The sequence below is a fragment of the Abramis brama genome (assembly GCF_963993115.1).
Source record: "Abramis brama genome assembly, chromosome: 3".
NCBI classification, from domain to species: Eukaryota; Metazoa; Chordata; class Actinopteri; order Cypriniformes; family Leuciscidae; genus Abramis; species Abramis brama.
This window is the reverse complement of record NC_139965.1, coordinates 53558935-53703113: the sequence shown is the minus strand read 5'-3', so window position 1 is coordinate 53703113 and position 144179 is coordinate 53558935. Positions and strand designations below refer to the sequence as shown.

Genomic DNA, 144179 nt, shown 5'->3' with positions numbered 1-144179 from the left:
TATCAGCTGCAGTATCGGCCCAGCCGTGAATATGTTAATGCAGATGTCCTGTCCCGGTTACCTGTGGAGAGAATGGAGGAGAAGTCGGTGGCGGAACTGGAAGAAGGTCTAATGGTGGGAGTGATTGAGGCACCTGGAGTACAATGGGAGGACGTCCCGGTCAGTTGGGGATGGGATCCCCTACAATGGAGGGAGCAGCAAGGAGACGATGAAGGGCTGGTGGTTCTGCGGACTTACTTGGAACAAGGCAGACTCCCGGGGGCGGAGGAAAGGCACGTCCAGACCCAGATGGTGAGGAAACTCCTGGGGCACTGGAAGCGGCTAAGTTTGCGAGACGGTGTGATTTGTCGAACTATCCAGGACCCAACGACTCGAGAGACCGTGTGTCAGGTGGTGGTACCGAAAGCCCAGATTCGGCCCTTGCTCCAGGCGTACCATGGCCAATTGGGACATCAGGGGAAGGAGAGAACTGTGTCCTTGTTGCGAAGACATTTCTACTGGGTCGGGATGGATGTGGCTGTGGCGGCATACGTGCAGGAGTGCCCTCGATGCACACTGTTTAAGGCTAGGAGAGAAGTAAGAGCGCCTCTAGTCCCAGTGCGACCCAGGGCCCCTCTTCATATGGTGGCTATGGATTTTCTGACGCTGAGTCGACCGATGGATCGGTATCAGAATATCTTGGTGGTAACGGATCTTTTTACCAAGTATGCGTGGGCAATTCCGACTCTGGACCAGACGGCTGCCACTACAGCAACGGCCCTTTGGAGGGCAGTGTTTCAGCCCTTTGGGTGCCCCGAAATTCTCCATTCTGACCAAGGACCGAACTTTGAGTCCCGGGTGATCCGAGAGCTGTGTCAACTTTATGGGTGCAAGAAGACCCATACTACTCCGTACCATCCCCAGGGGAATGGGGGGTGTGAACGCTTTAATCAGACTCTGCTGAGTTTGCTGGGGACCTTGGATTCAGACCGCCAGGCCCAGTGGATGGATAGCCTACCAGCCTTAGTACAGGCTTACAACAACAGCGTCCATAGCACAACGGGCTATGCTCCTACCTACCTGATGTTCGACCGACATGAAGGTACACTTTTCACTGTTAAGCGGTGTGTCATTGCAGTGTCTGATGATTGAAGTGAGCACGTTGAATATTTAAAGTGGTTTGGTACATGCACGAGTGTTTGAACGTTTGATGTTACCAGCACTTTGAAAGCTTAGTCGGAGACCGTCTAGTCTGGTGGAGTACCAAGAATTATTGTGACCATAGAGAATCTGTTATCCGTCACTGCATGCTGCCATCGCTGTCCTGTGGTAAGAAAACTCAGTTGTTAACTGCTGGATTCTGTATTCACCACTGTTGTTCAGTGAACATAGAGAACCTGTTATCCACCACTGCATTCTGCCATCGCTGCCCTGTGGTAAGAAAACTCAGTTGTTAACTGCTGGATTCTGTATTCACCACTGTTGTTCTGTGAACATAGAGAAACTGCTATCCGCCATTGCATTCTGCCATCGCTGCCCTGTGGTAAGAAGACTCAGTTGTTAACTGCTGGATTCTGTACTCACCACTGTCGTTCTGTGAACATAGAGAACCTGTTATCCGCCACTGCATGCTGCCATCGCTGTCCTGTGGTAAGAAGACTCAGTTGTTAACTGCTGGATTCTGTACTCACCACTGCTGTTCTGTGAACATAGAGAACCTGTTATCCGCCACTGCATGCTGCCATCGCTGTCCTGTGGTAAGAAGACTCAGTTGTTAACTGCTGGATTCTGTACTCACCACTGTTGTTCTGTGAACATAGAGAAACTGCTATCCACCACTGCATTCTGCCATCGCTGCCCTGTGGTAAGAAGACTCAGTTGTTAACTGCTGGATTCTGTACTCACCACTGTTGTTCTGTGAACATAGAGAACCTGTTAGCCGCCACTGCATTCTGCCATTGCTGCCCTGCGAGGGATCCTATAATCCGTCGCTGCACCCCAACTGCCGCTGACCTGTGAAAGGAAGGTGACACCCAGTTATCTGATGCTGTCCTGCGAAAGGAGAAAGCCCACTGTCTGCTGCCACCCACCTGTAGTCCCTTGTACCCTGCCCGCCACCTACTGCTGACTACTGCATTTCATCTGACTGTCATTGCCTTCTGCCTACCATATACTGCTCATTGCTCCCCACCAGAAGGTCCTGGTCCTCCGTCCAATCCCCGTTGTCCTGTGAAAGAGAGGTGACACTCAGTTATCTGATGCTGTCCTGTGAGAAGAGAAAACCCACCGCCTGGTGATGATTTACCTATACATGATTTACCTACACATTATGTGTAGGTAAATCATGTTATGTGTTATGTATATTGTGTTGCATCTGTTATCTCGAATGCCCAAGATGAATTTCTCCGTCAGGAGACAATAAAGGCTAATCAAATCAAATCAAATCAAATCAAACCTGTCCTGTTACTATAGCTAGCATTACAACACTGGCATATCTTGGTTCTGTGAAACATATCAGCAAAACCAATGTTACTCACGTATGGAGCAGAAACAACACAACCTCTACAACCGTTTTCAGGCCTTCCCACTTCTGTCTCTCCAGCGCTGGAAAGCGTTCTCTAATATTATTGCGGATCCTAAAGCTCTTATACCTGTTCACAACCCTTCTTATATTCCTCTGACCATTTCTCTTTTGTAATGTCTTTGAGCTATCTTTCTTTCCTCTGACTTTCTTCAAATTAGTGATAGGTCGATCATGAACAATTCATTCATTTTGACATGACACAAGAACAACAAGTTGTCTCAGAGAGTGATTCGTTCAATTTGTGTTGACCACACATGCACAACATCCTATAGGTTCTAGAAACAGCAATAATTAGTTCACCTCTCGAGTCTTTGGGTTTGAGTCGTTCGTTTATCCTGTGACAGCCCCATAGATTAAGGCAATGCAGTCGGTACCGGAATCAGAAATGATCAGTTCATTCGTTCTTTTGTTACGTGACGTGACAGCCGTATTGGATACAATAATTTCCAACCTTCCTTACCAACAAGTGCTTAGTTAGTTTTTTAAATTCTTATAGTAGGCCTAAGGTAATGTGTTTCTATACAAGTTTATATCTCACAATTCTGACTTTATAACACGCAATTCTGACTTTATAACACACAATTGTGACAAGAAATAAAAAATGTACTTAAGGTAAATGTATAAAATCCAAGACCATTGTTGGCCAACAAATATTGTAATCAATAAATTTTATACATTTTTGTCATCCTTTCTGTTGAAATCTACCTCCATATAATTGACCTTTTCCTACACTGTGAGTTTTATTTTGATTACCTGTTCAACCAACAGCTAGTCGTTATTTTTGTGTGGGGTTTTTTTTGCGCGCAAAAAGTATTCTTGTCGCTTGATAAACTTATGGTTGAGCCACTGTAGTCACTTGGACTATTTTAAACATTTGTCTTTACTAACTTTTTTGGGCCGGCAAGTTTCAATAACATAGAAGCCTATGGAGGAGTGATCCAGCTCTCAGATTTAATCAAAAATATCTTAATTTGTGTTCCGAAGATGAACGAAAGTCTTACGGGGCTGGAACAACATGAGGGTGATATTTTACTGACAGAATTTTCATTTTTGGGTGAACTAACCCTTTAAAATTACTGTATATTATATTTTACAAATATGATTAGAAAAGGACAAAGTTTGAGGTGGTTTGTGGGAACAGTTTAAATGTTAAAGTAAGAAATGCTCAACAAGCCATTCTCACATATTTGAAAAGCTACAAAAAGTATGAGATCCTGATAATCTGACTGCTGTAATTCCTAGGTTATTGAGCTTTCATAACTGAAGGTGGAGGGTTGTTTGATAAAACTTTTTTTTTATGTTTATTTATGTTTATTTTATTAACATTTATCTTAATAAACTCATTATTCACACATACATTTATGTTATTAGGTTTACATGCAGAATCTGTAAGATCTGTTAAAAAAAAAAAAGTGTGATCAATATTTTTTAGTACTGCCACGGGGTTGCTCTGTAACATATATGTAATTTTTTTCCACAAGATAAAGCAAGAACTGAAAAGACCCTGTTTAAAAATGTACTACTGACTCGTTTATATTGTGCCTCTTTAATGTTTTTCAGTTGTCAGGGCCTCTTTTCCCGGAAAACAATGGATCTTAGGTCATCTTAGATCTGTCCCTACATTTAAACTAATTCATGAACTACATTGATGATGCAAAATCAATGTACATATGTAAAAATAACAACAATCAAATCTGTGGAACTGAGCTGAAGAACTTTTTCAGACTCGCCCTGGAGTTCCATCCTCTCTCCTTTGCAAACCTGAACACACTCCCAAAGAGATCAGGGAATGAATCCATCAGGTTGATGCTCTCTGCGTCCTCTGGACTATGTAGAGAAAAGAGACACCAAAAAACATGGTCTGACAAACAATGCTATTAAATTACTAAATAAATGATGTGCATGAACTTACTAATGCTCGTGTAGGTTGCGTATAAAACGCAGCAGGCCCAGTGTGTTCTCAGTGTAGCTTTTCTTCTTCCCTTCCAGTTTCTGGACAAGCTCAGATGGCAGCTGACCAAAGAAATATATTTACAAAAGTAAAATGATTTTTCAAACCATGATTAAAGCATGATAAAGGAATATCTTGAAGTCAATAAATCAGATTCTTAAGTAAGATTATTAATTAATTTATTTAAATATTTGGATTTTTTATATTTACATATTTATATAAATATGTTTGAATATGTCTGCACTGAAGTTAGACTCACTTTAGTTTTCCATTCAGAAAAGCTTTTCCCCTCAGTGTATTTTTCAATGGCATGAAGGAGCTCCTCATCAACATTACGATGGTTCTCGGTCTCATTCTGGTTCCCCATTTTTTTCAAATACTCCACTCTCCTGACAGGATTTCAAAAACAGCACAATCTCTTCAGATGATAAAACAGTATCTACAGTGGATGAAATTTCCTCTTCATTTAATATAAAATCATAATAAGCTTGTACTATAAGTAGTACTGAACCTTTCTGGCTTGTTTAGACTGATAAATGTCATTGCCAAATCCATGTAATATTCTACCTTTCATCAGTCCAGAAGAAGGGGTGTGCAAGGGTTTGCTCCACGGTTGGTCTGTTGTTTAGAGTTTCATTGATCATCCCCTCGACGAGATCCTTCGCTACATCATCATCCAGATGTTCCAGTGAGTATCTTCCTTGTAGGATGTTGACTTCACAAAATGGACCTTTACCAAATGGATGGTGTCCTCTAGAGAGAATGTAGTACACTAACATACCAGCAACCTTCAAACAGGTTACAGTGTTAAGTTTAGAATTTCCATCAAATACAATTTAAATTCATTGTATTTGTAATTGTGTATTAAGGTGAATAATTTAATTTTTGATTATATATTTTTAATTATTTAATTTAGTTATAATAATTAAAATATTGTTGACTTAAAAGAAGAGGAAAGATCACCTGGATGTCAGAGCTCCTCTTGTACCCAATGTTGACCTCATCTATGGTCTCCTTTGCCTTCCAGCATCTAGTTCCAGCAGTGCCTGTTTCGTAAAGTTGTTTGGCTTAGGTTCAATCGACGACTTATGCCAAAATCAGCCAATCTAGCTTTTACATTTATGTCTATAATAAACAGAAGTTTCAAATTAGATATCAGATTATAAAAATATAAATATCATAAATATCATATAATAAAAATATCTGATTAATTTAATTAATCAGGTTTAAGTCCTACCAATTAGAACATTCTGGGGTCTGATGTCTCGATGAAGCACTTTGGCTTTCGGTTGGTGTAAAACCTGTAAGCTGCAGAGAACTTCCTTCACCTGCTTCTTCAGAACCAAACTTCTCTCAGTGTTATCATCTGGTAAATGCTCTTGGATATATTCCTCCAGTGTGTATTCACAAAGCTGAAGAGCAAGGTATCCAAAATTGTCATCTTCAGCAAAGTCCACATATCGCACAATGGAGGGACTATCAAGCTGTGGAAGTCATAGAAATTCCTCCTCATTCCTGAGAACTTGGTAATTAGACTTAATCATTCATTTAACAGCCACTTCTGTGCCATCATCCCTCAGTCCAAGGAAAACTTGTGTTCCATCACTGCCTTTAGCGATCTGAAAGTCATCACTAAGTACAAGAGTAAGGTTTCCCAGCCTATTTTTATTGCTAATATCCATGTTAGCTAGTTTCTCAAGCTTGGACCTCCAACGACGGCTGGTCTGAACCCACCTTTTTGAGAAACTTGAGTTCTCAGCAGGCGGTGTGAATGGCTGCACAATTGAGTTTGATTCTTCAATGGATTTCACTACAGTGTCTGGATACGGTTCCTCTTTATCTTGCAGCTCCAAATCTGGTGATCCCACTTCTTGCTGGATTTTTTCCTCCATTTTTTCTTCTTTTTCTTCCTTTTCCTGCTTGTTGATAGAGCAGCAGTCTCCTCACATAAACTGTCCACTGTCCACTGCACTTGAACCTGCTGGATGTCTCAGTGATTCATCCAGCTTCTGCAGTTTTTTTTTTTCATGACTTCATCCATCTCTGTCTCTGCTTTAATAAGTATCATCTCTGGGATGGGAGACAATCCACACAATGCAACAAGTTCAGGAGCAAAGTCATTTAAATTGGCGAACAGTCCATACGTCCACACTCCAATTAGACTTGAATAATCAGGACGTGTGAGAGGCAATAAACTTTTGCATAACTTCTCATAGACAGAATTGTTTGTACTCTGTAGTTTCTGCTCAGACGTCTTCTGCATCATGACATTGAGTATCTTTAGTATCAGATGATTGACTCTTTCCCCTTGTGCATTTTCAAAGCTGTTTGTAAGAACTGACACAAGCTCACTGGATACCTGAGGAGAGATGCTTTCACTGACACACAAAGCGACATTTAAGCAGTTCAGTGCAATCATCCAGTTTTCCTGAGGGATTCTTGGGAAGCGCTTGATGAGTCCCTCAATGTATCTGTCTGCACTGTTTGTGTCTTTTAACCACTTGATGGCGCTCTGACGATACTGCTCTGCACCAAGACCAACTACACTAAAGTATTGCTCAAAATAAATCAAAGGAACAAAAGGATCCTCTTGAAAGAAATGTTCCTTAAACACTCTGTAAACTTCTGTCTGGTTTTTCGTTCGTACAGTACAAGGAAAAGAGAAAGATATATGTACTTTGTCAGACACTTCACCCTGTGAATACAGTCGATTAATCATTCTCTCCACCTTTTTATCAACTTCTGGATTTACCCCATAGTTCCTTCCGGGTGAAGCTCCAGCCTTTATAAGTGCTTTCACAATGTCTTCACGGTCATGATCAACAGCACACTGCAATGGAGTAAAATTGTGTGATCCATGTCCATCTGGGTTAGCTTTTGCTTCAAGTAATCTAACCCTAACTCCAGTTGTTAAAGCAGAATAATGTTGAGGTGTTCGCCCATTTGTTGAGGGTATGTTAGGATCAGCCGACTCTTTAAGTAGATATGAGCAGACTCCTTCATTTTTGCATAGAACTGCTGCTGTCAATAGTGTAACATCATCATTCCAGACTTTAGAAGAGTACAATCCATTAATATCTCTGTCTTTTAATGATTTGCAAAGTTTCTTTAACTTCTTGTCTATGATGCATTGTATTAGGGGATCTGTTTTTTTAGGTATTGGAATTAGAAGTGGACCTGAAAATGGTACTTGGATCTGGAATTCCATGGATCTTACAGTGTTCACTACAATCTGTGGAGAGACCATGGCCATTATGGATATTTAATACATCAGTCATTAATGCTTCTTCAACCCTTTAAAAAAAAGAGGTTTATTCAAGTGTGCTATAGTATACTTATTTTAAACTAAAAATAAGACTACTTTTTATATACTTCTCAGAAATATACTTTATGTACAACTCTTAAACTTACACTTAAGTATACTTGACCTGTTCTAGTACTCAATAATTTAATCGAGATACTTAAAGGTATAATTAATTGTAGTTGTGTTTACTCAATCTACTGTCTTGTAAAATTGCATGGTTTGGCACCCAATACAATAGATTTGTTTGAAACTATTGATTTTTGAAGAAAACAGATATTTTCGAAATTCTGAGTATGTGAATTTTTGTGTAGTCCACTGCTAGTGTACATAGGAATTTACTTCAAATCTACTTATCTTTTTCCCCACATTTACGGAATTTTTTGGCATTTGTGACACAACGCTTCCCTACCATTAACGGAAATTTCCGGCTATCCATGTTTTCACTGTAATATGGTAGGGGGCACTATTATGCATCTTCTGAAAGAGTACAGAATCTCCGGATCAAAGCACAGGTGAAAAAGATACAGAAACTACCGATACAGCATATAAACCATAGACCCGTAGGTTTATGTAGAGTATTTTTGAAGCCCAAAGTGGATGGAGCCAGCCGTTTCCATCTTGGTAGCGCGTCACTGAGTGTCACTCGCAGATAAACGAAAGGGACAAAAAGGCGATTTCATCACAGTCCATAATAGATAAAAAGATGTACACAAAATTGAATGTAGTCGTTAGGATTTTAATCTGGAACATATTTATTTTTTATGGTTTTCATCTCTTCTTTTTACAAAATGTACTGCAAACAAAAATCTGATTAATATTTAAAATAAATCATTGTTGCGGTAATGACAGTTTTTATCGGTAAGGACACAATGTTAATGCCCATGTTAATAATGTAACCTTTAGAGAAAAACAGTAACAGATAAAAACAGAAGGTATTTTGCCAAAGATAGTAGAGGTATTGCAGAAAAGACTGGGACAAAATGATTTTCTTGTTTCAAATACTAATACATGTATGAATTTCTATTGTAACAACAAACTTAATTTGAGGCATTCAGTATTTTGTTTTGTCTTCTGGTTTCTTTTGTTTATCCTCCACTGTTTATCCTTAACTTTTTTTTTTTTTTTTTGCTCTTTTTCCATAACTCTTCATATATGTTTGGGTCTTTTCTCATTACCCCTCTTCTGTCATCTTATTGTGGGTTAATTTTGTATCATCAAGGGTTGCAAAAATGACATGTTTATATTTAGTTTACAATAGATTTAATATTTGCATATACACTGATCAGCCACAGCATTAAAACCACATGCCTAATATCATGTAGTTTCCCCTCATTCTGCCAAAACAACTCTGATATGTCAAGGCAAGTGTCACGGTGTGACAAAAATCAGAACGGGACTAAAGTCCTTGTGAATGCAGTGTTATTTAGAGACCTCCAGTGAACATCCGTCTCTCTGCACTGCGAATCTGTTGCCATGGCAGCAAGGCCAATTGCCCGATTGACAGCAGGTGTGGAGTAATTACAGGGAGCGCTGTGAGAGGGACACGTATCTTGATGGGGCTTTAAAACAGAGAGGAAGCAGACTGTGAGTGTGGTTCTCCTCCCGTGAGATACTGTGTTTGTCGACGGGTTGGTCTTTTTATTGAGGCTGGGCTGTGGAGCGGGCGAAGATCGAAGCTGAGAAGTAGAAAGAAGAGAGTGAAGGATTTGTCAGCGAAAACCCAAGGAATATCGTCAGCAGTGGGAAAGACGTAAAGTGATGAGTATTGGATTCGTTGTTTATATGCACTAACACTGAAGTGGTGTTGAGAGTTTGGAAAGTGTGTGGCACGAGTGAACTAGTACACCGAGTGAATTGTTGATCTGTCTCCAACTTTTGTCCTCCCCTTTGCCGAATGTGACAATAGCTGCACCCGTCTTCTGTTTTCTCCGGAGAGAAGTTGAGCCCTCGCAAAAGACGAGATTTGATCCGGTGGGAGAAAGACCGGTGGGTGAGTGCTGGCCCGAATGCACGGTGTGCGAGTGGAGATGTAGTGCCTGAAGTGACGATTCACACGGTTTGTGTTATGGAGTGAAGTTTATTGTGTGGAGAAGTAATAGTAGTCTGCTGTGCACTCTCCCCCTACAGTCTTTCACCCGCTGCCCCCAAGGAAGGGCTTCCGATACATCAAGCGCCCAACTTACTACTTCGAGACAACCCGGCTCTGTCAATGCTGAATGTTTCATATACTGTTGAACAGATAAACCCTGGTATTTTGTTACAGTGCACAGCCAAAGTGGAGCGTTTCGCTCAAAGTGTCCTCCCCGCCTGGTGGTCTCCACACGCCTCTATTGAAAGCCTCTGCCCTGTTCAGGAAGAAAGAAGGTATTTCAGCTGAATGTTTCATATACTGTTGAACAGATAAACCCTGGTACTTTGTTACAGTGCACAGCCAAAGTGGAGCGTTTCGCTTAAAGTGTTTTCCCCGCCTGGTGGTCTCCACACGCCTCTATTGAAAGCCTTTGCCCTGTTCAGAAAGAAAGAAGGTATTTCAGCTGAATGTTTCGTATACTGTTGAACAGTTAAACCTTGCTGTATTATTACAGTGCACAGCCAAAGTGGAGCGTTTCGCTTAAAGTGTCCTCCCCGCCTGGTGGACTCCACACGCCCCTATCGAAAGCCTCTGCCCTGTTCAGAAAGAGAGAAGGTATTACAGCTGAGCGCTTCGTATACTGTTGAACAGTTAAACCCTTGCTGTATCGTCACAGTGCGCAGCTGAAGTAGAGCGTCTCGCTCGAAGTGTTCTTCCTGCCGGTGGTCTCCATATGCCCTCGCCGCAAGCCTTTGCCCCTGTTCGGAGAGGAAGGTATTATATCTGAACGCCTCATGTACTGTTAACAGTTAAAGTCTGCTGTATCGTCGCAGTGTACAGCCGAAGGGGCGCTCCCGTCCAAAAGGGTTACTCCCGCCTGGTGGTTCCTACGGGCCTCACTCAAGTTCCGCCTCCCCCTTGAGGAAAGGGTAATCCCACCTGAGTATCCTCACCTGTTGGTGTCAGCTAACTGTGTCGTTCCAGGGAATAGCCGTAGCACGTGCCTCGATCGAAGTATCCTCCTGCTGTCTAAAGGTCTCCTTACGCCCTGGCTAAAAACCCCCGTTCTACTCTTGCCCGGCGTAGAAGACACCTACCGGGGTATACGTACCTGTTTCCTCTCCTGTCCCGGCCCGCTCGTCACCTGTCCACCTGCGTTCCGTCCGAGTCTGAGGCAACTGTCCCCTGAGTACCTACCTCCGGAGCAGCATCAGTGACTCGCTTCACCCCCGCCCCTGAATACCTACCTGGTTCCAGCTCGAATGGGGTCCGTATAACCACGACCTCCTCTTGAGTCCTGTAAAGAGTACTTACCCAGTGACCTACCTAGTGTTATTCCTTTACTTCCTTGTCTGTCTGGTCCTTGACACGTTCCTCGAGGTGGTTCCCGGGTTTCAGGGGTGGGTGCAGTTTGGCTTGGCCCACCCCGACCTGTGACACGAGGACTCCACAAGACCTCTGTATGTGTCCTGTGGTATATCAGGTTGTGAGGTGGTGCCTCCATGGATCAGATTTATTCATCAAGCGCATCCCATAGATGCTAAATCGGATTGAGAAATGGGGAATTTTTAAGCCAAGGCAACGCCTAGAACTCTTTGTCATGTCGTTCAAACCCTTCCTGAACAATTTTTGCATTGTGGCAGGCTGCATTATCCTGCTGAAACAGGCCGCTGCCATCAGGAAACACCATTGCCACGGTCTGCAACAATCTTAGGTAGGTGATACGTGTCAAAGTAACATCCACATGAATACCAGGTTTCCCAAAGTTTCCCAACATTGCCCTGAGCATCACACTCCCTCCACCGGCCTGCCTTCATCCCATAGTGCATCCTGCTGGTGTCTCTTGGTCGGGTGGTGGTCCAGTTCTGACACTCACATGCCCATTGTAGGCACTTTCGGTGGTGGACAGGGGTCATCATAGGCACTTTGTCCGTCTGCTGCAAACCAGCAAACTGCTATGCACTGTGTGTTCTGACACCGTTCTATCATGGGTAGCATTACGTTTTTCAGCAATTTTTTGAGCTACAGTAGCTCTTTTGTGTGATTGGACCTGGCAGGCGAGCCTTTGCTCCCCATGCATGTGTGAGTCTTGGGGCGTCCATGACCCTGTTCACCGGTTGTCCTTCCTTGCACCTCTTTTGGTAGGTACTATAACCACTACAGACCGTAAACACCCCGCAAGACCTGCTGTTTGGAGATGCTCTGATGCAGTTGTATGCCATCACCATTTTACCCTTGTCAAAGTCGCTCAAGATTTTTCACTCAAGATTTTTCACTCAAGAACTGACTGTTCAGTTGCTGCCTAATATATCCTCTTGACAGGTGCCACTGTAGTGATATAATAAATTATATTCACCACACCTATCAGTGGTTTAAATGTTGTGGCTGATCAATGTAATATACAGTATAAACCTTGAATTTGTCTCTACCACAACATAATGTCTTTACCGCAACACCTAAAAATGCTGCGTTAAAGACTGGCAGCTAGCAAGGTATGATACATCAGTTTTGACTTTTAGCGCATTCTAAGCTTAATGGTAAGGATGCACAATAAATACTTAAGAAGAAAAGATGATCTTTATCTTATTTTTTCTGGATCTTGTGAGTGACCTAATGGAGGTGGACCAATCTGTCAGACATGTGCTCACATGCTAATTTCTGTTTCCATAGAAACTAGATTTGTTTGGCTTTGAAGATATAATATTTTATATATGTATATATATATATATATACAGGGGTTAAATTGGGATTTATTATGTGGGGGGGCTCTCCCTAGGTGGGTCCGGGGGTATGCCCCCCCGGGAATTTTTTTTGAAAAATAAACTATTAAATGGCATTTTCTGGAGAGTTTTGTGCAAAGAAATGGAGAAATGGAGTCTTACATGATATGTGAAAAACTGCAAGGTTAAGAGCATATTTGCATTGTTGTAGTATCAACAGGTAGGCTATTAGGACATTTAGCATTTACATTACTGTTAATCAGCAGTGGTGGAATGTAACGAAGTACAAATACTTCGTTTCTGTAGGCCTACTTTACTTAAGTAGAATCAATAGTGCATACTTTTGACTTTTACTTCGTTACATTTTGCAGCAATTATTATACTTTCTACTCCACTACATTTCTATAACGTTTCGTTACATTTTCTGATCAGTTTTTCCCCTGCCAAAACAGGGATTGAAAAAATGTCCTGTTTTCGGTGCTGATGCGGTGGTGACGCGTTCATGTAAGGGTGGCGCTGCCAAAAAAGCACCTAAAAGCTGTCACAAAGAACCGGCAAAAGTAATGATTATGAATATGTAAAATATAGCAAGGAGACATTTTAATTGTTTATTAATAAACAAGTGTTTTCTGTGTCAGTGCCCTGCATAGATGAAGTTGACGATGCTATCCCCGCAATCTTCGCAGTAGTGAACTCGCCAGAGAGAAATGCACATTTCATACGGATTAGGCTACACAAGCAGCGGTCTGTTTTCTTTCGTTTTGAATTGTTCTGTTTAAAAGAAGACCTTCCAAGCTTTCTATAGATATATTTATCAGGTCTGTCAGGCAAGTAGGCTCCCTTATACGCTGAGTTTCGGTTCATTTATGAGACGAGAGTCCAGTTCACTCGCCGGCGCGTCCGTGTCGTGATTATCTATTGTCTATATATTTACTACTTATTTATGTTGATGAAACATTGATTAAAATTAAGATACAATTAATACAAAACGAAATTCATTTTAAAGAAAGGCTTTGTGTTTTCTGTTTGAGGTCTCAGTGAAAGTTTTAAACAGTCTATTAGTGCCGCTTTCAGAGGGGTCCCGTCCGTAACATTGTTTTTTCCTCATAAATGCGAACATGAAAAATAAAATAAAATGAATATGTTATGTTCTGTGGAGAGCCAACCCTTCTTCGTCCGGTGGGTAGTATTACTTTGGTTTGCAGTGTAATTCATAGAATTACAAAAAAATATTTTGCCACCTAAAAGTTAAAGATTTTTTGTGTCACGGCCACGGCATGTGTAGCCTATTTCCCTCATATTAAATATAAAACGCTTGATTACACACTGTATTACCTTGTTATGATAGTGACCCATACAATGTGCCAAACATTTTTTCCTTACCTTGTCATTCAAGGCCAGGGCACTTTTTGTACAACCAACGTTGAGCTGAACTTGACAAAATTGATCTGCTGCTGCAGCGGCGGCCAGCAGCTCGGGTTTTTTTTTTTTTTTTTGTTCAAGGCAGTAGAAGGTTCTGGAACTTTTGCGCGCTTCCACATCCCGCGCAACTACGGATCTCCCAGGAACATTCATTATTGCTGCGTACATTTATCCATGTCGGAGTTCTGAGTAGTAGCCTACCTAGATGCGCATGGCGCGATCATGGTCGACTGACAACGAGATTAAGCAGCTGAACAAGAGTACGGCCGTGTCCCGATTGTTCTCATCTCAGCCCCGCCGAGACAAAATAGACATGCCATTTCAAAATCTTTCATTTATAATCAGAAATATGTTTTCAAAAGCATCACTTTCATCAAATTTTATGTGACATAATTTCCAGTAGGCAACTGACTGCAAACGAGCAGGCTTATGTGCCGGGGCTGAGCCCCGGAGAGCCCCGGCCCAATTTAACCACTGTATATATATATATATATATATATATATATATATATATATATATATATACACACACACACACACACACACACACACACACACACACACACACACATATATATATATATATATATATATATATATATGTATATATATATATATATATATATATATACAGTGAGGAAAATAAGTATTTGAACACCCTGCTATTTTGCAAGTTCTCCCACTTAGAAATCATGGAGGGGTCTGAAATTGTCATCGTAGGTGCATGTCCACTGTGAGAGACATAATCTAAAAAAAAAAATCCAGAAATCACAATGTATGATTTTTTAACTATTTATTTGTATGATACAGCTGCAAATAAGTATTTGAACACCTGAGAAAATCAATGTTAATATTTGGTACAGTAGCCTTTGTTTGCAATTACAGAGTTCAAACGTTTCCTGTAGTTTTTCACCAGGTTTGCACACACTGCAGGAGGGATTTTGGCCCACTCCTCCACACAGATCTTCTCTAGATCAGTCAGGTTTCTGGGCTGTCGCTGAGAAACACGGAGTTTGAGCTCCCTCCAAAGATTCTCTATTGGGTTTAGGTCTGGAGACTGGCTAGGCCACGCCAGAACCTTGATATGCTTCTTACAGAGCCACTCCTTGGTTATCCTGGCTGTGTGCTTCGGGTCATTGTCATGTTGGAAGACCCAGCCTCGACCCATCTTCAATGCTCTAACTGAAGGAAGGAGGTTGTTCCCCAAAATATCACAATACATGGCCCCGGTCATCCTCTCCTTAATACAGTGCAGTCGCCCTGTCCCATGTGCAGAAAAACACCCCCAAAGCATGATGCTACCACCCCCATGCTTCACAGTAGGGATGGTGTTCTTGGGATGGTACTCGTCATTCTTCTTCCTCCAAACACGTTTAGTGGAATTATGACCAAAAAGTTCTATTTTGGTCTCATCTGACCACATGACTTTCTCCCATGACTCCTCTGGATCATCCAAATGGTCATTGGCAAACTTAAGACGGGCCTTGACATGTGCTGGTTTAAGCAGGGGAACCTTCCGTGCCATGCATGATTTCAAACCATGACGTCTTAGTGTATTACCAACAGTAACCTTGGAAACGGTGGTCCCAGCTCTTTTCAGGTCATTGACCAGCTCCTCCCGTGTAGTTCTGGGCTGATTTCTCACCTTTCTTAGGATCATTGAGACCCCACGAGGTGAGATCTTGCATGGAGCCCCAGTCCGAGGGAGATTGACAGTCATGTTTAGCTTCTTCCATTTTCTAATGATTGCTCCAACAGTGGACCTTTTTTCACCAAGCTGCTTGGCAATTTCCCTGTAGCCCTTTCCAGCCTTGTGGAGGTGTACAATTTTGTCTCTAGTGTCTTTGGACAGCTCTTTGGTCTTGGCCATGTTAGTAGTTGGATTCTTACTGATTGTATGGGGTGGACAGGTGTCTTTATGCAGCTAACGACCTCAAACAGGTGCATCTAATTTAGGATAATAAATGGAGTGGAGGTGGACATTTTAAAGGCAGACTAACAGGTCTTTGAGGGTCAGAATTCTAGCTGATAGACAGGTGTTCAAATACTTATTTGCAGCTGTATCATACAAATAAATAGTTAAAAAATCATACATTGTGATTTCTGGATTTTTTTTTTTAGATTATGTCTCTCACAGTGGACATGTACCTACGATGACAATTTCAGACCCCTCCATGATTTCTAAGTGGGAGAACTTGCAAAATAGCAGGGTGTTCAAATACTTATTTTCCTCACTGTATATATATATATATATATCATTTTAATTAATCAAATATGTATTAAATTACAATTAAGTTTTTATTCTAATCTTATTCTAATGTAGCTTTTTGCGCCCTGCAGTGACTAGGCTACTTGCAAATAATATAGATATTTGCGCTTTTTTCTGCAGTAAAGCACATTTCACAAACAATGCAGTCTTGCTGTACATTTACTACTACTAGCCTACTACTACAACTAGACCAATGTGATAATAATCCACAAGAAACTGATTAACCTAAGCTGTAACTGACTCTGTAACTGAAAACTTTGAACTAAGGGCACTGACGTCACTGCAATTACACGATAGGGTGAGGTGCATCACATGATCCAAGTTAGCCGTTATGCTTTCTCCAATGGTAAGATAAACAGTCCCTCTCATGCGGTGGCTGAGAGAGCTCAACGCGCAGCAACTGAAGCATAGACAGTATATAAACTGGACACAGCAACCCCATTGGATTCAACGGAGACAAGTGAAGTCAATTAGAAGCACTCACTTCCTGGGGGTCAAGCGTACTGCACAGACTCAAACTGAGCTTGACGACGTAGATGTGATGTGAGAAACTCGTCTGTCTTCTAGTAGCTGTACCAAGAAAAATCTGAATCATTCCCTTCCAAAACTTGCAGAGACGGAGAGTGTGAGTAAAAGGTGTCCATGAGCTAGGAGCAGGAGCAACTTTTGCTAAGTATTCTGATTAATTACTTTGTCATTTTGCCTCCACGTCCCCCCGATTGCTTGCGAGCTTCTCCTCCTGTCCATACGGTAATTTCTCTACTGTGCAACAGAGAGTCGCGTGGTTATGACGCAATTGTTAGCCTATTTTTACAAAAATTGCATCTACGGGGCCATAACGTAAGATACAAGGTAATGAAGCCTTTTATACATTTTCGTGTTTCTTTAGAAATAAATAATGGACAAATGGAGTCTTTAAACGCCTCAGATGTAAAGTTATTCGCTGTCAAAGTGACGCCAAAATGAATGGGAATCAATGGCGGCGCCCGGGGAAGCTTCAATATTTTATGAAACCCTGCCCCCCTGGTAAGCACGTCCCAGCCGGGTTCGTCACTTATTTGGTTCCCCTGAAAACATTTTCGTTGTGGTCTGTGTTATTTGCAGCGCGTTTCTGTATTTGGTTGTGTTGTGACAGCACACATGTGTTGTGAAACTGATGAAGATGTTTTCTTAATTTGTGGGTGGGTTTTTTAATTTGTGACCGCGGTCATTGGCTGTGCTGCGGCAACTGCATGAACCTATGACAGGGCGGATCCAACGCGCGGTCCAATCAGGGCAATTCGCGCCCTGACGCGTCATAGCCCGCCAGAATGGCCGTGGTCAGAGGCTATAAGTATAGCCCCCCGAGCTGTCATAGGCCAGATCTAATCTCCGTCAGCGAACATCCACTTCGCTGAACTCTGGAAATTGAAGCCTTTGCCGCCGTTTGACAGGCACCACCAGCGGGACTAGCGACTGCTTCGCAGATTGAGGACGCAGGCTTCCTTCGCCACCTTCACGCTGTCCTGCTGAGCCGTTCCGGCGTGCCGTATCCTTTTTCCTTGCCAAGTGTCATGTACACTTTCTAAAAGATACATTTCTGCGAGGCGTTGTTCCAAATGCCTCGCACACGCTGCGCCTCGTGCAGAGGACCTCTCATCGGGGGAGATCGACATATTCTCTGCGCTTCTTGCCTGGGCCAGGACCATGCGGAAGCTGCGCTCGCCAAGGGCAGCTGCCCTGAGTGGGACCTTATGGATCTTCCCACACTGCGGGCTCGCCTTACCATCTTCGCCGAGGACGACCCCGCCCCTCCCGCTCTCTCTCCACCTTTGCTTGAGCCGCGCAAGAAAAAGCGCCGCTCGCAAAGGATGCCTGAGTGGACGGAGACGAGCGATGTCACACTGGGTCAATCCCCGCGTGCTTCGCTCTCTCTGGATGATTCCCCCTCACCAGTCCAGTTCACCCAGGCGGACCAGCGCCCCTCTGTGCGAGCGGCAGGTCTCGTCTCCTTTGGGGCTTCGGACGACGAGGAGGACAAAGATGACAGCTTTTCTCTTGCTGCATCTGACTGCGACGACTGGGCGGGCTCTACTTCTGGCCCCCCACCGTCGACCCAAGCCGGCGCTAGAGCGAGTTTGGACGCCGAAATGATCCGCATTCTCTCCAGAGCCGTCGAAGACCTTGACATCGAGTGGTCTTCCCCTGAGGAGCCTACACGCAGCAGGCTCGACGAGTGGTTCCTGCAGGGGCTCCGACAGGCCCCCCAACAGAGACCCGTCCCGTTCTTCCCTGACATTCTTCATGACGAGCTCTCTAAGTCGTGGAAAGCTCCACACTCAGCTCGCTTGAAACACTCCTTTCCTCCGATGCTCTCCTCTGTGGACGGCGCGAAGGAAAAAGGATATGAGGCGATGCCTCCCCTGGAAGAAGCGGTGGCCACCCACCTCTGCCCGCCCTCTGCTGCCGGATGGAAGTCCAACGCTTCTCATCCGTCGAAGCCCTCCCGCGTTACGTCAGCTCTCGCCGGCCAAGCTACTTCGGCGCTTCACACCATGGCTGTTTTACAAGTATTTCAGGCCAAACTTCTCCGCTCTATGGACGAGTCTGGTCCTGACCCTGAGGCTTTCAAGGACCTCCGCAGCGCCACAGACCTGGCCCTGTGAGCCACTAAATCGACAGCCCAGTCCATCGGCCGCAGCATGGCGAACCTGACTGTTCTTGAGCGACACCTCTGGCTCACGCTGACAGAGATGAAAGACTCGGACAAGGCGGCTTTTCTCGACGCACCGATCTCCTCTGGTGGATTATTCGGGCCGGCAGTTAAAGGGTTCGCCGAGCGCTTCACTGAGGCTCAAAAGGCATCGCAGGCTTTGCGCCACTTTTTGCCCAAGTGCTCCAGCTCTGCGTCGAGCCGCCAGAAGAAGGCGCCGCCGCCTCCGCAGGTAAAGGCAGCACCGATGGCCACTCAGTCCCGGCCGGCGACTGAAGTTCGTCACCGCTCTCGCTCCGCTAGGCGCCGACAGTTCCCTGAGAGGCGGGGACCCTGACCCAAGATTGCGTTGGACCCCGAACCTCGCAAGTCTTCCTAACAACAGGGAGAAAAAGGGTGAGTTCGAGTCCCGCCGAGGCCGGACCGACCTCCCCCAAGCTTTTCAAACATTTCCCGGTTCCCTCCTTTCAGGCGACCGAAAATGTCTACACTGCAGTCAATGTGCCGGTTACAAAACTCGCTCACCTGCAAACAAACGCCGTTTTTTCGCCGACACACACAAAGCACGAAAAGAGCCCTTTTCTGTCTGTGTCTCCTGTAGGTCACGTGCCCGCGACCATGTGCGCACCCCTACACATAAGCACTGTTACCACAGTCTCAAATATTTCCCAAGCTCAGGCTGGAAGTCACATAAATGTAGCGCGCGTGCCTGCTGTCATGCACGCACCCCTGCACATAAGCACTGTCCCCACAGTCACAAATGTCTCCCCCGCTCACGCGGGAAAATTAATAAAAGTAGCGAGCGTGCCTGTTCTACAACACGCACCCCTACACACAAACACTGTCAACTCAACACTCACTCCCCCCCCACCAGCGCGGGAGAGATATTAAACGTAGATCCTGTGCCCACTCTTCAGCGTAAAAACTGTTCCCGCATCAGTTTTCCCTCTAACCCATGCTGGGAACGTGAATACGAGTGTGCCCGCTGTGCAGCGCACGCCCCCGCTCATGAGCGCTGTATACACGGCATCTATAGCTCAAAACGGCCTGACGGCCGGGTCCCTATCTCACAGCGACCCGTCCCCAGCCTTTATTCAACCCCTAGCTGTACGGGCCGGAGCCTGGGAGGCTATCCCCGGCATATCAAAATGGGTGTTGAACATAATAAATGTTGGTGGATGGTGGTCTCCAACCCATCCTAGATCTCAGACGCTTGAACAAAGCACTGGCAAAACGCCCATTCAGAATGCTGACAACCAAACATATCCTCGCGCAAATTCGCCCGGGAGATTGGTTTTTCCCAGTGGATCTGAAAGACGCCTGTTTTCATATACAAATATCGCCTCATCACAGGCAGTTTCTGAGATTCGCTTTCGAGGGACAGGCATACCAATACACGGTTCTACCGTTCGGTCTATCGTTGGCCCCCCGTACATTCACGAAATGTATGGATGCAGCACTTTTCCCCCTGAGACAGCAGGGAGTGCGAATACTAAACTACCTCGACGATTGGCTGGTTATAGCACAATCAGAGGCACAGCTAATAACGCACAGATCTTGGATCATCAGCCATCTAGAATGCCCGGGTCTGAGGATCAATTTTTCCAAGAGCACACTATCCCCCAGACAGAACATTTCCTTTCTGGGTATAGTAATAGACTCTATACATATGAAAGCACGCCTCACTGCGAGTTTGGCACCTCGTGGCATCTTTCAGAGCGGGCGCCCGCGCCCCACTCAAAAGATTCCAGAGGATGTTGGGTCTTATGGCCTCAGCATCAGCAGTGCTCCAGCTCGGATTACTGCAAATGCGCCCTCTCCAACGCTGGCTAAACAGCTGTGTACCAGCTCACGCGTGGCGCTCCGGCCACTTACTGATCAAAGCGAGTCGCGGCTGCATCAAAGACCTGACTCCCTGGAAAGCTGTCGACTGGTACCAGTTGGGCGTGAGTTTAGGTGTGATTTCGAGGAGAAAGGTGGTCACGACAGCCTTTGGTCAAGCCCAGAGAAGCGCCTACACATAAACTGTCTGGAGATGAGAGCAGTCGCTCTAGCACTCAAAGCCTTTCTCCCGTACTTGAAAGACGATCACATCCTAGTCCGAACGGACTACATGACAGTGGTGGCTTACATAAACCGTCAGGGAGGCCTCAGGTCAAACACCTTGCACACCATGGCCAGGAGTCTAATTCTGTGGGCTCAGCACAACCTGCGCTCCCTGAGGGCGGCGCAAGTGCCAGGCATTCTGAACCAGGGTGCAGATATGTTATCAAGAGACAAAGCTTCCCCGGGGGAATGGTCTCTTCACCCTCAGATGGTTCAGCTAATATGGAGCACCCCCCTCTGGAGAAACCGGCTATGGTTCTCAGAGCTGACACAACTGCTGAAATCAGCCCCGTGGCCGATCCCGCTGAGGAAAAATCTCCTCACGCAGGCGAACAGAGAAATCTGGCATCCCCGTCCTGACTTGTGGGCCCTTCATGTATGGCCGCTCAACAGGTACCCGGGGACCTCCCAGATAAATTGGCAAAAACCTTTGCTGAGGCTAGAGCACCGTCAACCAGACGTCTCTACGTGCAGAAACGGAGATTGTTCTTTAGCTGGTGCACCGCTAGAAACCTGAGCCTACACTCGTGCGAGATACCTATTGTACTCGCCTTTTTACAAGAGCTGCTGGACGCGGGTCGCACCCCCTCCACGCTTAAAGTATATGTGGCGGCCATAGCGGCATTTCACGCTCCCGTGGCCGGGCAATAACTAGGTAAAGACGACCTGGTCGTCCGCTTCCTTAAAGGGGCAAGGAGACTAAACCCTCCGCTTCCCCCCTCCGTGCCTATCTGGGACCTTTCCACGGTCCTGGAAGCACTGAAGGGTGCCCTGTTTGAGCCACTTCAGTCTGCCAACCTGAAGCACCTCTCGCTCAAAACCGCTCTTTTACTGGCGCTCGCTTCAGTTAAGAGAGTGGGAGATCTGCACGCGCTGTCTTCGAGCGCGTCCTGTCTTGAATTTGGACCTAACGACTGCAGAGCTGTCCTTAGGCCGAGGCATGGGTATATTCCTAAAGTGCTCTCTACCCCCGTCAGAGCACAGGTCATTTCCCTGACAGCTCTCTCCTCACCAGAGGATGAAAGAGACGCAAATTTACTCTGTCCCGTCAGGGCTCTCAGAGTATATCTGGAGCGTTCTGCCTCATTCAGACAGTCAGAACAGCTTTTTGTGTGCTTTGGCGGTCACACCAAGGGTCTTGCCGTCTCAAAGCAGAGATTATCGCGCTGGATAGTTGACGCTATAGCACTGGCTTATGAGTCTAAGGGCCTTCACTGCCCCTTAGGCATCAGAGCTCATTCCACTAGAGGCATGGCCTCGTCGTGGTCTTGGTCGAGTGGAATACCCATACAGGATATCTGTGCGGCGGCCGGCTGGGCCTCGCCGCCCACTTTTATCAGGTTTTATAACCTACAAGTCCCTGCCCTGCATTCTAGGGTGCTTTCGGTATGAATGTGTATGCTGTGTATGCTGTGCAGCTGCACTGGGTTTGAAATTTTTTTTTTGCTTCATATTCTCGAGAAAAGGAGTTTTCCCATAGCGTAAGCTACTTACGCAATAGTCGTTCCCTCTTCTCAGGGAACCGAGGTTACATTAGTAACTGAGACGCTCTCTCGTACGGAGCCCCTAAAGGGACGTGGTGGTGGAAAAACAGGTTTTGCGAGGGAACGCAAAAGTTTTGCGTGGGAACGCAAATAACTTTGCGAGGGAACGCAAATGTTTTGCGAGGGAACGCAAAAGATTTGAAAAAATTCTCTCGACCTAAAAATATTTCCACCACCATGTCCCTTTATAGTCCAGTCATTTTAAGCCAAAATGGGGCTCAACCTTGAACAAATTGCAACAGAAGCAAACTCAACTGATTTTGTATCTTCAATATGTCCTGAGTAAGGAAAATAAAGTCCCGAAGAATCCCATTAGGGGAAAGTTTCGAAAAAGACCCAAATATAGATTAAACATACGCCTATGCATTTTTTCTCTCACGTGAATAGGGTAAAAATTTTAACCTTTAGATATCATCATGAAATTTACTGATTTGATTACTTACATCAAGACAAACAAAAAATGTATTACAAGTTTTTTGAAATTGTTTGTTAATATGTACAAACGGTGCATAATCTAATTATTTATGTGCTAATTTGCATAAATACCACAACAGATCTAAACCAGGCACAGCGTTATGGGTGGGCCTGACGGGCCTAGGCCCACCCACTTTTCAACAGGCCCACCCAAAAAAAAAAAAAAAAAAAAAACTTAATATATTCTAATTTTGTCAAGAATTATAAAAAATCGTCAATAAGCTCATAATTTGTACTAAAATAGTCTAAATGTTTAGTTTTAAAAACAATTCTAAAAAGCTGGCTATGTCTATTTTGATGTTTCTGCGCAAGTTCAGCAGACAGTGAGGTTCGGGTTTGTTCCGATCAGAGCTCGTGAGCGGAGAGCGCATTTTTGAATATTCCGCTCCGCTCACTAATTCCGTAGGGCCGCTCGCTCAACCCAGAATGGCCTGCTGGTTCGAAAATATGTGGAATAAGGGCTGCCTCCGACTAATTTTTTTTTTCTAGTCGACTAGTTGTTCATTTAAGCCATTAGTGGACAAATCGCCCCTTTATATTAATTTAATTACTTAAATAGGCTATATAGCCTACAGGATAATAAGCGTTATGACCGCACGCATAAAGCTTGCCACAAAGAACCGGTTAAAGTAATGATTATGAATGTGTCTAAATTAGCAAGGAGACATTTAATTGTTTAGTAATAAACTGGTGTTTTCTGTGTCGCTGCAAAGATTAAGTTGACGATGCGGACTCGCCATGAACGGCAGAGAGAAATGCACATTTCATATGGATTACATAATCAGAGAGTAGCCTATTTATTTTGGTTTGAATATTTTCGTTTAAAAGTAGACATTTCAAGATTTCTGTAATATATAGCCTATATTTCTCAAATCTGTGATGCACAAGCTGAGTTTCGGCGCCCTCCAGTTCACATGCAATGCAAGTGATCGAGTCGGCGCCTTATTACATTGTCTGCTATAGGCTATATTTGCTTCTTATTTATTAAATACGGGCAATTGATTGATAAAACATTTATCAAAATTAAGATACAATTTATACAAAACGAAAATCTTTTAAAAAGAGTTTTCTATAAAACAAAACTTAATGAAGTCATCAAAATCATGTTTTACCAAAAACAGCGCCGTTGCTAGGAGGGCACCAGCGCCTCTGCCTCGCGAGTGGATGATAGCCCTGAAGACGCCTAGCAATGATATACCTTTAGTGGTAGTACACCTTTAGTTAAGTTATACCTTAAAGGGACACTCCACCCATTTGCATTAAGCTTTGCATTGTTAGAAACCCAGTCATACTATTGAATGGTCGTGCAACACTCTCTCATTTTCCCCTGAGTCGGGAGAAATCCGTTATTTACCTTTTACACTTCCTCCTACAATGACGCAAAAATCGTCATTTTGCGTCATTGTAGGAGGAAGTGTAAGAGGGGGGGATTTCTGTTGAGACTACAAGCACTAGTTCCTCATCTTTCCCAGGGGGCGGGACCCGCTCACGCTACAGACCTATTACAGATCAGTGGGTGGGACTTTACTCTCTGAAACTGAAAGCAATATCCTCCATCTTGTTTGAAGCTAAGCTAACAGGCGCTGTGGAGACAGATGTAAAGTAATGACAATAGAGGAGGAGAGTGCTCAATATGATATAGAAGAAGAGGATTTCGGAAGTCTGATGCTTGAATCAGGTGTTTGTGGCTACCTTTACAAGCCGCATTATAGCGAAGAGCAGCCGAGGCAGAAGACCTGCCTGCCGCGGACGAGGAGCCCGGACTGGCTCGAGTTAGGGCAGACTGGTGGCGCCGGTGATCTCACTATGCAACTCATAGACTGTAAGATGCAACTACGAACACAGAGATAGAGTCCGTCTGCGGCAAAGAATTTCAACGATGACAATTTCTCCTGGACGAAATCTCTGAATCAGACGAGGACACGGACGTTTGTGTTGAGAACTATCCTAGTTTCGCACCGCATACAGTGAGGAAAATAAGTATTTGAACACCCTGCTATTTTGCAAGTTCTCCCACTTAGAAATCATGGAGGGGTCTGAAATTGTCATCGTAGGTGCATGTCCACTGTGAGAGACATAATCTAAAAAAAAAAATCCAGAAATCACAATATATGATTTTTTAACTATTTATTTGTATGATACAGCTGCAAATAAGTATTTGAACACCTGTCTATCAGCTAGAATTCTGACCCTCAAAGACCTGTTAGTCTGCCTTTAAAATGTCCACCTCCACTCCATTTATTATCCTAAATTAGATGCACCTGTTTGAGGTCGTTAGCTGCATAAAGACACCTGTCCACCCCATACAATCAGTAAGAATCCAACTACTAACATGGCCAAGACCAAAGAGCTGTCCAAAGACACTAGAGACAAAATTGTACACCTCCACAAGGCTGGAAAGGGCTACGGGGAAATTGCCAAGCAGCTTGGTGAAAAAAGGTCCACTGTTGGAGCAATCATTAGAAAATGGAAGAAGCTAAACATGACTGTCAATCTCCCTCGGACTGGGGCTCCATGCAAGATCTCACCTCGTGGGGTCTCAATGATCCTAAGAAAGGTGAGAAATCAGCCCAGAACTACACGGGAGGAGCTGGTCAATGACCTGAAAAGAGCTGGGACCACCGTTTCCAAGGTTACTGTTGGTAATACACTAAGACGTCATGGTTTGAAATCATGCATGGCACGGAAGGTTCCCCTGCTTAAACCAGCACATGTCAAGGCCCGTCTTAAGTTTGCCAATGACCATTTGGATGATCCAGAGGAGTCATGGGAGAAAGTCATGTGGTCAGATGAGACCAAAATAGAACTTTTTGGTCATAATTCCACTAAACGTGTTTGGAGGAAGAAGAATGATGAGTACCATCCCAAGAACACCATCCCTACTGTGAAGCATGGGGGTGGTAGCATCATGCTTTGGTGGTGTTTTTCTGCACATGGGACAGGGCGACTGCACTGTATTAAGGAGAGGATGACCGGGGCCATGTATTGCGAGATTTTGGGGAACAACCTCCTTCCCTCAGTTAGAGCATTGAAGATGGGTCGAGGCTGGGTCTTCGAACATGACAATGACCAGAAGCACACAGCCAGGATAACCAAGGAGTGGCTCTGTAAGAAGCATATCAAGGTTCTGGCGTGGCCTAGCCAGTCTCCAGACCTAAACCCAATAGAGAATCTTTGGAAGGAGCTCAAACTCCGTGTTTCTCAGCGACAGCCCAGAAACCTGACTGATCTAGAGAAGATCTGTGTGGAGGAGTGGGCCAAAATCCCTCCTGCAGTGTGTGCAAACCTGGTGAAAAACTACAGGAGACGTTTGACCTCTGTAATTGCAAACAAAGGCTACTGTACCAAATATTAACATTGATTTTCTCAGGTGTTCAAATACTTATTTGCAGCTGTATCATACAAATAAATAGTTACAAAATCATACATTGTGATTTCTGGATTTTTTTTTTTAGATTATGTCTCTCACAGTGGACATGCACCTACGATGACAATTTCAGACCCCTCCATGATTTCTAAGTGGGAGAACTTGCAAAATAGCAGGGTGTTCAAATACTTATTTTCCTCACTGTATGTTCTGACTGAACATCCAGGTACCATGCAATAATTCACCTTTTCGAAAGAAATACAAACGAGGAGTAATGCACTAATGAGTTCGCCAACTAACTAGACATTTTGTGTGAATGTGAAATGAATTTCAAGCTCTGGTGGTAGCTAGCCTTGTAGACGGAAGAGTGATTTCTCTTATAGGCAGATATGCGCTTTCTGGATTAGTGGGAGTGGCTTGCGGAGCTGTGCAATGTGGTGCATTGTGGGAGTTGTTGTCTTTCATACAAATGCGTCCTGAAGTTATTTTTTGTCTTTCCTCGGTCACGAAGGCACCAAATTCAAAATTTATTTTACATTTCGACTACATATATGACCCACTTTAAATAAAAAACAATGTTCAAATGGGTGGAATGCCCCTTTAAGAGTCTTCGTAGCGCGCTAAGAGACAACGTTATCGGAAAATGCAGCCCAGGTATGATGCGTAATGGAGATTCCAAAACGCTCTTCTTTGGTCAGAATGGTGAGCGATCGCGGATAGGTCTGTCCTATGCACCGAAACTTTTAACAATGCAACAAAATATTTAAAGAGCATCAAGCTATTAAAATCTATATTATGTATACGTACAGATAATATAACAGTAGGCTATATTAGTCAATATTTTTTTATTAGGTTAAGCAGTGATTGGATAACATTTTTTTTATTTTTTATTTAACGTTTTTAATTTAAGGCCCACCCACAATTGGTCTGGCCCATCCAAAACTGGAATCCTGGCACCGTGTCTGATCTAAACATTGGGTATAGCCAGGTGAAAATGTCTTGTTGAATCTTGTTGACCTATAACAGTAAAATACTTAATATTAAGGTCTGAATGGAACCCATTTAGGCTACCCATGAGCATTAATACATAGAGGCAGGAAGAAGTACTTAAAAACCAGCCTTTATTAATTTTTAAGAGATTGGGTTTAGGGCTGGGTCCGTGGGACTGTTTCTGGGGGACGATCAAGTCTGAGGGAAGAACAGGAGACAATGGTAAGGAGAATGAAGAAGACAAAAGGTAGGCAAAATAAAAAGTGAATCCCCAGAAACAGTCCCACGGACCCAGCCCCAAACCCCATCTCTGCAATAATAATTAATAAAGGCGCGCTCATTTCGTAGCTAATATTATCTGTATTTGTTTTACAAAAGCCACGAATGTAAATGTGACATTTAATATAATGTGTTTGCGTGATGCTTGTTATAAGTTTATTAAAAGTTGCTAAAAGACAGGCAATGATCTGTGATTGCTATTGATGAATGCTCAACAAAAAAAGTAATTTTAAAATTACGGCTTTCAAATATCATGCTAAATGGTTATAAGTAGCCTACCTGTGTCATTCCCAGAAGTCGCACAAACCTTCTATTCAGAAGAGGACTATAGGTATTGGTATCTGCCAATACTGGCCTTGATAGTTCCTATATCGGATAAAAAAGGTAAGTGTGTAAGGATGTCTTCCTTATTCTTATACACTGTACACGTCATCCACCCCACGCCCAAATTTAAAGAAAGGGTTGCTTAAGGAACCATTGAATTGTGTTTGGCAACTTGCCTATAATACACTGTTGATGCTACAGTGTGCCCAGTTTAATATGAACTAGCCTAAATAACATCCTAAAATTAAGCAAGATTGCGCACTGCAACTGTACCTAAAATGTACTAATTCTGTGCTTTGTGATTCTGTAGCCTACTGTCTTTGTCCAGTATTTGCTATATCACCAAATGAAGCAGATGGCAATAAAACAAAACAATGAATTGAATGATTGAATGCATGCCAATTATCCATTTGTCTTGACCCACTTATGTTTATAAGTCAATGTCACTGATAATACCATCTTCATCAGTAGTGAAACATCACCCCCTTTTTGAAAGCTAACCATCTTCATTGGTTCAAAACACCAAACGTTTTGTCAGCAATCAAGACCGATATAGCCTAGTTTTATAAGCAGCAAAAAAGTCCTGTGTTATGAATTAATAATCAAATGATAATCAGTGTTCATAAGGATTTATTTACATTCGTATTAAAAATCATATGCCAAACAACATTCAACAAATGAGGATAAATGTCATGATTTACAAAAGATTTAATTCTGTTTTTGCATATCAGATAAAGCTAAAAACTGATATGAATAAAGGCATTATGTGATCAAGTATTTGTATAAGTATAATCAAAGTTATTGAATTAATAGCTGAATATCATGCTTTTGCAGGCTGCAATAATTATTTGGGATTTTGTTCTCTGTATCCCAGCTTGCAGAACAGTAAGGAAAAGAGGTTCTTATTTTAAAACACTTTTTATCAAAATAAGTCTGAATCTTCAACATTTATTCAGTACATGTGCAGTAAGCGATTTCTGAGAAACACTGTTGATATTTGAAATCAATCTAAACAAACACACTCCTCCCTTCATTGCTCCACCGTTAAAATGCACAAACACGTAATGCAAGAGTGGATGTCTCTTTATCATAGCTGAAGCTGAAGATGACGAACGAACTAATGAATGAATGACAATACAGAAAAAATGAACATACAGTACACAAGAGTATATACAAGCAATAGTTTGTTGTTATTTGCCAGCAGCACACGAGCTCCAGACAAACTATAGCCTAACACTCAAAACTGTCCTGTTATAACATTACAACATCAGCATATCTTGATTCTGTGAAACATAGTGTAGCGGGACCTTGGCCCTTCACACTTGGGGCAAATATAGAAACACTGCCTCTAGCGTCACATGACTACGCCACCCTATTTAATAGGGAACTATAGATGTTACTACTAAGAATTGGTAAAAGATACACAGGAACGTAATTAGCAAGAAGGGGCTAGAGACGTGGATACCAATAATACAAAAGTTTTTATTTAAATACAATCATTTTTAAAATATATAAAAGCTGAGAATCATCAACAGACACATGCAAGAGAGACCATAATCCAAAGGAGGCCGAGGCTTGATGGCAGACACACGCCCAGGGCTTCAATATCACTCTCAACACCCCGTGTACAAGTAACAGCACCCACACTGCAATAAAGTCAAGAAATAATCACACAGCACTCTGTGACGAGCTCTCTAGCACCACGCACGGGCCTACTAGTGGTCTGCCCCCAAAGCCTCAGCTCCTGCAACAAGAGTATAAAATTATTTATGGTCTCAATAAACAACACCCTCACTCAAACATGCACAAATAAACATTTAGATCAACAAACAAGAAAATACTACAGAAAATGGAAATATGGAAGTCAAAGTTTGGTGCTGGCATTGGGTATTACTCTCACTGACCTTCTACCAGCACCTCTTGAAGAAACTCACAAATCAAAATAAATACAACACTGCAAAACACTCAAAATAAACAAATCAGATCACTCAATACACACAAACAATTATAAATGAAAATACTGCAAAATTTGAATGTATAGTTTGGAAGACACTCGTCGTTTTAGAGTGGTTAATACTGGAGAACGGGCGTCACATTAGGCTGCGCAGTGCGCACACACACGTGTGTTGGAGGGAGAGTTTGTTATAAGGATCGTGGGCTAACTTATATTTAAAGCAGCAGCGTCAAGTCAGCGTTGCCCACCAGGCGTCACAGAACATCTATTCGTCCTTTCATTCACAAACTCGGCATATAGAGGACACGGGACACAACATCCCTCCGAAGCACGGGAATGCCAGAGAGGCAGGCGAAGAAGAGCAGCAGCCACTCAAAACTCAAACCGCGGGCCATCCACGCAGCTCAAAGCATATGAGACACGGGACTGCAAGAGGCATGTAACGTGAGAGCCGGAGTCGCCAACAGCCGCGGGCCATCCACGCAGCTCAAGGCGGAAGCGCTGCAGAAACAAGGGGCGGTCCCAAGGGCAATGACGCGACGCTCAAACGCCAAGCACACGCAGGAGGTGACTACATGTTCTTTTATACTATCCCGCCCTGCCCGTAATTGGACCTGCACTACCCCAGGCACATTAGTCTAATTACAGCGCCACAATACGTCCCACTACAATCGCAAAACCAATGTTACTCACGTATGGAGCAGAAACAACACAACTTCTGCGTTCGTTTTCAGGCCTTCCCGCTTCTGTCTCTCCAGCGCTGGAAAGCTTTTCTAATATTAACGCTGATCTTAAAGCCCTTGTCTGATCATAACCCGTCTTTATAAAGTGATATTCCTCTGACCTTTTCTCTTTTGTAATGTCTCTCAGCTATCTCTCTTTCTACAGTCTTTCTTCAAATAAGTGATGGGTCGATCATGAACAATTCGTTCATTTTGAACAAATTCTTAATATGACAGAGTGATTCGTTCATTTTGTGTTGACCACGCATGGGCAACATCCTATAGGTTCTCTACAGGAACCAAAAATGATCAGTTCACCTCCTGAGTCTACAGGTCTAAGTCGTTCATTGTTCATTGTTAAGTGACGTGACAGCTATATTGGATACAATAATTCCCAACCTTTTTTTTATTAGGGGTTCAAGCACGAAGTGCTGAAACCCTATTGTAATTGTGCTGATTAGGGGTTCAAGCACGAAGTGCTGAAACCCTATTGTAATCGTCCTGATTTTTATTATTATTATTTTTCCGCCATAAAACGCATCGTGCAGCCCAAACCGTAAGACCTAGAGACTTGAAACTTTGCCAGATGGTAGTACTATTGCTCGCTACTCAGATACACGGACTCAGCCCAATCGGCCCATAGGTGGCGCTATAGCAATCAAAAGCGCAAAACTGCTCAGAACTCCCAGACCGTAAGGCGTAGCTTCAAGTGTCTTATATCATTGAAATCCAGAGCTCCTGAAGAAAAAAACGTATATCTCCGATTTCATTTCCGCCATGATAGATTTTTCGCCATTTTGAATTTTGTCAAAAACCTACTTTTGCGAACTAGTCCCTGGTTTTTCGCCCGATCGGAACCAAACCAGTGCGGAATTGTTCTCTGGAGTCTGAAGATCAATAATTATCGAAAAAAAGTTGAAATTTCGATTAATGGTCGCTAGGGGGTGCAAAATTAACGTTGTGGGAGGAGCCTATTTTACTAAAATGGCTATAACTCAAGAAGTAATTAAGTAAACTTCACCAAACTTGGAACACATGTGTAAGAGGTCAATCTGAGGTCACAGTAAAAAAATTGCGTCGATTGGCCACATGGTGGCGCTATAAAACAAATAAAAACATATAGACAACTGACCGTTTTTCCGAATGACTTGAAATTTGGAATGCAGTGTCTTGGCCCAAGGGGCCATGTATGTCTAAAAGGATATTGGCGTATCTCGAAAAACATGGCTGCCATTGGCCAATGAGGTTTGAGCATCGTTAACGAAGTCCGATCGGAGCGAAACTCGATGGGCATGTTCGGCTCAAGCCCCTAGAGGTCTGTAAGAATTTTGAAAGAAATCGGCCACTAGTTGGCGCTAACGAGTTTTAAGGCTCTGTAATCACGTGGTGTTACACTTATCATCACAAAATGCATATCATTTGATAGATCTGCTCATGCTGAACAACTTTGCCTCAAGAACCATCACTGTCAATCAAACTGTTCATTAAATATTCATGAATATGTTAAAAACCTACTTTTGCGAACTAGTCCCTGGTTTTTCGCCCGATCAGAACCAGACCAGTCTAGGACAATTCTCTGGACTCTCTAGATCAATAATTATCGAAAAAAAGTTGAACTTTTGCATTTTTCGCATGGGTATAATTGGGTCATAAAGAAAATGGGCGTGGCAAAATGCACTCAAAAGCCTATAAATCCTAAACGAAAACTCAGAACTTCACGAAAATTGGTGAGCATATGTGCCACAACATCATTAACAAGCATGCAAAATATCATGGAGATCGGACTATAGGTGGCGCTATAACTGTTAAAAAGCTTGCCTGTATTGGCTGTAAATGGACTTTTCCATCTATTATTTCAGTGGTTAAAAGCTTTCTAAACAAATCTTAATGTCTTAAATGCTTATGTGCTTAAAGGCCTTAAATGCTTGAACCCCGATAAATGCTGCTTGCAGCTTTAATTTTTATTATTTTTCTTCTGCCGTAAAACGCATCGTGCAGCCTAAACCGTAAGAGCTGGAGACTTGAAACTTTGTCAAATGGTAGTACAAAAATCGAGGAGAGGTTCAGAGAGTATGACTCCGATTGGCCCATAGGTGGCGCTATAGCAACCAAAAGCGCGAAACTGTTCATAACTCCTAGACCTTATGTCGTAGACTCAAGTGTCTTATATCATTGGAAAGCTGGATGCCTGACGAACAAAACGTATATCTCCGATTTCATTTCCGCCATGATAGATTTTCCGCCATTTTGAATTTTGTCAAAAACCTACTTTTGCGAACTAGTCCCTGGTTTTTTGCCCGATTGGAACCAAACCAGTGCAGAAATGTTCTCTGGAGTCTGAATATCAATAATTATCGAAAAAAAGTGGAAATTTCGATTCACGGTCGCTAAGGGGCGCCAAAACGTACGTTGTGGGAGGGGCCTATTTTACTAAAATGGCTATAACTCCCGATGTAAATGAGGTATCTTCACCAAACTTGGTACACATGTGTATGAGTTCAATCTGGGGTCACAGTAAAAAAATCGCGACGATTGGCCTCATGGTGGCGCTATAAAATGAAAAAAACATAAAACAGGCTATAACCACCTGACCGTTAGTCCGATTGACTTGAAAATTGGTATGCAGTGTCTTGGTCCAAGGTGCCATGTATGTGTATGAGGACATTGGCGTATCTCAAAAAACATGGCCGCCATCGGCCAATGAAGTTTGAGCACCTATTAGACAAGGTTAACGGAGGCCGATCGGAACGAAACTCAATGGGCATGTTCGGCTCATGGCCCTAGAGGTCTGTAAGAATTTTGAAAGAAATCGGCCACTAGTTGGCGCTAATGAGTTTTATGGCTCTGTAATCACGTGGTGTTACACTTATCATCACAAAATGCATATCATTTGATAGATCTGCTTATGCTGAACAACTTTGCCTCTAGAACCATTGCTGTCAATCAAACAGTTTATTAATTATTCACGAATATGTTAAAAACCTACTTTTGCGAACTAGTCCCTGGTTTTTTGCCCGATCGGAACCAAACGAGTCTAGGACAATTCTCTGGACTCTCTAGATCAATAATTATCAAAAAAAGTTGAACTTTTGCATTTTTCGCATGGGTATAATTGTGTCATAAAGAAAATGGACGTGGCAAAATGCAATCAAAAGCCTATAAATTCTAAACAAAAACTCAGAACATCACGATAATTGGTCAGCATATGTGTCGTACCATGCTAAAGAAGCATGGAAATTTTTATGGAGATCGGACCAAAGGTGGCACTATAACTGTTAAAAAGCTTTAAAACCATATATTTCCTATGGTAAATTGCCTGTATTGCCTGTGAATGGTCTTTTCCATCTATAATCATAATGTTCATATAATAATGTTCAAAACCAGTGCAGTGCAATTCTCTGGACTCTCTAGATCAATAATTATCAGAAAAAGTATGACTTCTTCATTTGGATGGCTATAATAGTGTCACTTCAATATGTGGCCATTACCAAGTGTCCCCAAAAGCCTATATCTCTTTAATGAATGTTCAAACCTTCTTAAAAACAAGTCAGAACATGTGAAATATCTCTCTGAACATGCATGAAAATTTTCAGACAGATCTGACAAAATTTGCCTCTATAACAGTTAAAAAGGTGAAAATGATATGAATTAATGGCATGTTAAGCCAATAAGTGGTATTTTACTGCCCCCTGCTGTTTAAAATAGTCATTTTGTCATATTGGTATTGGTATCAGCCATGGTAAATCATGATAAACTATGGTAAGTGTGTGTGTGTGTGTGTGTGTGTGTGTGTGTGTGTGTGTGTGTGTGTGTGTGTGTGTGTAAGCATGCATTGAATTAACATGGAAAAACTGGTTTGCTTTAGTGCAGAAAACTGGTTTAAAGTGAAAGTGAGCCAATAAGTGGTCTTCTAGTGCCCTCTGCTGGCCATTCTACTTAATAATGAAATATTTTACATGTGCTTTTGCATTCATACTTGGACACACACTAAAAATCACGTATATAACTAACTATTATAACACAATAATATTTTGTCAGTGTTCATCACCTCATTTGCACTGACACTTCACATAATTGCTAGTAATGTGGTTAATCATGCTAGAAACATTGTAAATCATAGTAAATAATACTGAAATGAGGTGTATCAAGGTAAATCATGCTAGAATCCTAATAAATCATTCTGGAACATGGTATATGATAGTAAATCATGCTAGAATCATATTAAATAATTCTTGAATGTGGCAAATCGTTGTGGGAGGAGCCTATTTTACTCAAATGGCTATAACTCAAGAAGTAAATGAGATATCTTCACCAAAATCAGTACACATGTGTATGGGTTCAATTTGAGGTCACAATAAACAATTTTATGGAGATCGGACCATAGGTGGCGCTATAACTGTTAAAAAGCTTTAAAACCATATATATCCCATGGCAATTTGCCTGTATTGGCTGTAAATGGTCTTTTCCATCTATTATGTCAGTGGTTACATGCTTGCTAAATAAATCTTAATGACTTTTGATGCTTTTGTGCTTAAATGCCTTAAAGGCCTTAACTGCTTGAACCCCGATAAATGCTGCTTGCAGCTTTAATTATTATTATTATTCTTACAGTTATGTGATGCATTTCTGATCTCGAATGGTAGCTTTTTTATTTCTTACCATTTATAAATTTGTGAATTTCTGTCATGATGGTTCTTTTCCATAACATTGAATGTGGTAATAAAGAGATGGTTAAAGCTTTAAACTGTATCCGTATGATGGGGAAAATCATTAGATAAAGCAAAGATACCAAAAATAAAATACAACATATAGTCAATAATACTAATGTAATGTTATATTTGTTGTAAGATACTGAGCCGGGAAGCGGTGACGCGACAACAGAATAAACGACTCAGACCCGAAGACTCAAGCGGTGAACTAATCATTTCTGTTTCCGGTACGCCGAGAAGTGCAAAACAAACCACAGTTCCAAAAACAAAACAACAAATTTATAAACGCAATGGAAAGACTAAAAACAAATTAACAAGTTAGAAAACACAATAACGTTTCCATAAACAAAATAACAAATCAGAGAACACAACGACAAATCTGAAAACAAAATAACAAATCAGAAAACACAACGACAAATATGAAAACAAATTAACAACTCAGAAAACACAACGACAAATCAGACAAAACGGAAAAGGTAGGTATATGTGGCGAATGGAATACTGACCGCTGATCTGTCAATCAAGACATGCAGAAAGTAGCCTACAGCAGACTGGGGCAGGAGAAAGTCGATTCACGTGTGTAAATATTAGAGCTGTCTATTTAACCGGATAATTTAGTGCAATTATTACGGAGAGAAAAAAACTTTTCATATTAAAATCTTCCTAACACTATCTGGTTTGGTCAGACAAAATTATAAAAGAACTCGATCTAGTAAAGTGGGAGAGTGGCGTGTAGCAAGAACAGCACCTGAGTTCGAGTCTCCCTCGAGTGACAAATTGTAATTCACAATATTAACTTGTTGTTTATTGATCTGTATAAAATGAATATCACATGTGGAAAAAAACAGCACTGTAATGATGTATGCAAGGAAGGTGAAGATAGAAGACTCAGGTTCTTGAAAAACACTAAAAGGTTTAATTCAAACTCAAAAAGCAGACAGGCAGTGCAAACACATCTCAACATTACAGAGACTGGACAAAGAGTGAAGGCAAGGGTGAGGCTTAAATAAAAAACTGAAACGAGCTAATAAATGACACACAGCTGAAACCAATGAACTAATGATGGTAACCATGGAAACTGAAATAAGGTGGGAAACTGAACAAAGGAACGTGAAACTCAGACATGAACACAACAAGGAAACAGATCAAAAACCAAACTAAAAACAAACATAACCCTGACAAGCACTCTTGCTTGAGTGCTTAACTATAGATATTATATAAGACAAACGCTCATGCAGGGGCATTGCCACTATATCTGTAATTTTAGGGGCATTATAACTTCATTCTTATAGTGTTTATGTTTGTTTTTTGCAAAGTGAGTGACATACTCGATAATGTCTGCTCACAGCCTTGTACATAATTAAAAATATATATTATTGTGTTTTATCGTGTATTATCGGCACGAGTTTCGAGCTAATATTTATCCTACCATGCTACTGTAAAAGTTGCGGCAGCATGCGAGTTATGCTTAACTATAATAAAAGTATAACTCGATTTCAGCCGCATTCTGAGTCTGACAATGTAATTTGTTTTTATCCAAAGCCATAGCAAGTGTTATTAGCTTGGGAAAATATATCTAGTGAAATGAAATCTTAAGTTCATGTCCAACTCTAAATTGTAAGGAATTTATATCTTTGAACCTTATTGTAAAGTGTTACTATGAAATGATTTGTTTATTATTCATGTATTAACTAACATGAACTAACCATGAGCAACACATTTGTTACTCTATTTGTTAATTGTAGTTAATAATAATACAACTGTTAATTGTCTGTTCATGTTGTCACAGTCAGTGCATTAACTAATGTTAACAAATACTACTTTTGATTTTAATAATAGGGCGCCTGATTTTCAGTAAATGCTGAAATTAATATTAAACCAACACTATGGAACTTTTCCTGGTTACAGTCACAGGTTTTTATAATGTAATGAGAAGGTCAGTTGTCAGGGCCTCATTTCCCGTACAACAATAGATCTTACAGTAGCTCATCTTACATCTGTCTTTATTTAAACTCATTCATGAAATACATTGATGATGCAAAATCAATGTACGTATGTAAAAATAACAACAATCAAATCTGTGGAACTGAGCTGAAGAACTTTTTCAGACTCGCCCTGGAGTTCCATCCTCTCTCCTTTGCAAACCTGAACACACTCCCAAAGAGATCAGGGAATGAATCCATCAGGTTGATGCTCTCTGCGTCCTCTGGACTATGTAGAGAAAAAGGACACCAAAAAACATAGTCTGACAAACAATACTACTAAATTATTTAACAAACGTGCCTCACGTCACATGTAACTCACTAATGCTCGTGAAGGTTGCGTATAAAACGCAGCAGGCCCAGTGTGTTCTCAGGATAGACTTTCTTCTTACCATCCAGTTTCTGGACAAGCTCAGACGGCAACTGACAAAAGAAATATTTACTTTATTACTAATTTTATTACTTTTGCTTTACTTTATGTAAAGTAAAGCAGGCCATGAACTACATTCAAATGATTTGTAACAAGGAAAATCTTGAAAAAAAAGTTGTTACTAAAAGTTAAGTTAGACTCACTTTAGTTTTCCATTCAGAAAAGCTTTTCCCCTCAGTGTATTTTTCAATGGCATGAAGGAGCTCCTCATCAACATTACGACAGTTTTCGGTCTTATTCTGGTTCCCCACTTTTTTCAAATACTCCACTCTCCTGACCGGATTTCAAAAACAGCACAATCTCTTCAGATGATAAAAAAGTATCTACAGTGGATGAAATTTCCTCTTCATTTAATATAAAATCATATTAAGCAAGTACTATAAGTAGTACTGAACCTTTCTGGCTTGTTTAGACTGATAAATGTCATTGCCAAATCAACGGAATATTCTACCTTTCATCAGTCCAGAAGAAGGGGTGTGCAAGGGTTTGCTCCACTGTTGGTCTCTCCTCTGGAGTTTCATTGATCATCCCCTCAACGAGATCCTTCGCTACATCATCATCCAGATGTTCCAGTGAGTATCTTCCTTGTAGGATGTTGACTTCACAAAATGGACCTTTACCAAATGGATGGTGTCCTCTAGAGAGAATGTAGTACACTAACATACCAGCAACCTTCAAACAAGTTACAGTGTTAAGTTTAGAATTTTCATCAAATACAATTTAAATTAATTGTATTTGTAATTGTGTATTTAAGTCAATAATTTAATTTCTAATAATATATTTTTAATTATTTAAATTCTAATAAAAACTATATTGTTGACTTAAAAGAAAGGAGAGACCACCTGAATGTCGGAGCTCCTCTTGTACCCAATGTTGACTTCCTCATCTAAGGTCTCCTTTGCCTTCCAGCATCTAGTTCCAGCAATGCCTGTTCGTAAAGTTGTTTGGCTTAGGTTCAATCGACGACTAATGCCAAAATCAGCCAATCTAGCTTTTCCATTTATGTCTATTACAAACAGAAGTTTTAAATTAATGGAAGAAAATAAAATCAGATGATTTTAATTTCTCAGGTTTAACTCCTACCAATCAGAACATTCTGGGGTTTGATGTCTCGATGAAGCACTTTTGTCTGTGGTTGGTGTAAAACCTGTAAGCTGCAGAGAACTTCCTTCACCAGCTTCTTCAGAACCAAACTTCTCTCAGTGTTATCATCTGATAAATGATCTTGGATATATTCATCCAGTGTGTACTCACAAAGCTGAAGTACAAGGTATCCAAAATCCTCATCTTCTGCAAAGTCCACATATCGCACAATAGAGGGACTATCAAGTTGTGGAAGTCGTAGAAATTCCTCCTCATTCCTGAGAACTTGGTAATTAGACTTAGTCATTCGTTTCACAGCCACTTCTGTGCCGTCATCCCTCAGTCCAAGGAAAACTTCTGTTCCATCACTTCCTTTAGCGATCTGAAATTCATCACTACGAACAAGAGTAAGGTTTCTCAGCCTATTTTTATTGCTAATATCCATGTTAGCTAGCTTCTCAAGCTTAGGCCTCCAACGACGGCTGATCTGAACCCACCTTTTTGAGATATTTGAGTTCTTAGCAGGCGGTGTGAACGTCTGCAAACTTGAGTTTGATTCCTCAATGGATTTCACTACAGTGTTTGGATACGGTTCCTCTTTATCTTGCAGCTCACCTTCTTGTGATCCCACTTCTTGCTGGATTTTTTTCTTCTTTTTCTTCTTTCTGCTTGTTGATAGAGCAGCAGTCTCCTCACATAAACTATCCACTGCACTTGAACCTGCTGGATGTCTCAGTGATTCATCAAACTTTTGCAGCTTTTTTTTCATGACTTCATCCATCTCTGTCTCTGCTTTTATAAGTATCATCTCTGGGATGGGAGACAATTCACATAATGCAACAACTTCAGGAGCATAGACATTTATATTGGCGAACAGTCCATATGTCAACATTCCAATTAGACTTGAATAATCAGGACGTGTGAGAGGCAATAGACTTTTGCATAACTTCTCATAGACAGAATGGTTCCTATTCAGTTTCTGCTCAGACGTCTTCTGCATCATGACATTGAGTACTATGAGTATCATATTCATATTTATATCAATTATTTCTTCTTGTGCATTTCCAAAATGCTGAAGACTGTTTGTAAGAACTGACACAAGCTCACTGAATACCTGAGGAGAGATGCTTTCACTGACACACAAAGCAGCATTTAAGCAGTTCAGTGCAATCGGACAGTTTTCCTGAAGGATTTGTGGGAAGCGCTTGATGAGTCCCTCAATGTATCTGTCTGCACTCTTTGTGTCTTTTAACCACTTGATGGCGGTCTGACGATACTGCTCTGCACTTGGACCAACTACACCATAGTAGAGCTCAAAATAAATCAAATGATCAAAAGGATCCTCTTGAAAGAAATGCTCCTTAAAGACTCTGTAAACTTCTATCTGGCTTTTCGTTTGTACAGCACAATGAAAAGAAAAAGAAAGTACTTTCTCAGAAAATTCACCCTGTGAAGATAGTTGAAATATAAATCTTTCCACCTTTTTATCAAGATCTGGATTCACCCCATAGTTCCTTAAAGGTGAAGCTCCAGCCTTTAGAAGTGCTTTCACAATGTCTTCACGGTCATGATCAACAGCACACTGAAATGGAGTAAAAATTTGTAATCCGTGTCCATCTGGGTCAGCTTTTGCTGCAAGTAATCTTTCCACAAATCTCAATGGAACTCCAGGTATTAAACCAGCATAATGTAGAGGTGTTCGCCCATTTGTTGAGGGTTTGTTAGGATCAGCCGACTCTTCAAGTAGATAAGAGCAGATTTCTTCATTTCTGCATATAACTGCTGCTGTCAATGGTGTAACATCATCATTCCAGTCTTCAGAAGAGTACAAACCATTAATATCTCTGCCTTTTAATAATTTCCGAAGTCTCTCTGCCTTGTTGTCTATGATGCATTTTATTATGGGTTCTGTTTTTCTAGGTCCTACTGGAACTGGAACTGGAACCGAAACTACTTGGAACTGGACTTCCATTGATCTTCAAATACTCATTACAATCTGTCAAAAGATGTTAAACACTTGAAATTCAGGCACTGAGTAGCATTATTACTTATTTTCTTCTTTACATTCTAATCGAATTACTTTCTTCTTTATGTGTTAATCTTTACAAAGTTTTTTAGTCAGTTTGTATTTAGATGAAAATCTATAAATTCTGTCAATATGCTGTCATGTCATATGCATTAATCTCAGTAAATTTTACTCGTCAATGAAAAAAAAATGTGATTAAATCATTTTGATCAAATAACATTTTGAAAATATATAAACACTTACAAAGTAAAACATTCCAACTAAATATTCATAAACATGAAACTGTCCTTGTGAAAACACGAGCTCCTGAAATAATGCTATATGAGTATACTGATGTATTAGGCTACTTTTTTACTGGTGTTAAAAATGTTCTTGCTTTAAGAACATTATTAATTTTTCATGTTTTACAGTCTGTTTAGGATATTGCACTTTGTGTAGCCACTTGTTAGAGAAATGCTATATATTAAAAACTTTATTTAGGGAGAGCAGGGCACAACCTAATGCTTTTTGACTTCCTCAGTTTGTGTAAACCTACTTAGGGTTCAGAGTACTTTTTTTCCCCACATTATTTTCCCACATGTCTAGTACAATTATGTGGTTTTGTTTCATTAATACAGTGTGTACAGTGTGTACTTTTTTCTTGATATACCCCGAAAGAATGGAAGTGAAATGTGACAACATGCCCCATAGGTGGGGTACATTGTATCATGTGAGGGGCACATTGTAACATTATTATGACAGCTTAGAATGTTATCTGATCTAATCAAAATATATATACAAGACAAACTAAAATATTTTCTTGATAAAATACAATTATTAACTTTTTTCAATAAAATAATGGCATTTTTTAATAATTAAAAATAAACAAATTTTTGAGTTTGACAACAAACACACTGGAAAACGTACTCGGTTACTAACGTAACCTCGGTTCTCTCTAGAAAAGGGACAGGGCGGGACTCGGCCTGAACTGATGAGGAAAAATGCGGGTCTTATGCAATTTGCCCACAACAATTTATGGTCGATCAGTGGGCAGCGCCCAGTGGTCTCAGCATTCTGAATCGATAGCCCCCGAAGCAGACAACACTGATTCGTCTAGACCGACAACAGCCTGGCCTGTAAGGCGGGAACCTCTAGGTTATAAAACCTTATGAATGTAGACGGGGAGGCCCAGCCTACCGCCATACATATGTCTTGCAAGGCAATCCCACTGGACCAAGCCCACGATGAGGCCATGCCCCTCGTGGAGTGCGCTCTGACACCCAACGGGCACTGCAAGCCCTTGGTAGTGTATGCTAGCGCTATAGCATCAACTATCCACCTGGATAGGCTCTGTTTCGATGCAGCCAGTCCCTTGGAACGCCCGCTGAACGAAACAAATAGCTTCTCTGTCTGTCTGAAGGCAGACGAGCGAGACACATAAGCTCTTAGCGCCCTGACTGGACAAAGAAAGCTTGCGTCTCCCTCCTCGTCAGAGACCGGCAGGGCTGACAGGGAAATGACCTGAGCCCTAAACGGTGTGTTGAGGGATTTTGGAACATAACCGTGCCTAGGTTTGAGTATGACTCTCGAGTCATTTGGCCCAAATTCCATGCACGTCGCGCTCACGGAGAGCGCATGTAAGTCACCTATGCGCTTCACTGAAGCGAGAGCCAGAAGAAACACTGTTTTGAAAGACAAGTGTTTAAAATCAATCGTTTGGATAGGCTCGAATGGGTCACCTTTCATGGCCTCCAACACCGTAGAAAGGTCCCATACAGGGCATGAGGGAGGTCTGGGAGAAATCAGCCTCCTAGCTCCCCTAAGGAAGCGGATGACTAAATCGTTCCTTCCTATTGACTGACCAAGCGTTGTTTTAGAAAACGCTGCTATAGCCGCCACATAAACTTTGAGCGTGGAAGGGGTCCTGCCCTTATCCAGCAGCTCCTGTAGGAAGGAGAGAACCTCCGTCACCCCGCAGTCTGGGGGTGAAATGCCCCGAGCTGTGCACCAGCCGGAAAACACTGACCATTTCGAGGAATAGAGCCGTCGAGTAGACGGGGCTCTAGCCTGAGTGATAGTGTTTAACACTCCCTCTGGGAGGTCAGCGGGTACCCATTGATGGTCCATACATGAAGGGACCACAGCTCCGGGTGAGGATGCCAAATCGAGCCCTTGGCCTGAGAGAGGAGGTCCCTCCTCACTGGCACTGGCCACGGGGCAGTGTCTGCTAGCTGCATCAGAACTGGGAACCACAGTTGGTTCTTCCAGAGCGGCGCTACGAGCAGCACTGAGCATCCCTCTTCCCTGATCCGTTTTATCACCTGGGGAAGGAGAGAGACGGGGGGAAAAGCATAGAGCGGGCAGCGCGGCCACACTTGAGCCAGCGCGTTCCTGCTTTTGGAGAAAAATTCTGGACAGTGAGCGTTTTCGGGAGACGCGAACAGGTCCACTTTCGCTCTGCCAAACTTCTCCCACAGCAGTTCGACTGTGTGCGGGTGTAGAGACCATTCGCCTGCCGGAACGTTGCTCCTGGACAGTCTGTCTGGTCCCAAATTCTGGAGCCCAGGCACGTGCACTGCTTTCAGCGAGCGCAGGTTGCGCTGAGCCCACACCAGAAGGCGTTCCGCCAACCTGTGTAGATTTTGGGATCTGAGACCGCCCTGGCGATTTATGTAGGACACCACCGACATGTTGTCCGAGCGGACTAAAACGTGGTGACCCCTTATCAGGGGACGAAAACGCGTCAGCGCATTGTCCACTGCCAACATCTCCAGGCAGTTTATATGCTGAAGCTTTTCCCGTTCTGACCACTGGCCGAAGAACAGTCTGCCCTCGAGCAGCGCTCCCCATCCCGAGGTGGATGTGTCCGTAGACACTACTTTCACCCTCGAGGAAATCCCCAGGCTTACACCTGATTGGTACCAGTCGTTTGCTTTCCAAGGTTTCAGAGCTGTGATGCATGTCTGATTGACCTTGAGATGAAGCAGACCAGACGTCCATGCTCGGCGCGGTACTCGCGCTTTCAACCAGAACTGCAGCGGGCGCATACGGAGCAAGCCCAGCTGGAGAACTGATGATGCTGAGGCTATGAGACCCAGCATCTTCCGGAATTTCCTGAGCGGGACAGTCGCGCCACAGCGGAAAGAGCTCGCTGCGCGCTGAATGTCCAGTGCGCGCTGTGGTGACAGTCGCGCTATCATAGACATCGAGTCCAGTTCCGTGCCCAGAAAGGATATTATCTGACTGGGGATCAGAGAACTCTTCGCCCAATTGACTCTGAGCCTTAGATTCTCGAGGTGTTCGAGTAAAACGGTCCTGTGCTCTATGAGCTCTGAGTGCGATTGAGCTAGAATCAGCCAATCGTCCAAGTAGTTCAATACTCGAATGCCCCGGAGTCTGAGGGGCGCGAGCGCTGCGTCCATGCACATCGTGAATGTACGGGGTGCTAGGGACAAGCCGAACGGTAGGACTGTATACTGATATGCCTGGCCTTCGAAGGCGAATCTCAAGAATCGCCCGTGACGTGACGCTATCTGTATTTGAAAATACGCGTCCTTCAGATCTATTGACATAAACCAGTCTCCTCGGCGAATTTGCGCGAGGATCTTTCTGGTTGTGAGCATTTTGAACCGGCATTTCGCCAATGCTTTGTTCAGATGTCTTAGATCTAGTATGGGCCTGAGACCCCCGTCTTTCTTCGGTACCAGGAAGTATCTGCTGTACAGCCCCCCTTCGCTCTGAGCTTGAGATAAAGGCTCTATTGCCCCTTTGCTCAACAGTTTCGATATTTCGGCTCGAAGTAGGTGTGCTACTTCTGTTTTCACCGTGGTTTCGACGCGCGCCGTATAGCGGCGAGGGCGTCGACAGAACTGTAGCGAATAGCCTCTCTTTATAATGTCTAGCACCCACTCCGAAACCCCGGGAAGCGCTGCCCATGCATCTGCATGGATGGCTAGGGGTTGAATGCGAAGCGCGCTCTGGTCGCTCGGCGACAGAGGAGCTTCGGTATGCTGTAACATAAGCATCATGCTCGCGACATTCGAGGTGGGGGGCGCGCTGATCACAGCGGGCAGATTGCCCGAGCTCGACCCCCCTGCGGTGGTCAACCGAGGGAGGGAGGGATGGGCGAGTCCCGTGGGACTTGTCATGTCTGTGAGTGAATGTGGGTGCGGGATAGCGGGCACATTTACTGCATCGAGTGCATTGTCTGCCTGAGCAGAGTGAATGCACACTGGTTTCGTTTTAACAGAAACCGTGAGACATGCAGAACATAGTGTTTGTGGGCACTGGGCAGTGGGCACATTTACTATGTTTGATGCGCAATCGATCTGGGTCGATTTTATGAGCGCAAGCCCCGTGTGGTGGGCTGTGCTTGTGTGTAGGGATGAGCACTGGGCAGTGGGCATTTTTTCTACACTCATAGCACCATCGGCCGTGGCCGGAACACCAGAAAATACACTCTTTATGGGATTTATCTGGGTAGCCGTAAAAACGGCATTTGTGTGCAGGCAAGCGGGCAGCTGTTCCGGCTTGTTTACTGCAGAATACACTGGAACAGTCACATTTCTTGGAACTGAACGAGCGATGAGTTTCGGTGGAAGTCCGCCCGCAGGCTTGCTAGGACGACTTCGGGGCCTCAGGCTTCACCGTAATCCTAGGCCGTGGCCCACGCGGAGCGGGGCGGCGGCTAGTCGAGCGAGAGCGTGGCCTCGAGCTTTGGGCCCGTCGGCGCTGCGACGAGGCGGCGGGGGGCGGAGGCTGTGGCTGTGAGCTCCGAGCAGGCGGTTTTGCACGGCCCGCTGCGGAACTGGAGTGCTTGGGTTGGAGCGTTTCTGCACCGCAGCGAATCTCTCCACAAAGTCGTTGACGGAAGATCCAAAGAGGCCAGCAGAAGAAAGCGGGGCGTCGAGGAACGCGGTGCGCTCAGACTCAGACATCGCCGAGAGCGTCAGCCATAAGTGCCTCTCCGCGACAGTGAGAGAGGCCATGCTCCGTCCTACGGCCTGTGCAGCAGACTTAGTAGCGCGGAGAGCGAGGTCCGTGGCACTCCTTAAGTCTGGCACGCAAATTGCTTCTGGTCCTTTCTCGTCCAGCTTACAGAGGAGATCGGCCTGGAAAATATGCAGGGTGGCCATCGTGTGCAGCGCTGACGCAGCCTGCCCAGCGGCGGAGAAAGCGCGGCCGAGCAGGGTTGACGTCGTGCGGCAGGCTTTAGAGGGTAGCGCCGGCTTAGCACGCCGTCCAGCAGAGGGCGGGCAAAGGTGGGTCGCTATCGCCTCTTCGACCGGCGGGAGCGAATGGTATCCTCTGTTTTTGGCATCGTCAACAGCGGAGAATGCCAGTGAAACAGAAGAGCGCGTTCGAGCCGAAAAGGGGGCGTTCCAAGCCTTCGTGTAACTCAGGAAGAAAGGGCGCCGGTTTGGACGTAGGCGAAGCGCGATCCCCAGGAAGGAAGAATCCATCCAGCCGGTTGTGAGAGGGCAGCTCAGGCGTTGACCACTCGAGGCCGAGGCTCGCCGTGGCCTGCACGAGTATACGCATCAGCTCCGTCTCGATGCTAGCTCTTTTGCTTGACGGTTCACGAGCAGAGGGCGCGAGATCCACAGAGCTCGCCCAATCCTCACTGCCCGACGCCAGAAGAGAGCAGGTATCATCCTCCCCAGACACGGCTTTCTCGTCAGCATCATCAACAGAAGCGGCGGCAGACCGCGGCCGCTGTCCGTCAGGAAGTGACTCAATTGAAGCCGGTGAAGCAAGCGGGCGAACCGGCGAGCTTTGGCGGACTGGAGAAGGTTCCGGGACCCGCTGAGCACGGCGCTTTTTACGGCGCTGCAACACAGTGGGCGGAGGTGCAGACTCAGAGAAAACTGCCAGGTGAGTCCTCCGAGTCACCATAGGCAGTAGCTCGCAGTGAGGGCAGCCGCCGTCAGCGAGCGCGAGAGCTGCATGATCTTCACCCAGGCAGGAAACGCAGATAACATGGCGGTCCCCGTCGCTGAGTGGGGCTCTGCACGAGCCGCAGGAAGGCATCTTTAGAAAGACGCTAGCTATTTTAGAGAGTGTGTGTCGCGCCGGCGAACACACACACACAGAACAGAGAGTGAAAGGATATAGGCGCCGGATAGCGCAGCGGGAACGGCAGTAGAAGCTTCAGAAAATGGCTCGTCCCGCTGAGAGGCTTTTTCAGACGGCGCGGCTTCTCTCTCCGGATCCAGCGATGCGAGAGCTTCGCTGAAGAGATGAAAAATCAGATATCAGCTGCCTCCGAGCCTTATTTATAGGCCTAAGCCACGCCCGTTTCGGCGGGAGGTGACGCAGTGGGCGCGAAGCGCCCTCATTGGATCTGACGTCACGATAGGCCTCGCTCGAAGGGCTGATGCAGTTGCCGCAGAGCAGCCAATAGGCGCGCGAGCTGTCTCGCCTATGTCTGCATGCTGCCGCAACGCGTTTTACATTAACATTACATTACATTACATTTACATTTACATTGTTTTGCATAGGATTGTATCTTGGCACCTTTTTGTATTGTTGTCACCTTGTGATGGTGATGGGTTTGCACTCCTCTGTCTATACTGGAAAACCATTTGGAAGCTTATCATAAAAATGAATGTTGCTTTAATTCTGTCTCTTATCTTTCTTCCTTATTTGATTCAGATGCTGGTGAAAAGGTTTGAGTCCTAAAGGTGTCCCCAGAACACTGAACAGTTTTTTTTTCCTGCGCCTGCCTTTACTAACATGCAAGTTCACCATCCTTCCTCCCCCTTCTCGTTCTGTGAACCTCTGGAGTTGTGAGTTAAGACTTTTTTTTTTTTTTTACTGTTCCTGTGCTGTTGAGCAACTACAATTCCTGTTAATCCTATAATTTTATATTATAATTTATTTAAAGTGAATAAATTGTAATGAAAAATAAATTAAATTAAATAGCTAAAGTAAATCGTAAGTGGAAGTGCATCTGGGTAGTTGACGTGACGTGGCTTTTTCACCGTCACAGAAGATAAAAAATAATTTATTTCACATTTTCATCATTTAGAATACTATAAATGATTAAACATTTTCTTGTTTTACATGAATTTGTTGTTTAAATACCTGAGTTATTTTTATTTTTTTTACAACTTTGAGCCAAATCTCAAAATCGTCCTATGGTGTGACGGTAGACAACATTATTTCATAAATATTAACTTTTATAAATAAAGAAAATAATGTTTAAACATCTTAATGAACACTCCTGGCATAATTGTGCAAGTGTCTATTTCACTAAGTGGCCATCACTTTTCCTATACATACATTTCTAAAAGTGTAGGAATTTAATAAAGTTTGTCACAGAAAAAAATGTCCTTTGGTGTTATGCAATAAGCTGATATTAAGTTGGGCAATATCATGGACAACTAAATTAAGTTGAAAGACCCCATTCAAGGTCATGTGACTGAAGACCCCTATGAAGCCCATGAGCAGTGCACATGGCAAGTATTTCTCTCAGAATTGTTCAAATATTTAACTATGTTTTCAGACCACTGAAGTTGTTAAGTTTTTTTGTCCTTTAGTGTGACACTCCTAAATTTAATTTTTTAATTACATTTTTTATTTTTGACAGCAGGACTATGTAATATTATGCAAATGTATCATGCCAATTGCTAATAACAGTTCAGCTAGTATTAGCATGGTTATTAACTGCCACAAAAGCTCAAATGTCCTTTGGTGTGACAGAAAATGTCACAGGAAATGTCCGTTGGTGTGACACTTTGGCCTGTCACACCATAGGACACAGATGTCACACCATAGGACAATACCTCCTTAAGAAGCTTTTAAAACGAATATATAAAGTTTCAACAAAAAAACAAATGTCCTCCTTTATTATTGTTACAATAAACACTATATATTCTGACTCTTTTTATGCAATGACTATCTTTGTCCTTTAGTGTGACGTTTTGTCCTATGGTGTGACAAACATAAAACAACAGAAAAATATACTTATTTTAAAATATCTTTAAAAAACAGAGCCAAGTTTGGCATTAGGGGAGTTACAACAATATCTCCTCTTAAATAGGTACAATTTCAAACAGTTTTGTAAGGTTGGCGAAAAAATTTTATTGACATTCGTAGGGAAAAGTTTATCATGTTCATCTAACCATGGTGAAAATGATTCTAATTAGTACTTTCATGTAAAATAAATATCACTTTAAGAAAATAATGTTTTAATAATGTTCTGTCTCAAGTACTTTTTATGTTATTTAATATAATTTCTTAGTACTTTTTAAATGTCACACCATAGGACACATTTACAGTACTGTTGAGTGAAAACGTGAAAAAAATATGTGAAGTCATTGACAAAATGAGTGACCACTACTATTTTCTGAAACTGCAGTTTTCATACTCCATAAATATATGTATTTTTTCTTAAAAAGTTATGTTTTCCAAAAAAAGTACTTTTTCTTGGCCATTTGTCAACTACCCATCTGTCAATTCATTGAATGTTCAAAATATTATGAATCTTTATTTAGAAAAAAATACACATTGGTTGGCCTATTCATGAGCATACATCAGCAATTACACATATTTAGGGGAATAGGGCATTATTAATATATACCATGTAAGGTGGTATGTGCTAGAAATGGGTAAACCACTATCAGTGAGTCTGCCCGTGTGGTGGGGGCACCACCGTGCCAGGCAGTGTCCCACATTGTCCCTCAGAAACATACCCCTTGTCCCCCCTTGGGCTTATTAGCAGGTGGTCACCCTAGTTGTAACAAGTGTTTTGTGTACTTCGCTGTGTATGTTGTTGATAATGAAAGGGAGAGAGACAGAGTTTATGGATAAGACTTTAATGCTCACTTCTTATACTGTGTTTATTCAGCTCTTACTGTGATTCTCTGGAGTAAAACTAAGGCTTCATCTTTTGTGTGATGTACAATAAACTTCACTGAACTCGTCAGTATATTTTGGTCATCATTCGGACGAGGTCTGCTACAGCAGGCTTGTATTAATAGTGGATAAAAGCAGATGACAAGTAAATTATAACCATAATTAAACTAAACTATACCTGTTCTATCTCCATATAGCATATATTCTCTGGCTCTGTGGGCATTATTGTCCGACTCCGGGTCGAAATGAACACCGCTACTGAGAGTTTCTGTTTTGATTTTATCAGATGAGATTGTCCTGGCTCTGAGCGCGAGCTCGTGAGGCTCGGCCCTCTGGGCCGGCAGCAGCAGTTAATTTGCATTTAAAGGGCACACACTAAAACAGCACGTTTTCTGAGCCCCCAAAAATGACAATTTAAACATGCTGTAAAAAATGATCTGTTGGGTATTTTGAGCTAAAACTTCACATACATACTCTGGGGACATCAGAGACTTATTTTACATCTTGTGAAAAGAGTCATAATAGGTGCCCTTTAAAGAACTATCTCAACTGTTCAATAACAGATTAAAATAATACCAGATTTATCTCATTTTAATTAAACACAAAAAAACAGAGATGAAAAATTAACATAAGTAAGAAATAAAATTTTGCCATGGTTAAATAAATGCTCAGTGATATCTTCCAAAGATTTCTGAATTTAGGCGCATTTCTTTTCTAAATAGTGTTGATATGGCAACTAATACACTAAGTTTCAACATGCTGGCATGTTTGGAAGTTTTTAAATAGGGTGACCATACGTCCTCTTTTTCCCAGACATGTCCTCTTTTTGGAACTAAAAAAAATTCTAGATCGTCCAAAATGTCCGGGATTCGGCTTTTGCCTTCTACAGTGGCCGTTTTTGCATTGCTTTAGGTCCCGCCTTCTCGCGTGCCACCATTGGTCAGTCGGTCGGTCATGTACGTAACGCAAACATTGGTCAAACTTAATATCAATCATTACCCTCAGCACGACAGCACAAGAGGAGAGATGTCTCCTGAACAGCGTAAAAAAAAGCCCAAATGTAAATTCACAGATGATTTACATTGAAAATTGTAAACGCACGGCATTCGTGGCTCGAATAGTCGAGACCGTTTTCCAAGATGGCTCCTGCCTGCCTGTATACGCGTAATGTATTGTCTTTATAAAGTATGTTCTCCTTAAACTGTCTGTACACTTACAAAGTTCTCAATGCTTCGGTTTGCATGTAGGGACCCTCATTATGCGTTAGTGTGAGGCTATTTTGAGCCTTGTTAGTGGTATTAACTAGCGATTTACTTTTACTTATTGATGGCCCCATATACTAGCATTATAAGCTAATCTGTTTTTAGAGATAAAACTCTTTACATTCGATTATCATGAAAACGCATCCCAGAGAACGATCGACTCGGTAACCATGTGTTAATTACCCCTAGGTTCATTTTTCACCGGAATTGTCCTTTAACGCTTGTCAATGGAGGGTGGCAAGACTGTCTCTCTGTACAAATGAAATGTAGCCTAGGCTACGAGAGTCTGGTAGGACCAGGCTACAATAACATAGTTGCAAGGTTGTGAATGCATTAGTCAAGTATTTGTTGATGCATAAAATATGGTCACCCGCCTAATTTAAAGGGGACATATCATGCCAAATGCACTTTTTTAGCCCTTAAATGCATTTTGTTGTATATTTGGAGTGTTTAGAAGTACAGAAAATATGAAATTATTCTCTTCAGGTGCTTCGTTGATATCTTTATATTCTGTTTTGGTCATATTTTTCAACCTGTTCCGATTTTTCTGTTATCTATGACGTTTTTTGAACTATTACGTCACAGTATTTGCAGCGGAACTGCCAAATAAGGACATTGACTTCCGGCCCAACACTTCGAGCAATCCGCCATTTTTATTTCTCGCTGCAATTTTGTAGTCCAAGCTAAAGGATGCAGAAGTTACGAGAGGGTAAGTTAAAATGTTCGGTTGTTGGATGTAGTAACCCACACGCTTCATTACACCGTCTAATGTAGATGAACTGCCGCGCTTGTGGCGCATGTTTAAACTGAAAGAACGAGCAGAGACCCGGTCTTGCGCGCTCACTCTCTCTCTTCAGAGCCAGGCGAAAGTGTAAACAAGACTTCACCGTCTCCAAACTAGACGCTCTCTTGCTCTCTCTCCCTCGCACATATTAATCAAAATAAATCGACACGGTGGTAAAAGGTCGGAAGACCAAAGTTTCATGTGTAAATACAGTACACACCATTGCGATACATCCATATGAAGACGTTGTTCTGCAGGTTCGTCGTCTTCATTTTCATCTCGCTCCTGCTCCGATTCTGGCTCGAACATGTAAGGCTGGCTGGACAAGTCTTCCGTTGTTGACATTTTGTTAATAACGTGTGTATAAAAGTTTCTGTGCCGCTAGATAATCGTATCTCTGCTATCAAACTACAAAAATGGCAGAACGGGGTGGAGTTGAACCTCTGCAACCTGGAGAGGGGGCGGGGTATGAAGCGTCTCAATTGCATTTAAAGAGACCGCACCAAAACGAGTTGCTCTCAGACACACATCAGAAAAGGGGTAGAAAAGGGGCCTGTGGAGCTATAATAATGAGGATTCAGACCCATGCATTGCAGTTCCGCTTTATATAGACTACAAATGTATGATTTATATGTAAAAAGGAACAATTTAAAAGCATGATATGTCTCCTTTAAAACAAGTGTGTTACAACTATCCCCGAGTTATGTTGTACCCCGCTTAGCCTCTTCACATCACATGCTCTTCTTGTGCATTCCCTCCCCCTCTTCAATGTTTAGTTACAACTAATAATATAGATTTTAAAATACGGGCCATAGTTTTCATGAAAATGAAACTCAGGGATGGGATGGGCGGACCGAAAAATCGATAGGCGCTACATTCGATTGTGGGTCCACACTTAACGAAATATCCTCACATAAATTATGAATCCCTTTTGTACAATGCCTCTTGCACGTCTGAACCATTTTTATGGTCTATGGTCTGAAAACGCATGCTGCAGCAAATATATCTATTTAATAAGTACTAGTATCTAATGACTTAGTACTAGTATTTATTGAATACATACTAGTACTAGTAATAGGTACTAGTATCTAAAAAATAAGTACTAGTACCTAATTATTAACTACTATCTAATATGTACTAGTCACAATTTGAATACATACTAGTCAGAACTGAATAGTTGATATCTGAATGACAGATCCCCATAGAAGTCAATGGCAAAAAAATTAATTTGTTACTAACAAAATAATAATTACAAGTCACTATTGGAATAAGTAGGCTACTAGTATCTAATGAATAAGTACTAGTATCTATTTAGGTACTAGTATCTAATGAATACTAGTATCTAATAATAAGTAACTAATGAATAAGTAGTATCTAATAAATAAGAACTAGTATCTAATGAATAAGTAGCCTACTAGTATCTAATAAATAAGAACTAGTCACTATTGGAATAAGTACTAGTATCTAATAAATAAGAACTAGTATCTAATGAATAAGTACTAGTATCTTTAAAAAGGTACTAGTACCTAAAGCTACTTTCATTAACTTTTCTTTGTCTATATTTGTAGCCTATAAAAATATTATGCATTGCTGACAATGCATCCAATTTTAAAGACGTTCAGAGTTCTGTTTTTGTTGGGTTACTCAAAACGTAAAGTCAATTTGTGTCTTAAACCTGACAAAGATGTACAGTAGGCCTACTGCAAATGGATTTTCAATGCAGTTTTTACATTTTACGTTTCATTAGCCTCATAGCATAATTGCCTAAGAAATAATTAATTAAAAAATGACTTAGGCAATTATGCTGAGGCTAACGGTTTGTTCTGCGACTTCTTCAATGTTACATCTTTGTAGGCCTATATTTTAAATACACGAGTACAAAGAGGAAGAAAAATATATATTGCAAATTGTGTCAAATAAATGTCCATTATGGTGGGTCATTAAAAAAATAAAAACTTTTAGTGCGGTTTTTGTTTTCATAGAAACGAAACTCGGGGATGGGCGGACCGATCTTGAAGAATAGATGGGAGGTCCTCACTTAGAAAGATTCTCATATAAATTCTTGCTGTAAACAATTAATTTTAAGAAAATACGTATCACTGCAGTGTTACAAGAGAAAATGTAAATGAAACATTTCTCCTGCACTGCAGTCTAAACAAGCCTGCTGTAAGGCACATCATGACGTCGATTGTTTTACAAAAGCCACAAATGTAAATGTGACATTTAATATAATGTGTTTGCGTGATGTTTGTTATAAGTTTATTAAAAGTTGCTAAAAGACAGGCAATGATCTGTGATTGCTATTGATAAATGCTCAACAAAAAAAGTAATTAAAGTTAAAATTACGGCTTTCAAATATCATGCTAAATGGTTATAATTAGCCTACCTGTGTCATTCCCAGTACTCACACGAACCTTCTATTCAGAAGAGGACTATAGGTATTGGTATCTGCCAATACTGGCCTTGATAGTTCCTATATCGGATAAAAAAGGTAAGTGCCGCATGTCTTCCTCATTCTTATACACTGTACACGTCATCCACCCAACTAGTCCAGGCAAAGTAACTCCTTTTGGAGCCAAAAATAGAACTAATTGTAAAATAATTTTTTTCAGCTTAGATCATTTCTATGAGGTGTCCAGAACAACATACTAAAAGTCCTAAGAAATCCTAGTTGAGGAAATATGTTAAATTCTCATCAATCCGAGATGTGTGCCAATAAGGCAGGCAACAATACACCCCAATGGGGCTATTTTTTTCCTTCACTCCTATCAAAATGAAACTTTACACAATGAAAGTACCCATGAAAAGTAACATTTTTTGTATTACAAGTTTCTTTGAAAATGAATTTGAATATGGAAATGAGCTATACACTAATCGAATATAGGCTACCCAAAATACACCCGCATAGGCTTTAATTTCTTCCTTTACTCCTACCACAATAAAACTTTACACAATGAAAGTCTACAAGAAAAGTAAAACATTTTGTATTAGAAGTTTCTTTGAATATGAATTTGAATATGCAAATGAGCAATATACTAATCAAATATGCCCAAAATACACCCTAATCACCTAATGGACTTATTTTTTCCTTTACTCCTATCACAATCAAACCTCACACAGAAAAGTAACATTTTTGTTACAACACTAGGCCTAATTGACTTATGGCCAAGAAACCATAAAGTCACAAGTAGAAAAAACAGGGGCCAAATAACTAACACATTCATGTCCATTCAGTAAGTTAACCTATGCATAAACAGTAACTTGCCACACTTACCTGGGTTACTTGCCACAAAAAGACTTATATTGACCTATATCTTATATATTATAAGACTTATATTTTTTTTTTGCAAACAAGCCTTACCTAATGACATTCCCCCACAGATAACATCAGAAGTAAGTCAGAATAGCCGTCTTAGTCATTAGTAACGTGGTGAGATTAAATTTTGGCCTGGTGGATTTACAAATGATTGGTATTGTTGGTAAGATTACGAGATTACAGGCAGAAGTCATTCTTACCAACTAAACGATTCACTCTCACACAGAAGATGAAAAACCAGATAGACACAATTTCCAGACATTCCAGCTCTTTAAAATAATTTTGCCAGACACCAAAACTGCTTCTCTTTTTGTAGTTAGCAAGTATTTCAGACCAGGCGGGCCACACATCAGACTTCCACCATTTGTAAAGTTGCTTTGCAGTGTTATGAGAAGCTAGCAACAGCAATATGTAGGTTAGTTAAAGAAAATAAATAAATAAAATAAAAAAACACCAAAAAGAAACCTCCCCTGCTGTTGCTACCTTGTCGTGGTGGGGAGGCTTGTGTGCCTCCGTGACCCTGAAGACTACCGGCGGGGGTTATAGTATACCCCTGGCTGGCAGGTACTACCAAGCCAGGCAGTTTTCAGGTTAGAGGCCAGTCTAAAAGCAGCATTGCCATCACACATTGGCAGTAGGATGATTGGATGAAGATTGGGCCGATGTATTTGTCATACATATGAATGGTGTTTCTGCCTATGCAAATTAGGACATATTCAATAAGTGTGGCGCTCATGTGCATATTCAAATTCATTTCAAATTAAACTTGTAATACAAAAAAAGTTACTTTTCATGTAAACGCTACTTTGCCTGGACTACACGCCCACATTTAAAGAAAAGGTTGCTTAAGGAACCTCTGAATTGTGTTTGGCAACTTGCCTATAATACACTGTTGATGCTACAGTGTGCCCAGTTTAATATGAACTAGCCTAAATAACATCCTAAAATTAAGTAAGATTGCGCACTGCAACTGTACCTAAAATGTACTAATTCTGTGCTTTGTGATTCTGTAGCCTACTGTCTTTGTCCAGTATTTGCTATATCACCAAATGAAGCAGATGGCAATAAAACAAAACAATGAATTGAATGATTGAATGCATGCCAATTATCCATTTGTCTTGACCCAGTTATGTTTATGATCACTGATCAAGTGATCAAGTCAATGTCACTGATTATACCATCTTCATCAGTAGTGAAACATCACCCCCTTTTTGAAAGCTAACCATCTTCATTGGTTCAAAACACCAAACGTTTTGTCAGCAATCAAGACCGATATAGCCTAGTTTTATAAGCAGCAAAAAAGTCCTGTGTTATGAATTAATAATCAAATGATAATCAGTGTTCATAAGGATTTATTTACATTAGTATTAAAAATCATATGCCAAACAACATTCAACAAATGAGGATAAATGTCATGATTTACAAAAGATTTAATTCTGTTTTTGCATATCAGATAAAGCTAAAAACTGATATGAATAAAGGCATTATGTGATCAAGTAAGAGTTGTTATTTATTGAGTTTTTAGGAATTAAAGTTATTGAATATTAATAGCTGAATATCATGCTTTTGCAGGCTGCAGTAATTATTTGGGGTTTTGTTCTCTGTATCCCAGCTTGCAGTACAATAAGGAAAAGAGGTTCTTATTTTAAAACACTTTTTATCAAAACAAGTCTGAATCTTCAACATTTATTCAGTACATGTGCAGTAAGCGATTTCTGAGAAACACTGTTGATATTTGAAATCAGTCTAAACAAACACACTCCTCCCTTCATTGCTCCACCATTAAAATGCAGAAACAACACAACTTCTGCGTTCGTTTTTAGGCCTTCCCGCTTCTGTCTCTCCAGCGCTGGAAAGCTTTTCTAATATTAACGCTGATCTTAAAGCCCTTGTATGATCATAACCCTTCTTTTTAAAGTGATACTCCTCTGACCTTTTCTCTTTTGTAATGTCTCTCAGCTATCTCTCTTTCTACAGTCTTTCTTCAAATTAGTGATGGGTCGATCATGAACAATTCATTCATTTTGAACAAATTCTTAATATGACAGAGTGATTCGTTCATTTTGTGTTGACCGCGCATGGGCAACATCCTATAGGATCTCTACAGGAAACAGAAATGATCAGTTCACCTCCTGAGTCTACAGGTCTAAGTAGTTCATTGTTCATTGTTCATTGTTAAGTGACGTGACAGCTATATTGGATACAATAATTCCCAACCTTCCTTACAAACAAGCGCTAATTTCGTTTTATTATTATTATTATTATTATTATTACAGGTATGTGATGCATTTCTGATCTCAAATGGTAGCTTTTTTATTTCTTACCATTTATAAATTTGTGAATTTCTGTCATGATGGTTCTTTTCCATAACATTGAATGTGGTAATAAAGAGATGGTTAAAGCTTTAAACTTTATCTGTATGATGGGGGAAATCATTTTGATAAAGCAAAGATACCAAAAATAAAATACAACATATAGTCAATAATACTAATGTAATGTTATATTTGTTGTAAGATATGACTCCGAAGAATAAACGACTCCGACCCAAAGACTCAAGAGGTGAACTAATCATTTCTGTTTCCGGAACAGACCTACGGTGGCCGAGAAGTGCAAAACAAACCACAGTTCTGAAAACAAAACAACAAATTTATAAACGACAGGGGTGGATGTTGTGAGGTTTTGCGCTCGTGCACGGCTGCCTATGACGGCTGCACGCGAAAACCTCACAACACCCACCACCTGTCGGTGATTGGTTGGAACACTATTTATTTTGGTTTTGAGTGGTTGGTGAAACCAACTGTTTTTGTGTGCAGATCTCAGAGCCTAGGCTGCCTACAGAGACGCAGTTTTTTTGACGGCATGCTTATGGGGCGGGTAGCTAGCGGATCGTTAGGAAAGATTAGATGAATGTGATCATTTATGTTTGGGCCTGAAATCGCTGATACAACCTTTAACTATAAAAGTATAACTCGATTTCAGCCTCATTCTGAGTCTGACAATGTAATTTGTTTTTATCCAAGGCCATAGCAAGTGTTATTAGCTTGGGAAAATATATCTAGTGAAATGAAATCTTAAGTTCATCTCTAAATTGTAAGTAATTTATATCTTTGAACCTTACTGTAAAGTGTTACTATGAAATGATTTGTTTATTATTCATGTATTAACTAACATGAACTAACCATGAGCAACACATTTGTTACTGTATTTGTTAATTGTAGTTAATAATAATACAACTGTTAATTGTTTGTTCATGTTGTCACAGTCAGTGCATTAACTAATGTTAACAAATACTACTTTTGATTTTAATAATGTTTCAGTAAATGCTGAAATTAATATTAAAGCAACACTATGGAACTTTTCCTGGTTACAGTCACAGGTTTTTATAATGTAATGAGAAGGTCAGTTGTCAGGGCCTCATTTCCCGTACAACAATAGATCTTACAGTAGCTCATCTTACATCTGTCTTTATTTAAAATTAATTCATGAAATACATTGATGATGCAAAATCAATGTACATATGTAAAAATAACAACAATCAAATCTGTGGAACTGAGCTGAAGAACTTTTTCAGACTCGCCCTGGAGTTCCATCCTCTCTCCTTTGCAAACCCGAACACACTCCCAAAGAGATCAGGGAATGAATCCATCAGGTTGATGCTCTCTGCGTCCTCTGGACTATGTAGAGAAAAAGGACACCAAAAAGCATGGTCTGACAAACAATGCTATTCAATTATTTAACAAATGTGCCTCACGTCACATGTAACTCACTAATGCTCGTGAAGGTTGCGTATAAAACGCAGCAGGCCCAGTGTGTTCTCAGGATAGACTTTCTTCTTACCATCCAGTTTCTGGACAAGCTCAGACGGCAACTGACAAAAGAAATATTTACTTTATTACTAATTTTATTACTTTTGCTTTACTTTATGTAAAGTAAAGCAGGCCATTAACTACATTCAAATGATTTGTAACGAGGAAAATCTTGAAGACATGAAATCAGATTCTTTAAGTTGTTACTAAAAGTTAAGTTAAGACTCACTTTAGTTTTCCATTCAGTAAAGCTTTTCCCCTCAGTGTATTCTTCAATGGCATGAAGGAGCTCCTCATCAACATTACGACAGTTTTCGGTCTCATTCTGGTTCCCCACTTTTTTCAAAGAAATCTCCTGACAGGATTTCAAAAACAGCACAATCTCTTCAGATGATAAAAAAAGTATCTACAGTGGATGAAATTTCCTCTTCGTTTAATATAAAATCATATTAAGCAAGTACTATAAGTAGTACTGAACCTTTCTGGCTTGTTTAGACTGATAAATGTCATTGCCAAATCCATATAATTTTCTACCTTTCATCAGTCCAGAAGAAGGGGTGTGCAAGCGTTTGCTCCACTGTTGGTCTGTTGTTTGGAGTTTCATTGATCATCCACTCGACGAGATCCTTCGCTACTTCATCATCCAGATGTTCCAGTGAGTATCTTCCTTGTAGGATGTTGACTTCACAAAATGGACCTTTACCAAATGGATGGTGTCCTCTAGAGAGAATGTAGTACACTAACATCCCAGCAACCTTCAAAACGGTTACAGTGTTAAGTTTAGAATTTTCATCAAATACAATTTAAATTAACTGTATTTGTAATTGTTTATTTAAGTCAATAATTTAATTTCTAATAATATATTTTTAATTATTTAATTTAGTTCTAATTGTGGCAGTATAGATGTGTGGTTTTGGGCCACTATTGGTTGCTTCAGGTTTATTTATTGAGCCTATCCCAGCTAAGGGCGGCGCATATATATCTGCTCTGTAGTGAACCACGTGACAGAGCTTCTTCCTTGCTTTTCCGGTTCCGCATGCTGAGCTGCATGCGGGAAATTTGTCTGGTTGGTCCCCTGTATGGCACGTAGGAGATTGAGTGCTGTTTCCCACGGCTGACGTTCTGGTGTAGATTTTCCACAGGTAGGAACGCGATTGTTTATAGTGTTTATCTTTCAGTTTATAGGGCAGTGGGTGAATTACAATCCCTTCTGTTCTATTTACAGCGTGCACATTGATTTCACCTGTCGGACTGCTGTGACTGGGATTCATTGCACCCCAAGTATGCAGGTTATTTGTATTTGTGTTATGCTCCATGAGATTTCTTTTAATTATAGTTGTTGTTTCAGAAGGGCAGTGTATTCTGCCGAGTGGCGGGGAGGATTCGGTTGCTGGGGTAACTTGTCGTTCGCTCGTTAATCACGGAGCGCTGCTGTTTTGCTGTTGTTTCAACTGGATTTAAACCAACGGAGTTATGTCAACTTCATTCAACTCTGTCTATAGCCGAATCGAAACTGCTAGTGTTTAAAACCGTATGCAGGTTGGCAAGGAGAGGAATATCGCCTTCCTGTAGTTTTAGTGTGTGTGTGGGCGCGTGTGTAAGTGTGTGTGTGTGTGTGTGTGTGCGTGTGTATGTAAGCGTGTGTGTGTGGGGCTACGTGTGAGTGTGCATGTTTACAAGGAGAGTGTTGTGTGTTTGCTAATTGTATTGTTTTCTTTCAAATGTTTATCGTTTAATTAATTTGTTATTTTGTATCTGTTTATTGTGAACTGTATTTGATCAATCTATGTGATTCCTTTCTTTGATTTCATTTTGGGTTGAGTGTTCAAAAGCAAAGGGGCGGGGCTTGACTTGCTGATTACTTTTGTGCTGTGTATGAGCACCAGTGTGTGAAGGTGATATTAATTGTGTGTTTGGTTTTCTTTTGCATTTATTGTGCTATTTACTGAGTGTTTTGGTGCTCACTGAGTCCCCCCCTGCTGGTCACACTCGGTCCTATCATCTGAAAAAGTTGAGATTGTCCCTCTGTTTGTGTATTTATTGTGTATTGATGTTGTGAAGTCTCAGTGTTGAAGTATTATTTTGAACATTTTCCTTGTATCGTCTTTGTCTTGAATTAATTATTATTACTGTGATTAGAAAAATAAAACAATTATTTATTCATCCACGTCTCTTGTCTTATAAGAGGGAAATAAATCTGTGCAGCCTATTTATTAGGTTGGTATTCCTGGGTTAAGAACTCCCAGGTGGCGTAGTCATTACACTAGAAGATCTTTAAGAAAAATACTCTCAATGCCACAATTGGCGTAGTACGGCAGGGTTTCCCATTCTTGAGACGGAGACGTGGGTGTTTATTTTTGTGTAAATTGTTTTGGGGTTATTTTGTTTTGGTTTTTGTTTGTTTGTTTTTGTCCTCTCTTTTCTAGAAAAGCAGCAAAACAGCAGTGCCCGTTTGGTTTGAGTCTCCAAATTTTGGGGTGTGCCTTCCTTGAGGGGGTTCGTTTTTGGTAAGTAGGAAGTGGCACATTATAATCATGAGTGAGGAACTCCAAGAGCTCAGGGAGTTGGTGGCTCAGTTGCGAGCCGATAATGAGATGCTGCGTCAAGAACGTGCCTCTGTTGCCTCACCAGGGTCAAGTAGACCCTCTGGTGACGCACATGTTTTGCCCGCTACACCCCCGGCCCCATCCGTTGGTGCTAATGTCGGTTTGTCCGAACGATTTGTCTTTGTACCAAGGGATAGGAAGTGCCCTAAGTTTAATGGCCGGTCAGGGATTGGTATTAGTGAGTGGATTGAGGAGGCTCAGGCCTGTATTCGAATTCGTCATTTGTCCACATCAGATCAGGCTTTCTTTTTATTTGACCAATTGGAGGGGGAGGCACGAGAAGAAATTCGTTACCGTCCTGCTAGCGAACGTAGCGACCCTGAGAAAATATTCGCTGCATTGCGTGAGGTTTATGGATGTTCTGAGTCCCATGTGGCTTTGCAGGAGGCTTTCTTTTCTAGGAAGCAACAAGAAGGGGAGTCTTTGTTAGAATTTTCCCTCGCATTGATGAGTCTAATGGAAAAGGTTAAACAACGTTCGGCCATTGTGATAGATGTTCCAGTTTTATTGCGTGATCAATTTGTCGAGCATGTAGCTGACTGTGCGCTTCGGCGAGAACTTAAACAATTAGTACGCCGTCAACCGACCGTTACTTTATTGGAAGTACGTGGTGAAGCCATTAGATGGGAGCGAGAGGGAATGCCAGGGGGTGCGAGGGGTCGCAGTCAATCAGTCCCGTTATCTTATGGCCTCCAGTATGGGGTTCAAGGAGAGTTGCATTCTGTTGTAGCTGCTTCTCCCAAGTCATCTGAAATGGGTGAGTTGAGAGAAATGCTAAAAGCCCAACAGAAACAGTTAAATCAACTGACACAAAATTTTGCTCGGTTTCAAGATTTTCGTTCACGTGACCGTTCCCCACGTTATGGCCCAGTAATTTGCAGACGGTGCCAACAGCCTGGCCATTTTGCCCGAGATTGTGAAGGCCCACGAGCTCCTCCACGTCCACCAATTGTGGGCCCTCCAACGGTTACTTCATCTGTGGATGGGCGCCGTCACGATCGTCAGCCGTTGGGAAACTAGCACCCGCCGAATTGCAGAGCCACAAATCGGTAGGGGTGACTATTGGCTTGAATGAATTGTCTAGCTCGGATCCTAGTTCTAACCTAATGTCGTCATGCCCACATCTTCTTGTTGGTATGGGAGGAATTAAGATACCTTGTCTAATTGATACCGGCTCCATGGTCTCTACTATAACGGAAAGTTGTTTTCTTGCTAATTTTGCACAATGTGGGCAGGAGCGTTTGATGCGTTGCCAGTGGTTACAGCTTAGGGCAGCAAATGGACTTGAAATCCCCTACATTGGCTACCTAGAGCTGGATATTGAGTTGTGTGGGAAGGTAGTGTTAGGATGTGGAGTATTAGTGATTAAGGATCCCCTGGGTGGTTTGGGTGTCCAAGTTCCTGGAGTTCTAGGGATGAATGTTCTTAGTCGTTGTTACCAGGAACTTTTTGGGCAGCATGGTTTGTCCCTTTTTAATTTGCCTGCGGTTTCAGGCGCCCCTGGTCCTGTCATGCAAGCCTTGCAACACTGTCAGCTGAAGGCTCAACCTTCTGGCTTAATGAGTAAAGTAAGGGTACGTGGGCATAAAGCAAGACGCATTGCAGGTGGTATGATGCAGATGGTAGCGGCCACATGCTCTGAACATTGTTCAGGAAACACAGTGCTGTTTGAGCCTGTTGATCCAGGCCTTCCTGCTGGGTTGCTTGTGTCTCCAGCCCTACTACAGGTTTCTCGGGGTACTGTTTACATACCTGTAGTTAATGTGGGGACTGTAGACGCTTTTCTGTATCCTGGTGCAGTTCTAGGCACCTTGAATGCTGTTTTTGTGACTTGTTTACCCCAAGGAGTCACTGAAGTTAAAACTACGTCTGCAACAGTTGGTTTGCAGTCATCGCAGACTGGGTCCACTATGTCTGAACAAATCGAGTCTATTGATTTAACTGTCTTGACACAGAGTGACCAGGTCCAGGTGAGGATGTTGCTTCAGCAATATCAGTCAGTGTTTTCAGCCCATGATGGTGACTTGGGTTGTACCAATTTACTCTCTCATGACATTCCTCTTCTAGATGATACTCCGGTTAGGCAGAGGTATCGACGCATACCACCTTCAGAGTATGATGTTGTGAAGACCCACATCAGTCAACTTCTCGATGCTCAGGTCATAAGGGAAAGCTGCAGTCCCTACGCTTCCCCGATTGTTCTTGTAAAGAAGAAGGACGGTAGTCTGCGCATGTGTGTGGACTACCGTCAACTGAATGCTAAGACACGAAAAGATGCGTTCCCTTTGCCTCGAATTGAGGAATCTCTAGATGCGTTAACTGGAGCTCGCTGGTTCTCCACTATGGATTTGGCCAGCGGGTACAACCAGGTTCCGGTCACCGAGGAAGATAGAGCTAAGACTGCTTTCTGCACTCCTTTCGGTCTCTTCGAGTGGAATCGCATGCCCTTTGGGCTTTGCAATGCTCCCAGCACATTCCAACGTCTGATGGAGAGATTGTTTGGAGATCAGCAGCAGCAGTCTTTGCTCCTATATCTCGATGATATAGTAGTGTGCTCTTCCTCGGTGGCCCAACATTTGGAACGTTTGGAAGTTGTTTTGAGTCGATTGAAACGAGAGGGTTTAAAAGCAAATTTAGGCAAGTGTGCTTTTTTCCAACAACAGGTGAGGTACTTGGGGCATATTGTGTCTTCTCAGGGGGTGGCTACAGATCCCAGCAAAGTTGCGGTGGTAGCGCAGTGGCAGCGCCCCACAAGTCTTTCAGAGTTGCGTTCTTTCCTGGGTTTTGCGGGCTATTACCGTCGGTTTGTAGAAGGATTCTCTAAGTTGGCAGCCCCCCTGCATAGGTTGGTAGCCGAAATGGGTGGTCACCGACCCCAGAAACAAGCAGAGCGGAATTTTACAAGCACATGGACAACCCAGTGCCAGGAGAGTTTTGACGCTCTGAAAAATAAACTCATTACAGCCCCTGTTTTGGCATATGCCGACTTTTCCTTGCCGTTTATTTTAGAGGTAGATGCGAGCCACAGGGGTTTGGGTGCTGTGCTCTCTCAGGAACAGGAGGGACAGGTAAGACCTATTGCTTATGCAAGTCGTTGTCTTAGGCCCACTGAGCGCAATACTTCCACCTACAGCTCTATGAGGCTAGAGTTTTTGGCGCTCAAGTGGGCCATGGCAGAGAAATTTCGGGAGTACTTGTTAGGGCATAAGTGTACTGTTTTTACTGACAATAACCCTCTTAGCCATTTGGCTTCAGCTAAGCTTGGGGCAATGGAACAGCGTTGGGCATCCCAGCTTTCAGCTTTTGACTTTGAGGTGCGTTATCGCTCTGGGAGGAGCAATCGTAATGCTGATGCCCTCTCCAGGCAGCCTCCACTAAGTAGTGGGGAGATGCTCGGAGTGCTCCCATTTACCCTAGTTCCTGGCTCTGTAAGGCAGGCAGCAGAGGCAGAGTTGGCCTCATTGGCTACCCAACCCCTGGCTACTCAATCTGTTATGACCACTCTTCCCTGTTGTCCATCGGCGGATATGAAGAGTTTGCAGGATGCAGATCCGGTAATTGGGAAAATACTGCCACTTTGGAGGCGTGGAGTGTTTCCTAGTTTTCAGGAGCGTCAGTTGCTATCTAAAGACACTGTGACTCTTCTCCGTCAGTGGGACCGTTTGGTCGAGCAAGAGGGTGTTTTGTACCGTCGTGTTTTCCGCCCAGATGGGAGGGAGGAGATCTTTCAGTTGATTCTGCCCTCTGTTTTAAAAGATAAGGTGTTAACAGGGCTGCATCAGGAACATGGACACCAAGGAGTGGAGCGCACCACCGAATTGGTACGGCAGAGGTGCTATTGGCCAGGAATGGCAAAGGACGTGGCTTGCTGGTGCCGAGAGTGCGAGCGGTGTCAGCTTGGTAAGAACGTACAGCCAGGTGCCTCTAGTTTTTTGGGACACTTGCTGGCATCCAGGCCTAATGAAATCTTGGCCATTGATTTTACCATGCTCGAGCCCTCTAGTTCAGGCATAGAGAACGTTTTGGTGATGACTGATATCTTTACCAAGTACACTTTGGCCGTTCCCACACGGGATCAGCGGGCGGAAACGGTGGCACGAATATTGGTAGTTGAATGGTTCTATAAGTTTGGTGTCCCTGATCGCATACACTCTGATCAGGGCAGAAATTTCGAATCCACATTGATCCAACAGCTGTGTGACCTGTATAAGGTCCAGAAATCTCGGACGACACCCTACCACCCGGCGGGTAACGGCCAGTGTGAGAGATTTAATAGGACTCTGCACAATCTATTGCGCACGTTGCCTCCATCCCGTAAGAGGGATTGGGTGTCTTGTCTTCCCCAAGTCTTATTCAGTTATAATACTACTATCCATCAGGCTACCGGCGAATCACCCTACTTCTTAATGTTTGGCCAGGAGCCACGTTTACCCGTTGATTTTCTGCTGGGTGGGACTCGAGAACCAGCTACGAGAAACGTGCATGAGTGGGTGCTGGAACACCAGACAAGATTACATGTAGCCTTTGAGGGAGCTCAAGAGCGGTTACAGGTAGCAGCAGATCGTCGAAAAACCTATTATGATCTACATGTTCGTGAGGCACCACTGGGAGAGGGCCAGTTGGTCTATCTTCGTCAGTTTGGCACAAGAGGGCGTTCTAAGATCCAAGATTTATGGAGCCCAGTGGTATACCGAGTAGTACAGGCACCTAGGGAGGGAGGATCAGTGTATACCATCGCACCTGTTGGGGACCTGGACCGGGTGCGACGGGTACACCGGTCACTTTTAAAGCTTAGGACCCAGCGGGACCCTGATCTATCTGTCCCTATAGAGGAAATGCCAGTTGAACAGACTCCCTCCTCAGAGGTTGAAGAACAAGAGGGTGATTTGTTTCTTTTGGCACCAGAATCTTTGCCAGTCCTCTCAGGGCAGGGGAGTAGTGATCATCAGAGTCCGCCAGGGCCATCGGCCGGAGTTATGCAGCCTGGGATTTTTGAGACGTCCCGGGTGGTTGAAGTAGTAGCTCAACCGCAACTAGAGTTAGAGTCTGCAGCACCTTCATTGGAGGATGGCGTGGTACGCCGGTCGCAGCGTGCTACAGCTGGCCAACATTCTAATGTTTATCGTCTCCCACGATCCCTTGGGGAGAATGTAGTAGTGGCTACGCCCCAGGTTTCTAACTCTGTCTCTGTGATTTTTAGGCCCTGGAATTAAGGCAGCATATTTGAGAATGTATATCATCGGGGCGACGATACAGGAGTAGGGGGTGGAATGTGGCAGTATAGATGTGTGGTTTTGGGCCACTATTGGTTGCTTCAGGTTTATTTATTGAGCCTATCCCAGCTAAGGGCGGCGCATATATATCTGCTCTGTAGTGAACCACGTGACAGAGCTTCTTCCTTGCTTTTCCGGTTCCGCATGCTGAGCTGCATGCGGGAAATTTGTCTGGTTGGTCCCCTGTATGGCACGTAGGAGATTGAGTGCTGTTTCCCACGGCTGACGTTCTGGTGTAGATTTTCCACAGGTAGGAACGCGATTGTTTATAGTGTTTATCTTTCAGTTTATAGGGCAGTGGGTGAATTACAATCCCTTCTGTTCTATTTACAGCGTGCACATTGATTTCACCTGTCGGACTGCTGTGACTGGGATTCATTGCACCCCAAGTATGCAGGTTATTTGTATTTGTGTTATGCTCCATGAGATTTCTTTTAATTATAGTTGTTGTTTCAGAAGGGCAGTGTATTCTGCCGAGTGGCGGGGAGGATTCGGTTGCTGGGGTAACTTGTCGTTCGCTCGTTAATCACGGAGCGCTGCTGTTTTGCTGTTGTTTCAACTGGATTTAAACCAACGGAGTTATGTCAACTTCATTCAACTCTGTCTATAGCCGAATCGAAACTGCTAGTGTTTAAAACCGTATGCAGGTTGGCAAGGAGAGGAATATCGCCTTCCTGTAGTTTTAGTGTGTGTGTGGGCGCGTGTGTAAGTGTGTGTGTGTGTGTGTGTGTGTGCGTGTGTATGTAAGCGTGTGTGTGTGGGGCTACGTGTGAGTGTGCATGTTTACAAGGAGAGTGTTGTGTGTTTGCTAATTGTATTGTTTTCTTTCAAATGTTTATCGTTTAATTAATTTGTTATTTTGTATCTGTTTATTGTGAACTGTATTTGATCAATCTATGTGATTCCTTTCTTTGATTTCATTTTGGGTTGAGTGTTCAAAAGCAAAGGGGCGGGGCTTGACTTGCTGATTACTTTTGTGCTGTGTATGAGCACCAGTGTGTGAAGGTGATATTAATTGTGTGTTTGGTTTTCTTTTGCATTTATTGTGCTATTTACTGAGTGTTTTGGTGCTCACTGAGTCCCCCCCTGCTGGTCACACTCGGTCCTATCATCTGAAAAAGTTGAGATTGTCCCTCTGTTTGTGTATTTATTGTGTATTGATGTTGTGAAGTCTCAGTGTTGAAGTATTATTTTGAACATTTTCCTTGTATCGTCTTTGTCTTGAATTAATTATTATTACTGTGATTAGAAAAATAAAACAATTATTTATTCATCCACGTCTCTTGTCTTATAAGAGGGAAATAAATCTGTGCAGCCTATTTATTAGGTTGGTATTCCTGGGTTAAGAACTCCCAGGTGGCGTAGTCATTACACTAGAAGATCTTTAAGAAAAATACTCTCAATGCCACATAATAATAACAATATTGTTGACTTAAAAGAAGGAAGAGATCACCTGAATGTCGGAGCTCCTCTTGTACCCACTGTTGACCTCCTCATCTAAGGTCTCCTTTGCCTTCCAGCATCTAGTTCCAGCAATGCCTGTTCGTAAAGTTGTTTGGCTTAGGTTCAGTCGACGACTAATGCCAAAATCAGCCAATCTAGCTTTTCCATTTATGTCTATTACAAACAGAAGTTTTAAATTAATGGAAGAAAATAAAATCAGATGATTTTAATTTCTCAGGTTTAACTCCTACCAATCAGAACATTCTGGGGTTTGATGTCCCGATGAAGCACTTTGGTCTGTGGTTGGTGTAAAACCTGTAAGCTGCAGAGAACTTCCTTCACCAGCTTCTTCAGAACCAAACTTCTCTCAGTGGTTTCATCTGATAAATGATCTTGGATATATTCATCCAGTGTGTACTCACAAAGCTGAAGTACAAGGTATCCAAAATCCTCATCTTCAGCAAAGTCCACATATCGCACAATGGAGGGACTATCAAGCTGTGGAAGTCGTAGAAATTCCTCCTCATTCCTGAGAACTTGGTAATTAGACTTAGTCATTCGTTTCACAGCCACTTCTGTGCCGTCATCCCTCAGTCCAAGGAAAACTTCTGTTCCATCACTTCCTTTAGCGATCTGAAATTCATCACTACGAACAAGAGTAAGGTTTCCCAGCCTATTTTTATTGCTAATATCCATGTTAGCTAGCTTCTCAAGCTTAGGCCTCCAACGATGGCTGATCTGAACCCACCTTTTTGAGATATTTGAGTTCTCAGCAGGCGGTGTGAACGGCTGCACACTTGAGTTTGATTCCTCAATGGATTTCACTTCAGTGTCTGGATACGGTTCCTCTTTATTTTGCAGCTCAGATTCTTGTGATCCCAGTTCTTGCTGGATTTTTTTCTTCTTTTTCTTCTTCTTTTTCTTCTTTCTGCTTGTTGATAGAGCAGAAGTCTCCTCACATAAACTATCCACTGCACTTGAACCTGCTGGATGTCTCAGTGATTCATTAAACCTATGCAGCTTTTTTTTCATGACTTCATACATCTCTGTCTCTGCTTTTATAAGTATCATCTCTGGGATGGGAGACAATTCATATAATGCAACAAGTTCTGGAGCAAAGTCATTTATATTGGCGAACAGTCCATACGTCAACATTCCAATTAGACTTGAATAATCAGGATGTGTGAGAGGCAATAGACTTCTGCATAACTTCTCATAGATAGAATTGTTTGTACTCAGTTTCTGCTCAGACGTCTTCTGCATCATGACATTGATTATCTTCAGTATCAGATGATTCACTATTTCTCCTTGTGCATTTCCAAAGCGCTGAAGACTGTTCGTAAGAACTGACACAAGCTCACTGAATACCTGAGGAGAGATGCTTTCACTGACACACAAAGCAGCATTTAAGCAGTTCAGTGCACTCTGCCAGTTTTCCTGAGGGATTCTTGGGAAGCGCTTGATGAGTCCCTCTATGTATCTGTCTGCACTGTTTGTGTCTTTTAACCACTTGATGGTGGTCTGACGATACTGCTACTAAAGTAGACTAAAGTACACTAAAGTAAACTACACTAAAGTAGAGCTCAAAATAAATCAAATTATCAAAAGGATTCTCTTCAAAGAAATGTTCCTTAAACACTCTGTAAACTTCTGTCTGTTTTTTCGTTCGTATAGCACAAGGAAAAGAGAAAGATATACGAACTTTGTCAGACACTTCACCCTGTGAATACAGTCGATTAATCATTCTCTCCACTTTTTTATCAAGTTCTGGATTCACATAGTTCCTTCCGGGTGAAGCTCCAGCCTTTATAAGTGCTTTCACAATGTCTTCACGGTCATGATCAACAGCACACTGCAATGGAGTAAAAATTTGTAATCCTTGTCCATTTGGGTTAGCTTTTGCTGCAAGTAATCTTTCCACAATACTCAATCGAACTCCAATAAAACCAGCATAATGTAGAGGTGTTTGTCTATTTGTTGAGGGTTTGTTAGGATCAGCCGACTCTTCAAGTAGATAAGAGCAGATTTCTTCATTTCTGCATATAACTGCTGCTGTCAATGGTGTAACATCATCATTCCAGACTTCAGAAGAGTACAAACCATTAATATCTCTGCCTTTTAATAATTTCTGAAGTCTCTATGCCTTGTTGTCTATGATACATTTTATTATGGGGTCTGTTTTTCTAGGTACTGCTGGGAACCGGAACTAGGCCTACTTGGAACTGGACTTCCATGGATCTTCAAATACTCATTACAATCTGTCAAAAGATGTTAAACACTTGAAATTCACTGAGTAGCATTATTACTTATTTTCTAATTTATTTACATTCATAATAGACACAGAGTTAATCTTTACATAGTTTTTTTGTGTTTAGATGAAAATCTTTGAAGTCTGTCAATATGTTGTCATGCCATATGCATTAATCTCAGTAAATTTTACTCTGATTGTCAATGAAAAATAAAATAATTAATTAGTTTTATAAAATGTATAAACAATTTGAAATGTATATACATGAAACTGTCCTTAACCTGAGCTCCTGAAATAATGCCATAGTACACTGAAGTAGCCTATTATTTTTGGCAGCAGCTATTTGCAAAAGCAATAGATGCTATTTACACTAAGTGTAATTTACATTGGGCTATAGATTCTATTTACACACTGTAAAAATAGCAGTATTTTCTTTGCAATAAGTGTAAATAGTAGTTAGATAATATTTGCAACTTAGTATTTTAGTACATTATAAAACAGTAAGCAATAATAACATATTGAGTGTAAATTATATATTTATTATATAAATGTCGCCTTATTGGGACATTAATCCCTCACCACACCCATAACCCTATCTGATAGACACTTTATTATTAAATAACAACTTTAATTATATTTTTACATATTTTCTTCATATTTATTGACAATAAATGCCTTTCCAATCTGATATACGATGGGAAAAGGTAGAAGAACGTGTTCGGCTAAAGGTAGATTCGAACTTGGGTCGATCGTGTCAAAAGTATCTATTGTGCACCTTAGACTACTCCCTACGCCACTACGATGATATTGATAGGCGGAGTTAGTGTAAATACTTTCAACCAACATTGCAGGATATTTGCACTTAGTGTAGCCTATGGGCATGGGCTTTGGCTGGGTGAAATCAGCGGGTCCCATGTAGGTTTTGTAGTATGAGTCCCACATAGGAAGCCCATATGAGCTGATTACATGGGCCCCATAAGGGACAGGCATGGGCCAATTGGGCATGGGTTTGAACTGAGAACACATATATGGGTCCTGCATAGCATATTTATGGGCCAAGTGGGCATGGGTTTGAACTGGGAACACATATATGGGTCCTGCATGGTATATTTATGGGCCAAGTGGGCATGGTTTTGATCTGGGAACACATATATGGGTCTTGCATGACATATTTATGTGCCGAGTGGGCATGAGTTTGATCTGGGAACACATATATGGGTCCTGCATGGCATTTTTATGGGCCAAGTGGCCATGGGTTTGAACTGGGAACACATATATGGGTCCTGCATAGAATTTTTATGGGCCAAGTGGCCATGGGTTTGAACTGGGAACACATATATGGGTCCTGCATAGAATTTTTATGGGCCAAGTGGCCATGGGTTTGAACTGGGAACACATATATGGGTCCTGCATGGTACAGGACCCATATTATTAATCAAGCTACAGCAGAGAAATTTTCGGAGTCATTTGACCCGAGTTCTTTTATTGATTGTAATAATGCTGAATTATTTCTTCAGTCTTTTAATAATCAGTGTCTGTCGGTTTTAAATCTAGTTTCTCCCTTGAAAAGTAAAAGCATATTCCCTAATAATGTGTGCCCTTGGATAAATGATGATATAATGTCTTTCAGGAGAAAGTGCCGTAAAGTTGAACGTCTATGGAAATCCACAAGTCTAGAAGTACATAGATTGCATTTGAGGGAGCTTATCTCACAGCTAAATGTTAAGATAAAACAGGCCAGGTCAGAATACTTTACTAATCTTGTAACTCAGAATAAGAATAATTCTAAAGTCCTGTTTGATACAATATCTAAGATCGTCTCTCCCCTTGCTCCCCAAGTGCCTGTACACTCAAAGAGTGATTGCAATAGGTTTTTAAATGCTTTTGTAAACAAGGTGCAAGATATTAGAAATACTATAATTCCGTCTCTTGATGTCATTTCATGTGGGTCAGCTGCCTCATACACTTGGGATACTTTTTCTCCAATCAATCTAGATGATATTAAGAGCATATTAAGTAAAATGAAACCATCTTCTAGCCCGCTCGATGTAGTGCCGACTTCGTTGTTATTAAATGTGTTTGATTTACTTGGACCATTTGTTGTTAAAATGATTAACCTTTCCCTTTTAAGTGGATCTGTTCCTAGTCATTTTAAACAAGCAGTTGTCAGCCCTTTACTAAAGAAACCTAATTTGGATTTTTCTGTGCCAACTAACTACAGGCCGATATCTAAATTGCCTTTTTTATCTAAAATTCTTGAGAGAGTGGTCGCTGGCCAGCTGACTACATTTCTTAATGGGAAAAATATACTTGATAAATTTCAGTCAGGTTTCCGGAAATGCCATTCAACTGAGACGGCACTTCTTAAAGTTTCAAATGACATTATGATGGCTGCTGACTCAAGACAGTACACAGTGCTGATTTTACTTGACTTATCTTCTGCGTTTGATACATTAGACCATACGGTCCTGTTAAATCGATTACACAATGAAATGGGTTTTTCTGGTGTTGTTTTTAGATGGTTTACCTCTTACCTGAGCGACAGATCTTTCTGTGTGTCTGTTAATAACATTTTGTCAGATATGACCCCTCTGTCATACGGAGTTCCTCAGGGTTCAGTTTTAGGTCCTCTTTTGTTTTTATTATATATGAGCCCGCTTGGTGAAATAATCAGAAACTTTAATAATGTGTCTTATCACTTTTATGCTGATGACATTCAGTTGTACGTTTCTTTTAATGATTCTGAGTTTGGAAAATTAACGGATTTACTGGAATGTCTGTCGTGCATTAAGTCTTGGTTATATAACAATTTTCTACAACTGAATACAAAAAAGACTGAAACTATGATCATCGCTCCAGAACAAAAAATATCTCAAATTAAACAACACCTCTGTTCTTTAGACTCGTCTTTCCAGACGAGCCTGAGAAACCTTGGTGTTTTGTTTGACCAATCGATGTCCCTGGATGGTTATTCTAGACAGCTGGTCAGAAGCTGTTTTTATCATTTGAGAAATATCTCTAAATTAAGAACAATACTGCCCAAAACTAATATGGAGATGATCATTCATGCTTTTATTTCTTCACGGTTAGATTATTGTAATTCTCTTTTTACTTGTTTTAACAATTGTTCTTTGAACCGTCTCCAACTGGTTCAAAATGCCGCAGCCAGGCTTTTAACAGGAACAAACAGAAGGGCACACATTACTCCGATTTTATTTACTCTCCACTGGCTTCCGGTAAAATACAGAATTGATTATAAAATTTTAATTTTAACTTTTAAAGCACTACATGGACAGACGCCTCAATATATCACTGACATGTTGACCCCTTACTCTTCGTCTCGTATTCTTCGCTCCTCAGGTCAAAATCTCCTGATGGTACCTAAAACCCGCCTTAAAACTCGGGGAGATCGCTCCTTCCAGGCGACTGCTCCAAAAATGTGGAATGCCTTGCCCTTGTCATTGCGTGTGGCCGATTCTATTGTTTCTTTTAAAAAACAGCTGAAGACACTACTATTTAGACAAGCTTTTAGTTGATTGTGTTTTTATGTTTTATGTTTTTTGTTTGTATGATGCTTTTTAAATTGTATACTGCTACTTGTAAAGCACTCTGTGATTCTTTCTGTGATGGGTGCTATATAAATAAAGTTTACTTACTTACTTACTTACTACATTTATGGACAAAGTGGGCATGGGTTTGAACTGGGAACGCATATATGGGTCCTGCATGGCATATTAATGGGCCAAGTGGGCATGGGTTTGATCTGTGAACATATAAATGGGTCGTGCGTGGCATATTTATGGGCTGAGTGGGGATGGCCGGATGGGTTCGATCTGGGAACGCATATATGGGTCCTGCATGGCATATTTATGTGCTAAGTTGGGTTTGAACTGGGAACACATGGGTCCTGCATGGCAGAGGCGCAAAGTAACTATGTAGGCCTATTGAGTTATGTAATTACTTACTGTACAATTTTTAGTAACTTGTAGTAACTCTACATGTAGGCTAATCAAGCATGTTAAGATTGAGTAATTGTAACTCAATACATTTCAAGTCACGCTAGTCACCAAAGAACAAACATTGCATACATGTAGATCTTTTGCCAAAACAATCCATCAGTCATTTTTGTTAGTCGTGCAGAAAATGAAAAATGTAACTTCCCAAAAATGTAAAAAACATCAAAATAGGTCAAAGTTTACGCTGTGTTGAATTATGCTGATTAGTGGACTCTCAGAAAGGTTGCAGGCCTACCGTAACACTTCAAATAATAGCCCAGTCCCAGACGCCTGTCCCTTGGGGCAGAAACACATATTTAGACAAATAACTAGGGATGCTCGATATTATCGGCCGATATTGGCTTTAAAATTCAATATCGGTAAATATCGGTATCGGTTTTTGAAATGGTTTAAAATGACTAAAGTATGTCATTTTATACCTTATTGGAAAGCTCGTTTCCTCTCAAAGCGAATGCAGACAAAATTTGGGTGTTGCTGTAGGTTGTTGGCCAACCAGCATAAACACAGGGTTTGTAGAGTAAATAAATTCTTGAGCAGGGCAGATCTAAGCCCCAATGAGTGGAATGAGTTGAATTTTTGTTCTTGTGTGGCTATTTGTTTTCAGTTTACCTCAGTCAAAGAAATGTTCAGTTGGCATCTTCTCTCGAAGGGGTAGTAAGCACCGCACCCCAGTTAGCCTACCGGTTGCTGGCTAGTCCTTCAAAACATTCAAATCCCCAGTATCAAGGGAGTCATGGAACAGTGGGCAGTAAGCCTATAAACGATCATATGTTTCGGTATCTGTATCGGCTAATATCGGTATCAGAAATTAAGCACTGGACAATATTGGTATATCGGATATCGGTACAAAATCAATGTTAAGCATCCCTACAAATAAGCCCATACGGTTATCCACATCCCATAGATGCCTGTCCCAATGGTCTATTTGGTCAAATAAAACTCCGGGATCCTATTCGAAGTTTTACGGTACTTCATTTTTGAAGATGAGGCCAAATAGCTCACAGACAGCTAGTCCCTTTATGGACATGAATATGATGCATTTATTACCTCTTAGGAAATTGTAATTCAATATTTGTTAGAAAAGGACTTGCAGGAGGCCTCATCATCAATCTGTCTTCCACTTCTGTGTTGTTAGATGTCCTTGGACCAAGGAGTAGCATGTGTTTCTATCAAGGTGTAGCTCATACACCAACAATGACTGATGTGTTGGCTGTAAAAGGTACAGTAGATTTGTTTGAGGAAAAAAAATGAGGGAAAAACACTTGTTTTGTATCTTATCAATTATTAATGATTAATAGATTGTTGGCGTTTTAACTTTTGGTAAAGGAAAACACACATCCAGCCCTAGTCTGGAGAAGTGACGGTGACATCAGTGGTTAAAAGTAACTAATACTCTGAGTAGGTTTTTTTTTTTTGTTTTTTTTTTTACAAATTGTACTTTTACTTGAGTATTTCTCTAACACCAGTACTTTTACTTGTAATAGAGTAATATTTTAGCAATGTAACAGTACTTGTACTTGAGTACAGATTTTCAGTACTCTTTCCACCACTGCCTGTTATGCACACAACACCTAATTAGGCTCATTCATAATGAAGCCAGCGAAGCAGTTAACGTTTGTTAATTCTCTCACATATCCTTTAATTTACGAATTTTACTGTATTTAATTGTTATTTGGTCAGGCAGTTCTTAGGACATCTATAAGGGGCCTGTATGCAAAGGCCTTGTTTCGCGCTCAAAACGTTAACAGTCCATTCGGAAAGCACTGCTGTTAGCTGTGACTTCAAGGAGAACTTCATATCAGACATTCACAAATTGAGGTAAGTTGAAATATTATGTTGCCAGAAAAATAACACTGCAGATTGTACAGTGGTCTGTATTTTTGGTTTGTGCTGTTTAATCTGATGTAGAATCTAACCAAAAGGAAAAACAGCGGGAGAGGTTGGACAATTATATCACGATAGACTTTTATTCAATAACGGTAATATGACTTTTAAACACATTTCCGATATTTCGATATACATTACAGTATATGCAGTGTTAATTTCGTTGACGAATAATTTTCGTCATTATTTTCGTCAACGTCATTTTTTCACAGACGAAAACGAGACGATAACTAAATAAAAACTAGTTTTGAATGACAAAAACTATGACGAAAATCTATTGACATTTTCGTCAACGAATTAAAACTAGACGAAAATGTTAGATAGTGACGATTTGGAAAGCGATCCAGTCTGATGTCCTGCATTTGTGGTAGATGCGCACATTTGTACTGTGACGTGCTGATCTACTCAGCGGCACACGAGTTGGCATGCGCTGCATGTCTCATAAAACGTTAAAACATGTAAACGTCTGGGAGAATGAGTAGAGCAGACATGTAGATCTTACGGTGGCCGAGAGGTGCAAAACAAATCACAATTACAAAAACAAAATAACAATTCAGAAAACAAAATAACAATTCAGAAAACACAACGACAATTTAGAAAACAAAATAACAATTCAGAAAACACAACGACAATTCAGAAAACACAATAACAATTCAGAAAACACAACGACATTTCAGAAAACACAACGACAATTCAGAAAACACAACGACAATTCATACAAAACGGAAAAGGTAGGTATATTTTGAGAATGACGTACTTATCACTGATTGGACGAGACACCTTGTGTTTTCTGAATTGTCGTTGTGTTTTCTGAAATGTCGTTGTGTTTTCTGAATTGTCGTTGTGTTTTCTGAAATGTCGTTGTGTTTTCTGAATTGTTATTGTGTTTTCTGAATTGTTATTTTGTTTTCTAAATTGTCGTTGTGTTTTCTGAATTGTTATTTTGTTTTTGTAATTGTGATTTGTTTTGCACCTCTCGGCCACCGTAAGATCTGAATAAGAGTGACGACGCAAAAAAGAGCTCTATTCGGTACAGTTTTCTGTGCGCACACACCCGACCCGAAGCGTGCAGCCATTCACATAGACACCTATACAGCGCGCGAGTACTGAATTGAGCTCTCTTTCGTGTCTGAATGGACAAATACACACAACATTATGTCTAAATGTCAGTTTTGGAGAGTATTCACGTAAATTATGTCGGTTATGTCTTAAACAGTTGTGAGTGTATCGCATGTGCATCAGTGCAATTGGATCCGCATGTCATTGGCATGGCCGTAGCCAGCTATGAGGTCACCGAGGTCCGGACCTCGGTAATTTTTTTATATTCTAAAATAAAATTTCAAGCTCTCTGAATGATTAATTAGCCGTTTAAACCGCGTCATATGTGTGTTTGCAATTCATGTCGCTGCGAGAAGGTAGAACAGTGAACGGGGCTTGAGAGCGTGTTGTGAGGCTGCTGCGTGGGTGCAGCCTCCGTGTTGCCAGATCCACCTATTATACTGTAGCAAGTCTAAAGACTGTTTATGTTCAATATCAGGTGCAATCTTGATGCATGTATTTTTTCTTTCATGTGTTATGTGTTCTGGTTTTGCGGGACTTTAAGGCTAGGGCTGTTCTTCTGTTGAACAAGCCTGCGCAGTTATGCAGGGCGGGGTTGTTCACGAGGAAGTTCCGGAAGATTGGTGTTCACGGTTCTGTTGTGATGTGAGGCAAGAGCATCGGCCACACAGGTGCTCACGTTAATAAAAGAGCCTTGGGACTATAAAGTGAGTCTGTCAATTTCTCCGATCGCTACACTGGTGTCAGAAGTGAACTGTTTGAATCCAGTTAGTATACGAGATTGCTCTCGTTAGTGTCCCTGAAACGCGATGCGGAAGCAGACTAAAGAAAAGATTAAGTCCGAGCCAGAAGCAAGCCGAATGTTTCGTGAGGCTCTAGGCGCTTCGGCATGGGCCTCCGATCAATTCGCAACAGAGGAAGACTTTCTGGAATCACACAAGGCTCGTGTGAGGGAGGCTACTAGGAGAATGGCTGCAGACGCCGGGCTTTCGTTGCCGGAGCCGAGTGCCACCGAGTACCGCCGAACTTTCACGAGTTCAACAAACAAACATGGCGGCGCCCACGGAACCGCGCTGGTTGCCGATGTAAACAGACATGACGGCGCCCACAGAACCGCGCTGTCTTCGGACATAAACAGACATGGCGGCGCCCACGGAACCGTGCTGTCTTCGGACGTAAACAAACATGGCGGCGCCCACGGAGCTGCGCTGGTTTCCAACGTGAATGAACATGGCGGCGCCCGCGCTGCCGCGGCTACAGTGGCAGTAAAGACCCCCAAATTATACACATAATGGGCTATAATTTAACACAATTATAATGCACTTGTCGGGGCACTGAGACGGCGTTTTGGGCAATTTGAGCAGCCAGGGCTCCTGCGTTCTGAACTGAGTAATAGACGCAGGCAGCCAGGAGAGCAACTGAGAGTCCTGGCTAATGATATTGAAAATTTGACTCGGCGAGCATATGCCCACATGCCACCGTCAGTTCAAGGGGAGCTTGCGAGAGACCAATTCATACAGGCCCTTACCCCTGTGGAGCTCCGTAGACAGACACAACTAGCCCACCCTCAAACCCTGCAGGATGCTTTGGAGATGGCTTTGGAGAGGGAGATTGTCTGAGGAATGTGCTTGCCGGACGAGAGACAGCGCACATCTGTGCCAGTGAGGTCTACTGACGTGGGGGAGGGGCTAAGCGAAAGGCCAGCCTGGGTTTCTGAGATTACTGAATTAATCCGCGCTGTGGCGCTGCAACCTGATCAATGTCCCCGCACACGACCGAGGATTTGTTGGGGGTGTGGGCAGACTGGACATTTAGTTCGTCAGTGTCCTAAACTGGCCAGTAACCATGGAAATGGGACGGGGTCCGCATGATCGGGGCCATGCGGACCCCCAGCACTCATCCCCAATATGAGTCATCACCAGCAGGAGTCTCAAGAGATGGACAGAGGGAAAATGATCAAGGACTGTTGGGGAAGGGTGAATGTGAGCCGAAGGAGTCTGTGATTGTGGTGGGACGGACATGTGTTAGTGATTTTTGTCATGTGCCAATTTTGGTGGAGGGGGTTCCATGTTTAGCATTGGTGGATACAGGATCAACTGTGACAGTTATAAGACCGGAGGTAGTTCCTGCCAATGCCAGTCTGGAATCCACCACTGTCCGTCTACGCACAGTGACAGGTGAACTGTCGCCAATGAAGGGTAAAGGCGTAGTGGGGCTGACTGTAGGGGGAAAGACATTACGTCATTCAGTGTGGGTGGCTGCAGTTCAGGACCCTTGTATTCTTGGTCTGGACTTCCTTAGAAGTGCAGTTTGCCAGTTAGACCTGAGAGATGGCCTGCTCCGTTTTGAAGGGGGTCCTGAGGTTGTCATGTCCACTGAAAGGAACGTTGATATGTCTTTTACAGGTCTGCTGGATGCAGCAGCTGCACCTGAGGACCCTAGTTTGGAGCACCACACACTGCACTCGCGAACCCACCCCAGCGCTGTCGTCAGTCCACCACAGGTAGATGTTTACTCCACCCCCTTACCCAACACCCCAGCTGACCTCTTCCCTGGGGCGGCCACACAGTCACCTTTAGAGCCATCCTCGAACCTCCCCAGCAGGTATGAGCAGGCAACCGGCATTCCATTTCGGGCTGTTGAGGAGGGGAAGGGGTTGGTTGCTTTGAAGGAGTTGTGGCTGAAGAATTGTGAGGGCTTGGATGAGAGTCAGCGGGGGCAGTTGTGGGATTTGTTGGTTGATTTCCAACATTGTTTTGCATTTGGGGAAGGAGATTTGGGGCGAACACACCTGGTGCAGCACGAAATTGAGACTGGTGATGCCATGCCCATTAGGCTGCGGCCCCGAAGGCTCCCTTTTGCCCGCCAGGATGCTGCTGATAAGGCCTTGTTAGACATGCAGCGAGTGGGGATTATTGAGCCATCCAAGAGCGCGTGGGCCGCACCGGTGGTCATGGTGCCTAAGAAGGGGGGGCAGTGGAGGTTTTGCGTTGACTATAGGCGCCTTAATGAGGTCACTAGGAAGGACTCATACCCCATCCCTCGTGTGGATGAGTCACTGGACCTCGTAACCGGGTCGTCATGGTTCACTTCACTGGACCTGCGCACTGGTTACTGGCAGGTACCACTTTCTCCCGATGCTAGACCGAAAACTGCTTTTTGTACGAGCAGGGGGCTATGGCAGTTCAGGGTGCTCTGCTTTGGCCTTTGCAATGCACCAGCCACTTTTGCCAGGTTAATGGACAGGTTGTTATCGGGTATTCCGCGGTCAGAGTGTCTGGTGTACCTGGATGACATCCTGGTCCATGGCAGTTCATTTCAGACCTCGTTGGAGGCACTCCGGCATGTGCTGGTTCGTATAAGCGAGTCTGGCTTGAAACTGCACCCAGAGAAATGTCATTTGTTTAGGAGGGAGGTGACGTTTTTGGGGCACAAGCTGGGGGGCCAAGGGATTGGCCCGATGGAAGAGAAGGTGCAGGCGGTAAGCAGCTGGCCCACTCCTACAACCTCACAGCAGGTCAAAAGTTTTTTAGGGTTGGCCTCATATTACAGGAGGTTCGTGCAGGGTTTTTCCAGCATCGCAGACCCACTTTTCCGCCTGCTGAAGAAGGACAAGTCCTTTGCTTGGACTGAGGAGTGTCAAATCTCTTTTGACGCCCTGAAACATGCTCTGGTCACAGCCCCTGTACTGGTTCCCCCTGACCTCGCACTGCCCTTCATTCTTGACACGGACGCCAGCAATGTGGGTATGGGGGCGGTTCTCTCTCAGGCAGGGGTTGGGGGAGAGCGAGTTGTGGCCTACTTCAGTAAAGTTTTTAATAAGGCCGAACGCAGATACTGTGTCACCAGACGGGAACTTGTTGCGGTGCTGTTTGCAGTCCGACACTTTAAGTATTACCTGTGCGGGCTACCTTTCACTGTACGCACTGATCATTCAGCTCTCCAATGGCTAATGTCATTCAAAGAGCCAGAGGGCCAGCTGGCACGCTGGATTGAGGAACTCCAGGCATACAATATGAGAGTAGTCCACCGACCAGGGTCAGGCCATACAAATGCAGACGCTCTTTCTCGTCGACCATGCTTTGCTGACGGGTGTCGCTACTGTGATAAAAGAGAAGCCAGGGAAAGAGAGCTGGAGGACCCGGATGCCAGTGGGGCTTCTGTGGTTTGCAAGCTTGGCGATACGCCAGCGTGTCTGATGGTGGGGACAGTGGGAGTAGAGGACTGGAGGTGGCTGCAAGAGGAAGATGCGGACCTGCAGCCTGTAATCCAATGGGTCCAAACACAACAGCGACCTCTGTGGGAGGAAGTGGCCATTCTCTCTTTGTCCACGAAAAACTTATGGACAAAATTCAAAGAACTGCGTCTGCAAGACGGGGTGTTAGAGAGAGAGTGGAAAGACCCTGCTACGGGGGAGGGGAGGTGGCAGGTGGTGGTATCCATGTCGCTGCGGGAGGGGGTTATAAGGGCTGCCCACGGGATGGTGTGGTCTGGACACTTTGGGGTTTCAAAAACACTCAAACGTGTCAGAAAGAGTTTTTACTGGGGGCTTGTGAGGAGAGATGTGGAGGATTTTTGTCGGCGGTGTGATGGTTGCACTGCCCGCAAGGGCCCGTCTGGCCAGTCCCTCGCTCCCTTACAACAGTTCCCCGTAGGAGGCCCAATGGAGAGAGTGGGGGTGGATGTAATGGGTCCTTTTCCATGTTCGGAGAGGGGTAACTGGTTTGAGCTGACGGCTATGGATTATTTCACTAAATGGCCAGAAGCTTACGCACTACCTGACCAAGAAGCCGAGACAGTGGTGAACGCGTTGGTGGATGGCATGTTCAGTCGGTTCGGGGTTGCTGAATTCATACACAGCGATCAAGGCCGAAATTTTGAGTCACGTGTCTTCTCGCTGATGTGTGAGAAATTAGGTATTCACAAAACAAGAACCACCCCTTTGCATCCCCAAAGTGATGGCCTCGTTGAGTGGTTTAACAGGACACTGGCGGAACAGCTGGCCATTGTGTCTGCCAAGCATCAGCGAGATTGGGATACGCACTTGCCATTTATCCTAATGGCGTGCCGATCCGCTGTGCAGGACTCAACCTCTTGCACACCCGCCCTTTTGATGTTGGGGCGGGAGATCAGAACACCTGGGGAAATGGCTTTTGGGAGGCCACCTGATGCGCCTGCTGTGCCCCCGGGCCCTGAGTATGCTAGGAAGCTTCAGGACTCATTGGAAGCCGCTCATAATTTTGCAAGGAAGCAGTTGTTAAAAGCGGGGACCCAGCAGAAGCGAAATTATGACCTGAAATCAAAAGGGCGGCATTTCACAGCAGGAGAGCTGGTGTGGGTATACAGCCCTCAGAGAAAGAAGGGCAGGTGCCCTAAACTGGATTCCAAGTGGGTTGGACCATGCAGTGTTCTGGAGAGAATCGGAGAAGTGGTTTACCGAGTTCAGTTGCCTCCGAGGGGTAAGGAAGGTGGCTGTGCACCGAGACAGATTGGCACCTTATAGAGGAGGTGCCGCTACAGCCCAAACACCGGCCTCCTCTACAGTTGTACCTACCCCAGAGGGTGGACCAGGACCCCAGGCGAGCACTTCCAGTCCTCTGGCAGACCCACATACAGCCACACCAGCTCTTGAGCTGCAAACCTCGCATTCATATAGCCCGGTTTCAGTTACACAGTAAGGGCAACTGCGGCCTCAGCGTGTCAGAAGGCCGCCAAGACGGTTCAGGGACTTCGCTTGTTCCCTCGAGGTCGAGGAACTTTGTGAAGGGGGAGCAGTGTAGCAAGTCTAAAGACTGTTTATGTTCAATATCAGGTGCAATCTTGATGCATGTATTTTTTCTTTCATGTGTTATGTGTTCTGGTTTTGTGGGACTTTAAGGCGAGGGCTGTTCTTCTGTTGAACGAGCCTGCGCAGTTATGCAGGGCGGGGTTGTTCACGAGGAAGTTCTGGAAGATTGGTGTTCGCGGTTCTGTTGTGATGTGAGGCAAGAGCATCGGCCACACAGGTGCTCACGTTAATAAAAGAGCCTTGGGACTATAAAGTGAGTCTGTCAATTTCTCCGATCGCTACAATACGTCTTTTTGGATTCGTTTTTCCCATTTATTGTGACGCTTTAGGAAGTTAATAAAGTGGGAAGTTGAATGTTAGGGATAGTGATATATTAATTTTCTTTTCCAAAACACAAGCTTTGAACTTATTTTGGATTATTATTTATTTTTTTGTTTTTTAATGTTTTTCGTGGCATTAATAAAAAAGAAGAAGCTTAGACAAACTGTAATTGCTGACAGGAAGATACCACATTCGGTAAGACAAACGCATGATCATCGTGATTATCTGTAAGAAATGTACAACACTATCAAAAACAATAGCATAATACAGATCTGTATCATTATTCTAAAGTTATTTGTAACTTGTTACGAAATAAAAAGTCTCTCACCTAAAAAAAACATACTTTCCTGTCCCGTCAGTCTCGTTGCGCGTCCTCTTCAATTGCACGCGCAAATGCGGCAGAGCGCTTTATGTCACTTTATTATAAATAAAGCGCAAAAGAAACTACAAGCATGATGCAACAACATCGTATTTGATGTCAATTTGTAAGTCATGAAATTACCAAAAAGTGCCAATAAATTCCGCAACTTACTTCATGTTTGGAATGATTTACATGCAGGTTTATGTTCATTCAGTTTTCATCCTATTCATCAGGATCAGTGGGCATGTTCATTAACAGCTCATGTTAGTATTGTGTATTTACCATGGTAACTGTTGTTTCCTTAACCCCAAAATGCCACTTTATTTTCACTGTGTTTTTGCAGTATATTTTTAAATGACTGTGGTCTGACATACCAACTTATTTGTATTTACAAAAACTATTTTGGAACTGCTATTTAATAGCCTTATACTTTATTCATCATCAGTAGGCCTATGTGTCATATTCTTATATATATATATATATATATATATATATATACATACTAGTGCTGCACGATTAATCGTATCGCAATCGCAATCGCGATGTCAAGCCTACGCGATTATATGACGCAAAATGCTGCGATTTTATATTAAATAAACAAATTAGCGCTGTTAACGCAATTAACGCAGCATCTGTTAATTTTTGGCATCCTTTGGCTAGTGTTACATGATCCCGCTCTTATTCATGCAAATGCTTTTAAACCATTCATGCGCAATAAGACAAAAAAGAACGTGCTGCCTGTGAATGTCCTCCTGACACACACACACACACACACACACCCCCCACACGACCCACAGATAGACGCGCGCCAGTATGGAACGCCGTTGGGGACAATACCTATTATATGCCACGCGTGAAATTTGGACGCATTAACACGCACAGTTTGTACGCGTCTTTTTGGTCCGTGTAAACGCGAACGTTTTGTACGTCTAAACGCGAAGTTTTTTGTCATGTTATTTAAAAACACGATCGTTTGTATCGCCTTAACGCAACATTTTTGGCCGTGTATTTTTTGTTACGTGTTTCTATACGAACGTTTTCGTCGTGTAAACATGACATTTTTGAACGTGTAATATTTCTGAGTCTTATTTGATGTGCGACATACAAATATTTCTGTTTTAGTTAAACTGGTGATAATTTAGAGTCAATGATTAAATACATTCAATGACTGCATGAATTAACATTATATTCTTTTGTAACGTTAAAGGAATTTGTCCTGTAGGAAAAGTGAGTGGTCTCTGTGATCCAACGACCATAGCCTATTTCCCCCCTGGTTAATGCATTCGAGGTGTCTATTTGGACCACTGCAAATAGCCTACTTGTTGGCAGAACTAATTACACTAGGCCAGTCTACCCTATATGTGGAAAAAGTCACCTCTTTAGTCAGCGGTTTCTGTGGCGTAACGTGTAAAGGGAGACCGGGGTTCTATTCCCACTGACAGCGCTTTTTTTTTAATAACTTTACAGTTATTAAACGCAAAATTGTTTTCAATAAAAATGATTTGACTTAAAATTCATTTTAATTCATAAAAGTTACATTTAGGGTAAGGTTAGGGGTAGCTCTCTTTAATATCTCAATAAGTTGCCATGATTTTAATATTGTTTTATAAATCTAATAATCTACTGTCAGTTAAATTGCAGGATGTTTAATGCACAACAATACTGATGAGCAAATAGTAACGTTATCTGTCACTATTTATAAGTAAATAGCATCTAACTGTCTACTGAATCCTGGACTGGCTGCCCCACAGTTTACGTGGTCCGCCTGCTGTAGTGATTCTGTAATGTTTATGTGTCGAATGATTGTGTCTGTGTTTAAATGTTGAATAAAGATTTGTAAATTGTCATAGGCTACTGGTGCTTTGTTTTCTGCTTTTGTATTTGCCTTATTGTTATAATATAATTGTTAAATTTGTGATTGTTACAATATATTGTTGTTATTAGATTATTTTTATCTGACATATACAGTATACATACAGTATATGTGTATTAATTATTTCCAGTCAAACTGACATCCCGACTTCAAGGAGCATTCCAGAGTCTCTCATACCAGATTGATGCTGGCCCACTCGGAGATTACTCCAGTCATTTTGAAAAAACAATAGCCACAGTATTTAGTATTTAGCCTTTGCTAACTTTATTATTCATTGTATTTATTAAAGTTGAATGATTTATGGCATTTATTGGCACTATTATGTATAATTATTGACACCCCACCCTGGACCTCACTAATTATTAAACCCTGGCTATGGCCGTATCCAGTGTTGCATGTTGTATACATATGTTAACATATGTTATACACAGGGCTTAATTTGAGCCTGAACACGCCGGAACATGTTCCGTCACCTCCGACATTGGATCCGGCACCTTTTTTATTGGATCCGGTACTGTGTCACTAAAATTAATTGCCTAAATGAAAAATAAATAAATAAATACTGTTTGTGTAGTGTTCAATGTTTGTGACACATGACTTGCGCGCTTGTTGTACGAGTTGAGATTGCTGTTAGCCTCGATCGTTTCACGCAGGGGAAAAATGTCAAAAAGACAGGAAAGTTTGCTTAACTTTTTCAAATACGCTGGACAGTCAGATCCCAAACAAGCAAAAATCGTTTCCGCTGATCAAAAAGGAGACCACGATGGACACAGTAGCCTAGTAGGCTATCGACATAATATCTCGTTATTTCGACATAATAAGGGGACATTCTAATCTGCATTAAGCCACATTAAGCGTTCTTATAATGGGTTTCTATGGGAGGAAAATGCTTAACGTGTAATTGCGTTCATATTCTGGGCTCATTTGATTTGTTTTTCTGATTTGGGCTTTTCTGATTTTTGTACATAGCATAGCCTATTTGTTAGGATTTTAGTATCATAATGATTAATAAATGCACGCACAATTATCCGTGAACTTGATTTGAACAAATGCCTTTCAACTTGTGTGTGCAAAATTCAGAATTAAATTAATGTGCAGAAATTTGTACAAATAGAAAGTATGTAGGCCTGTTTTAGCCATTAAAAAAGCGCATTTAGTTTCATATTTGTTAAAATATTATAATGTTATTTTTTTTCCATTTATGTTGATTTATGAAAAGTGAACAGCACGACCGAGTAAGATAGGTTGCGCAATATGAGACATGGAGCGGGTCAGACATGATTTTGACCGCTGAAGTTGAAGTTGTTTTGTAGAAAGCCTTTCTTTAAAGTGAATTTCGTTTTGTATAAATTGTATCTTAATTTTAATCAATTTTTCATCAACCAATTGCCTGTATAGGCCTACGAAACAAATATAACGGAGGCGCCCGCGCGCTCACTTCCATTGCACGTGAACTAGAGCACACCCTAACTTAACGAAACTCAGTGTATGCCTCACACAGACATGACAAATACATCAAATACACAAAGCTTGAAATGTCTTTAAACGAAACGAAAAAGGCTACTCTCTGATTATGTAATCCATTAGTCTTATTTATGTGCATTTCTCTATAAGCGCGTTCACACGGAGATGGCGATCGTCAACTTCATCTTTGCAGCCGAGTCGACACTTTTAGAGAAAACACTTGTTTATTAATAAAAATCAATACACGCATCACCGGATTTACAGATGCACGCACACATATTATTTCGAAATAACGAGATATTGTGTTGAAATAACATTATTATTAATAATAGCCTACATCTTTTAGAATAGGCCTATTTGATTGAATGCTGAAAGTTGCCCTTGTTCAATTTAATAAAAATAAAACTTTAATTGTGATCATTAACATAACTGAATATTAAATATTTAGTGGCCAAGTTTTGCGCGGCTCTCCGTCAAATCTAGCACCCACTCAGCACATGCGTTAAAAATTCTCTGGCGCTGTCCCTGCAGAGAAGCTACGTAGGCAGTGTAATTTTTATTTTATTTTTTGTTTTTTGTTTGTTTTGTTCCGTTACCTCCAACCCCCGTTTTGAGTCGCCGGATCTGCGCTCCGGGACCTCCCACTTTACAAATTAAGCACTGTACATGTGTATATAGCCTGTTATAAGAGGATGCGAACTGAATGCAGTCTGTAAAAGTTCTTTGACAGTTTAATAAAAAATTTCTAAGAGCCATCGTAGAGAGCAATCCACTTTTCCACGTTACCGGAGACAAAAAACCTGCATGAGTACAAATGGGATGAGATGCCACAGCATGACACAGCACTGACATCACAGCCAACGTATAAATGCATCATTGACTCTAAAGTTTTACGCTTGCCTATGTACATGCCAACGTAAAATTACGATCTCATTCACGAACAAATGTTACGTGTGACGTTTGCATAGGTATTTGCTTACCTAACAGCACATCATCCCTCACGGAAAGAAATGTCGTCTGATGTTTATATATGTATACAGCAACGTGCCATCGCATCACAAATGCAAATGAAATCCTAAATAGAGCAACGCTATTGGCTGTTGTGCGGTCTGACGCGACACCCGAACATATACTTCGTATTTACGGGTACAAACTGTGCGTGTTAATGCGTCCAAATTTCACGCGTTGCATATAATAAGTATTGTCCCCAACGGCGTTCCATACGCCAGTATCGTACAGACAGCGCGCCAGTATCAAGTTCTCTTTCGCGGTAGAACAAACAACGCACATGCATGCCAAAATGAACGCGCTGCCTGTGAACGTCCTGAGCTGACTGTGACACACAGGAAGACTCGCGCTAATATCGTGCGTGCGCACAAAACAGCATGCCAGAATACAGTTCTCTTTCCAGCTTGAACGAACAATAACACACAATTATGCCAAAATGTCTTTTTGTCGAGTATCTTCATAACATAAGAGTAGTCTTATGATGAACGTGAAGAGTTGACTCGTGAAAGAATGAGGCGCGTGTGAGATCCGCGTCTCTGACAGCAGCGGCTGTTCTTAAAGGGACAGTACACAGTAGCCACTAATTATATCTGTCGCTAAAGTTAATCAAAGAACAAAGGTAACAGAGAAAAACACTCACTGCTCTTGACTAAATAACTTTTTTTCTTTAGGCAGATTATCACTAATCTCTGTGTGCATTTATTTTCCTTGAGAACCAAGCAAGTTGACTCATGAAACCATTTGTTTATTATATCGCTTATCGCAATCGCAATATTGACCTCAATTATCGCAATATGACATTTTCCCCAAATCGTGCAGCCCTAATATATACACAAAATTGCAAATTTTGTATGTATGCAAAGTTATCGTATTTTCAGAAAGTTTTTGAATATTTTTCCTCTCCCCAAATTTGTCACTACCGAAACACAATAATAAATAATTTAATAAGGCTTATGACCTATTCATATTTTGTTTACATCTACCTTCTTTGCTATTTTTAAAAAAAAGTTTTCACAGGTAAATCAATTACAATTACAATTTTGACAATATTTCAAGTGTAATTTAAAAGATTTGTTGTATTTTGAATCCAATCTTTCTTTGTAAAAGGCATTGTTAATCATACTGATTTCAAAGTTAAGGATTCATTAGTTTGAACAAACATTGAACCAAACATACTAACATCTTAGTTGATAGTTCAATATACTTTATTTTTAGACAAAACATCCACGTTCCGGTCGTGACGGCACATTTTCGGTAGTGACAATAATGTTTTTGTAGCAATTACAGAATTTTAACTCTCATACTAAATACTAAAACTAAAACATACTAAAACATACTAAGATACTAATGATTTGCATAACTGTACAAAAATTGTGTTTATTTCCCCCAAATAAATGATTATGTGTTCCCTTTTGTCACTACCAAAACAATGATGACATGTTTGGGTCATGACTGTTTGGGACAGCCACCTCCCAATTGAAAGTACCCAATAAATGATGATTTTATATATATTAAGCTTACTGATATTTTAAATATTATTGTGGGATTCAATAGATAATAGAAGGATCTTTGTAAACATCTAAGATTTGAATACTTAAATGCTTTTTAAATGTGTTTTTTTGGTTGTGGGACAGCAGTTTGCACCAATTCTGTAGAATGGCCTATATAGGTCAAATTCCTTATAAAAAGGGTCACAGCTTAATGTCCATGGGAAAATGTGGGTCCAATGGCCTAACCAGTTGAGAACCACTGCATTAGAGCACAAAATTACTATTACTTATCCATATAGCAATGTTTATTATGGAAATCTATTACAGTAATCAGTATTGTTACATAACAAATTGTGATGCAATAAAGAAGGTCTAAATTGTCAATGTTTATCCTCCAAAACAGACAGAACAGAGAGAGTGTAGAATGGCAAAAATGTTCTGGCAAAATACGTTACATGTATTTCTTTAAAAAAAAGCCTAAATTGAAAGATCAGGAAGACGGATATGAGGACAAAGAGGAGAGCAACAGAGAGGAAGAGGATAGAGATCAGAAGGAGACAAATGAGATGTCAAAAAGAATGACAAAAGAATGCCTATTTTAAAGTTTAGGCTATATTGTATAATGAGTTGCATTTGTGGGTGTTATTATAGCACAATTCTTAACACCTCACCAAGCCCGGATTACCCAATGGGCATTATGGGCAAGGGCCCAGGGGCCCATGCGCACTTGGGGCCCAAGTGAGGGGAAGAAAAAAAAAACGTTTATTTTCTTTTACATTTCCGATAACGGAGCGTATATTTGCACTAAGTGGCTGTCTTTTTAGCAAAAAAAGACACCCACTACTAAATAGCTACAGTGGCATAGGTTGTTGGGCGTGCGTGAGGTGTTTGAAACTAAGTATCTTTTGACGCGTTCGAATCCGCCTTTTGCTGAACTAACTCTTCTCCCTTTTCCCAATACACATGAGATGTAAAATGTATAGCCTAACATAAAGGTCTCTATAGCGTTATATTTTGCCAACGAATTAAAATCGAAACCGTGATATGGTTTTGTGCTTTATAAAACAGCACAAGACTTTAAGTATCCTATATAGGCATTATGTTTGTGCTGCGTGATTTAAAGAAAAGTGCGCACTTTGCTCATGCGATCAAAGGGTTTATTTCTTGCAAGTGAAGACATTAGGACAAAAGTATTGTAATTTTCCTATAGTGTAATGTAAAATATACTTTTGAAATATTCATTTTCATTTATTTGGCTATATGGATTTTATGTCATAGGAATAATTATATAAATCATTATTATATTATTATACTAATTGTTTGGCATACTAAAACACCAGTGATAATGTAATGTAGACTGAAACTCTATATCATAACTAAAAAATATGTTTGAGCCCCCTTTAATGTCCAGGTACAAGTCAATGTTTTTTCTTTGTGCACAGTTCATGGGTTGAAGCCCGTTGAAGCTCTTAATTTTGAGCTCTCAAAGTGCACCAGATTGATGCATTTAACCTTAAAATGTACAACATTTTCTTGCGGGGGAGCATGCCCCCGAACCCCCCTAAAGGGACAGAGGTCCACCCATCATAGTTTTACAAAATACTATGGGAAAGAACGATCATTTATGAACTTTACTCCAGCACAGTACTGCAAAGTTCCTTTTAAGTCAGTAAACTAAAACTGTTAATGCAAAATTAAATTGTCCTTGGACAAACTATACATTTGGCCTGCCTAAGGGGGGGCCTACAAGACATTGTGCCCAGGGGCCTCTGAATTGTTAATCCGCCCCTGCACCTCACCCCGGACCTCACTAATTTTCAAACCCTGGTTACGGCCTTGGTTAATATATGCATAATAAATGACGCTGGCTTATCTTTTTTACTAAGCAAGTTAGTGTTTATATATTGTTCATTGATGGTATAAAGTTAAGCCCCCTAAACAATTTCACATGCCCCCTCAGTCATTTCATCCTGCAGCCGGGCCTGTATACACCAGCAGCACACGAGCTCCAGACAAACAATGACACTCAAAACTGTCCTGTTACTATAACATCACAACAACAGCATATCTTGATTCTGTGAAACATATCAGCAAAACCAATGTTACTCACGTATGGAGCAGAAACAACACAACCTCTACAACTGTTCTTTTGTTACGTGACGTGACAGCAGTATTGGATACAATAATTCCCAACCTTCCTTACCAACAAGTGCTTAGTTCGTTTTTTTAATTCTTATAGTTAGGTAATGCGTTTCTATGCAAGTTTATATCTCACAATTCTGACTTTATAACACACAATTGCGATAAGAAATCAAAAATGTACATAAGGTAAATGTATAAAATCCAAGACCATTTTTGGCCAACCAATATTGTAATCAATAAATTCATACATTTTTGTCATCCTTTCTGTTGAAATCTACCTCCATATAATTGACCTTTTCCTACACTGTGAGTTTTATTTTGATTACCTGTTCAACCAACAGCTATTGCAATACGATTAAAATTTTAGTTTTACAAAAAAATATTGTAATTCATTAGGCCTATATGAAATTGTCAATTTCATAGAAACATAGAACATAGCAATTTAGATCAGTGTGAAATAGAATCAGTTTTATTTAAAATAGAGCCAGCCACATCTTTCATTATCATGGGAACAACGTTTTTGTTTCCCCAGGCATAGCGAATAAATTGAATTAAACTGATATTGCACTTACATAAATATGCATTTTTTATTTGTGCCAGTAAATAACATTAAAAATAAAAGGAGCAATTCTAATAGGGTCCTCACACCATCTGTATTGGGCTCTAAATACAGGTTAGGACTTTATGACTGGCACGTCCACTTTTATTAACTATTCATTGTTGATATCATCAATTAATATAGCCTTTAAATATTATGCTGGTCATCACTGCATCCGATTTTATAGAGGCAAATGATCAGATCTGTGTTCTGTTTGTGATGCGTTAAGGAAAAAGTAAAGTCATTCTTTAAAGCTTAACATAAAAACAAACAAAACTTGATTAAAACAAGAAAAAGTGCTCAAGTAGCCTGTAACAATGACAAATAAAAAGAATACTTACGCACAATAGTTTCTTACTTTTTGAGTGTAATGGCGTTACAAACACTCTTCAGATTTGCGTGGAAATGAAACTATACGCACTTCCTCGTTCTCACACCTGACAGAACACGTCATTTATTACAGGATCACCTGAGCAAAACAATGTGTTCGACGATTTGTTGAATTCACCATACTGTAGGCTACATTTAAAATATAAAAAGTAAATAGTAAAAAATATATCTTCTTTAGGGGACTGGTTCACAGAATTGCGTAGACCACATGTTGCATTATTTTAACAATAACAAAAGGATTAGAAAATATATGTTAAAATAATATAACAATGGGATAGATAACTGCTCCCCTGCTCCGTGCTGCAGCCCTGTGTGTTGAGTTAGGTGTTATCATCGAAGCTTTGCCTTTTACGGCTGCTCAAAGCACACTTGTCCAAAGTTCTCCTTAAGCAGTTTAAAATATAAGAGTCAAACCAGTTTTATTTGCAACACTGAAGAGACAATTGTAGGATTTTTCAAAGACGGGTTAGACCTACACTTCATTTCGGTTCACTTTACACATTCTACTAAATATAAGTAACTTTGCATGTCAACTAACTCTCATTAATTTCCAACTACATGTCAGCTAACTCTTATTAGAGTAGTAGACTCTAATAAGAGGTTAGGGTTAGTAGAATAAGTTGACATGTAGGCCTACTTGAAATGATCTTACTAAGATCATTTCATGGCCTACTAATGATCTTCCTTGTGTTTTGAATTTTTCTAGTTCTTTGCTATATGCTGATGACTGTTATTTTTCTTTCTGGTTCTAATATTGACACAATCAATTACAAACTTAACACAGATCTGCAGCATTTACATAACTGGCTGCAAGATAATCATTTAACACTTAATGTCAAGAAAACACAATGCATTTTTATTCATCTAGGAGACAGCTATCCATATCCAATCCTATCACTTTTTCTAATCAAACGCTTTCAATTGTATCAGCATATAAGTATTTGGGAGTCTATCTTGACTCACATCTTACTTATCAAGAACATGTTCAAACCCTAACCAGAAAGTTAAACCAAAAGATAGATGTTTATAGCAAAATTAGACCATATTTGTTGCTTTCTGTTTCAAAAACCTATCTTCATGCCATCATTCTGTCCACTTTGTCGTATTGTTTACCTGTTTGGTCATTAACAACAAATGAGATTATTGAACCAGTAATAAAACTTTATAATAGAGCTCATAAGATCCATGTTAGGCTTCCAGGCTGGACTGTACTGCACTATCTTTGTGTAATGCCTTGACATTTCAGAACTATAAAATAAGCCATGGGATAAACTTGTTTTATCAAATCTCAAATGGACACACTGTAACTGCTCTAACCGAATTGGTTCCGAAACTTAGCTCAAGGTCTGAGCGCACTACGAGATCTTTTACAAATGGACTTTTGCCTTTACCGGCTTTTAGAAACTGTTATGGACAGAGATCTTTTTTTCATGTGCTCACTAAAACCTGGAATGAGATCCCACAGCACATCAGAACTATCACATCAAGAAGACTATTTAAAATAACATTTGCTCGCCATTTAATGGACAGGTATATCTGTGACCATTGAGACGGCTCTATAGCCCCTCCTGTTGCCCAATATCTTGGTTTGTGTGTCTGTTGTTGTCTCTGTCTAGTGTGTGAGCTTTGTTGTGTATGTGGTTTTTATGTTCTGCAGAGCAAGAACCTGCTGAAAATCAGTTTTATACTGAGCCAGGCCCGATTGTCCTTAATCTTTTCCTGTTTTAAAAATATATATATATAAATAAATAAATAAATAAATAAATAAATAAATAAATAAATAAATGTTACTTATAGTAAGTAGTGTTTGTTGGGGAGCATCAAAATAAAAAGTTAGCAGAAATTAAGCAGACAAACTTCTAATACTCTAATGACTGATAGTTGATGTAGTTGCAAAGTTCCTAGTAGTGTCTAAAGTAAACTATTGAAAGGTTTACCCAAAGATAAAATGAAGAAAACGAAAAAAGGGACAGAACATTTGTTTTTGGTCAAATTCAATTTAAAACTTTTAAAAAAAACTTTTTTCTAAAAAAATAAATAAAAAGAGGGTTTGCTGTGCCAGCCGAGGAATTGCCATTGAGATTGACTCAACCATTCTGTGTAGATGGTAGACTTGTAGTCAAGACCGCCTAATCCGAGACCAAGACACTACCAAGACCAGAGGGTATCGAGACCAAGACAAGACCAAGACCAAGACAGACCAAGTCAAGACCAAGACCAAGTCGAGACCAAGACCGAGACCAAGTCGAGACCGGAGGGGAAAAAAACAGACTAGTGTTGAAGCTAAGCAATAACTTGTATGAATTCAAGAACAGCAGCATAGGGTTCAGCCGCAGTTTACATTCAATGCATATTAGATGGTATTACTTAAACTACACTGGCAGAACAATACAGAGACAGACCATGTCATGTTTGTGACTGTGAGCTCACTGTAAATGTTTTTGCAGATTGGGTGAGATCAACTATGTGTAGCAATTGCATGACGGCTGTTACTGCACTATTAGAGGATTGAGACTCCCTTAAAGGTCCCATTCCATGGATTATTTTTATTATTTTATCATGTTTCCAGGGGTGCCCTTATAATGTTAGTATGTTTTTTAGATCAAAAATTGTTATAATTTAGAAATAAAAGGCATATTTCCTAGCCTGATTTCATTCCCTGGTTTGAACACTCTGTTTGAAGGGGCGTGTCTGCTGTGAGACTTCAGTGTAAACGCCCTCTGCTGTGATTGGCTGACATGCTTGCATATGAAATATCTGGCATTACATGTGGAACTATCTGGAAAACTTTTACTATTACAGCTATTATACGTTTTTACTATTACAACTATCGGGATTAACGAATCGTGAGAAGTTTTTTAAGTATTTAGATCTATTTCAATCACATAAAAAATTGCAGTGAGCGTTGAGCAGATGACAGCCTGTTGATCCCGTGAAAAAAGATCTCATTGCAACGCAGTTTCTGCACTCACTAATGATTTCACCAATGTAAACATGAGGCATATAAATACAGTAAGAGCTTCGTTGTGCAGTGTAACAGCGTCATTGATTTCATAACGAGTTTTGGCAAGTGTCCAGATAAACTCGCGCTGTGTGATTGATTGACAGCTTGGACGATTGGAAAGGGATTGTTCTTTGATCGCTTTCTGTATATTAATCACAGTTTAAGTAAGATTATTTTCATCCTACTAAGAGAAACGATGTGAAGTTGATCGCTACTTCCATATTAAATCACTACTTGTACTTACCGCTTGCTGGAATATAGTTGAAATTGCCCCCTTCATCAGTATGAAACGCTGAGAGAAGCCTGCTTGATATTATCCCAGGTTAGAAAAACAGTCCGTGGTGAAATGGAAAGAGCAAACTAACAACTTCGAATTAAACTTTTGCGGTATCCGATTATAGATAAACATCAACCGTCTGTTCAGTGGCGTCATGCCCATTCAAAGTGAGGGGGCACGTGCCCCCTCAGATTTTTCCTCCCTGATAATTTTTTTGTCACAACTTTATTCCTATTATGCGCCATAATATACCAGAGCCTATAACGACTCAAATGTATTCTTCTGGATGTGTAATAAATCGGTCAGCATCAGCCCGCCCCTTTTTCCTAATATGGTGTCTGTGTATACGCGCGTAGCGCTCTAGAATCTTTGCTGTGTATGTTCAAGCAACTCACTCGTCTCGCACGTTGAGCTGGCAATGTTTTACAGATGGTCTTGAAGTGGTAAGTGGGCAAAGCAACAAATCGGCATTGAATTAGTTATCGGATGATATTAAAAGGTAGTGGGATTATTTGTGGTTGACCTGGAAATTTTAACTTGATCAAAAAGTTATGGATTTGATATTAGCTGCGAATTCAGAGCATTAACTTAAGTTGTGTCAGTCGATAGCTAGCCTAGTCTAACCGTAAACTAGTTGGCTAACGTTACTGCCATACAAAGCCATAGTAACGTTATCTGATCGGTTTTGAAACATCTGTTCCTTATTTAAAATATAATAATGAGCAGTGTAACTACTGTATTTCAATGATTTTACTAAAGTAATGTTACATATTACATTTGATTTGATTACTTTTTTACATTTCTGTCAAATATTAACCATTTTCAAATAAACGGGGTAGTGTTAACCTTATTCAGCACTGAAATCTGTCAAACTTCTTTCAAAGTCCTTCATCACATATTAATATTAAAATAACTTAATTTCAGAGCACCACAAAGTCAGACCTCAGCACCTTTATGTACCTTTAATGTAAGATCGTTCTTAGGTCACATACCAATTTAAAATCATAACATAAAAACTGCAATGGTACTGTTTTTAAAATCATGTGTAGTAGGCCTAAGTGTACAGTAAGTGTGTGTGTAAACATGCTTTTATGAAGTAGACTTCAAAAGCTTTTAAATTTGAGCTTACAGTTCTTTCATCAGCCTGTCTTTTACATAAACTTACAAAATAGATTTTAACTTAGTCCTCAGATAGAGGAGGGTTGCTGCTAGCTCCGTTAAGGTATTACTGTCCCTCCCAAACTGCATTGAAATGGTATGTTTAGCAGCCAGAATTTAAAAATTTTCAGGGGGAGAAACCCTGACCCCTGACCCCTCCTAACATGATCCATATCACCCGTCAGAAAACAATTGCAACGTCTCAGATTGTGCCCCCCCAGAATTTTGGCTTGCATGACGCCCCTGCGTCTGTTGACATTTCGCCATCAATACGCCTGTGTTCCTGTGGGCGGAGGTTAGTCTAAACACGGTTCTGGTGATGTCACTAATGAAGGAAGTAGAGGGGTGTAGTCCAATCGAGACGTTTTTTGTAGTCAACTTCTGTTAAATAAAATATCTCGCTTGGCATTGAACTTTGAGCGTTATAATTTTACAGATATTATTTATACTCTAACAACAACATTACACACTAACTAAACTTTGAAACATGGAATCGCATGCAACGGGACCTTTAACTTTTGTGTAGGCTACTGTTGAGGACTGACATGACTGGTACTGACTGGTTCATCTGACAAAACATCAAACACCTCCAACACCATCTTGCTCCTCCAACAACTGTCTAAAGAATGAGAAATATGTAACCAATTGAAATTATAATTAAAGCTGCAAGCAGCATTTATCGGGGTTCAAGCATTTAAGGCCTTTAAGCACATAAGCATTTAAGACATTAAGGTTTATTTAGAAAGCTTTTAACCACTGAAATAATAGATTGAAAAGTCCATTTACAGCCAATACAGGCAATTTACCATAGGAAATATGTGGTTTTAAAGCTTTTTAACAGTTATAGTGCCACCTTTGGTCCGATGTCCATAAAATTTGGCATGCTTGTTAATGATCTTATGTGACATATGCTCACCAATTTTTGTGAAGTTTTGAGTTTTCATTTAGGATTTATAGGCTTTTTAGTGTATTTTGCCACGCCCATTTTATAAATGACCCTATTACAGCCATCCAAATGCAAAAGTTCAACTTTTTTTTTGATAATTATTGATCTAGAGAGTCCAGAGAATTGTCCTAGACTAGTTTGGTTCCGATTGGGCAAAAAACCTAGGACTAGTTCGCAAAAGTAGGTTTTTAACATGTTTGCGAATATTAAATGAACGGTTTGATTGACAGCAATGGTTCTTGAGGCAAAGTTGTTCAGTATGAGGAGATCTATCAACTGATATGCATATTGTGTGGATGTATGCAACACCACGTGATTACAGAGCCGAAAAAACTCGTTAGCGCCAACTAGTGGCCGATTTCTTTCAAAATTCTTACAGACCTCTTGGGCCATGAGTCGAACATGCCCATCGAGTTTCGTTCCGATCAGCCTCCGTTAACCTTGTCTAATAGGTGCTCAAACTTCATTGGCCGATGGCGGCCATGTTTTTTGAGATACACCAATGTCCTCATAGATATACATGGCACCTTGGACCAAGAGACTGCATACCAATTTTCAAGTCAATCGGACTAACGGTCAGGTGGTTATAGTCTGTTTTATGTTTCTTTCATGTTATAGCGCCACCATGTGGCCAATCGCCGCGGTTTTTTTACTGTGACCTCAGATTGACCTCTTACACATGTGTACCGAGTTTGGTGAAGATACCTCATTTATTTCTCGAGTTATAGCCGTTTTAGTAAAATAGGCTCCTCCCACAACGTACGTTTTGGCTCCCCCTAGCGACCGTGAATCGAAATTTCAACTTTTTTTCGATAATTATTGATAGTCAGACTCCAGAGAACATTTCTGCACTGGTTTGGTTCCAATCGGACGAAAAACCTAGGACTAGTTCGCAAAAGTAGGTTTTTGAGAAAATTCAAAATGGCGGAAAATTTTCCCAGGCGGAAATGAAATCGGAGATATACGTTTTGACCGTCTTGAGCCAAGGATTACAATGATATAAGACACTTGATTCTATGACAAACCGTCTAGGAGTTATGGCTGATTTCATACTTTTGCTTGCTATAGCGCCACCTATTGACCAATCGGGGTCATACTTTGATAGGTTCTCCCCAAATTGAGGACTACCATTTGGCTGAGTTTCAAGTCTCCAGCATTTACGGTTTGGGCTGCACGATGCGTTTTAGGGGAAAATAATAATAATAAAAATCAGAGCAATTACAATAGGGTTTCAGCACTTCGTGCTTGAACCCCTAATTAAAGCTGCAAGCAGCATTTATCGGGGTTCAAGCAGTTAAGGCCGTTAAGGACTTTAAGCACAAAAGCATCAAAAGTTATAAAGTTTTATTTAGCAAGCATGACATCATAGATGGAAAAGACCATGTTCTAGCATGATTTACCATGATATGCCACATTCTAGCATGATTTACCATAGTTTATCATGATTTACCATGGTTTACCATGATTTACCTTGTTCTAGCATAGTTTACCATGAATTTATCTCAGTTTACCTTGATTTACCATGTTCTAGCATGATTTACCATGATATACCACATTCTAGCAAGATTTACCATAGTTTATCATGATTTACCCTGTTCTAGCATAGTTTACCATGAATTTATCTTAGTTTACCTTAATTTACCATGTTCTAGCATGATTTACCATGATATACCACATTCTAGCATGATTTACCATAGTTTATCATGATTTACCATGGTTTACCATGATTTACCCTGTTCTAGCATGATTTACCATGATATATCACGTTCTAGAATGATTTACCAGGATTCTAGCATGATTTACCTTGATACACCACATTCTAGTATGATTTACTATGATTTACCATGTTTCTAGCGTGATTTACCATGATTTACCACATTACTAGCAATTATGTGAAGTGTCAGTGCAAATGAAGTGATAAACACTGTCAAAATATGATTTTGTTATAATAGTTATTGTTATATAAGTGATTTGCACAAAGCACATGTGAAAAGACTTCATAAGTAGAATGGCCAGCAGAGGGCACTAGAAGACCACTTATTGGCTCAGTTTCACTTTAAATTTCATTATTTTTACCAGTTTTCTGCACTAAATCAAATCAGTTTTTCCATGTTAACTCAATAATGCATGCTTACACACACACACACACACACACACACACACACACACACACACACAAAGACAAATGTTGTTGTTGTTTTTTCAATGCTATTGGGATATGTCATAATGAAAATATATTTGAATGGTCTATAAACATTTCACAAAGTCTTTGTAAGCTATTAATCAGAAGATTCAGAATTTATTCAGAAACCTAAGACTACACAAACACATTATGTTGTAGATACAGACATTTGAACTATATGATGTGATCAAACTGTCAATACTAATACTTTAACGGATGGATTTTGACTAAATGTAATTGTAATTGTAAATGTTAAAATAGTGATTTTATAAATTTTAAACAGCAGGGGGCAGTAAAATACAACTTATTGGCTTAATATGCCATTATATTCATATAATTTTCACCTTTTTAACTGTTATAGAGGCAAATTTTGTCCGATCGGTCTGAAAATTTTCATGCATGTTCAGAGTGATATTTCACTGGCTTTTTAAGAAGGTCTGAGTCATTCATTAAAGAGATATAGGCTTTCGGGGACACTTGGTAAAGGCTACATTTTGAAGTGAACCTATTATAACTATCCAAATGAAGTAGTTCAACTTTTTCTGACAATTATTGACCTAGTGAGTCCAGAGAATTGTATTGCACTAGTTTTGAACATTATGATATGAAAATTATATGATCAGAGATGGAAAAGACCTTTTACAGCCAATACAGGCAGTTTACCATAGGAAATATATGGTTTTAAAGCTTTTTAACAGTTATAGCGCCACCTATGGTCCGATCTCCATAAAATTTGGCATGCTTGTTAATGATGTTATGTCACATATGCTCACCGATTTTTGTGAAGTTCTGAGTTTTTATTTAGGATTTATAGGATATTTAATGTATTTTGCCACGCCCATTTTATAAATGACCCTATTAGAGCCATCCAAATGCAAAATTTCAACTTTTTTTTGATAGTTTTTGATCTAGAGAGTCCAGAGAATTGTCCTAGACTGGTCTGGTTCCGATCGGGTGAAAAACCTAGGACTAGTTCGCAAAAGTAGGTTTTTAACATGTTTGCGAATATTTAATGAATGGTTTGATTGACAGCAATGGTTCTTGAGGCAAAGTTGTTCAGGATGAGGAGATCTATCAAATGATATACATATTGTGTGGATATTTGTAACACCACGTGATTACAGAGCCGTAAAACTCGTTAGCGCCAACTAGTGGCCGATTTCTTTCAAAATTCTTACAGACCTCTAGGGCCTTGAGTCGAACATGCCCATCGAGTTTCGTTCCGATCGGTCTCCGTTAACCTTGTCTAATAGGTGCTCAAACTTCATTGGCCGATGGCGGCCATGTTTTTTGAGATACGCCAATGTCCTCATACACATACATGGCACCTTGGACCAAGACACTGCATACCAATTTTCAAGTCAATCGGACTAACGGTCAGGTGGTTATAGCCTGTTTTATGTTTTTTTCATGTTATAGCGCCACCATGAGGCCAATCGTCGCGATTTTTTTACTGTGACCTCAGATTGACCTCTTACACATGTGTACCAAGTTTGGTGAAGATACCTCATTTACTTCTGGAGTTATAGCCATTTTAGTAAAATAGGCCCCGCCCACAACGTACGTTTTGGCGGCCCTTAGCGTCCGTGAATCGAAATTTCAACTTTTTTTCGATAGTTTTTGATATTCAGACTCTAGAGAACATTTCTGCACTGGTTTGGTTCCGATCGGGCGAAAAACCTAGGACTAGTTCGCAAAAGTATGTTTTTGACAAAATTCAAAATGGCGGAAAATCTATCATGGCGGAAATGAAATCGGAGATATACGTTTTGTTCGTCAGGCGTCCAGCTTTCCAATGATATAAGACACTTGAGTCTACGTCATACGGTCTAGTAGTTATGAGCAGTTTTGCGCTTTTGGTTGCTATAGCGCCACCTATGGGCCAATCGGGGTCATACTTTTATAGGTTCTCCCCAAATTGAGGACTACCATTTGGCCAAGTTTCAAGGTTCCAGCTCTTACGGTTTGGTCTGCACAATGCGTTTTAGGGGAAAATAATAATAATAATAATAATAATAATTAAAGCTGCAAGCAGCATTTATCGGGGTTCAAGCTATTAAGGCCTTTAAGGGTTTTTAAGCACAAAAACATCAAAAGTTATCAGGTTTTATTTAGCAAGCATGTAACCACTGACATAATAGATGGAAAAGACCATTTACAGCCAATACAGGCAATGTACCATAGGAAATATATGGTTTTAAAGCTTTTTAACAGTTATAGCGCCACCTATAGTCCGATCTCCATAAAATTTGGCATGCTTGTTAATGATGTTATGTCACATATGCTCACCAATTTTTGTGAAGTTCTGAGTTTTCATTTAGGATTTATAGGCTTTTTAGTGTATTTTGCTACGCCCATTTTATAAATGACCCTATTACAGCCATCCAAATGCAAAAGTTCAACTTTTTTTTGATAGTTTTTGATCTAGAGCGTCCAGAGAATTGTCCTAGACTGGTCTGGTTCCAATCGTGCGAAAAACCTAGGACTAGTTCGCAAAAGTAGGTTTTTAACATGTTTGCAAATATTTAATGAACGGTTTGATTGACAGCAATGGTCCTTGAGGCAAAGTTGTTCAGGATGAGGAGATCTATCAAATGATATGCATATTGTGTGGATATTTGTAACACCACGTGATTACAGAGCTGTAAAACTCGTTAGCGCCAACTAGTGGCCGATTTCTTTCAAAATTGTTACAGACCTCTATGGCCTTGAGTCGAACATGCCCATCGAGTTTCGTTCCGATCGGCCTCCGTTAACCTTGTCTAATAGGTGCTCAAACTTCATTGGCCGATGGCGGCCATCTTTTTCGAGATACGCCAATGTCCTCATACACATACATGGCACCTTGGACCAAGACACTGCATGCCAATTTTCAAGTCAATCGGACTAATGGTCAGGTGGTTATAGCCTGTTTTATGTTTTTTTCTTGTTATAGCGCCACCATGTGGCCAATTGCCGCGGTTTTTTTACTGTGACCTCAGATTGACCTCTTACACATGTGTACCAAGTTTGGTGAAGATACCTCATTTACTTCTGGAGTTATAGCCATTTTAGTAAAATAGGCCCCTCCCACAACGTACGTTTTGGCGCCCCTTACCGTCCGTGAGTCGAAATTTCAACTTTTTTTCGATAGTTTTTGATAATCAGACACTAGAGAACATTTCTGCACTGGTTTGGTTCCGATCGGGCGAAAAACCTAGGACTAGTTCGCAAAAGTATGTTTTTGACAAAATTCAAAATGGCGGAAAATCTATCATGGCGGAAATGAAATCGAAGATATACGTTTTGTTCGTCAGGCGTCCAGCTTTCCAATGATATAAGACACTTGAGTCTACGTCATACGGTCTACTAGTTATGAGCAGTTTCGCGCTTTTGGTTGCTATAGCGCCACCTATGGGCCAATCGGGGTCATACTTTGATAGGTTCTCCCCAAATTGAGGACTACCATTTGGCCAAGTTTCAAGGTTCCAGCTCTTACGGTTTGGTCTGCACGATGCGTTTTAGGGGAAAATAATAATAATAATAATAATAATAATTAAAGCTGCAAGCAGCATTTATCGGGGTTCAAGCAGTTAAGGCCTTTAAGGCATTTAAGCACAAAAGCATCAAAAGTTATTAAGATTTATTTAGCAAGCATGTAACCACTGACATAATAGATGGAAAAGACCATTTACAGCCAATACAGGCAATTTGCCATGGGATATATATGGTTTTAAAGCTTTTTAACAGTTATAGCGCCACCTATGGTCCGATCTCCATAAAATTGTTTACTGTGACCTCAAATTGAACCCATACACATGTGTACTGAGTTTGGTGAAGATATCTCATTTACTTCTTGAGTTATAGCCATTTGAGTAAAATAGGCTCCTCCCACAACGATTTGCCACATTCTAGAATTATTTAATATGATTCTAGCATGATTTACTATCATATACCATGTTCCAGAATGATTTATTAGGATTCTAGCATGATTTACCTTGATACACCTCATTTCAGTATTATTTACTATGATTTACAATGTTTCTAGCATGATTAACCACATTACTAGCAATTATGTGAAGTGTCAGTGCAAATGAGGTGATGAACACTGACAAAATATTATTGTGTTATAATAGTTAGTTATATACGTGATTTTTAGTGTGTGTCCAAGTATGAATGCAAAAGCACATGTAAAAGCTCCAAAACTCTGGAATAGCCTTCCTGATACTGTTCGTTGCTCAGACTCGCTCTCCCAGTTTAAAACTAGATTAAAGTCGCATCTCTTCAGCCAGGCATTCATATAATATTTTTAATCTTACAGTTCAAATTACAATCCGGCCTCTAGTTAATAAACGCCAGAGGAGAACTGGCCCCCGACTGAGCCTGGGTTCTCCCAAGGTTTTTTTTTTCTCCATTGGGTCACCTGATGGAGTTTTAGGACACTATTAGGTCACTTGATGGAGTTTTTCGGTTCCTTGCCACTGTTGCCTTTGGCTTGCTCAGTTGGGGATATTCTGGGGATATCTAATTTGATTTTATCAATAAATTCCACTAGAAACAAACCTTGTTGTATTATTTTAATTTAATACTGTAAAGCTGCTTTGATACAATCTGTATTGTGAAAAGCGCTATACAAATATACTTGACTTGACTTGACTTAAAATATTTCATTATTGAGTAGAATGGCCAGCAGAGGGCACTAGAAGACCACTTATTGGCTCACTTTCACTTTAAACCAGTTTTCTGCACTAAAGCAAACCAGTTTTTCCATGTTAACTCAATGCATGCTTACACACACACACACACACACACACACACACACACACACACACACACACACACATACACACACAGTTTAGTTAACCATGATTTACCATGATATACCACGTTCTAGTATTATTTACCAGGAGATAAACGACAATCTAGTATTATTTACTTTGATTTACCATGTTTCTAGCCTGATTTATCACATTACTAGCAATTATTTGAAGTGTCAGTGCAAATAAAGTGATTAACACTGACAAAATATGATTGTGTTATAAAAGTTATTGCTATATAAGTGATTTTTTTTAGTGTGTATTCAAGTATGAATGCAAGCACATGTTGAAATATTTCATTAATAAGTAGAATGGCCAGCAGAGGGCAGTAGAAGACCACTTATTGGCTCACTTTCACTTTAAACCAGTTTTCTGCACTAAAGCAAACCAGTTTATCCATGTTAACTCAATGCATGCTTACACACACACACACACACACACACACACACACACACACACACACACACACAGACACACACACACAGCATAGTTAACCATGATTTACCATGATTTACCACATTACTAGCAATTATTTGAAGTGTCAGTGCAAATAAAGTGATTAACACTGACAAAATATGATTGTGTTATAATAGTTATTGCTATATAAGTGATTTTTAGTGTGTATTCAAGTATAAATGCAAGCACATGTGGAAAAATTTAATTAATAAGTAGAATGGCCAGCAGAGGGCAGTAGAAGACCACTTATTGGCTCACTTTCACTTTAAACCTCATGATTTTGACCAGTTTTCTGCACTAAAGCAAACCAGTGTTTCCATGTTAACTCAATAATGCATACTTGCTACATATGCTACACACAATAATGCTACACACACACACACACACACACACACACACACACAAATGTTTTAGTGATATTGGTGTCACATTCACCTTCATCACATTCACCTTCTGTCTTCATCACATTCACTATCTGTCGTCATCACCTGCACCTGCTCCTCATCACCCTCCTCATCATCACCTGCTCCTCATCATCATAACCGTCACCTGTTGTCCTTGTCTTGATCTGTGTATTTAAGTTCCCCTCTCATCCATTATCATTGTCGGTTATTGTTTGTGCACTAGCACTCTGTTATGTTTGTTTTCATGTTGGAAAATAAAACCTTTGTTATATTTGTACCACACACACACACACACACACACACACACACACACACACACACACACACACACACACACACACACACACACACACACACACCATCATTTATCATGATTTACCATGGCTGATACCAATACCAATATGAGAAAATGACTATTTTAAACAGCGGGGGGCAGTAAAATACCACTTATTGGCTTAACATGCCATTAATTCATATCATTTTCACCTTTTTAACTGTTATAGAGGCAAATTTTGTCCGATCTGTCTGAAAATTTTCATGCTTGTTCAGGGTGATATTTCACACGTTCTGACTTGTTTTTAAGAAGGTCTGAGCATTGATTAAAGAGATATAGGCTTTCGGGGACACTTGGTAAAGGCCAGATTTTGAAGTGAACCTATTATAGCTATCCAAATGAAGTAGTTCAACTTTTTCTGACAATTATTGATCTAGTGAGTCCAGAGAATTGTATTGCACTAGTTTTGAACATTATGATATGAAAATTATATGATCAGAGATGGAAAAGACCATTTACAGCCAATACAGGCAGTTTACCATAGGAAATATATGATTTTAAAGCTTTTTAACAGTTATAGCGCCACCTATCGTCCGATCTCCATAGAATTTTTCATGCTTGTTAATGATGTTATGTCACATATGCTGACCACTTTTTGTGAAGTTCTGAGTTTTTATTTAGGATTTATAGGCTTTTTAATGTATTTTGACACGCCCATTTTATAAATGACCCTATTAGAGCCATCCAAATGCAAAAGTTCAACTTTTTTTTGATAGTTTTTGATCTAGAGAGTCCAGAGAATTGTCCTAGACTGGTCTGGTTCCGATCGGGCGAAAAACCTAGGACTAGTTCGCAAAAGTAGGTTTTTAACATGTTTGCGAATATTTAATGAACGGTTTGATTGACAGCAATGGTTCTTGAGGCAAAGTTGTTCAGGATGAGGAGATCTATCAAATGATATGCATATTGTGTGGATATTTGTAACACCACGTGATTACAGAGCCATAAAACTCGTTAGCGCCAACTAGTGGCCGATTTCTTTCAAAATTCTTACAGACCTCTAGGGCCTTGAGTCGAACATGCCCATCGAGTTTCGTTCCGATCGGCCTCCGTTAACCTTGTCTAATAGGTGCTCAAATTTCATTGGCCGATGGCGGCCATGTTTTTTGAGATACGCCAATGTCCTCATACACATACATGGCACCTTGGACCAAGACACTGCATACCAATTTTCAAGTCAATCGGACTAACGGTCAGGTGGTTATAGCCTGTTTTATGTTTTTTTCATGTTATAGCGCCACCATGTGGCCAATCGCCGCGGTTTTTTTACTGTGACCTCAGATTGACCTCTTACACATGTGTACCAAGTTTGGTGAAGATACCTCATTTACTTCTGGAGTTATAGCCATTTTAGTAAAATAGGCCCTGCCCACGACGTACGTTTTGGCGCCCCTTAGCGTCCGTGAATCGAAATTTCAACTTTTTTTCGATAGTTTTTGATATTCAGACTCAAGAGAACATTTCTGCACTGGATTGGTTCCGATCGGGCGAAAAACCTAGGACTAGTTCGCAAAAGTAGGTTTTTGACAAAATTCAAAATGGCGGAAAATCTATCATGGCGGAAATGAAATCGGAGATATACGTTTTGTTCGTCAGGCGTCCAGCTTTCCAATGATATAAGACACTTGAGTCTACGACATACGGTCTAGTAGTTATGAGCAGTTTTGCGCTTTTGGTTGCTATAGCGCCACCTATGGGCCAATCGGGGTCATACTTTTATAGGTTCTCCCCAAATTGAGGACTACCATTTGGCCAAGTTTCAAGGTTCCAGCTCTTACGGTTTGGTCTGCACGATGCGTTTAAGGGGAAAATAATAATAATAATAATAATAATAATAAAAATCAGTACAATTACAATAGGGTTTCAGCACTTCGTGCTTGAACCCCTAATAAAAATCAGTACAATTACAATAGGGTTTCAGCACTTCGTGCTTGAACCCCTAATAAAAATCAGTACAATTACAATAGGGTTTCAGCACTTCGTGCTTGAACCCCTAATTAATGTGTAGGTGGAAACGTATAACATCAAATTAAAGATACACAATTATAAACTTGGATTAGGTCTAATGTTTAGTCAACACAACGGAGATATGCAGATGATATTTAAAAGACCATTTATTTAGTCTAACACCAACAACACAACTTGCACACACACACACACACAGATATCAAAGATTCAAATTAATCTAAGCAAATGCCTGCCTATCTCTGCCGATTTCGGAATCTCAGACTCCAAATGAACCCATTCTGCAACTTTTAAATACTTAATTACATTTTTAAAAACGAAATTATAGGCTTAAGTGCGGGATCCGAAAGTTGGTCGTTTTGTCGCTATGGTTACACACACACACACAACACACACACACACACACACACACCGTTGGCAGTGCGCTCAAAGTCATCTGTCAGTTGTGTAGTTGTGCAGTTACCCAAAATGAATGACTCCTGAATGAAGTTAAAACCCATCATGTTACTGATATGTGTTTTTTAAACCAAGTGATCAAAGTGCTCGTTGCCGCTGCGATCAGTGGCCGCGGATACAGTGTTTTCTCATGTGGCTAGCACACGCCGCACTGTCAGCACTCGGACGCGCGCTTCAATCCGTTCCGTTGCGGATAATAATGTTGCATTATCGAACGTTGTGTCGTCGTGGATATTGTAGTATTGTATTGCTAAATCCCCCGACCACTATGTTGGTCTGAGACAGCGAGACCTAGACAAGACCGAGAGGTCCGAGACCAAGACAAGACCAAGACCAAAGACCGTCAAGGCAGTGACAAGACCGAGACCACGTAAAAGTGGTCTCGAGACATACATCACTAGTAGATGGGCACGGTTACTGTGGGTTGCTCTGGGTTTTGCCATGGTTTAGGACAAAATGTTGCCCCAGTGAATATTACTCCAATAAAATATATTGAGGCCATCCTTTTTCATGGCCACAGGAGTGTTTTTAGTTCCTCCATTTAAATAGCTGCGTGACCTGTTATCCTGTTAGACTGTTATCTCCTCCTGGTTCACTGGCTTTGTGTTACAGTCACAGGTTTTTATAATTTAAAGACGGTCAGAGTTCTGTTTTTGTTGGGTTACTCAAAACGTAAAGTCAATTTGTGTCTTAAACCTGACAAAGATGTACAGTAGGGCTACTGCAAATGGATTTTCAATGCATTTTTTTCAACTTTTACGTTTGTTCTGCGACTTCTTCAATGTTACATCTTTGTATATATATTTTAAATACACGAGTACAAAGAGTAAGAAAACATATATATTGCAAATTGTGTCAAATAAGTGTCCATTATGGTGGGTAAAAAAATAAAAATAAAAATAAAAACTTTTAGCTTGGTTTTTGTTTTCATAGAAACGAAACTCGGGGATGGGCGGACCGATCTCGAAGAATAGATGGGAGATCCTCACTTAGAAAGATTCTCGTATAAATTCTTGCTGTTTAAACAATTAATTTTAAGAAAATACGTATCACTGCAGTGTTACAAAGAGAAAATGTAAATGAACAATTTCTCCTGCACTTAAGTCTAAACAAGCCTGCTGTAGCCTGAGGCACATGACGTCGCTCATTTAGATAGCTAATATTATCTGGATTTGTTTTACAATAGCCACGAATGTAAATGTGACATTTAATATAATGTGTTTGCGTGATGTTTGTTAAATTAAAAGTTGCTAAAAGACAGGCAATTATCTGTGATTGCTATTGATAAATGCTCAACAAAAAAAGTAATTAAAGTTAAAATTACGGCTTTCAAATATCATGCTAAATTGTTATAATTACCTGTGTCATTCCCAGAAGTCGCACAAACCTTCTATTCAGAAGAGGACTGTCATGTGACATTTGAACCGAGGCGTCGGAGCTTGTGTCGAGAAAAAATGGGCGTGCCAGATAAAGCCGAGATTCGAGGCTTGTGTTGTTAACGTGAAAATCATGTGACTAATGACCATAGACAGTAAAATAAGCTAATAGGTGTGTTCGACATCGGCTGCGGCTGGATGCACCCGATCGGCGAGAGTAGCCGCGTGCAGGCGGGGAGGAGCTGCAAACGGAGACGTGAAGTCGGACACTTTCTGGTTCCCGTAGGGACCGCTCACGTGGTGTTTGCATACTTTACCACAGCTGCAGTGAAATAAATGCAATATTTGCCAAATAATGCACAGATGTTTCAGAGACATTTTGATTCAATACTTTATGTAGCCTACTGCTTCATCCAGCGTCTGTTTGAACAAGAATAAAGTTCATCATAAGCTACTATCAATGAAGTGGAGTCTACGTTTTTTAAGCAGTTTTAATTTGATAAACATGACACAATATAACATGACAACGACATGAAAAGAGTGTTCACTGTTATAATAAACTGATTTGAGAGCTTTAGAGGAACTAAAGGTTTTCGAATAAACACGAAACACACGTGATCGTTGTCATGCAGTGAATCCGGCCAATCGTGGAACAGCAGTGTCGTCATCAGAGCTCCTGCAGCCCAGTGCAGCCGCTCTTGAGAAGCTGCGCTGGCTGAGTTCTCCGGCTACTCTCGAATTGCACTCGCGGTACTTTGATGGCATACGTCACAGTCACGTGGCGTCGGCGCTGTATCAAGTCGGACAAAATTTCTAACCGGCATGCACTGCTTTAAGTCAGCCGCCGATCGGTCTGCGCAGAGCTGCATGAAGTCGAACAAGCCTAATGACAAACGAGGCCTCGGTTTTTGTGGATACGTCATCGGTTCGGTCTGAGTGTCGCTTCCGGAAAAAGAAGGTTCGAAACTCGCGCCACTTTGTAGGTGTTGTCAGGAGTAGTAGAAGCAGTTGTAGTAGTGTCAGAGAGTTAGAGAACTATCATTGTCATTGTCGTTATTGTGTCATATAATGTGTTAGGTCTGTATATTATTATTTTATCAGGTTAGAATAGTTATAGTATATTGTTATTATTAATTATAGTAGCTATATTATAGTCTTGTTATATTAATTAGATAAGATTATTTGGATTGCTTTAGATTTTGGGATCTGGACTGGACACTGCTTTTTGATTTGGATTGGCCTTTTGGATTTGTTTGCTTTTTGTGACCTTTTCCTTTTTCCTGGTAATGGACCAGCAAGAAAGAGGAAATCCTCCCCTGTCTGGGCTCAACAGAAGCATCAGTATCCTCATTTATTCCAGCTGGCACTGGCATTATTATGTTCCCCTGCATCCTCTGTTCCTTGTGAAAGGATCTTTTTTCCAAGGCTGGAGAGATTTTGTCCGAGAAGAGGAATCGTCTAAACCCCAACACACTTGAAATAATTCTGTTACAATAAAAATCTATTGTAATCCTTCCTTCACCCACCCCAAACTGCAGTGTTGCAGTTTGCTCCTCTATATCCCCAGTCCAATAAGCACAACACTGCACTGCACTAAAACTATAACAGTTCACTGCACAATAACCCCCACAATTTTTACCACCCCAGACTATTCTGTTGCAGTTTATTTATTACAGTTCCTCCACCATAAGTACTGCAATCAACACAGTGTCACTGTTGTTGTTCATACTGTCACTATCCAACCAATTTATGAATAATTAATTAACTGTGTGTGTGACAGTTGTCTCTGCACAAGTAAATTCAGACAGAGAAAGATATTTTATATTATACCCAGGCAATGGACAAATGTCTGCTCAGGTCTTTTTGCTCAGAATTGGTTCAGCACTGGTTCACCATTCAACACTGGTTCAGAATTAATTAATTTGTCTGCTATTTCTTTGCACAGTAGCTAGGTGTCACTGGTGAGCAATGCTGAATGAAGCTTCAAGTAATGAACCTTTAGCTGAAGCAATGGGCCGCGAGGTCACAGTGGTTCAGGAAGCCTCATTTTGCCATCACTAACTATAGGTATTGGTGTCTGCCAATACTGGCCTTGATAGTACCTATATCGGATAAAAAAAGGTAAGTGCCGCATGTCTTCCTCATTCTTATACACTGTACACGTCATCCACCCCACGCCCCAAAGAAATTGTTGCTTAAAGGGACATTGTGTAGGATTTTCTCTCATCTAGCGGTGAAATTGTATTTTGCATTCAAACGAATAGTGCTCTCCAGCGCCTCGCTTTTTCAAATGCGTGTTGCATCTACGGTAGCCTCTATGTACCAAAAAGCTATGACAGGATGTCTTATAATAGCACTTCATCGAGTTTTCCTTCGGGTGAACTGGTTTGTTATTTCAAACAAACTGCAACTTGACACAACGAACAAACGAATGTTACAGTTTTGAACAAACAAAACCTATAGGGCCTTCTCTATTTTACTCAATAGCTGCTATTCATCAAAAAGCCTGTTTAACTTTTAACTATAAATGTTCTACTCTCTATATAATAAAGTACACAACCAAGCAATGAAAAAAAGCTTGTAATTAAGACCGTAACATTGACTTACCTGTCGAGAAGAAAGCAGGCAACTTCAGCGTCTCTTTTGAAAGCTTTCTCCTGCATTAGCTATCCCAACATTAACCCTTGTTTTTTGTAATCTCCGGTCACGTTTCCTTTTACGGTCTATTTGGGACTTTTTCGACGACGAGGACTCCTTATCCTGTGACTCAGCATATGTATGGTCCTCCATTATAAATAACCGTACTTTTAAACTTGCCAGGGCAGTGACAAGCGCCTCTCACTGCTCTGCTCCTCCGCTTCTGCTGGCTTCAGTCACGTGACGCGGGCTCTGAACGAAAACGCGTTGTGGAAACGCGCTGGCCTAGTACTTTTTGTCCCTCTCTGCTATTATAGTTTTTCAAGATGGCAGAACTACATGGAAGCCTCCGTGGACCTACCCGTCCCATGTATATAAAAATAATAAATTCTTCGTTTACGAGGATAAGTCAGATACTTAGCAGAGGTATTTGTACACCATTGAGGACATATTTATGAATAAAAATATTGATTTTAGATAATAAAATACCTAAAAAACTACACATTGTCCCTTTAAGGAACCACTGGATTGTGTTTGGCAACTTGCCTATAATACACTGTTGATGCTACAGTGTGCCCAGTTTAATATGAACAAGCCTAAATAACATCCTAAAATTAAGTAAGATTGCTCAGCACTGCAACTGTACCTAAAATGTACTAATTCTGTGCTTTGTGATTCTGTAGCCTACTGTCCAGTATTTGATATATCACCAAATGAAGCAGATGGTAATAAAACAAAACAATGAATTGAATGATTGAATGCATGCCAATTATCTTGACCCAGTTATGTCCCATTTGTCTTGACCCAGTTATGTTTATAAGTCAATGTCACTGATAATATCATTTTCATTAGTGAAACATCACCCCCTTTTTGAAAGCTAACCATCTTAATTGGTTCAAAACACCAACTTTATGTTTTGTCAGCAACCAAGAGCGATATAACCAGTTTTATAAGCAGCATACATCAAAAAAATCCTGTGTTATGAATTAATAATCAAATGATAGTCAGTGTTCATAAGCATTTATTTACATTAGTATTCAAAATCATATGCCTAACATTCAACAAATGAGAATAGCCTATAGTTGTCATGATTTACAAATCATGATTTACAAAAGATTTAATTATATTTTTTGCATATCAGATTAAGCTAAAAACTGATATGAAATAAGGCATTATGTGATCAAGTAAGAGTTGTTATTTATTGAGTTTTTATTGAGTTTTTATAGGAATTAAAGTTAATGAATATTAATAGCTGAATATCATGCTTTTGCAGGCTGCAATAATTATTTGGGGTTCTTCACTCTGTATCACAGCTTGCAGAACAGTAAGGAAAAGAGGTTCTTATTTTAAAGGTTGTATCAGCAATTTCAGGCCCAAACATAAATGATCACATTCATCTAATCTTTCCTAACGATCCACTATCTGCTCGCCCCATAAGCAGGCCGTCAAAAAAGCGCGTCTAGGCAGCCTAGACACCAACCACTCAAAACCAAGCGTGCCGCACAAGCCCTGAAAAGTGAAGCCAAAACGTCTCGATCGCCCCCCGGTGACTGGTCCTAGTATTGGTCATAAGCCCCGCCTCCCCGTGTTATTCAACGGGACGTGAGACCAACTAAACAATTAAATTACACTTAAAATATCTTTTTTCCAAAGGTGGTTTCTTTCATTTGCTGTCTTTTTTATCACGCTGATGTAAGTTCAAGTGTCTGTTTCAAAAATAAGTTGTTTTTTAGTTAGTTACGTGATGCGGTGTTGTAACGTCATGATTGACAGCTGTGATTGACAGGTTCTCTGAGCGAAGTAGTCACTGAAGCACCAACGGACATTTTTTCGGGATCTTCGGAGCTGAGGAGATTGTATTTACTTTATTTTAACAAGCCTCTTGTCGTACTGCAATCAATTTTTAAAAAAGTGTGCAGAATCCACTCTCCCTGAGTGAGGGCGGAGCGTTGATTTCGCGGCTTTACTTCCTGCTCACTACTGCGCAGGTCTGGTCCCGAGATCGCTACTGCGCAGACTCAAGTTCCAATATGTCAGCGCCATATCGAGACTCTGGCGGCTTCAGTTCTCATCAATGGAAGAGAGCGAAGGGGCGTCGTCCATCTTTTTTTACAGTCTATGCTCAAAACCAAAATAAATAGTGTTCCAACCAATCACCGACAGGGGGTGGGTGTTGTGAGGTTTTGCGCTCGTGCACGGCTGCACGCGAAGTCGGAGCTGAAGAAGAAGCCAGCGTCTATCAACCAGGGGGGCATGGATTTCTATTATTTTGAAGGTACCCCCGGGCGCCGCCATTGGCAAGTGGACCCCCACCTGCTGTTAGCATCCCATTGACTCCCATTCATTTTGGCGTCACTTTGACAGCGAATAACTTCACATCTGAGGCGTTTAAAAACTCCATTTGTCCATTATTTATTTCTAAAGAAACACGAAAATGTATAAAAGGCTCCATTACCTTGTAGCTTACGTTATGGCCCCGTAGAAGCAATTTTTGTAAAAATAGGCTAACGATTGCGTCATAGCCACGCGACTCTCTGTCGCACAGTAGGAAATTACCGTATGGACAGGAGGAGAAGCTCGCGGGCAATCAGGAGGACGTGGAGGCAAAATGACTATTAAAGTAATTAATCAGAACACCTACTAAAAGTTGCTCCTGCTCCTAGCTCATGGACAGCTCCTACTCACACTCTCCGTCTCTGGAAGTCTCGGAAGGGAATGATTCAGATTGATCTTGGCACAGCTACTAGAAGACAGACTGTTTGCTCACGTCACATCTACGTCGTCAAGCTCAGTTTGAGTCTGCGCAGTACGCTCGACCCCCAGGAAGTAAGAGTTTCTAATTGGCTTCACTTTGTCTCCGTTGAATCCAATGGGGTCGCTGTGTTCATTTCTTTTACTGTCTATGCTATCAACGAACAAGAGAAATTGAACATGGCTGAATCAATCCCCAAGAGGAGGAGGAGGAGGAGGAGGAGGAGGATGATTAGGGCGAGGGAATACCATCGTGTTTATTCCAAGACACGAATAGTTATCGGGAAGGCATTTGAAAGGTGGAGATACTGGAGTCAGGTGCGCGCGCGTGTGTGTGTGTAGTGCAATGCAATGTCTTAGGATGTGTTTGTGAGTTCTGAGCAAGCGGCAACCTCCCTGTCTCTCTCTTGAAACCAACACGGAAGTGAGTTAAGGCCCTTGCACACTGAGTCCGAAATTCGCGTCCGAAAGTTTCGCACGTTAAAAAATAAATACGACCACACGTTATGTCAATCACGCTTGTACACTGCCTCCGAAAATTTAGTCCGGCAAAAAAAAAAAAAATCGAATCGGGTTCGATTTTCTGCGTTTTTCGCATCAGTAGCAAGCATTTTGAATGGTGTTTTGACAATTCAGAGCCGCCGAATCACAAAACTGAAAAAACGCATGCGATAATTTCGGACTCCGTGTGCAAGGGCCTTTAAACTGCAATTCATTGACTGGCCGCTTGAGGCTGGCTGCACAAGTGAGTCAAATCCATAGACAGTATATAAACTGGACACAGCGACCCCATAGACTTCAACAGAGAAAAGTGAAGCAAATTAGAAGCCCTCATTTCCTGATTGCCGAGCATACTGCGCAGCAGACTCAAACTGAGCTTGACGACGTGGATGTGACGAAATCTGAACCATTCCCTTCAGAATCTTGCAGAGACGAAGAGTGTGAGTAGGAGCTGTCCATGAGCTAGGAGCAGGAGCAACGTCATGATTCTCTATGGGCTTCTCCCTAGACTTTATCGGACATTATGCCTCCACGTCCCCCGATTGACTGTGAGCTTCTCTTCCTGTCTCTACGGTAATTTCCAGAGAGTCCCGTGGTTATGATGCAATCGTTAGCCTACTTTAACAAAAACTGCTTCTACGGGGCCATAACGTAAGCTACAAGGTAATGGAGCCTTTTATACATTGTCGTGTTTCTTTAGAAATAAATAATGGACAAATGGAGTCTTTAAACGCCTCAGATGTAAAGTTATTCGCTGTCAAAGTGACGCCAAAATGAATGGGAGTCAATGGGATGCTAACAGCAGGTGAAGGCTTGTTAGCCAATGGCGGCTCCCGGGGGTGGTACGGAAATCGAGCGCTCAATAGAGCATCACAGTCCCGCCCACAGCCGGTTCCGGAAGTAAAAATTCAATACAATTTCTCCATTGACAGTTGGGATATAAGCCATAAAAACGTAACCATACATGGTAGACTTAAAACCAGCTACGGGTGTACTAAGCGATTATATATGCTCATATAACCGCCAAAAGTTCATGGGGCACTAACCTTGTTTTGGGATAAATGCCTTTTATTCGCGATGTCTTGGAGAAGTACTTCATTACCCACAATCCTGAACAATCCCACAATCCCACAGTGATGCATCTGATTGGTGGAGCTCGTGTAACTGTCTGGTTAAACCCCGCTAAAGTCCGTGAAGACTGAAGATCATTAAAAAAAAAAACCTGTGTTTGTTGCGTTTTTTGCACGGTAGATTTATCAGTGCAATCATGATCTCCTTGGCTGCCATGATGGCTTTTTTCAAGGAGGAAAACAAAAGTGTTAAAAGGGGTGAAAACCACTTCAAATCGGGTCATGTAGTTGAGTGTAGCGTGTCCGAGGGTCAGCTTGTGGGTTTTGTAAGGGCCAGCATGAGGGACAAGACCTACAAAGTTGTGGTGAGTTTTGCAGGGAGATGGCAACGTTAGTTAGCATTATCGTTCACTTTAGCTAGCCTACTGTAGCCTCCATATGAGTCATATCAAGCATTTTATGATGCCACTGTCAAAACAATATTTAGCTTAGGCATACCTCTTCATGCATTTACTGAACATTTGTGTAATAATTTATTCATGGCAAGTTAATAAACTGAATATGATGCACTTTCTGGTTTGCTGACCATCACTGTTTAATTTTCACTTGTTGTTATTAAGAAAATACATTAAATGTTATTACAATTAAGGATGAACTATAACTTCATGAATAAAATGAGCATGGACCACAAGTGGGAAATTGTTGAGGCATTTGTCTGCAACCTGCCCGTGGGCCGCTGAAACTGATGAGCAGAACGCCGCGGACCGGGCGCCAAAACTATTACCCCTCATTTCAGAGGGCGTTTCAGAAGCTTCCTAGAAGCGGCTCTCCGCGCCGCTTCGCTAAATATAGGCGCCTAGTCTATATTTGACGGACGCGCATCCAAGTCGCACCGGGAATACAAAATAAAAGTAAAAAAAACATTGTCAAATTCAAAATAAACACCCTGTGCAAACTCCCAAACGTATTACACACCAATATCCTTGGTAGAAACCATAGACTGTATGGTAGAAACCCAAACATCAAGAAAAACCACGTCGGACAAGCAAATCACGTGGTCTCGCGCATCCAGTCGCTCCGCTTCTGAAATGCTCCTGGGGTGCTTCTCAATTCTTATTTGTGCATCCTCGTTTCCTTTCCTCGCTTCCTTTCCTCGCGTCTCAGCTCCGCCCCCTGTAGGATGCGAGGAAAGGCTGCAAGGAAAAGACGCGAGGACGGAGGAATCGAATGAAAGCTTTTTTTATACATTGAATACTTGATCACTTGAGCGTCACTTCACTGCGTCATCAGCAGGATCTGCCCTTATGTTCTTGAAGTTTGTTTATTTAAGAAATTCATAATAAATATTAATAAAGCAAGATACCCTGTTGAAATATGTGAGTTGTGTGGTTTATATAAACTGCAAATATAAAGTATAAATCAAAATGATTGTGACCGATGTGAAGGGGGAGGAGAATTTATACGTGCGTCACGTTTTAGTCGACACAACTCTTCCGCATAGGATACACCTGTGTATCCTCGCTCAAGACTCCTCTAGAAGCCTCCTCACTCCTCGATCCTCGACTCCTCGCGGTGCAATTAGAGAATTTAGATGTCCTTCAAGATGGCTGAGCTCGATCGGTTTCCGGGTCATAGGATGGAGGACGGAGGAGAGAGGAGACGAGGAGGGATATTGAGAAGCACCCCGGGTGTGAGTTGGCACCGCGTGGAGGACGGAATAAAACCTTGTCGCAGACGTAATGCACCGCACACGTGTGCAGTGTAAATGAGGGGTCAAACCTTGCAGGCTGTTGGTGACCCGGCTACCGGCAGTTTCATAAACACGTCCACACAACACAACATGCTAGACATTACAAATAATTGTAAAGTAGGCTAGAATGCATGCTACATGTTTTGGAACCTTTGAACAAAACATCTTCAACCTGTCCTGTCAGCAGAGTGTCCTGTAATATTGAGAACAATACCTATAAAACACTATTATTTACACGATTACTACTGAAAGAACTGCTATAAACTGCACAAGAAAAAGTTCGCGTTCTGTCGTCAGATTTGAAAGTCGCTCTAAAGGCTCTTTCGCGGTTGTGGCTTCAGTCGACTTCAGTGAGGCGCGGTGGTTTATGGGATGAGTAGTTCCTTCGCTCGGAAATGAAAATATGTACACAGTCTTGTACCTTTGACTTTTTTTGGATTTTCTCGTCGTTTTTTCACTCGAAACGATATGTTGTATGCCTATGAGTTCAGCCGTAGCTGGTTATCCTCAGACATGCTCTAAAACTCTTTAAATACGGATTTTCCAAAACGTCAATGGGAGAAATGAATGGGAAATTTACTTCCAGCACCAAAGCGCTCTCGGGCTGTGGGCGGGACTGTGATGCTCTATTACCCCCCTGGTCAAATCTGTATCTCCCCCATGTTAAAATTACCAACTTTACAGCAGAAAAAAACATGTTTACATCCTGGTTCTCTATGTGGCTTTGGTCTATACAGCTAATGTTGCCCTTCATAACAACTGTGAGGGGGGTGTATTTTTTTATAACTCATTTGTTTAGTTGATTAATATTTAAAGTTCTGCATAATTAAGGGTGTGGCCACTTGAGTGACAGGTGGATTGCCGCTGATGTCAATGCTAGCCGTTGTCTGCTGTTACTAGCCGTCACTTCACCTCAGCAAATTTTAGCTGCTGAACTTGCCATCTCTGCAGTGTTTTGTGCTTTTTTTCGGGATTATTTCATACAATTTAATACACCCATTACTTCGCCCACGGCTTAGGATTCCGTCGTTGTCGTCGAGTATCGTTCGAGAGAACAACCAGCGCTGTATTTCAGTTGTTTTCCTCTGTGAACATGCACTAATGGATGTCTGACAATTTCGTTGCTTTTTGGAGTTTTCAGATTTAAAAACGTCAATAAAGGCTTGTTCGTTCTGCTCTCACGGAACAGATAGATTATAATATGCTTATGTACCGTCAGATGAAATCCTGCAGGTGTCGGCACTTTCTCCGTCCATGCAATAAATGCACATCCTTGAATGAGCATGGATTTCAAGTCGCAGACTTGGTACTGTCAGTAGTAGCATAACGTTATAGCATTACCTCCCCAGCCTGAGCTAACTCGATCACGTTGAGCTAGGTGGGCGTGATTTCAGATAGCCAGGCTCCTCAGCTCCACTCATGCCCCGCCTCTTTGCCCATTTTCTGTTATCCGGGAGTGACGCAAGGCCAAGATGGCGACGGCCGGCTCCGCCCACTTTAGGCTTCAAAAATGCTCTTCAGAAACCTATGGGTGACGTCACGGACATTACTTCCATATTTTTTTACAGTCTAAGGTTCTGAGGAGTGACTACGCGTGCAGCCGCGCACGAGCGCAAAACCTCACAACACCCACCCCGTCGGTGAAAAGTGAACACTTCAAATATCTTTTTTCCGAAGGTGGTTTCTGTCATTTACTGTAGTTTTTATAACACTGATGTAAATTCAAGTGTTTGTTTTTAAAATTTACATTTACATTTACATTTAGTCATTTAGCAGACGCTTTTATCCAAAGCGACTTACAAGTTAGGACTAGATTAAGCGAGTCATCATGAAGAGGCAAAAAACAAAAGCAACGCAAGAAGTGCTCAAGATACGAAGTTCAGGCATTATTCAGAGTAGCATAAGCCCAATAAGTGAGGTTTTAGAGGGAAAGTTTTTTTTTTTTTTTTATGAGGTTAAGTGCTCATGGAAGAGATGGGGTTTCAGCTGTCTTTTGAAGGTTGTCAGGGATTCTGCATTCCGGATGAGGGTGGGGAGAGCGTTCCACCAGCATGGAACTGTGAATGAGAATGTTCTGGACAGTGATTTTGTGGCTCTCTGTGATGGAACCACGAGACGTCGCTCGTTGACCGATCGTAGGCTTCTGGTAGGGATGTAGGCTCGTAGTAGTGAGTGAAAGTAGGAGGGAGCTGAGCCTGTGATAGATCTGTAAGCAAGCGTCAATGCCTTGTACTTGATGCGAGCAGCGAGAGGTAGCCAGTGCAGAGAGATGAACAGAGGAGTGACGTGGGCCCTCTTTGGCTCGTTGAAGACAAGACGAGCTGCAGCGTTCTGGATCATCTGTAGAGGTTTGGTTGCACATGATGGAAGTCCAGCCAGAAGAGCATTGCCTCTAGAATGCATTGCCTTCTAGTAGTCAAGCCTAGAAATGACCAGGGCCTGGACGAGAAGTTGTGTTGCATGCTCAGTTAGGAAAGGCCTGATCTTCCTGATGTTGTGCATTGCAAACCTGCATGATCGAGCTATCTTTGTAATGTGATCTGTGAAGGTCAGCTGGTCATCAAACGTTACTCCCAGATTTCTGACCGACCTTGATGGGGTGATTGATGATGATCTAGCTGGATAGTGAAGTCGTGTTGTAGAGATGGATTGGCAGGGAGGATGAGAAGCTCAGTCTTTGTCAGGTGGAGCTGCAGGTGATGTTCCTTCATCCATGTCGAGATGTCCGCCAGACAGCTTGAGATCCGTGCAGCTACTGTGGGATCATCTGGTTGAAATGAGAGGAAGAGCTGTGTGTCATCAGCATAGCAGTGGTAGGAGAAGCCGTGTGCTTGTATGATGTGTCCCAGTGATGTGGTGTAGATGGAGAAGAGGAGCGGTCCCAGCCCTGAGGAACACCTGTGGTCAGTTGATGAGATCTGGATACCTCGCCTCTCCATGCGACCCTGAAGGACCTACCTGTGAGATAGGACTCAAACCAGTGGAGGGAAGTTCCTGTGATGCCCAGTGATGAGAGGCTGGACAGAAGGATCTGATGATTCACAGTGTCGAAGGCAGCGGACAGATCCAGGAGAATGAGGACTGAAGATTTGGAAGCAGCTTTTGCGATCCGTAGGGCTTCTGTGACTTCGTCGATAGGCAGAACATTCTCCCAGACCCAGACGGTCCAACATCGGACTGGTTCTTTCACCTGCAGACGCATAATAATCTTCGGAAACACTACCATTTCTCTGTCCGCACTCCACTTCATCTGCTAGTGAATTTAACGCTCGCATCAGCTCTGCCGCCGCACTGTTTCCTTCCAACACCTCTAAATACGCACCAAAGCCTATGTTTACCTGTTGCCGAGGTAACGGGCACGTGATCGGCTCAGAATGCATTTTCAAAATGCACATTGAATTTTGCTACATTCATTGCGTGACACTTAATGAAAATGCAATCGCAAGTGTCTTAACTGTGAGTGTAAATGCAATTAAGAAAAAAATACATTTAAATTACAATTTTGCCAGTTTTTGCTTGAACATGTTAAACACATCTAATCATTTCTGTAATACATTTAAATTTTAATTTTGCAACTTATAAAGCGTTAAAAATGTATTCAATTTACATATTAAAACTAGTGTATGAAATGGCAAATGTAACTTATATAATTGAATTTTCATTTTCATTTTGCACCAAACATTGCACAAATGTATGGGGAAATTAAAATTTAAAATCAGAAATGCATTGCCATTTTACATATTGCATTGTCATTTTGCATATTACATTTCAAATTGAATATTGCTACACATAAACTTCCATAATATACAAGCAATAGTTTGTTGTTATTTGCCAGCAGCACACGAGCTCCAGACAAACTATGACACTCAAAACTGTCCTGTTACTATAACATCACAACAACAGCATATCTTGATTCTGTGAAACATAGCAAAACCAATGTTACTCACGTATGGAGCAGAAACAACACAACCTCTGCGTTCGTTTTTAGGCCGCTTCTGTCTCTCCAGCGCTGGAAAGCTTTTCTAATATTAACGCTGATCTTAAAGCCCTTGTCTGATCATAACCCTTCTTTTTAAAGTGATATTCCTCTGACCTTTTCTCTTTTGTAATGTCTCTCAGCTATCTCTCTTTCTACAGTCTTTCTTCAAATTAGTGATGGGTCGATCATGAACAATTCATTCATTTTGAACAAATTCTTAATATGACAGAGTGATTCGCTCATTTTGTGTTGACCGCGAAATTTGTGTCGCGCATGGGCAACATCCTATAGGATCTCTACAGGAAACAGAAATGATCAGTTCACCTCTCGAGTCTTCAGGTCTAAGTCATTCATTATTCATTGTTAAGTGACGTGACAGCTATATTGGATACAATAATTCCCAACCTTCCTTACAAACAAGCACTTATTTAGTTTTTTTTATTATTATTATTATTCTTACAGTTATGTGATGCATTTCTGATCTCAAATGGTAGCTTTTTTATTTCTTACCATTTATAAATTTGTGAATTTCTGTCATGATATTTCTTTTCCATAACATTGAATGTGGTAATAAAGAGATGGTTAAAGCTTTAAACTTTATCTGTATGATGGGAAAAATCATTTTGATAAAGCAAAGATACCAAAAATAAAATACAACATATAGTCAATAATACTAATGTAATGTTATATTTGTTGTAAGATACTGAGCCGGGAAGCGGTGACGCGACGACAGAATAAACGACTCCGACCCGAAGACTCAAGCGGTGAACTAATCATTTCTGTTTCCGGTACAGACTTACGGTGGCCGAGAAGTGCAAAACAAACCACAGTTCCGAAAACAAAACAACAAATTTATAAATGCAATGGAAAGACTAAAAACAAATTAACAAGTTAGAAAACACAATAAGGTTTCCATAAACAAAATAACAAAGAGAACACAACGACAAATCTGAAAACAAAATAACAAATCAGAAAACACAACGACAAATATGAAAACAAATTAACACGTCAGAAAACACAACGACAAGTCAGACAAAACGGAAAAGGTAGGTATATGTGGCGAATGGAATAATCTGTCATTCAAGACATGCAGAAAGTAGCCTACAGCAGACTGGGGCAGGAGAAAGTCGATACGCGTGTGTAAATATTAGAGCTGTCTATTTAACCGGATAATTTAGTGCAATTATTACGGAGAGAAAAAAACTTTTCATATTAAAATCTTCCTAACACTATCTGGTTTGGTCAGACAAAATTATAAAAGAACTCGATCTAGTAAATTGGGAGAGTGGCGTGTAGCAAGAACAGCACCTGAGTTCGAGTCTCCCTCGAGTGACAAATTGTAATTCACAATATTAAATTGTTGTTTATTGATCTGTATAAAATGAATATCACGTGGAAAAAAACAGCACTGTAATGATGTATGCAAGGAAGGTGAAGATAGAAGACTCAGGTTCTTGAAAAACACTAAAAGGTTTAATTCAAACTCAAAAAGCAGACAGGCAGTGCAAACACATCTCAACATTACAGAGACTGGACAAAGAGTGAAGGCAAGGGTGAGGCTTAAATAAAAAACTGAAACGAGCTAATAAATGACACACAGCTGAAACCAATGAACTAATGATGGTAACCATGGAAACTGAACTAAGGTGGGAAACTGAACAAAGGAACAAGTGAAACTCAGACATGAACACATTAAGGAAACAGATCAAAAACCAAACTAAAAACAAACATAACCCTGACAATCACTCTTGCTTGAGTGCTTAACTATAGATATTATATAAGACAAACGCTCATGCAGGGGCATTGCCACTATATCTGTAATTTTAGGGGCATTATAACTGCATTCTAATAGTGTTTATGTTTGTTCTTTGCAAAGTGAGTGGCATACTCGATAATGTCTGCTCACAGCCTCGTACATAATTAAAAAAATATATATTATTGTGTTTTATCGTGTATTATCGTCACAAGTTTTGAGCTAATATTTATCCTACTGTAGAAGTTGCGGCAGCATGCGAGTTATGCTTAACTATAATAAAAGTATAACTCGATTTTTATCCAAGGCCATAGCAAGTGTTATTAGCTTGGGAAAATATATCTAGTGAAATGAAATCTTAAGTTCATGTCCAACTCTAAATTTTAAGGAATTTATATCTTTGAACCTTATTGTAAAGTGTTACTGTGAAATTATGTTTATTATTCATGTATTAACTAACATGAACTAACCATGAGCAACACATTTGTTACTCTATTTGTTAATTGTAGTTAATAATAATACAACTGTTAATTGTCTGTTCATGTTGTCACAGTCAGTGCATTAACTAATGTTAACAAATACTACTTTTGATTTTAATAATGTTTCAGTAAAATTCTGAAATTAATATTAAAGCAACACTATGGAACTTTTCCTGGTTACAGTCACAGGTTTTTATAATGTAATGAGAAGGTCAGTTGTCAGGGCCTCATTTCCCGTACAACAATAGATCTTACAGTAGCTCATCTTACATCTGTCTTTATTTAAACTCATTCATGAAATACATTGATGATGCAAAATCAATGTACATATGTAAAAATAACAACAATCAAATCTGTGGAACTGAACTGAAGAACTTTTTCAGACTCGCCCTGGAGTTCCATCCTCTCTCCTTTGCAAACCTGAACACACTCCCAAAGAGATCAGGGAATGAATCCATCAGGTTGATGCTCTCTGCGTCCTCTGGACTATGTAGAGAAAAGAGACACCAAAAAACATGGTCTGACACACAATAACACTAAATTATTTAACAAATGTGCCTCACGTCACATGTAACTCACTAATGCTCGTGTAGGTTGCGTATAAAACGCAGCAGGCCCAGTGTGTTCTCAGGATAGACTTTCTTCTTACCATCCAGTTTCTGGACAAGCTCAGACTGCAACTGACAAAAGAAATATTTACTTTTTTACTTTTATTTTATTACTTTTATTAAAGGCCATGAACTACATTCAAGGAAAATCTTGAAGACATGAAATCAGATTCTTTAAGTTGTTACTAAAAGTTAAGTTAGACTCACTTTAGTTTTCCATTCAGAAAAGCTTTTCCCCTCAGTGTATTCTTCAATGGCATGAAGGAGCTCCTCATCAACATTACGACAGTTTTCGGTCTCATTCTGGTTCCCCACTTTTTTCAAATACTCCATTCTCCTGACAGGATTTCAAAAACAGCACAATCTCTTCAGATGATAAAAAAGTATCTACAGTGGATGAAATTTCTTCTTCATTTAATATAAAATCATATTAAGCTAATAATATAAGTAGTACTGAACCTCTCTGGCTTGTTTAGACTGATAAATGTCATTGCCAAATCCATGTAATTTTCTACCTTTCATCAGTCCAGAAGAAGGGGTGTGCAAGGGTTTGCTCCACTGTTGGTCTGCTGTTTGGAGTTTCATTGATCATCCACTCGACGAGATCCTTCGCTACTTCATCATCCAGATGTTCCAGTGAGTATCTTCCTTGTAGGATGTTGACTTCACAAAATGGACCTTTACCAAACGGATGGTGTCCTCTAGAGAGAATGTAGTACACTAACATCCCAGCAACCTTCAAACAGGTTTCAGTGTTAAGTTTAGAATTTTCATCAAATAGAATTTAAATTCATTGTTTTAGTAATTGTGTATTAAGGTAAATAATTGATTTTTTGATAATATATTTTTAATTATTTAATTTAGTTATAATAATTACAATATTGTTGACTTAAAAGAAGGGAGAGACCACCTGAATGTCGGAGCTCCTCTTGTACCCAATGTTGACCTCCTCATCAATGGTCTCCTTTGCCTTCCAGCATCTAGTTCCAGCAATGCTTGTTCGTAAAGTTGTTTGGCTTAGGTTCAATCGACGACTAATGCCAAAATCAGCCAATCTAGCTTTTCCATTTATGTCTATTACAAACAGAAGTTTCAAATTAGTGGCAGAAAAAATATCAGATTAATTTAATTAATCAGGTTTAAGTCCTACCAATCAGAACATTCTGAGGTTTGATGTCCCGATGAAGCACTTTGGTCTGTGGTTGGTGTAAAACCTGTAAGCTGCAGAGAACTTCCTTCACCAGCTTCTTCAGAACCAAACTTCTCTCAGTGTTATCATCTGGTAAATGATCTTGGATATATTCCTCCAGTCTGTACTCACAAAGCTGAAGAACAAGGTATCCAAAATTGTCATCTTCTGTAAAGTCCACATATCGCACAATGGAGGGACTATCAAGCTGTGGAAGTCGTAGAAATTCCTGCTCATTCCTGAGAACTTGGTAATTAGCCTTAATCATTCGTTTCACAGCCACTTCTGTGCCGTCATCCCTCAGTCCAAGGAAAACTTGTGTTCCATCACTGCCTTTAGCGATTTGAAATTCATCACTACGAACAAGAGTAAGGTTTCCCAGCCTATTTTTATTGCTAATATCCATGTTAGCTAGCTTCTCAAACTTTGACCTCCAACGACGGCTGATCTGAACCCACCTTTTTGAGATATTTGAATTCTCAGCAGGCTGTGTGAACGTCTGCACACTTGAATTTGATTCCTCAATGGATTTCACTACAGTGTCTGGATACGGTTCCTCTTTATCTTGCAGCTCCAAATCTTGCGATCCTACTTCTTGCTGGATTTTTTCCTCCTTCTTCTTTTTCTTCCTTTTCCTGCTTGTTGATAGAGCAGCAGTCTCCTCACATAAACTATCCACTGCACTTGAACCTGCTGGATGTCTCAGTGATTCATCCAGCTTCTGCAGTTTTTTTTTCATGACTTCATCCATCTCTGTCTCTGCTTTTATAAGTATCATCTCTGGGATGGGAGACAATCCACACAATGCAACAACTTCAGGAGCAAAGTCATTTAAATTGGCGAACAGTCCATACGTCCACACTCCAATTAGACTTGAATAATCAGGACGTGTGAGAGACAATAGACTTTTGCATAACTTCTCATAGACAGAATTGTTTGTACTCTGTAGTTTCTGCTCAGACGTCTTCTGCATCATGACATTGAGTATCTTTAGTATCAGTTGATTCACTATTTCTCCTTGAGCATTTCCAAAGCGCTGAAGACTGTTTGTAAGAACTGACACAAGCTCACTGAATACCTGAGGAGAGATGCTTTCACTGACACACATAGCAGCATTTAAGCAGTTCAGTGCAATCGAACAGTTTTCCTGAGGGATTCTTGGGAAGCGCTTGATGAGTCCCTCAATGTATCTGTCTGCACTCTTTGTGTCTTTTAACCACTTTATGGCGGTCTGACGATACTGCTCTGCACTTGGACCAACTACACTAAAGTAGAGCTCAAAATAAATCAAAGGAACAAAAGGATCCTCTTGAAAGAAATGTTCCTTAAACACTCTATAAACTTGTGTCTGGTTTTTCGTTCGTACAGTACAAGAAAAATAGAAAGATATACGTACTTTCTCAGACACTTCACCCTGTGAAGATAGACGACAAATCATTTTCTCCACCTTTTTATCAACTTCTGGATTTACCCCATAGTTCCTTCCGGGTGAAGCTCCAGCCTCTATAAGTGCTTTCACAATGTCTTCACGGCCACGATCAACAGCACATTGCAATGGAGTAAAATTTTGTAATCCATGTCCATTTGGGTCAGCTTTTGCTTCAAGTAATCTTTTCACAATACTCAGTGGAACTCTAGTTAATAAAGCAGCATAATGTAGAGGTGTTTGCCCATTTGTTGAGGGTTTGTTAGGATCAGCCGACTCTTTAAGTAGATCAGAGCAGATTTCTTCATTTCTGCATAGAACTGCTGCTGTCAATAGTGTAACATCATCATTCCAGACTTCAGAAGACTACAATCCATTAATATCGCTGCCTTTTAATGATTTGTGAAGTTTCTTTAACTTCTTGTCTATGATGCATTGTATTAGGGGATCTGTTTTTCTAGGTATTGGAATTAGAAGTGGACCTGAAAATGGTACTTGGATCTGGAATTCCATGGATCTTACAGTGTTCATTACAATCTGTGGAGAGACTATGGCCATTATGGACATTTAATACATCAGTCATCAATGCTTCTTCAACCCTTACAAAAAAAGAGGTTTATTCAAGTGTGCTATAGTATACTTATTTTAAACTAAAAATAAGACTACTTTGTATATACTTTTCAGAAATATACTAGAAATATTTAAACTTACACTTAAGTATACTTGACTTATACTGACAGAAATGTCTATATTTGACCTGTTCTTGTCCTCAATCATTTAATCGAGACATACTTAAAGGTATAATTAAGTATTTTAAGTATACTTGGCTTGTAGTTGTGTTTACTCAATCTACTGTCTTGTAAAATTGCACGGTTTGGCACCCAATACAATAGATTTGTTTGAAACTATTGATTTTTGAAGAAAACAGATATTTTCCAAATTCTGAGTATGCAAATTTTTGTGTAGTCCACTGTACATGGGAATTTACTTCAAATCTACTAAACTCTTTCCCCAAATTTACGGAATTTTTTGGCATTTATGACACAACGCTTCCCTACCATTAATGGAAATTTCCGGCTATCCATGTTTTCACTGTAATATGGTAGGGGGCACTATTGCATCTTCTGAAAGAGTACAGAATCTCCGGATCAAAGCACAGGTGAAAAAGATACAGAACCTAGCGATACAGCATATAAACCATAGACCCGTAGGTTTCTGAAGAGCATTTTTGAAGCCCAAAGTGGACGGAACCGGCCGTTTCCATTTTGGTAGCGCATCACCAAGTGTCACTCGCGGATAAACGAAAGGGGCAAAAGGGCGATTTAAATTTTAACTATCACAGTCCATAATACATAAAAAGATGTACACAAAATTGAATATAGTCGTTAGGATTTTAATCTGGAACATATTTATTTTTTATGGTTTTCATCTCTTCTTTTTACAAAATGTACTGCAAACAAATTTTTTATTAATATTTAAAATAAATCATTGCTGCGGTAATGACAGTTTGTATCGGTAAGGACACAATGTTAATGGCAGATGTTAATAATGTAACCTTTAGAGAAAAACAGTAACAGATAAAAACAGAAGGTATTTTGCCAAAGATAGTAGAGGTATTGCAGAAAAGACTGGGACAAAATGATTTTCTTGTTTCAAATACTAATACATGTATGAATTTCTATTGTAACAACAAACTTAATTTAAGGACTTCAGTATTTAGTTTTGTCCTCTGGTTTCTTTTGTTTATCCTCCACTGTTTATCCTTTTTTTTTTTTTTTTTTTTTTTTTTGTAATGCTCTTTTTCCATAACTCTTCATATCTGTTTGGGTCTTTTCACATTACCCCTCTTCTGTCATCGTATTGTGTGTTAATCTTGTATCATTAAGGGTTGCAAAAATGACATGTTTATATTTAGTTTACAATAGATTTAATATTTGCATTTGTAATATACACTGATCAGCCACAGCATTAAAACCACCTGCCTAATATCATGTAGTTTCCCCTCATGCTGCCAAAACAGCTCTGATATGTCAAGGCAAGGACTCCACAAGACCTCTGTATGTGTCCTGTGGTATATCAGGTTGTGAGGTGGTGCCTCCATGGATCAGATTTATTCATCAAGCGCATCCCATAGATGCTCAATCGTATTGAGATATGGGGAATTTTGAAGCCAAGGCAATGCCTAGAACTCTTTGTCATGTCGTTCAAACCCTTCCTGAACAGTTTTTGCATTGTGGCAGGCTGCATTATCCTGCTGAAACAGGCCACTGCCATCAGGGAACACCATTGCCACGGTCTGCAACAATCTTAGGTAGGTGATACGTGTCAAAGTAACATCCACATGAATACCAGGTTTCCCAAAGTTTCCCAACATTGCCCTGAGCATCACACTCCCTCCACCGGCCTGCCTTCTTCCCATAGTGCATCCTGCTGGTGTCTCTTGGTCGGGTGGTGGTCCAGTTCTGACACTCACATGCCCATTGTAGGCACTTTCGGTGGTGGACAGGGGTCATCATAGACACTTTGTCCGGTCTGCTGCAAACCAGCAAACTGCTATGCACTGTGTGTTCTGACACCTTTCTATCATGGGCAGCATTACGTTTTTCAGCAATTTTTTGAGCTACAGTAGCTCTTTTGTGTGATTGGACCTGGCAGGCGAGCCTTTGCTCCCCATGTGCATGTGTGAGTCGTGGGGCATCCATGACCCTGTTCACCGGTTGTCCTTCCTTGCACCTCTTTTGGTACAGTAGGTACTAACCACTACCGACCGTAAACACCCCAACAAGACCTGCTGTTTTGGAGAAGCTCTGATGCAGTTGTCTTGCCATCACCATTTGGCCCTTGTCAAAGTCACTCAAGATTTTCTGCTTCCAACTTATGAAATTCAAGAACTGACTGTTCAGTTGCTGCCTAATATATCCTCTTGACAGGTGCCACTGTAGTGATATAATAAATTATATTCACCACAGCTATCAGTGGTTTAAATGTTGTGGCTGATCAATGTAATATACAGTATAAACCTTGAATTTGTCTCTACCGCAACACAAAGTCTTTATCGCAACATCTAAAAATGCTGTGGTAAAGACTGGCAGCTAGCAAGGTATGATATATCATCATGATGTATACATCAGTTTTGACTTTTAGCGCATTCTAAGCTGAATGGTAAGGACGCACAATAAATACTTAAGAAGAAAAGATTATCTTTATCTTATTTTTTCTGGATCTTGTGAGTGACCTAATGGAGGTGAACCAATCTGTCAGACATGTGCTCACATGGACATGTCTGATATAACAATTTTATATACAGTACCAGTCAAAAGTTTGGAAACGTTACTATTTTGAATGTTTTTGAAAGAAGTCTCTTATGCTCATCAAGCCTGCAGTTAAAAAAAAACAAAACAAAAAAAACAGTAATATTATGAAATATTATTACAATTTAAAATAATGGTTCTCTTTTTTAATATACTTTAAAATGTAATTTATTTTTGTGATGCAAAGCTGAATTTTCATCAGCAAGTACTCCAGTCTTTGGTGTCTTATGATCCTTCAGAAATCATTCTAATATGCTGATTTATGATCAATGTTGGAAACAGTTGTGCTGCTTAATATTTTTTTTATAACCTGAGATACTTTTTTCAGGATTATTTGATGAATAAAAAGTTAAAAAGAACTGTATTTATTTAGAATAGAAATCTTTTGTAACAATATACACTACCGTTCAAAAGTTTGGGAACAATAACTATTTTTTTTTTAAAGAAATTAGTACTTTAATTCAACAAGGATGCGTTAAATTGATAAAAGGTGATGGTAACGATTTATATTGTTAGAAATGTTTTTATTTTGAATAAATGCTGTTTTTATGAATAAATGCTGTTAACGTTTTACTCATCAATGAATCCTGAAAAAAGTATTCCAAAAAAATATATTGAACAGCACAACTGTTTCCATCATTGATAATAACCGAGTATCAAATCATCATATTAGAATGATTTCTGAAGGATCATAAGACACCAAAGACTGGAGTACTTGCTGATGAAAATTCAGCTTTGCATCACAAAAAATAAATTACATTTTAAAATATATTAAAAAAGAGAACCATTATTTTAAATTGTAATAATATTTCATAATATTACTGTTTTGTTTTTTTGTTTTGTTTGTTTTTTAACTGCAGGCTTGATGAGCATAAGAGACTTCTTTCAAAAACATTAAAAATAGTAATGTTTCCAAACTTTTGACTGGTACTGTATATATAAAATTTTAAAAAATACATATCATTTTAATTCATCAAATATGTATTTTTTATATGTTTTTATTCTAATCATAAATGTAGCTTTTTGCACCCTGCAGTGACTAGGCTACTTGCAAATAATATAGATATTTCACGGCACATTTCACAAACAATGTAGCCTGACTACGTCAGACTTCGTACTTCCGCTCAATTTCATTTCGCTTCTGTACTCAGTCTGAGATAGCGACCTATCTTTCCGTTTTCCTCCGGCCTGAAAACAGCCGGCCAATCAACGAACAGAGGGCGGGCTGAGAGCCGTGACGTAGACGCTGATTGTACCATGGATGCGTAGATTTACTTCACATAATCTGCAAAAGTCGTTCACAGCATGTTTACTCCGGTATTTCGCTCGATGGTTTTTGTTTTCGCATCATACGTGTGTTTACAGTGGAAGTTAGATGCGGCTGAGCATGCGCATAACACACGCCATAACCAAACGTTATGTGATTGGCTTATGGGTAACCAATGATTTTAAACTTCAGACAAGCGACCCCCCGCGAGAGAGAAAACACTTCTCTATTATGCCATTCCAGACTCTGTCTACGAAGCAAAGCGAAGTAGCAGAGTTTGGTATTACCAGGCTAAAAACAATGCAGTCCTACTGTACATTTACTACTACTACTACTACTACTACTAGAGCTAGACCAATGCGATAATAATCCACAAGTAACTGATTAACCTAAGCTGTAACTGACTGTCATAAAACTTTGAACTAAGGGCACTGACGTCACTGCAATTACACTGAGGTGCATCACGTGATCCAAGTTAGCCGTTATGCTTTCTCCAATGGTAAGAAAAACTGTTCCTCTCATCTCCCTAGAATAATACAATCTCTGATACTGTATAAATCAAAACTGACTAACATTACTGAATGAAATGTCGACCCAGGAAGAGGTAAATAAAGCTAGGATATATATATGTTAAATGTTTGTTTAAACGCTCTGATCATTAATTTTATATATTGTATGTTCAGATATTCATATAACAAATTATTCTGGGGGTCAAAGAAATTTTGGGGAAATTATCAAAAATGCTGGCACTGACTAACAACGTAAAAATAAAAATAAAAAAAATAAAAAAACGCTGGCGGGGAAAGAGTTAAAGCATGTGCACAGATAGGGCTCAACCTATGTAGAGCACCTGCCCTTTTTGCCCTTACACTCGAAGTTCCCTTTTATTTTGGTGATGGTGTTTTTTTATTTTTTATAAATCAATGCTATTGGTCACCCTGTACGTCTGTCTGTCTGTCTGTTTTACAAATATTTAGCCAATGAAAGTTCTTAAAAAGAGCTTGTGTAAATCTTGTTCGATCCTCAAACTGTCAGTTAACCTGATAACTCCGCCCCCTCTATCTTGACTGAATGAACTGAAGTTCCGCAGCTGAACAAAGTTTTGCAAGGGTAAACAAAGATCATATTGTTTGAATAAGTACTACCCATACACAAAAGAATTATATTTGAAATATATTTTCAGGATATATTTTGGAATATATGCAAATATTTGAAATTGGCCCAATAAATATATTTCATACTTATATTTCATATATTTTTGTTATATTTCAGAATATATTTCAATGTATTTGGAATATATGCCACATATATTTTTGACACTTTTGGGGACCCATACAGAAAAAAATACATTGAAATATATTCTGAAATATAACAAAAATATATGAAATATAAGTATGAAATATATTTATTGGGCCAATTTCAAATATTTGCATATATTCCAAAATATATCCTGAAAATATATTTCTTTTGTGTATGGGTAAACACTATGTCAATAAAGGCTCATATTTTATTTAATTTGATGTCTGACTGAGACATGTGGGACCTGAGAGAGAGGTCTAGCATTTGCCATCTAATAGCCAATACATAGCCTAGGCTACACTTAAATAGTCTGTGCATACAGTAGCATTTCATCTTTTATAAAATGAGATTTTGGCCAAATGTATTTTACAACAAGAAAAACTGAGCGCCCATATAGCTACAACAAACTAGTTTGTAATCTGTTGATGAAAATGTAATGTGATGCCACCGGCGCTGTTTTAATGACGGACAAAATGGACATTTGCACACATTCGCTGGTCAAAAACCCTGTAACTGCATTTGAGTTTGACTTTTGTAAAATGTTACCAATATATTGATAAGTAATACAGGGCTCTCAAGTTTTGAAGGCAGGCAAGAGTGACAGGGGGAGGGGGTCGTGGGAATGGGGGTGTTTCATTAATAATATTATTATTTGTGTTTTTGTTGTTGTTATTAATAATTGCTCAAATACCAAATACAAAGTATTTATTCAATTTCCGCATATGTTCGTGTGTGTGTGTGTGAGAGAGAGAGAGAGAGAGAGAGAGAGAGAGAGAGATTATGAATGGTGTTGTTTATTGAATGTGTTTGTTGCCTTTTTGGACTTGTTGCCTTCCACCTGCACTGTCTCTTGCCCTTTTTCAGTTAAAACAGAATATTGCACGTACAGAAAGCTAATGGGACAAATGTAACTGTAAAACTGTTACAACATGCCCCTCAAAAGGTCTGTGCACGGCCCTAAGGTGTATTTCAAGTATACAAATTAATACCTAATAGGAACATAGTAGTACTACTTTAAGTGCAAGAATAATATATTAATAGTAACTATGAGTATAATGTTAAGTTCACTTAAAGGACACTTACAAGTATTGCAGTACAAAAACAACTAAACTAGTAGTATAGGGACGTCCCGCGTGACGTCACGCCATTTGGAGCAGCCATCTTGACGGAATAGAAAATGCTAAACCGCTGGTGATAATACAGCTCGTCGCGAAATATTCATCTATTCTTCTATCATGCCCGAGCGATGCTGTGATACCGATAGCCTGCTAAGCTTTTGTATGCTTTTAATGAAGCTCCGGTGTAGCGTGATGGGAAGTGAATAAGGTAGCTGTAAATGTCACCGAACTCAATGTCAGGAAGTTTTTCTACACATTTAATGCCTGTAAAAAGAACGTGTGGTGCTTCATATGGATCTATGATTCCTAATTCCTTTATCTTCCTCTTGTATATTTCTTTTTGTGATGATATGACGTGAAGAGTTAGCTGACGGCCGCTGCGCTAATGATAGTGTTTGTCTAAAAACCATAGACTGTAAAAAATACATTTAGACTGGTCTAAACCAGTGACCGCGACGCTGAAGTGTGTGAGAACAAATGAATAACATCAGTGCGAACCACGAACATTTACTTATTTGGATTAAATATTTAAATATTAAATTTTAATCATTCTGTGTCATTTTTCAATGTCAATCTTTTCACTATTTACATGTTTATGCCCAAAATGCTATAATATTCAAAGTAGTTGACTGTAATTCTCCTCTACCCTGTGTACATTATTGATTAAATAGCCTAGCCTATTTAACATCGTTACAGGCGCACCTCGCGAGCATTCATTCAACTATTTTAAAAGACTGGAATAAACACCAGCACACACAAGCAATCTTTTTTTATAGTCAATTTAATTAAAAAATGTAAACCCAACAGGTATGTCAGAAAGAGAAAAAAAACTGTTAATGGGAAGACGAGCAGCTTAGTGGATAAATATATTTAGCCTATTTATTATTCAGATTGCACAGTTGGAAAGAAAATATATTTATAGGAACATTTCAGCAGGCTCAAGATAATTAATACAGTGACCATTATTCATTATTTTAATCAATTCGTAGCCATAAAACATGTGATAATCCGCATTCTCATGTATGTAGGTGCGCTGAAGTATTCCGTCAAAATGGCTGACTGGGAGATCCCTATAGCAAGGTATACTTTCATAAACTAAAAAAGTTCTACAAGTAGGCCTATTTAACTAGTAAACTATCAGTATACCCATAAGTTCACTTTTAGTTGCAGTGCAAACTAAAAAAATAGATGTAAACTAGTTGTGTACTCAACATTTACTACTGTTACACTTAAAGTATAGGCCTACTTAAAACTTTTAAGTATACTTTTATATATTAAAAATAGAGCCAATTTAGTCCCGACCAAGTAGTACTGATACAGTACACTTCCAGGTCACTATAGTTAATATTAGAATGCTTACTTACCAAAAGTATACTTAAAATATACTTGAACTTTACTTAAGAATACTTAATAAAATGAATTTGAAGTAGCCTATACTTATTTTTTGTAAGGGAACTCCAGAAGTTCTTTTTATTATTATTATTTTCAAAAAAGAAGTAGAACCACAAAAGTCACAAGACAGCAAAATAGTAAAGATTATATAGACCATTGTTGACCAACAAACATTAATTAATAAACTGTAAACATTTTTGTCATCCTTTGTTAAAATCTACCTCCATAAAATTGTCCCTTTCCTATGTCATTTTGTTCACCTGTTTAACCAACAACTATTTTGGATCAGTGTGAAATAGTTTCAATTTGAATTAAAATTTAGCCAGCCACATTCAATATCATGGGATGAACATTTTTGTTTCCGCAGAACTTTGAGCTCTGCTTTATGATGGATGCTATTGCTATGACCCTCTCACCTACTTTCATTAACTTTTCTTTGTCTATATTCGTAGCCTATAAAAATATTATGCACTGCTGGCAATGCATCCAATTTTAAAGACGGTCAGAGTTCTGTTTTTGTTGGGTTACTCAAAACGTAAAATCAATTTGTGTCTTAAACCTGACAAAGATGTACAGTATAGGGCTACTGCAAATGGATTTTCAATGCAGTTTTTAAACTTTTACGTTTGTTCTGCGACTTCTTCAATGTTACATCTTTGTAGCCTATATATATTTTAAATACACGAGTACAAAGAGGAAGAAAACATATATATTGCAAATTGTCTCAAATAAGTGTCCATTATGGTAGGTAAAAAAAATAAAAATAAAAACTTTTAGCTTGGTTTTTGTTTTCATAGAAACGAAACTCGGGGATGGGCGGACCGATCTCGAAGAATAGATGGGAGATCCTCACTTAGAAAGATTCTCGTATAAATTCTTGCTGTTTAAACAATTAATTTTAAGAAAATGCGTATCACTGCAGTGTTACAAGATAAAGAGAAAATGTAAATGAACAATTTCTCCTGCACTTCAGTCTAAACAAGCCTGCTGTAGCCTAAGGGCACATGACGTCGCTCATTTAGATAGCTAATATTATCTGGATTTGTTTTACAATAGCCACGAATGTAAATGTGACATTTAATATAATGTGTTTGCATGATGTTTGTTATAAGTTTAAATTAAAAGTTGCTAAAAGACAGGCAATTATCTGTGATTGCTATTGATAAATGCTCAACAAAAAAAGTAATTAAAGTTAAAATTACGGCTTTCAAATATCATGCTAAATTGTTATAATTACCTGTGTCATTCCCAGAAGTCGCACAAACCTTCAAGAACTGACTGAAGAAGAGGACTATAGGTAGTCATGTGACATTTGAACCGAGGCGTCGGAGCTTGTGTCGAGAAAAAATGGGCGTGCCAGATGAAGCCGAGATTCGAGGCTTGTGTTGTTAACGTGAAAATCACGTGACTAATGACAAACGAGGCCTCGGTTTTTGTGGATACGTCATCGGTTCGGTCTGAGTGTCGCTTCCGGAAAAAGGAGGTTCGAAACTCGCGCCACTTTGTAGGTATTGTCCAGGGGGGCATGGTTTTCTATTATTTTGAAGGTACCCCCGGGCGCCGCCATTGGCTAGTGGACCCCCACCTGCTGTTAGCATCCCATTGACTCCCATTCATTTTGGCGTCACTTTGACAGCGAATAACTTCACATCTGAGGCGTTTAAAGACTCCATTTGTCCATTATTTATTTCTAAAGAAACACGAAAATGTATAAAAGGCTTCATTACCTTGTATCTTACGTTATGGCCCCGTAGAAGCAATTTTTGTAAAAATAGGCTAACGATTGCATCATAACCACGCGACTCTCTGTCGCACAGTAGAGAATTACCGTATGGACAGGAGGAGAAGCTCGCGGGCAATCAGGAGGACGTGGAGGCAAAGTGACAAAATAATTAATCAGAATACATAGCAAACGTTTCTCTTGCTCCTAGCTCATGGACAGCTTCTACTCACACTCTCCGTCTCTGCAAGTTTCGGAAGGGAATGATTCAGATTGATCTTGGCACAGCTACTAGAAGACAGACGGGTTGCTCACGTCACATCTACGTCGTCAAGCTCAGTTTGAGTCTGCGCAGTACGCTCGACCCCCAGGAAGTAAGAGTTTCTAATTGGCTTCACTTTGTCTCCGTTGAATCCAATGGGGTCGCTGTGTCCATTTCTTTTACTGTCTATGGTGTTGTCAGGAGTAGTAGAAGCAGTTGTAGTCATAGATATCATATATAAAGGCTAGATATCTCGTGCGCGCTGCTGGCCAATGGAGGTCGACGTCCGCACGTGGCGGCCATCTTGCCACAGTGTTCTCGCTCACTTGTTTAATGGTGCATGTACTTTTAAATAACCATAACTTGCTCAATTTTCTACCTATTTTCAAACGGTTTGGTTTGTTATAAACGTCAGAGATGTAGTTATGACACTGCATACATATACTGCATACATATGAAAAATTATAACATACATGTTCAAGCATTCTGACTTATAGCCACGTTAATAACGTTTGTAAGAAACCAAACCGTTTGTAAATCCGTCCAGATTTCAGCGAGATAAGAGGATTTGTGTGCGTGCTGATCATTCACCTTAATTCACAGCTTCACTGAGACAAGATGGCCGAACGGTGATGCCGGAAGTGACTGCGCCATAAGACATCTAGCGTTTATATATGATATCTATGGTTGTAGTAGTGTCAGAGAGTTAGAGAACTATCATTGTCATTGTCGTTATTGTGTCATATAATGTGTTAGGTCTGTATATTATTATTTTATCAGGTTAGAATAGTTATAGTATATTGTTATTATTAATTATAGTAACTATATTATAGTCTTGTTATATTAATTAGATAAGATTATTTGGATTGCTTTAGATTTGGGGATCTGGACTGGACACTGCTTTTTGATTTGGATTGGCCTTTTGGATTTGTTTGCTTTTTGTGACCTTTTCCTTTTTCCTGGTAATGGACCAGCAAGAAAGAGGAAATCCTCCCCTGTCTGGGCTCAACAGAAGCATCAGTATCCTCATTTATTCCAGCTGGCAGTGACATTTTTATGTTCCCCTGCATCCTCTGTTCCTTGTGAAAGGAGCTTTTTTCCAAGGCTGGAGAGATTTTGTCCGAGAAGAGGAATCGTCTAAACCCCAACACACTTGAAATAATTCTGTTACAATAAAAATCTATTGTAATCCTTCCTTCACCCACCCCAAACTGCAGTGTTGCAGTTTGCTCCTCTATATCCCCAGTCCAATAAGCACAACACTGCACTGCACTAAAACTATAACAGTTCACTGCACAATAACCCCCACAATTTTTACCACCCCAGACTATTCTGTTGCAGTTTATTTATTACAGTTCCTCCACCATAAGTACTGCAATCAACACAGTGTCACTGTTGTTGTTCATACTGTCACTATCCAACCAATTTATGAATAATTAATTAACTGTGTGTGTGACAGTTGTCTCTGCACAAGTAAATTCAGACATTTTATATTATACCCAGGCAATGGACAAATGTCTGCTCAGGTCTTTTTTTATTATTGCAAATGAAAGGTTACAGACATTAACAGAAGAAAATAGATAAATAAATAAATAAATAAATAAATAAATAAATTGGGGGGGGGGGGGGGGGGGTAGCTAGGTGTCACTGGTGAGCAATGCTGAATGAAGCTTCAAGTAATGAACCTTTAGCTGAAGCAATGGGCTGCGAGGTCACTATAGGTATTGGTGTCTGCCAATACTGGCCTTGATAGTACCTATATCGGATAAAAAAGGTAAGTGCGCATGTCTTCCTCATTCTTATACACTGTACACGTCATCCACCCCACGCCCCAAAGAAATTGTTGCTTAAAGGGACATTGTGTAGGATTTTCTCCCATCTAGCGGTGAAATTGTATTTGGCATTCAAACGAATAGTGCTCTCCAGCGCCTCGCTTTTTCAGTTGCGTGTTGCATCTACGGCAGTGATTCCCAACCCCCGGTCCCCGGACCGGTGCCGGTCCGTGGACCCGTTAGTACCGGGCCTTGAAATATTCCCAGAATAATGTTTCTTTTTTTATAATAATAATAATTGTCTTTTTAAATGCTTTTTTAAGTGCTATGACGTCATATTATTTAATCCAAAACCTAAACAATAAATAGATTAAAATGTGTTTCATTGAGCGCCTTGCGATTGCTTAGCAACGCGTCATATCTGAACGGACTGCAAAAAAGCGCGCTGCACCTGAAGTGACAGGGAAGTGGAGAGATGAGCGGGCCGCGATATTTTTTTTCAATGGCTAATTTTATTGCGGACAGTTCTGGTAAAAGGAAAGGCGATGACCAACTCGAAAATAGAGAGAGAAATAAAAAAAGTAAAGCTTCATAAATACGATACCTCATGTACATTAGGTATGGATTTATGACAACAGGCGATTCCGTGGCACCAAATCCGTTGTGTTATTTGTGGTGAAAAACTGTAAGCTGGTTTTCGTTCATATTTGTGAAGCAGACCTTTTTAAATTTCGTTTTATTGTATCCTGGAATTTGTGTGCATTGTTCTGGATGCATATGTTTTTTATGGATGCTCAGGAAGAACAGCTTGTCTTGTGCACAGCTACAAATATAGTAATATCAATAAGCAGTTCATGCTCACATTAAAATAGTTTTGTTCTCATTGGTCTGATCTGGTATTTTTTGTTAAAGGTTAAAGCTTAATTTCTAATTTTATACTTTTAAAAATGATTGGCTGAAATCACTAAGTTATGTGTTTGCTATTGTATTCTGAAACTGTCTGACTGTTGAAACTGGCTCTTATTTTCATACAATTAGCCTTTGTTGTCACCTGTTGGTGTGTGAAAACACTAAGTTGCTGTTGAAGTGATTGTCTTTAGTGGTTCTGGAGAGATTTGACAGGTGAAATGGACTGGTATTTTCATACAATTTGCCATTACTGCCACCTGCTAGTGAGTGAGTGCTGTGTGAGTTGCTTTTGAAGTAGACCTAATTGTATGGCAGTAAAGGGAAACATTTTGTGAACCGGTTTGAAAGTTTAAAAAGATTGGTATATTCATACAAGTAGCCTTTGTTGCCACCTAGTTCATTATATGCAAATAAATGATAGGCTGTTACTGTTTTACACAGTGATATGTTCCAAACGATGCATCTTAAAATTGACAACTGGTCCCTGGAATTTTTTTTATGAATATGCTGGTCCCTGGCACAAAAAAGGTTGGGAACCCCTGATCTACGGTAGCCGTTATGTACCAAAAAGCTATGACAGGATGTCTTATAATAGCACTTCATCGAGTTTTCCTTCGGGTGAACTGGTTTGTTATTTCAAACAAACTGCAACTTGACACAACGAACAAACGAATGTTACAGTTTTGAACAAACAAAACTTACTAGGGCCTTCTCTACTTTACTCAATAGCTGCTATTCATCAAAAAGCCTGTTTAACTTTTAACTATAAATGTTCTACTGTCTATATAATAAAGTACACAACCAAGCAATGAAAAAAAGCTTGTAATTAAGACCGTAACATTGACTTACCTGTCGAGAAGAAAGCAGGCAACTTCAGCATCTCTTTTGAAAGCTTTCTCCTGCATTAGCTATCCCAACATTAACCCTTGTTTTTTGTAATCTCCGGTCACGTTTCCTTTTACGGTCTATTTTGGACTTTTTCGACGACGAGGACTCCTTATCCTGTGACTCAGCATATGTATGGTCCTCCATTATAAATAACCGTACTTTTAAACTTGCCAGGGCAGTGACATGCGCCTCTCACTGCTCTGCTCCTCCGCTTCTGCTGGCTTCAGTCACGTGACCCTGGCTCTGAACGAAAACGCGTTGTGGAAACGCGCTGGCCTAGTACTTTTTGTCCCTCTCTGCTATTATAGTTTTTCAAGATGGCAGAACTACATGGAAGCCTCCGTGGACCTACCCGTTCCATGTATATAAAAATAATAAATTCTTCGTTTACGAGGATAAGTCAGATAATTAGCAGAGGTATTTGTACACCATTGAGGACATATTTATGAATAAAAATATTGATTTTAGATAATAAAATACCTAAAAAACTACACATTGTCCCTTTAAGGAACCACTGAATTGTGTTTGGCAACTTGCCTATAATACATTGTTGATGCTACAGTGTGCCCAGTTTAATATGAACTAGCCTAAATAACATCCTAAAATTAAGTAAGATTGCTCAGCACTGCAACTGTACCTAAAATGTACTAATTCTGTGCTTTGTGATTCTGTAGCCTACTGTCTTTGTCCAGTATTTGATATATCACCAAATGAAGCAGATGGTAATAAAACAAAACAATGAATTGAATGATTGAATGCATGCCAATTATCTTGACCCAGTTATGTCCCATTTGTCTTGACCCAGTTATGTTTATAAGTCAATGTCACTGATAATATCATTTTCATCAGTAGTGAAACATCACTCCCTTTTTGAAAGCTAACCATCTTCATTGGTTCAAAACACCAACTTTATGTTTTGTCAGCAACCAAGAGCGATATAACCAGTTTTATAAGCAGCATACATCAATTCTAATTTGCAATATTTTTTTAAATTTAGTCCGTCAAAAAAAAAAATTATCGAATCGGGTTCGATTTTCTGCGTTTTTCGCATCAGTAGCAAGCATTTTGAATGGTGTTTTGACAATTCAGAGCCGCCGAATCACGAAAGCGAAAAAACGCATGCGATAATTTCGGACTCAGTGTGCAAGGGCCTTTAAACTGCAATTCATTGACTGGCCGCTTGAGGCTGGCTGCACAAGTGAGTCAAATCCATAGACAGTATATAAACTGGACACAGCGACCCCATAGACTTCAACGGAGAAAAGTGAAGCAAATTAGAAGCCCTCATTTCCTGATTGCCGAGCATACTGCGCAGCAGACTCAAACTGAGCTTGACGACGTGGATGTGACGTGAGCAACCTGCCTGACAGTTGTAAGTTTTCTAGTAGCTGTGCCAAGAGAAATCTGAACCATTCCCTTCAGAATCTTGCAGAGACGAAGAGTGTGAGTAGGAGCTGTCCATGAGCTAGGAGCAGGAGCAACGTCATGATTCTCTATGGGCTTCTCCCTAGACTTTATCGGATATTATGCCTCCACGTCCCCCGATTGACTGTGAGCTTCTCTTCCTGTCTCTACGGTAATTTCCAGAGAGTCGCGTGGTTATGACGCAATCGTTAGCCTACTTTTACAAAAACTGCTTCTACGGGGCCATAACGTAAGCTACAAGGTAATGGAGCCTTTTATACATTGTCGTGTTTCTTTAGAAATAAATAATGGACAAATGGAGTCTTTAAACGCCTCAGATGTAAAGTTATTCGCTGTCAAAGTGACGCCAAAATGAATGGGAGTCCAG

The 144179-nt window shown here is 40.6% G+C and overlaps 3 protein-coding genes and 2 long non-coding RNA genes across 8 annotated transcripts; 2 read left to right on the top strand and 3 right to left on the bottom strand.

Moving 5' to 3' along the window:
- Positions 1-3876: 3876 nt before the first annotated feature.
- Positions 3877-6231, bottom strand: LOC311080419 (uncharacterized protein). The gene is made up of 6 exons (XM_084110396.1): positions 5752-6231; positions 5478-5639; positions 5082-5302; positions 4774-4903; positions 4476-4576; positions 3877-4390 (listed from the first exon to the last, which is right to left on the bottom strand). The coding sequence occupies exons 3-6, from the start codon at positions 5291-5293 to the stop codon at positions 4252-4254; spliced, it is 582 nt and encodes a 193-aa protein (XP_083966522.1). The 5' UTR covers positions 5294-5302; positions 5478-5639; positions 5752-6231; the 3' UTR covers positions 3877-4251.
- Positions 6232-37398: 31167 nt separating this feature from the next.
- Positions 37399-54389, bottom strand: LOC311079764 (uncharacterized protein). Its single transcript, XM_084109413.1, has 7 exons — positions 54253-54389; positions 38957-40952; positions 38716-38879; positions 38325-38545; positions 38017-38146; positions 37766-37866; positions 37399-37672 (listed from the first exon to the last, which is right to left on the bottom strand). The coding sequence occupies exons 2-7, from the start codon at positions 40926-40928 to the stop codon at positions 37534-37536; spliced, it is 2727 nt and encodes a 908-aa protein (XP_083965539.1). The 5' UTR covers positions 40929-40952; positions 54253-54389; the 3' UTR covers positions 37399-37533.
- A 4201-nt stretch (positions 54390-58590) lies between these two features.
- LOC311079765 lies at positions 58591-140644 on the bottom strand. Of its 4 annotated transcripts, XM_084109417.1 has the most exons (9): positions 140527-140644; positions 138074-138110; positions 127596-128986; positions 126985-127543; positions 126745-126908; positions 126350-126570; positions 126042-126171; positions 125806-125906; positions 124451-125712 (listed from the first exon to the last, which is right to left on the bottom strand). In XM_084109417.1, exons 4-9 carry the CDS (start codon positions 127427-127429, stop codon positions 125574-125576), a joined length of 1200 nt encoding a protein of 399 aa, XP_083965543.1. In that variant the 5' UTR covers positions 127430-127543; positions 127596-128986; positions 138074-138110; positions 140527-140644; the 3' UTR covers positions 124451-125573. The 4 variants fall into 4 exon arrangements, with proteins under 4 accessions (XP_083965540.1, XP_083965543.1, XP_083965542.1 ...); XM_084109416.1 differs by lacking the exons at positions 138074-138110; positions 140527-140644 and having other exon boundaries at positions 127596-129078; XM_084109414.1 differs by lacking the exons at positions 124451-125712; positions 125806-125906; positions 138074-138110; positions 140527-140644 and adding exons at positions 58591-58856; positions 58950-59050 and having other exon boundaries at positions 126985-129155.
- LOC311080318 lies at positions 59945-61151 on the top strand. The gene is made up of 3 exons (XR_014605554.1): positions 59945-60130; positions 60214-60269; positions 60337-61151. It is a non-coding gene; the product is annotated as an uncharacterized lncRNA (long non-coding RNA).
- LOC311078722 lies at positions 66888-68140 on the top strand. Its single transcript, XR_014605259.1, has 3 exons — positions 66888-67117; positions 67201-67256; positions 67324-68140. It is a non-coding gene; the product is annotated as an uncharacterized lncRNA (long non-coding RNA).
- Positions 140645-144179: the final 3535 nt, after the last annotated feature.

Excerpts from the sequence above, each read along its gene's own strand:
- LOC311080419 (XM_084110396.1), bottom strand. The coding sequence starts at position 5,293 with ATGTTAGTGTACTACATTCTCTCTAGAGGACACCATCCATTTGGTAAA. Across the intron at positions 4,904-5,081 it reads TTCTTCTGGACTGATGAAAG|GAGAGTGGAGTATTTGAAAA; the intron begins GTAGAATATTAC and ends AAATCCTGTCAG. Across the intron at positions 4,577-4,773 it reads TTTCTGAATGGAAAACTAAA|CTGCCATCTGAGCTTGTCCA; the intron begins GTGAGTCTAACT and ends TTCTTTGGTCAG.
- LOC311079764 (XM_084109413.1), bottom strand. The coding sequence starts at position 40,928 with ATGGAAGTCCAGTTCCAAGTAGTTTCGGTTCCAGTTCCAGTTCCAGTA. Across the intron at positions 38,880-38,956 it reads ACCCCAGAATGTTCTGATTG|ACATAAATGGAAAAGCTAGA; the intron begins GTAGGAGTTAAA and ends TGTTTGTAATAG. Across the intron at positions 38,546-38,715 it reads AGAGGAGCTCCGACATTCAG|GTTGCTGGTATGTTAGTGTA; the intron begins GTGGTCTCTCCT and ends ACTTGTTTGAAG.
- LOC311079765 (XM_084109414.1), bottom strand. The coding sequence starts at position 128,461 with ATGATTTGTCGTCTATCTTCACAGGGTGAAGTGTCTGAGAAAGTACGT. Across the intron at positions 126,909-126,984 it reads ACCTCAGAATGTTCTGATTG|ACATAAATGGAAAAGCTAGA; the intron begins GTAGGACTTAAA and ends TGTTTGTAATAG. Across the intron at positions 58,857-58,949 it reads CGCAACCTTCACGAGCATTA|TCCAGAGGACGCAGAGAGCA; the intron begins GTGAGTTACATG and ends TTCTCTACATAG.